The 132,395-nt window shown below is 48.7% G+C and overlaps 2 protein-coding genes across 4 annotated transcripts; one reads left to right on the top strand and one right to left on the bottom strand.

The window, feature by feature from the left end:
- Positions 1–31,898: 31,898 nt before the first annotated feature.
- IGFBP2 (insulin like growth factor binding protein 2) lies at positions 31,899–96,956 on the top strand. 3 transcript variants are annotated; one of them, XM_048309857.1, is made up of 4 exons: positions 31,899–32,313; positions 91,497–91,720; positions 93,125–93,265; positions 95,032–96,956. In XM_048309857.1, exons 1-4 carry the CDS (start codon positions 31,914–31,916, stop codon positions 95,197–95,199), a joined length of 933 nt encoding a protein of 310 aa, XP_048165814.1. In that variant the 5' UTR covers positions 31,899–31,913; the 3' UTR covers positions 95,200–96,956. The 3 variants fall into 3 exon arrangements, with proteins under 3 accessions (XP_048165814.1, XP_048165816.1, XP_048165815.1); XM_048309859.1 differs by lacking the exon at positions 31,899–32,313 and adding an exon at positions 32,506–32,557; XM_048309858.1 differs by lacking the exon at positions 31,899–32,313 and adding an exon at positions 45,671–45,710.
- Positions 96,957–103,386: 6,430 nt separating this feature from the next.
- IGFBP5 (insulin like growth factor binding protein 5) lies at positions 103,387–123,176 on the bottom strand. Its single transcript, XM_048310084.1, has 4 exons — positions 121,858–123,176; positions 104,336–104,562; positions 104,052–104,171; positions 103,387–103,665 (listed from the first exon to the last, which is right to left on the bottom strand). The coding sequence occupies exons 1-4, from the start codon at positions 122,186–122,188 to the stop codon at positions 103,534–103,536; spliced, it is 810 nt and encodes a 269-aa protein (XP_048166041.1). The 5' UTR covers positions 122,189–123,176; the 3' UTR covers positions 103,387–103,533.
- Between the last annotated feature and the right edge of the window lie 9,219 nt (positions 123,177–132,395).

Below are 132,395 nucleotides of genomic sequence, written 5' to 3'. Positions count from 1 at the left end.
AGGATAATGAGAAATAAAATCAAATGTTAATTCCAGTCACCCTTCCCTTCTTCCCAGGCTCAACTTTACTGATGATTTTCTCTCCCTCCCCAGCAGCTGCACAGGGGGATGAGGAATGGGGGCTGAGTCCATCACATGCTGACTCTGCTGCTCCATCTTCCTTGGGGAGGGCTCCTCTCACTTCCTCTGCTCCAGCATGGGTCCCCCATGGCATCACAAGTCCTGCCAGCAAACCTCTTCCAGCATGGGCTCCTCTCCACAGGGCAGAGGTCCTGCCAGGGGCCTGCTCCACTGTAGGCTTCCTACAGTGTCACAGCCTCCTTTGGACATAGCCCTGCTTCAGCATGGAGTCCTCCACGGGCTGCTGGACTGGAATGGCAGGTTTATTTTAGAACTGTTTGGTTGCTGTGGAATGAAGGTATGTAGCTGTTTTGGTTAGGCATAGAAATAACAACGTAAAAGTATAAGAATACTTAATACATATATAAGAAAAGAATGAGAAAAAGGCATAGAAAAAAGGGGGAAAAGACAGGAAAAAAGGAAAAATACCACTACTCAATGGATCCAGTGATAAGACTTGGTTGTGGGTGATTTCAATGTCCTTTGGTCCAGGTGATGGTCACAGTCTTGATCTGTGGGAGGTGGGGGAGCCCCTGAAACACCAAGTTCAGTGGGTTAATACCATTAGGTGTGGTGGGAATGCCCACGTACCTCCCCTGAAGGGAGTGGGGTTTCCACTGTGTGATGCAAGACTGTGGTTCATGCACTGTCCAGGCCCAGAAATGGGTCTGGGGGTGCTTGGGGGCTCTTTTATGGCTTATGACCTAAGACAGCTGCCTCATGTTAGCGTAGGTGAGCAAGGGATGAATGCTGTCAGGCCTACATGTGCATGTGAATGTCCCAATACCTTCCAGGGGAAAGGGGAAATGGAGGAGGCATTTCACATCTCAGCCAGTTGTGTAAGGGAGGACACTGGCATGGTAAGAAGCATTATCCCACCTTGCAGGATCTGCTTCTTATTGGCCTTCTCCCTCATCTGGCTCAAGAACAGTTTATTGCTTAACAAAAGTTGGTTTGAAGTCATGCACCTCACGAGCTGCTTTTGAAAAGGCCGATTGAGTCATTAACCCTTAAAATTTCAGTCTCAAAGGCAGACGCCTGGAGCATCTCCTGTTTCTGCTGCACTGACCTGGGTACCTGCAGACCTGTTCCTCTCACATACTCATTCCCCTCTCTGGCTGCAGTTGCTGTTGCGTGGGCTTTTTTGTCCTTAAATCTGTTAGCCCAGACACTCTATGGTCATTGCCAATGGGCTCATCCATGGCGAGTGGTGGGTCCGTGCTGCAGTGGGCTGGCACTGGCTTGGGCTGGTGCTGGCTCTGTCAAACACAGGGGAAACTCGTGGCAGCTTCTCAGAGAGGCTGCCCCTCTAGCGCCCCACTACCAAAACCTTGCCATGCAGACCCAGTGCACTGTTCTGTATTTATAGGTGTTACTATAGAGACACTAGCAGTGCTATCCAGTAGTTTTGAGTGGCTCTTGTTACTGGCGAAGCCATTAAAAACACTTCCCAGTTAATTGCACACTTTGTTTGCTGAGGTGAATCTGAGGAAAGCTTAAATAACTTGAAGACGCTTGGCTCATATTGGTATGTCCTTCTCATCTGTGCCTTGAGGAATAACGTAGAGCTGCATGAGTGGAGGAATGGGCAGATATAAGGGGGGGGGAAGAGAGAACGCATTAAACATCTCTGTGCCTCTTCCCATTTCCTCAAGGGACTGGGGCATGTGCTGCAAGATGGAGAGAAAAAGAGCATGTGGACTGGCTTGGTGGAGGCTGGAATGGTAAAAGCAGCTCGTGCTCTGCTGCTGGCTGGTGTTGCTAATTCTTCAGCACCACCCACAGATAATCGTGTATACAGCCTGTGGCATGTTCTGTTGTCCGCAGACTCGGGGTTAGTCCACCTGAACGCTTTGCTCCCTGTGGCTCACTCCCTCTTGGTCTGGTAGCAGGCTGTCCTGTCTGTGTCTTCGAGTTGCCTAATCCATACTGAGTTGCAACAATAAATTTTCGTGTTGTGCCAATCCTTGGGACATTCTGTCTTGGAGAAAAAGCTGCTGTTTGAGTTTTTTTTCCTCCAGATAATCCATTTAGACTGTCAAGATACTGAAACATTATTTTATGGTCTGACTCATGAATTTCAGTTTGGTTTTGTCTGGGGTTTTTTTTGGTGACTGCATCTCCCATCTCTAACAATACAGGTCAGCAAACACAAGTCTTGTGAATAACTTTGGTTATTACCACAATTTGTAAACAAATTTTCCTGCCGGAGGAAAAATAGTAAGGAAGTAGCAGAGGGGTTTCTTGTTCTTGCTCCAAATTAAGCTTTACATGGATTTGGGTAATGATAAGCCACAGCAATAATAATTCATTAATGAGCCTGACATCTTCAAAAGATTAATTCAAAGCTGGACCTAAGTAGGAACTTCTTCCCAAGCTGCAAAAAGTCTGTGGCTCACAAGTTTGACTGGAGTGACGCTGAACTTGTTTTCCAAACTTCTTTTTTCCTTTTAATTCAGTGCTTCAAGCTTCCCTTAATAAAATCGACTCAGGTATCTGGTGTCATTCATACCAACCTGCATATCCTCATATCCCTACTGGCTTGGTGATGTAATTACTTCCCTGGGAAGCCAGTGCCCAACCACTCTGTGGGTGAAGAACCTTTGCCTAATATCCAGCTTAAACGTCCCCTGACACAACTTCATTACGTTCCTTTGGGTCATGTTACTGGTCACCAGAGAGATCAGCCCCTGCCTCTCTGCTTCCTCTCATGAGGACAGTGTGGTTCTGCATATTGCTTTTTATTCTTGATGCAGTGTGCTTGGGTCACATTTCCATGTGCTGAGATAGGACTCTGCACACCTCTGTGCTTGCTTTATTGAGTCAGAGGTTGTAATTAAGTACAGGATTCTGATAAAGCCTTCTCAACTGCTCTAAGTAGCCATTCATTAACAGGTGCAGAGGATACGTTTTGCTGCGTTGATATCCCAGGATGGTTGCACAGGCATGTTATCTGAGGTGACTTCTATGCCTACTGAGGAGGTTATTAATTACCCTTTGGATTTATATTTGCAGAGGGTGCAAACTGGGCAGGGTAGAAACACAAAGAGAAGATAAGGATGTGAGACGATCTTTTCCACCTGGATTGTGCGGTCCTACCTGCATCCCTGTGAGATTGGGCTGTGCCCGCAGATCCCCATGGCTTCTTGTGCCGCGGTACCCTGGCGTGCTCCTCGGCAGAGGGGTTTGTGTTGGTGAATCTTCGAGGCTGCCAGTTCCGCCCGTTTCCCCGAAGTGAGGGCGGGGAGGAGGACGGATGCGCTGGCAATGCTGCGGGCGGCCAGCGGGTGCCACTGCCGCTCTGCTGCGCGGCGCGGCTGCTGCATCCTCCCGGCTCCCCTCCCAGCCGGCAGCGGCTCTGCGCACCTGGGCGCCTGATACAGCTGCTCAGCTCAGCGCTTCGTGCTGCCCCCCTAAAACAGGCCGTGGCAGTCATTTGAGATTGAAGCAAGAGTCTGTGACAAAAGACACCAGGAGGTTAAAACGAATGGGGAGGTTGGACATGAGGATTTTGTAGTCATTTGTCACCTCTAGCAAAGCTGAATTTGTGTCAGTGCTCAGTGCAACTGCCATGTACACCCTTAGGAGAAATTTGTATTGACAACTATGTGATTCGGCCAGGTGATCTTCCAAATTTGTTGTTTCCTCTAGGAATCTGGGGTGAAAACAGGAATTCTAAACAAGTTTGCTTACTGCTTTCAGTATATTTGCTGTTAAGCCCTAGTCATGAAATTTGATAGAGTTGTCTTAGATGCTGTAGAAGCAGAGAGCTGATGTCCTGGAGGGTGTGAGCTTATGGCAATGTCTGACTCACCTGGATTACTACAGCTCTGGGAATTGGAGAAGGGTTTGATGGAAACAAAGACTTTAAATCTGACTGAATGTTCTGTAGATATGGCTGAGCAGGTTGGTTGACCTTGGTTGCTTTTGAAGAGCAGGTGAGAAGTGATGCCTTGAGAGGCCTCCTAGAAACAGAGACTAGACAGGAGTAAAGGATTAAAAGAGGTATTTATTTGAAAGGCCCCCAAAGGTACACCCTGGGGACTCCGAAGCCAACTCTCAAAAATGGACCCCAAGATGGACCCCAGGTCATGAGTTCTTCACTCTTTTATAGGTTTGGTTCATTAGCATAGCAGGGTTAATTCTCCAATTAAAGCTTCAGTTTTCCCCACAGCTTACCCCCTAGCAGCTCTTTGGTTCATACTTTTTGGCCTAGGACAGTCTTGGTGTCCTTGGAAAGCAGGCCTGGAGAGGCTTTGTTATGTCTACCTAGCATGAGAGAGCAGAAATTACCAGGCTACAAGAAACTTCAGAGTCACACACTGAGCAGTACAGGATTTGAAAAATATAAAAGTTAAAACCTAAGGCATCAGAAGGGTACCTCTTTCTCAGAGCACTCTGTCAGTCCCGTGGGATTTTTCTTTCAGGATCAAGGATATAACCTAAGGGGATGGTAGCTGTAATCAGGGTGGCATTTCAGGTACCCAAAGGTGTTTCGGGAGCCCAAAGGAACACGGAAATAAACTGAACAAGTTCAGGGCAGCTTTCATCATTTTGATTTCTGTTAGGCATTTCGTTTCCAAAACAAAATAATTGCTTTGGCTTTACCCCATTTGTGCTTCCTGCCCCCTCTTGGTCACCGACAGCCTGTCTGGTCTGTAGGGGATCATGATGCCCTTGGGGGCACCACTGGTGTTATGCCACATATTAAAAGATTGTGGGGATTTAGGGCCTACAGGAATGAGAAACCTCAGACACAGACATTCGTTTCCCCTTCTGCATGTCCTGACCTAAAGGTGGTGTGAACTCACCCTGTGTGCAGGTGCTCCCCTTTGGCTTGGTGTCTGAGGGACTTGCCTGTAACACAGCCCAGCAGTTATAAGCAATGGGCACCACGTTTTAAGGAGCATATTCCGGTGTGATTTCTAACTTTCATAGCCATCAAATATTTCGCCCTTGCTGTATGGTCAGCTGCTTTCCTCCTTGAGCACAACCAAGGGCTGCTCATGGCCTTCCTGAGCTCCTTCATGCCTCCTCCTCCATGCTGTATCGCAAGGAAATTTCAATGGCACTTCAGAAACAAGAGTGACTGATGCAGGTGAGTCACCTTCCTGGTGCAGACTAATGCTGTCTTGGGGCTGTATTCTAGGTCTCTCCCTAAAAAAGAAGGAGATTTAGTGATGAAGTTTATTGCTGGCTTTGCATGCAGCTCAGAACACTGGACAACAAGAGAAGCAACCAGATTTGGGGAATGATGTGAATATCACTTTAACAGGCTGCAAGTCAATCTGATTTTATGTATTATCCTAGCTTCCACCTGCTGCTCATCCCACCTGGATTTTCAGCAGCTCCACTTGGAGAAAAATTGCATCACAGAGCTGGCCCAGCTCCTGTGGATGAAGCGGGCCGGTAACATCTCCGTGCTACCCAGCTATGCAGCGGGGCTCACAGCTTTCCTTGGAGAAATGGTTCCCTGAAGGATGCTACAAAATTACTTGCAATGGCATGAGATTGTGTATTTCCAACCGCTTGAGGTGCCTGCTTGAAACTGGCCCCAGTGCTCTGGAAGTGGGCAGTTGCCATCGGTAACACATCCTTCCTCTGAGTATTTGATCTTAGCGGATGTCTTTTGAGGCATGGAGTGTGGCAGAGTTGTGGATATGCCTCAGGTGCCCTTATTAGATGCCTGGATGCATTTTGAAAATGGCTGCTTAGAAAATGTCTAATTGCTATTCCACATATTCAAAAAGGGTTTTTTTTTCTCTTGTCAAGGCTTTGGCATGCCTTGGATTGCTAAATATACTTTCCTCTTGCAAATTCTTGGCAGGAATTTGTGTAAGGAATCATGCCAAGCAGTCTCTTCAAATGTTAACAAGCTCATCGGTGTGGCTTTCCCAGTGCAGGGTTTGTGCTCTTTTTTTTCCACCTTCCTTCCCAAAAAATCCCAACCCTTCTTTTTGTACACTGTTGCTCTAAGCATATGAACTATGGCAGCTCTGCAAGAAAGGATTTTTCTAACCAGAGCCAAAAATAAGTTCTTGTTTCATGTTCAACAGTTTAGTGTCACAGCCCTGCTCAACCTCCCGGGTCTCCTGTTGACTAGGAAGTGTGGATTTTGGGGTGCTTGTGGAAAACCTAATCCATTTCCTCTCCTCCTTTGCCATTCTTGCATTTTCCTCTGTTCTTAGCAAGCTAGACTGTGTCCTTGCATGGCAATTGTAGATTTGATGTCTTTCTTCCAGTAGCCTATTAGCAAATGAATGAGGCTGTCATGCTCCCCTTTTGTTTCCTCCCCAGTGCTTATTCGGGTGCAGAAGCAGCCCTGGAGGTGGTGCCTGCAGCCGGGCAGGGCCCTTTAGATTAGAGCTTCAGGCTGGGCTGCTTCTCTCCCTCTGCTCCAGGCAAAGAGCAGCGCTGCTCTGGCATCTGGAACTTACAAAGCAAAGAAAGCAGCCAGCGCAGCACCCCTGAAAACCTCAATGTCTCCCAAAAGGAAACCTTATCCTAGGACCTTGGCATTCATCAATATGTCAGGTTACACACCTCCCTTGAGCTTCACTGGAGACAATCTTGCATAAGCATTTGGAGAGCTTTGCCTCTGACTTGCTCTCCCGGCCTTCAGTCATCTGATGGACACACCTTGGGAGCAAGCCTTTGTGTTCAGGTTGGGGTGCTGGATTCCCCTCCCTGTGCTCAGTCCTACCTCCTCTTCATGGAAAGAGCTCAGTGTGAGATGCAGGGAAGGTGCTGCAGGGGAATTGAGTTGGGGGGCCGGAGAGCCTGAGTGCATCACACTGCAGCCTGGAACGAGCAGTGGGTGTTTTTGAAGGGACCTCTGCTCACACCGAGGAATATTTATTTATAACTCATGAGTTTGGCTTCAGGAATTTGCTCTGTGACCCTTCTCCATTTCTTTGATTAAACCTCCTATTGTAAGGGGAGCGTTTTATTTTGCAGTCCTTCCCCACCGTGAGACAAATGTCCTGCAAGTCACAGCTTTGCTTTCCCGTTCAGGCAATTCTGGAACAGCTTCAGCTCTCTGAAAGTGTGGAGAGAGAATGTGATTCCTCCAAGTAAATATACCTGATGCTAAGTGATAGACCAAGAGGGCACTTGCCTTTTTCACTGAATAGACTTCTTCCAAGTTGCCACCTACCACTGGGTCTCACCTTTGAAGGAAAAAGTTTTGATGCAAAACAGGATTGTCTCTAATATCCCAGCTGTGAGGCCAAGTTGATTGCTTGAAGATAGGATCTTGGACTCTATCAGTCATGTCTGTTTCCATTCAAGCGGTTGCATTTGAAACTGTTGTTACTGTGATGGATTAGATTTGAGATTAAAAGGCAAATCTGTAAAGAGAAAATTTTAAAAAATCCTTAAATGAAAATTAGACCCAAGTCATGCAAGGAAAGAAGAGGAACAAATAAATAATCTAGGCATTAAACAAATAACTTTTAACCTTAGTCAGCTGAAGATGTATTTTTCTTTTAGCATGAGGAATATGAAACAAAGAAATGCAAGTTCCTGTAGCAAGCAAGAGGTGCTTGTTCCAAAGTAAGTCCACCTCTGACAGAAATGCTGTGTACGCTGTGGTGCTCCTTGGAGACCTCAGGTGAAGACTATGCTGGTACCTGTCAGAAAAAAAGAACAACACAGTTCATGGAAAAGATAGAAGATGATAAACAATCAGACAGATATGGAAGATTCACAGCCCTAAAAACAGGCTTGTGATCTGAGCCCATCAGCAGCCCAGCCATTGCTTTGGTTTGGACTATTATTACTGCACCAGTGCTTAGCAGCTGAAGACAGTGATGGTTTTTACAATATATACCTTAATCACTGATAAATCATTTCACATTGCTCACTTGGAGAATCTGAGGCATTAGAAATAGTGGTAGAGCTGCTGGTTATGTTACTTTTTTGCTCTAAAAGGGTAGAGAGTGATTGTACATGGTAAACAGGCTACTTCATTTGGTCAGTGTGCTGTCCTGGCCTTTCCCACTACTTCCCTTCTTTCCTTGGTGTGTTCTCACCCTGTGTGGACCCTCCTCGATGTTGTGAGGCCCTTGAGGCATGGAATATCTTCTTGTTTTGCCCACTGGGGCGAGCTGAGCACAGAGGATCCTGCACGCTCCCTGTTACCTCTGTTGTTCATCTGGACCATGGAGATCACCCAAGCCTTTGAGAATACATTTTAGGAGCATTCCCTGCCATCAGAGCAGGAAGATGGTACCTTTGTCAAAGGGAAAACTTGCCATCACTTGCAGAAAAAGGGGTTGCATAGAAATGAGGCAGACTCTGACTTGTGGTTTTGCTCTAAATCAGCTGCATTTTTAACATTCAGAAGCCAACAAAGATGAAAGACTCCTGGTCAACCTCTCTACTCCCTTGGGGAAAAAAGTAAAAAGACTTGATAAATATTTTGCATTAATAAATTCCATTTGTCTTATAAAATGAAGTTTGCCAGCTACCAAAGCAGAAAAAATATTTTACATAACTCTGAGTGCGACATCTAAAAGGTTGCTATGAGCCTGGTTTGAACAACTCTTTCCACAACCCAGAATGTGAAGGAATGCTAAGCTTCACCCAAGCTAGGGCCAAGCTTGCTGCGTGTGTCTGTGTGGAGGTCCAACCCTGGCTGGCTGCCAGGTGCCCACCAAAGCTGCTCAACTTTAATTGGGGAAATTAGTTTAATTTATTCCCAATCAAATCAATGTGGGGTAATGAGAAAATGAAAACCAAACTCTTAAAACACCTTCCTCCCACCCTCACTTCTTTCCCAGGCACAGCTTCACTCCTGATTTTCTCTCCATCCTCCATGGCCTCAGGGGCACAGCTGCCTCACCATGGCCTTCCCCATGGGCTGCAGGGGAATCTCAGCTCCAGCACCTGGAGCACCTCCTGCCCCTCCTTCTGCACGGAGCTGGGTGTCTGTTCCTCTCACATGTTCTCATTCCACTCTGGCAGCAATTGCTGTGGTGCAATAACTTCTTTTCCTTCTTAAATCCATTATCCCAGAGGCGCTGCCAGTGTCATTGATGGGCTCAGCCTTGGCTAGGGGGTGGTTCCATCTCAGAGCTGGCTGACATTGGCTCTGTTGGACACAGGGGAAGCTTCTGGCAGCTTCTCACAGAAGCCACCTCTGTAGCTCCCCTGCTATCAAAACCTTGGCATGCAAGCCCAGTACAGTCCATGTACTTTTCTGCCAGATGGTTGGATTTATTTCAGGCTGGCTGCCTTCTGGTGAGTGGGGTCCACCAGGTAAGAGGTAAGCCATGGAAAAAGAGATAAAGGTGTGTACTTGTCCCAAAAGCTGTTTGTGAACCCAAAACAATGTCCCTCGCTGTGCTGTGGGAACGTTGCTATAAAAGGCAGGGAAAGCACAGCTGCCTACTATTATTGTTTTGTTATTAGTTTTTAAGTGTGATGTTGATTACTCAGTGGAGCAGATTCCCCAGGGATGTTTCTTGGTCTGGGCTACCAAGTTTCTGATTCTCAGGGCAGGAATTGGGCACTGGCTGTTCCTGCTGATCCTGACAGGGTCTGTGTGATGGTTTGCATCACCCTGCTGTGGTTTTGTGTCAGGCTGTGGGGTGTCAGACATCAGCCACAGCATCTCGGGGAGCTGCAGGAGGCTTTGCTTGTCTTTTTCAAGCCTGCACCCTCGGTCTTGGTTAGCACTTCCTGGCATACACAAATATAAATTGTTATGAGTGGTTGAAGGAGACACCCAAAGCCTGAGACAAGCAGGGTGCAGCTGAGGTCTGCCTTCAAGTAACAGTCTCAAGACCACTTCAGGTTTGGCACTCAGAGCATTCCAAGCCAAGGATGCTTTTTTGGCTTTGTAGGATGCACACCATTGCAGCTGACCAACCTCCCTCCACCCCTCCCATCAGTCTTCTCCTCAGTATCAGCTTGGCTTGCAGGAGCTGAGGTTGTTTCTCTACTCAGTTTCAGTCCATCTCCTGGTCACCTCTGCCTAGCTCCTCGAAGATTAACTGGCTGCAGCTTTTTGTATGTTTACACTTCCTCTTGAGCCACCCTTTGCCTTGGGCCGTCTGCCACTAGATGAACTTTTGGAAGGAGGGAGTGACCAAAGGCTCACAAGTCTCTGTCAGTGTCAAGGCCAGGAAATGCTGTGAGTTAAAGCACAAAGAAAATGAGGGATGCAGCAGCTCTGGGGGCACAAGAATTGTCTGGAGCTTGGCTCCTACAAACATTGAAGCCCCCCAGCCTCGCTGCCTGAGATGTGCATGCCAGGAAGATATGCCATAGTGAGCCACATGGGAAGTGACCATTCCCTCTTGGGAAGGTGTTTGAAACAGTTGACTAAGGATTTATCCTGATTTGGGGTGAAAATTTATTTGCGAATCCCCAACAATGTCTCTTGTGGAGCTGTGGGAATATTGCTATAAAAGTCACGAAAGGCCCAGCTGTCTACGATTATTGTTTTGTTGTTAATTTTTAACAATAAGGGCAATTACTCTCTGGAACAGATCCCCCCTGGGATGTTTGTTGGTCTCGACTATTTAAACTATGAGGGCCTGTGAACAGAGACGTGTCTAGGGCAAAGTGTATGTACAGCACCGAAAACCTCAGTGCCTTCAGTCACAGCTTGTGCAAACCTACTCTCAGTTGTGTTGCAGCAGTTCAGGAGGGCACATGTGGCCAGACACGCTGTCTCAGCAGAGGGGTGTCTGCTCCTTCTGGGGTGGCAGTAAGTCTTAAGAAAATTTAGAGACCTGAGTAGCCCTGAGCACCTGAAGTCTTTCCCAGTTTTATCAGATTGATATTTCACAGCAGAATGGCCTGTTCAGGCTATATATAGCCAGCCCCTAGCTGAGAACAATTAGTATTTGTTTTAACAGCAACTGAGGCTCTTCGGAAAGAGTTTCAACAGCTAAAGGATCAGTTCTTGGTCACTAAGGGCGGGGTGTTGTTTTGGTTTTCTCCTCCCCCTTTCCCCCTCAGTAGACTGTGCAAGTGCCTTCTCTTTTAGGAATCAGTTTTGGAACAAATGGAGACTCGCCACTAAATTATATCTCTGGGCAGAAAAGCAATGCCAAGCCAGTCAGTTGATTTTGTAATGTAGGACAGAGCCCCCCTTGCCCTGCGTGCAGTCATGCACAGACTCCTTGGCAGCTAATTAATAATTTGCAGTTAAGTGGCGGCTGCTCCCTTGCATCATTTCAACGCGGTTGCCAAGTGGAAAATTGAAAAGCAAGAGAGAGCCAGAGAGAGGACAACAACAACAACAACAACAACAAAGGTTTACAGTTCTAGGAAATTTCACTATGTGAGGTCAAAATTCCTTGTGTGTTCAGGGGCTGGGCTGTTGGCTGGCAGGCACCTCTAGTTAACATGGCAAGGCCATTTCTTTTCAAAGTCCTGTTGTCCTTAAGCACCTCCTGTTTGAGAGGAATTTCTTGGTCCTAAAATGCATGAGTTTGGGGAGGGGGAGTGTGGAGCCGGGGACACAGGACTAGGGCAGGCTGAAGAGAAGCTGAGTGAGGGTTTTCCTCATGGTCTGGAAGGTAACAAGTGCTCTGAGGAATGGGAACAGGCTCCAGGACAGGACTGGGAAGAGGATGGGGGTGATGCCACAAAGGAATTTGCAGAGCAGAGGATACCCAAGAGTATTACAGCCAAGGAAAACCTGGTCCTAGTTTTTCTAGTTTTTCCATCCTGAGGAACACATCTTTCCAGGAGTCTCTCCTCCCAGAGTGCTGGTCAGCTGTTGGACTGTGTTTGCCCTGTTCATAACACAAAAGGGCTTTCCTCTGTGTGGAGGGTTTTTTAGCACAGTCCAGTTAGATAACAGTAACAGTATTTTCTTGTGAGTCAGGTTTTCCACTCTTTTACGCTGTTAGCCCTGGGGAAGAGCTGGGGCATGAAATGTTGGCACAGCAAGAAGTGCAACAGCTGAACTGAGCACTTGGAGTTTTCATACATCTTCATGCTTGGGGTTGTCAGAGATGTGAGAAGAAGGGAGCTGAGGGAAGGCTGGTGTTGAGAGCATCTGATGAGCTGTTTCTGCTTTGCCAGCCTTTCTTCTGTTTTCTCCTCTCCATGGAGGAAGCTGTGGAGGCATCTGACTCTTCCCATCTACAGTCACGGTAGTCTTCATTAGGTTGGCAGCTCCAGGATCTGTGTGGCTGGAGACTGGTAAATATCTGGGGGAAGCAGTCATAAAAGATCATCAGTCTCAACAACATGACCTATGGGGAAGGGCTAAAGGATCTGAAGAAGGAAAGCCTTTTTGAAAACATTTGTTTTCAAATACACAAAATATTTTGCTGTAAGGTGAAATGGCCTCATCAGTTCTCTGTATTCATTGCAGACCTGACAAGAAGTGATGATTGAAACTTCAGCAGGGGGTTAAGCTTTGGTTGGACATCTTCTAGCCAAGTAGATCTGACTGGCCTTACTTTGAATAAGGGTTGAAGCAGAGACTTCCAGAGGTCCTTTCCAGCAATAAAATTCTAAAATTCTGTGATAGGAACAACTTCCCTGCAATAAGGATGGCCACACAGTGATGAAGTGAGGTGATAGTAATGTCACATCTGGAAGTTCCAAGCTGGAGATTAGGCAGACATTTGTCAGAAGTGGCTTGGGGAGAGCTGTCAGTGTTTGGAGGCAGGAAAGCAGAATGTCCTCCTGATGTCTCTTCTGTCTTTGACTTTCAAAACCATCAGGTCTTAACTCTCAAGAACTGGCATCTGAGGGCATCAGGCTGTGCATCCTCCACTTCTGCTTGGAGGATACTGAGGCTTACAGATACCCAGCATGAGACAACATGGGACAATCTGGGAGGCCAACTGGTTCCATTAAGAAAACTGTTGTTGTTCCATGTTCACCCTCTTGATTTGGAGGTTTTCTGGAGAGGGAAGGAACCAATGGTGTGCATGACTCATGGCCATTTTCTAAGAAGCCCAGTAATGCTGGGTTGAATCACCAAGCAAACACAGGCAGAGCTGCAAATGCCCAGAAGTCCTGGCCTCCTGCTGCTGCTCACATTTCATGATTTCATTACTAAATCTAAACCTGGGACTCACAGTCCTTTCCAGGGAGGTGTGTTTAACAGCACGCACGTATCGTCAGCCACATCTCTTCCTCTTTGCCCTGAGCCTTTGTACACAAAGCAGTGATGGGGGGCTTGTAGCTTCTTGCAGTTTCTTGCTTCTGTGGGATTCCTGTGGGCTGAGCACGACTGAATGGCTGTGGTCCTGTGGATGAGAAATGCCTCACACCCTGCTGGCATCGAGAAAGGATTACTGTTCCCCTGCTTAATGCGTTTGTTTAATGCCCATTCCATGAGGCTGTTTCTCAGGCTGTTTTCCTTGCAGGATATGTCTCTGTGTGTGCAATTAGCTAAGAGACATTAGCTTAATGACTTGTGCGTGTCTGAGTTAGGCCTGGCCCAGTCTCGGATGGCTGTCTTTCTCCTGTCTGGAGACTTAATTCTCTGCAGCACAAACTGCTCTGTCATGCTCATCCCAGGGTTTGGATGCAGACAGTGTCTCTTGCTGGTCCCCAGCCAAAGGAACCCTGCTATCACACATAATTACCTCCTTGACTCATCGTGACTTTTATTGCCCCCACCTCCCCTTTTTTGTTTTGTTTTATAAGTTTGATTTGTTCTTTCGAAGCTATTGTTTCCATCCCTGTATTCCCAGTGGCTCCAGAGGACTGCAGTGTATTCATGCAGGAATTACTAGGGCGGGCTCTGTGGTCTGTTTTGTGTAAGAGTTCAGACTGAGTGATTGTTCTGGTCTCTTCTGGCCGGTTTCTGAGCTTATGGGTTAGGCAGAGGGAGAGTAATATCTGGACAGCAAGCTGCATTGTTCAGGAGCCTGGTGCTGAATCAGAGTCCCTCAACAAAATGTAGATGGTAATCTCTTTTTAATGGACTGATTTTCTTAGTCATCTCAAGTGGTCCACAGCAGTTAGCTGAGCAGTGGCTCAGGTAAGATGAAGGGGACACTGGTCATCCAGTCTTCTGAACAGTTCCAGAGCTAGAAGTTTTCAGGACCGCAGGAGTAGATCTCATAAGGAATCTCTCCTCCCCCTCCATCTTTTGTCCTCAGTCATCTTCTTTCCCATATACTTCAGTCCCAGCTTCGAAACTCAGCCCAACAAATGTGTCTGCAGAGGGAACTGGTAAAAGACAGGTTCCTCTTTCTCTGTTCCTGGCAGGACTGAAAATTCTGCTGGCTTAGCTGGATGGCTTCTCCTCTAGGCAAAAATGGATTAAGTTTCCAGAGCCACCACTGTGAAACTGTTTGCAGTGACTGGACCTGCACAACAACATTGATGGGAAGAAAGGCAAGAAGACAGGGGTATCTTGTGGGCTTGCTGATAGGTAAACACATGGTCAGATAGGTTTTCTTGAACCAGACATTGTCTGCCTAATGCTACCTCTGGTCTTTCCTTAAAAGTAAGGGCAGGAGGAGTGCTGTATGTTTTGGATAGCAGTAAGTCAGTTTATCTGCACCTCTGGCCTTGTGAGAGGTTTCATTGGGTCTCCAGGCGCCTCTATATCCTTTCCAGTTCCTCCCTCCTTGTGCTACTACCCATAGGCAAGGTCCTTGAAGTCATCACCTGCAGCTCACACTCAGGAGAGACCTGTATTTGCTCCCTTGGTGGAAGATGAGGAAAAAAGGAGTGCTTGGGTGGACCATGTTGGAAGACTTCCTTCAAGGATTTCTCTTTGGGTAGGATGTGTGTGCCATGGAGGCAGCTGTTTTGGAGTAGGTGGTTTGAGATACTGTCTGGAGCAACAGGAAAGTAAGTGACAAGTTCATATCTTTCATTGCTTTTCCTCACCAATTTGCACTTCTATAGCAGATTTGGCAAGGCATCAGCTTCAGACTTGGCACCGGGAGGAACAATCTGAATTAATTTACCTTATCTCTGCTTTAAAAACTCCAAGATCGATCAGTTTATTGTCATCCTGGAAAGGACTGTGACATTTCTCTTATTGCTGAATACATTGTTCATGCTAAAAAGTGTCACTCATGTTGGTTTTTGACGTAGATGGATATAATCTACATCAAATCAAATACATTTCTTTCATTGATATAATTAACGAGCAGAAGGCATGGGGCAATTGTTAAATTGTTGAATACTGCAAATTAAGGCCTTCAAGAACAACAACAAATCCATGCCTATAATGGAAAGAGCAAAGACATGTCAATCTTGTTTAGTTACCTGGTTATAGGATTCAAGATCCTTTACTGACAGTTTCAGAAAGAGTGTCACAGGGTGAAAATACCAGATCCAGTAGCTCCTATTGCACCAAACCCATATGAACTCTCTCATCAGACATGCTTCTTATTTTCTTACATAAATTGTTTTTCTGTTATGAAAACCAGTCCTTTTTGTGAAACCAAGCATTTCAACAGGGTACAATCTCTCTCTGAGGACTTTTCCCCTATATTTTTCATGGGAAACTGACCAAATAACCCAATTTGAGGTTATTTTCTTTTAAATCAAATTTATGGGCCTATGCTGCAAACCTTCTAGGTTTTATTTCTTCATCTTAAACCTGAGAAATGTGTTAAAAAGAGGTCAAGGATAATGACCAGCAGCAAAAAGCAACATTTTAACAACCTTTCTTCCTGACCAGCTTGGCTAATTGTTCATTAAAATACCCTTAAAAACCTTGAAGAGGAACAAAACCTCCATGCATCATCTCCATCTGTCCTGGGAGACAGGCAGGGAAACCATCAGGAGCTCATGGAGCAAGGACTGTACTGGACAGGGAGCAGGTTCTTGGCTGCTCTGTGCATCTTCCTCCCACAGAAGACATTGAAGGTCATTGTGATGTCCACCCCTCAAGGCTTAGTTTTCATTAAGTGCATGGGTTTGGGTTTGCTGTCTCTGGGTCTACATGCAGGCTCTTCCTGACCCCTGGAGCAAGATATTTCTGCAAAGAAAAATCCAGAAAAATACTGTGAAAAGGACTGTCCCGTTTTACGCCTTGAAGACAAAGCTCCATTGGGACCTATGGCCTTCTTTAAATAGAGTTGTGTCAAAAGATGAGTCCGTCCCTTCATTTACCAAACAAAACAGCCTGATCTCCCTGTCATTCATTCACATCTTGCACTAAAGCTCTACAAGTGTTGGATGTGGCTGGCTGAGCCAGCATTCTGCCTGGCCTCACTGCTGCCACGATGTTTTGGGGTTATCCCCAAAGAAGTGAGAACATTGCATGCAGATGGATGCACTCATGCACAGGTGATTTCCACTCCTGCAAACACCACAGGCCGAGGCCCCTGCTTCCACCAGAATTCCTCCACTGGGCTCAGAGGGATGGAAAGGGTAAAAGGGGTGCCTAGGCTGCAGCAAGCCAGGCATGGAGGCCAGCTGTCCCATGCACAAGTCTCTAGGGCCTTAACCTCCAGACCACAGTGCTCAGCTTCTTCTGAAAAAGGACAAGGCTGTACAGCAGAACTGTGGAACTGGAAGGCTTGCGGGCTGAAATGAGTCCAAAAGACATATTAACAGGCATGAGAGGCCTGTGATGAAATAGCTAAGGTATTAATGCAGCCAAAGGCTGGTAATGAATACGAGAAATGCCCACATTTACCCAAGAGGTCCCAAAGGTTTTTTGTCCAGAACATTGTGATCCTTAGAGAAATCTCTTAAGAAAGTTAAACCACAGGGTTAGGGCTCCAGGACAAAATCTGGGCTAGTGTGGTCTCTCAGTTGTTCTGACCTCTTGTCTGATGAGACCCTATTTGCAGTTTTGGGCTTTTTAGAGCATGGATATTATCCTCTGGGACTTGTCATCCAGAGCCCTGTCAGGTGAGGGTGCCCTCCTGCCCCTATGGGTGGTGTGAGCCTCTCACTGTGCCCTGTGGCTGAGCTGCAGATGGCAAGGCTTAGTTCGCATATTTTCAGATGGGATTCTGTCCCCTGGTGACAGGGGAAATCTTGAATGCTCAGGTACTGCCCCATGATATACAAAATGATCTTCTGCTGCTTAGCTCTCTCTCCATCTCTCAGCTGCTGAAGAAAACCTCTGAGGTGCAGAGCACAGGTCAGTGCAGGCTGAACTGCCATCATCACAATCTGACCTTCACTTCTCCTTGTTGCCTTGGCCCATTCCTTCTTTAATGCATGGAGAGCCTGGAAATGGTCTCTTAGTGCCGAGCAGAGCTGGGTTGCAAGGAGAAGATGGGACCTGGAGGCTGATGAAAGCAGAGATTTGGATGGCTGAGCATCTCTGAATATAGTGCAAACACCACAGAAATGAGGAAACAAAAGCAGGTTTGATGGATCTTCCTCTAAAGTCAATTCCAAAGCAGTGCCCATCTGACCTGATTTTTGGAGAGGCTGAACCCGCTTTTTAGGACTCACGCACTGCAGTCAAGCACCTTTTTGACCCTTCCGAAGGAGACAGTCTCACCACTGGTGTGGGCAGCCCCTGACCATCCCAAAGGCTGTACCCACACTGCTCACCCCATGTCTCTGTGTCCATTAGTCTCCCCATCCTTCTGAATTTTTCTTCTTTTGTATGTATGGTTTCCCATTCAGAGTGCCCCAGGGAGGAAGGGCTGCTGAGTGGAGGCCTTGCTGTATGGTCCTGGCATGTCCCTTGGCATAAAAACACCACCTATGCTGTAATTATTCTGTGCACCTGATGTGAGAGTCTGTACAGCCATTCTTTGCTTTGACCATTAACAAGGCCTGACTTTAGTCCAAAACAAGCTTCCTTGAAACAAAATAGTCATTTTCCAGTCTTCCTGTAGAAGCCAAAAGTATTTTAAGTTGGACTGGATTGGCCTAAACACAGGGTGGGGAGGGAGTTTGTAGGTTTAGTACATTTTAACAATGAAGAGAAGAATGTGAAAGGAAGGATTAAACATGGTGTCTTATGTGTATTTACTGAGTCAATTTATAAGGTGCCTTTTGCAAAATATCTTGAGCACTGCATGGAAAACCACAATGCAAAGTATTTGAAAAATCTGAACACGAAGCCAGTGCGTCCCAGCATCCAGCCAGGAAACAGAGGAGAAGCTGGCACTGGGAATAGTTTTCTAATCACCAGGCCCCAGCAAGAGGAGATCTGTGTCTGCAGAACAAGGTGAGCCGTCACAGGAAGGATCTGTTCCCTGTGCTCCAGCCAGCCCCAGGTGGGTCTCTGTGGGCAGCCTGGAGGACAAGCGGCTCAGCCCATCAGATCTCCTCCAAACAGAGTCCTGGGCTGACAGACCTCACTGCAGATAGGGTGACCCTGGCTGAACTGGGAGGCCTGAAGGTGGCCCACTGCAAGCCCAACTGGTGAACACACAGACCCCAGGAGCAGGGCTGCCTGAATGGGAGCACTTTGGGGAATGCAACCACTGCTCCATCTGTACTGCACAATCCTAAGGACTGCTGCCCCTGGATTGTTTTCAGGGAGAGGCCAATTAGAAGCCCATTTCACCTGGCCAAGGAAGAGCACAGATGTTTGTGGCACTGTTTCTGTTATGGGATTTCCTTGCTTGGAACTGAAGCATGAGTGTTTGGCATGCTTCTGTGCTGATGGCTTTTTCCTGTGAGATGGCCAGAGCTGCCCCTCCAGCTGTGGGGCTCTGCCAAACCCTGCAGAGGGGCTGCCAAGTGTTCCCCAAAACCTTTGTGAAGTCCATGGGACACCTATGTGGTGAGGAACACTATGAAGAATGCACTTAACAAGAGTGCTTTGAAGTCATGGGTACTGAAAAAATATTCTGTGGAGGATTTAACTGAATTAAAGAACAGGTGAAGACCTCAAGGCAAAATTGCCTCACCTCTATTATACAACTTCTTCAATCATTTTAAGAGTGGCAAGGAACTGAAAATGGGTAGAGTAGAAAAATGACCATGCTGATTGCTTTGAGCTGTTCAGGATGCATTTTTAGCACCTGTAGCACAGTTAATTTCCTTATACAATATTTTTCCTGAACATAATTTGCTATAATAATAATGAAGGAATACAAACCCCATACCGTCGGACAGAGATTAATCTGCAGTACACAAGGACATTTCTTCAGGGGAGGAAGCATACCTACAAGAGGAGGTTTCATTGCAGGAAATACTGCTCACCAAATTGCTGACTTTAGCATAATTGAAGAGAAAACTTTGTTTTGCAGGCCTAACCTGTGCAGTTTCTGCTGTGGCTGAGTCTGGGAGAGATGAGTGACATCAACAAACACTGTGAGTGGCATGGCCTTCATCACTTCCTTCCCTACAGTCAACCACCTGCCTCTTCCAGTGAGAAGAGTGAAATACTTAAAAATCCCCAAAACAAGAAAACCCACTCATAAAACTTCATCTGTTGGCAGTGAGGCCCAAGACAGGACTTCAGTCAGGTTTTAGTTCTTGCCTTTGTCATCTGACTGAAGGTCAATCCACAAAGTAGCCCTTTGGTTGGCTGGGACATTTACTGCATATATTAAGGCTTTGGGCAATCTCTGTTGGGAAGGGGGTTTTGGACAGGTGTCCCTTGAGAGTAGTCCAGGGTCTTTCAGTTATGAACTTGTCCACCTGTCTGTCCCAGTCTTAGAAGAGAGGCGAGAACAAGAACTGTGAAGACCACGCTTTCCATTTAGATCCTGAATGAGAAGCATGAACTGATGCACCTGCATCTTGGTGTGAGAAGGGCAGCATCACCTGGCTTTCTGCCACATGGTTTTCAGGTATTATCTGGACATTGCCCTTACCTGGAGGACTTTACCAGCTAGGAGCAGAACTGATTTACAGCCTGACACTTTTCAGAAATAAAAGTGTGCCTGAAGCAGAGAGGTGCTTCTATGGACAATGTTAGAATAGGGGCTGATACTTGGAAGTACAGAAAAGCATTGCTGGAGGAGCTGGTTTGCATGCAGGAAGATTTGACCTTGAACCTGCAGTTCAGGCCAACATCCTCTACCCCCTAGGCTTGAAAAATCTCCCTCCCCCTTGCTTTAAAAACACATTTGTTATGTCTAATATTTCTGGCCAGAGCACTAGTACAGACTTGTACCCACAGAGCTGTGCGGGTTGGGGGTGGGCGGTGATGTGACATGTGAGTGACTTTAGCTAAGCTTGCTGGAGTCCCCAGTGCAGTTACACCAGCACAACTGTTCTCCTCTGGGGACAGCTTACTGTCATTCCAGGGGATGGTGGCTTTGTTGTCCCAGTGTGAAGTACAGCCCTGAGAGTCTTCCTGGGCTCACACTCTGCTGTGGCAGCCACAAGCTCGCTGTGACATCCATGCTGCCAGTTCCAGAGTGGGTTTGAAAGCAGATACCCAAAGCTCTGACCTGCTCATGTTCAGGGGACCTGCCAAAGGGCTCTAGGTGTCTTGGAGCAGTGTCTCTGATAACCCAGAGCATGTGAGCTTGGATCTTGGCTGCCAGGCTCCAGGCCTTGTGTGGGACATGTGTGGGTGTGTGAGTAATGTGGCTAGCAGAAGAGTCCCATTCCGGGGACAAGCTCAGGTAGAAGTGTCATGTCCCCTGTGATCCCATGAGTTAGGCATAGAACAGGGCAGGGACTGAAGCAGTGACGGAACAGGTTTGTCTGCTCCAGGCATGGAGCTGCAGCCAGACTGCCTGGTCCCCAGCCAGAGCACCGCAGCACCCAGGCCCAGCTCCAGAGTGGTTCTCCTTGGGATCACACACACAGCTTCCTCCACCCCAGCTGCTGGGCAGTGTGGAGGCCACTGCCATGCTGCCAGGTGCCTGGGTGAGTCACGGAGCACAACCCCCCCGCCCCCCAGTCAGTCTAGACACAGGGAAGTCCAGCTGCCTGCAAACACCCCATCCCATCAGCTTCCCAGCCAAGCAGTGCTCTCCTGGCTGGCTTGGGTAATTTGGACAGACTCCAGTGGAGGATTTGGCAGGCTGATCTCTCACAGTTCTTCCCAGTTCAGACCAATGTGGTGAACTGGTTTACCAAACACTTCACACTGTTCACTGTGCTTTTGCCCTTCTTTGAGTAATGACTGTGTTTATTGGCAAAATGTCAACATGCATGAAGTGACACCCCTTGTCTTCATGTGAGAGGCTACTGTCATGCTGGAGTGGAAGCATCTACTTGCTTTTGGGGGAGAAAAGTAGGTATAGAGGGCAACGTGGTGATTTTACAAGCAGCAGTTTTGAGTGGAGGAAGCCACATGGTTGAGTCCTGTTTCTGCCACACCAGAGTGGGTTTTCCAGTGATTCCCAGCAGTGGGGGATCTTCCTGTCATAAGAAAGACTCTACCTGCCTGGGAGGATGCAGGCAATATCTCAGTGGCGTGTGGGTCATGCTGAGCTTGCTACCAAACCTCTCCAGGTGCTTATCACTGCCGTTGATTTTTTTTGGATGTAAATAGTTTGTGTAGAGAGGCTGACATTTTCCCACAGACCATGACTTAAACCTCGTGGGAGCTCATGTGCAGGCTGCTGGTGGTGTGGGTATACAGGAATCCTGGCTGGCTTCCATGCAGCTACCTGCCCTGACCTGTCCCGTGATATTAAGAGATCCAAAAAGCTATTTCCAAGGAGATCTTTTGTGTTTATGCTCTGCTGGGTCAGGCTGGCCCACAAAAGACATTGGGCTGGGGTTGTTTCTATATTGGCTCAGTGGCTGGAGGAGTTTGAAAGCTCGACATCTTTTTATAATACCAGCTGTGCCCTCATCTCCTCTCCATGGGGTGGGGTAGCCCTGCTTGGACAGGAGGATGGCAATATCCTCCTGGCAACCTCTTCTAGGCACAGGCACATTAATGCAACACTAGAAAGCAGTGGTAATGTCTTTCAGGGAGACAAATGCACAAACCTTGAGAACATGAGCTAGAAAAACCTTGTTTCATTGAAACACTGGGCAATTCAAAGGAACAAGTGGCAAGAGTTATGTCCTTCTGTGATGTTTCCTTTTTTTTGTTGTTTTTTTGGTTTTTTTAACTTGCCCTCCATCACTTTCTGTATCCATTGCAGTTTCTAGCTCTGTGTTCAGCTTTTCCCTGCCCGCTCCCCTTGCATTCCCAGTGCCTGCAGCCTGCAGAAACACAGTACTGGACTGTAAAGAGCTGACTCTACCCAGGAGCTCCTGGCATCCGGCAGAGGGCAAGCGAGCTAAGACAGCGATCCTGTCCCTGCAATCCCCCCTGCAGTGCTCACTGCTCCGGAAAGATCTTTTGGGATTGTTCTGGGCTCTCAGCAGACAAGATCACATTATCTAACCCCCTTTTTCCCCTCTTCACCTGCCTGCATCATTCCATTTCTCCTGGCCAGTATCACCACATTTTATTTTTTTTCTATATTGGTGTCCTGACTGGTATTGGCACGATCTTCTATTCAAAACTTATAGCTATTTTTCAGTCTGACTAGATACAGGAAGTATTTTTTGTATGTTTTTTGTTTCCTGTGTTTATTTCCTGCAGTTTCGGAAGACATCTTCCTCTTTTTTGGGTCCGTTTTGGATCACAGGCCCTGGGGTCTTGAAAGCTGATTCCCTGGAGAAGCTGCTGTTTCCCCAGCCTGCTAAAAGCAAGGAGCAGTTCTGTCCAATGTGTGCACAAACATTACTCAAGTGGTTCCTGCCGCTCCTTTACAGCTATAGTACATCCATCCACACTCCCGTTGTTACCTGCTACTGCTCCAGCTGGCAGCTTCACAGTCCCATGTGCTGCAGGACAGAATCTTTCTAATCAAGTCCCCTCCTTTCTGGGAATGTGCACTGTTCACCCGTACACCTGGATGAGGATAAGATTTAAGATTTAATCAGCAAATTAAAACATAACCAAAGCAAATTTGAAGAGAAGCAGATATTCCTGTCCTTTATTTTGGGATGCTCTTTGTTCTCAGCACAAGTTAGTGTGTGTGCATCATCAAAGGGAATTAAAATGTGGTTCAACTCTCAAAAAACACTGCGGGAAACCAGCACCAGTTGCTGTGCATTTGCTTCCTGTAAAAGGTCAGCACTGGGCTGTACTGGCTGGGAGAGTTAAAAATGCTGAAGGAAATCATATACTCATTTCCCTTTGAATGTTTGTAGTGCACAGGCTCCTGGTTCTCTTAGGTTCTTCTGGAAAATCCTAGTAATGAAGGTAAGAGGCTTTACTCCAGCTCACAGCTGTTCTGGTAGGTAAGAGTGAGTAACTGGTTTATTGCCTAAGACAAGGGTGTGTTTGCTCCTGACTGCTCCCCGTTCCCCCCGCAGCCACACCAGCAGTGCCCACTGGGACAGAGTGACAGGAGGGAGAGCTGGATGCTGTAGAAGGATGGGTCCAGCACGGATCCTGAAAATGGATCAGGTTCTGGTTGGGTGGATAGCCCAAAAGCCAGGGTATTGCATAGGGTTTGGGGGGAGGTAGATTTGGACCCTCCATTTCAGAGCTTGTGGGGGAGGGAGGAGAACCTGTTCTTGCAGAAGGATCATTAGAAAACAGCTCTCCCTTGTGGGGTGGGTTTCATTTGGAATCTGTGAGAGACAATAAACAGGATGTCCCACAATGACATTTTTATAGAGCTGCTTTGCAGAGTGGGGCTGTGCCTAAAATCCAAATTTAGTTTATTTGAGTGGGAGCATCCTCAGCTTTAATGTCTGCTTGCTTTCAAAGCAACATGATAGAGCTTGGCTCATGCAGCTCTGATGTCCGGGCAAACCCGTGATCTGGATCCTTCCTGCTATCTCCCTAAAAGCCCCCTGCCCTTCCATTGAGCTACACTGGTGCTCATGCTTTGAGATTTTAGCTGTAATGATTTTGTGAAGGGTTAATTATCAAGCTGTGCTCTGCAGCAGAGATGACTTCATTTTAAGGTTTAAGCATCTTTGTACATCAGGCCAGTAAAATATTCTTGGAAATAGACACAGAGCTATAAACCTAAAATCATGCTCTACTGCTGAGTGAGATACAAGAATCTTTAATAAAAGGTCTGGTTAATTACTAGCATGTGATGGCAAGTGATGAAGAGAGGCTGTGGGCTGTGTTTGTTCAACCTGGAGAAGAGAGAGCAAGAGCCAATTGCTGTATTTGACTCTCCAAAGGGAGGGTTCAGAGAGGATGGAACAGGTCTCTTCTCAGAGAGGCACCACAAACGGACAAGAAACAACAGGGGCAAGCTGCCATGAGGGAAGATCTGTCTCAATAAAAAGAAAATAATTTCACAGGGAGAGTGGTTTAGCCCAGAGTGGCTGTGGATCTCCACCCCTGGAAATACTCAAAACTGGATCAGAACAGACCCTGAGCAACATTTTCCAGCTCCAAAGGGGGAACTCTGTAGGTCTCTAGCTGAACCCTCTGCTTTGCACAGCATCTGTTTGCTTTAGGTGGGAGACTCCAGGAGGTATTGGTTTGTGGGGTTACCAGGGGACCTTTTCTTGGGGTGGAAGGAATATACAGCCTTGGGCAGTGGTGGCCCAACCTTCTTACTTTTAGTCATGCCTTTTCTTTGGCAAAGTGTCCATATCAGCAAGGAAGTGAAGAGTTTGTTAGTCCAGCTCCTCTGTCACAGGGAGGGTCCAGAGAAGCAAGCCAGAAACCAGCAGTGATGCTTGGAGAGTTTGTTGCAGAAGGGGTCTTGCTTGTGAGCTGCATGTCAGTGCTTGTGTTCACCGGCTGGTACATAGAAACATACTGAAGAAATGGAAAGACTCACTGCTGTAGGAGTGTCTTAGGCTGCCTGGCTGTCTCAGCAGGGCTGCACCAGTGCAGGAGGGCTCATTGTGCTACCTTGGGGTGACATCATCCAGATCATCCCCTCCCACGCCTGTCTTGACAGGTAGTGTGCTATAAAGCATATGACTAAATTCTGTGAGTTGAGGCCCTGTGCTTTTCTGCTGGCCCCTGGGTTTAGAACTGCTATCGGCTGAGCGGCCGCGATGCTCATCAGGGATGTTCCTCTGAACCCGAGAGCAGGAAAGGACACTTTTATACAGGACTGGTTCCTCAGTCTTTCTCCTGTGCTGTTGCTGAAGAGGGCAAGGGGTTCTCTCTGGAGGCAGAAGGGCAGAGCTGGTGTTGCCCCAAGGTACTCTACAAGTGGTCTCTGCCTTTGCTACTGAGCAGGGTCAGAGGTGGGATAGAACTTATCTGGGGCCTGGGGAGCTGTAGGATGAGGACCTGTTTCTGCAAGATGCTCTGTCCCCTCAGCTCTTGGCTCCATCTTCCTCTGCCTCGGCCACATATCCAGAATTGCGTGCTCCCTAGTCCTGGAGTAGCTCCTGTTTTTCAACAGCCAGGAGACTGTGAGTGCTGGGGTTTCCTTTGTGCTGGACATAAATGTCAGCGTACCTTCAAACGCTTCTCTTGCCCTATGAGAGCTCTGTGCTCCGAGTCAAGATCTGAATGGCCTGTCTTGCCCCAGCCAAAACACGACTGTTCCCTGTGTTTCTTCCAGTACTTGTTTTATTTGTCCCATGAGACGAATAAAGTTACTTCCCCGAGGAGGCTTTGACATAGGCAGCTAGAGACCAGCAGCTGGAGTTCTTTCTTAATACACAGTCACACTACACTTTCCTTTCCTTCATCCTGTTCCATCCAAGCACTTTCTGTGGACTCGTGTAAGCAATCCCTGCTCTCCCTGGGGCTGAAGCCCCTTTCCACTCCATTCCCGCATGCAATGTTGTTACTCAAAGCAGATCCCAGCATGGTGCCTGGAAAAGAGCTGTTTTCTCTCCTGAGTAGGTTCTCCAAAGCTGTTATTACTTTTCCAACAGCAAATACAACGCAAGTGGAAATGTTGGCTGATGCTGCTAACAAAATTCTTAAGCATCTATGTGTGCTTTGAAATGCTTTCATCCCGCTGCCCTGTTCAAGGGGTACCAGGCACCAAGGGAAGCCTGTCAATGTAAATGTCAAAAGGATCTTTGGGTTCTCATATCTGTCAGGGGGATCCTGTCCATTTGTGATTCCAGAGGCTGGGAGGCTGTCTCAGCCCTCTCCATGATGCTGGACCCTTTAGCATTTGGACTCACTGAAACAAAGGGATTTTTAATCTAACTTTTATCTTGAGATCTAAATCCCCATGGAAACCAAGGGTCATATTGGAAGACGTGGTAGGTGTACGGACTGTGGTGGCTCTTACGCCCAGGCACATGAGTTTTCGGGAACATTCCTACTACTGAAGGGAAGTCGTGGTTGAGTGGTCTGGAAAGGGAAGGTCTCTGAGACCAAAAGAACAGGTCCTCAGGTAAGAAGCAAGGGCTGTTAGTCACCGAATATGAACAGTACTAGTCCCCATTCCCTCTAAGTTACAGCTGGGATTTTGTGATGTCTGTAAAGCCACTGGGAATTTAGTGTCTTTGCAAACAAGTCTGCTGATGTCCTGAGAACTGCCACTGGGAAACTGTAATAAAGAACCTGTGGACAGTACCAGGTCCTTTAGCCACCCAAGGCCCACTTCAAACAGAGATTTGTTTTAAGTAGGAATATCTCTGCAAAGATGCACTGCTACCTTTGCTCTTCCTTCCCCTCCCTCAACTACATCTCCTTGCCAGGTCCTCTTCCAAGAGCAATTAGCCCTGGTACCTGCAGAAATCAAGGACAGTCTCCACATAAATCCTCTCTGCTTTCGTTTTATCATCCCTATAAGCCAAGTCACTGTGCCTGATCTGCCTAGGTCAATACTGAACCTTTTTTCCTTACCTCCTCCTGGTCAGCTTCTGGGTTTCAAACTGTTTTGTACATCTGAGACTAATGAAGGCATCTTTGAGGGAGGTGTAGGATTGAGTGAGGAGTGACTATTGGGGTGACCAGATGCACAAGCCTCTGCTATGTAGGCAAATGCAGACCAGACAAACTTGTGACACCCTGTCTCCCTCCCATGCATCCCTGCTGGAGAGCAGTGGTGCCTGGGAGAAGGGTAAGTGTGGACCACCTGGCCCCTTAGCATGAGAATCGCCATTGCTTTATGCCTTCCAGCTAATGGGTGGTTTTAGCTCTTCTAATCTCTAATCAGTGCTGGAGAAACCTAAACAAACTAGCCTGGCCCATTCCAAAGCATTCATAATTACTGGATCAGGCTCAAAGATAATGCATTTAGGGCTGCTCTAAAAACATTTCAGATAGGGTGAATGTAAATAAAGTGGCCTATAATTGACCCTTCTGCTGACATCTGAACTCTGGCTGCACTGATGCACCTGGGCAAAACAATATGAGGATGAAGAGGGGTGCCTGGGGCATCAGGCAGGTCCAGACCTACCTCTGAGCATGACCTGTGGAGCAGGAGAGATAAGAGTGTGGATCAGAGCTGCAGGAGCCTGTGGGGTACCTGAGCCCCTTGCATGTGAGCCAACCAGGCTCCAGAGAACAAGTGCTGATGGAAGTGTCAAACATGCTGATGAGTTTTGGGGGAGTGGAAGCACAAGAGGCTGATGTGCAACCACAGATGTAACTCTGGCAGTGCAGGTGAGATATGCAGTGAACATCTGGGTACCTAACCCTGACGAGGAGGAAGACGTGATGCTGGGAACTCATTTCTGGGCCATTCGTTTATTTCCTTGAAAGCCTGCTGTTTAGTGTGATTGCCTTAGGGAGCAGCTGTGCGCAGGATGGAACAAGTGGGTCTTGCCAGTGCCTCCCTCCTCCCTGCAGGGCTCTGCTCAGCTCCCTCCCACCACCCCAATTCAATGAGCAAAGCTACTGAACTGATGTTGCTGAAGGGAGGTAAAGTTTCATGCACCAGGGCAGCATGGGGCTGGAGCATTGGGACCTACAGTCCTGGGGAGTGTGTAGGGAGGGGCAGAGAGCCAATACCCTGGCATCCAACAGCCTGGATTTTAAGGCTTAATGTTCCTTTTGAGGGGGAGTAAGGGTCCCCCCTGCAGAGGCAGAGGACAGGGCACAGGTCCTTCTGCCCCTGCTACCAACTCATCCTGGCCTTGTTCATGTTCCCCTGGCACCCCCTGGGAAGGGATGGGGATGAGGGAGGGAAGACCCCCTGTCATCCCACTCTGATGTGCTTCACTGTGAGCCAGAGGCAATTCCCATCTCCCAGTACCTTTTACTCATGGCTGAACTTTGCTGAATCTCCAGGGAGAAAGCAGAATGCTGGTGACCAAATACAGCAATCCCAACCTTCCTCTTCACAGCCTCCCTTTCATCATCACCTGCCCCTCACCATGCCAGCTCTGGGACTCGGGAGACTTTCTCCAGCACTCACCACAAAGCACTTTGTGGCAGTCTATTAAAAAGCAGGACTTCAAAAATAATAACACTGTTTTAATCTTCTTGTCTTTTTTTTTTCTTTCTTCTCCCTCTCCCCTGCCCCCATTACCCATGAAGAAAAAATGAGGGAAAGTAAAAGGCAGAAGGGCACTTTGTTTTCTCCCCCCACACATTTGGAGTTGTAAAATACTTCTTAATCATTGGAACCAAGAGGATCTCCGTGCTGGGCCTCCACTTTTTGTTTGTGAGTTTATTTTTCCTAATTCATCCTTGACAAAGGACAGAGCCATAAAAGAATCAACCAGCACGTCTGTGGGAAAAAACTGCCCTGAAAAGGGTCGGAGGAAAACTGTAGCATTTCCAAACAATTCCAAGGGCTAAAGCCTGTGTGAGATGCAGCTTCAGCTATAACTTGCCTTTCTAGGAACAAGCCTACATCTGTTTGGCAATGCCATATTTTGTAGGGTAAAATAAACCCTTGAGAACAAACAGGCCAGCTTATCCAGACGGGTAAATGCCTGGGAACAGAGCTCACTTGTTAATCCTAAAACTGTCAGCAAAGACCCACTGGAGAAATTATAGCTGGCCACGGGCACTCAAGCTGTTTCCCTCTGCCTCCCCACCTCCCCCCATCCCCACAACAGCTGTAAAATCTTCTTTATTGTTCTGCTGGAGTTGGAGAGCGGCGCAGAGAGGTCTCCCAGCCCAGGGCTGCAGCAGCAGGGGCAGGGGGAACATCTGATCCATTGTATCTGCACCGGTGTTATTGCTTCAGTGGCAGACAAAGAAAACGACGGCAATAAAAGAAGGAGAACAGCCCGAGCATCTACTAAAGAGGCATATGAACAGCAAATCCTGGCTCGTTCCCACATCTGAGCTGCGTAAGGTTTCTTTCCCTACAGGATCATTATGTTTAATGTCCTCCTGCAATTCAGGCAGCTGAGCCAGCGGAGCCCCTTCCCTCCCCCTCCTCTCTACCTTCCCTTCTCTCATCAGATTTCGAGCCCTCCCTGTGGAAAAATGATTTGTGCACAAGCAGCCTACACAACGGCGCTTAGAAGGAATTTGCCCCTGCCAGGAGTTATTAATGGCACCCCAGTAAATGCCCCCAGCAAAACGGGCCGCTGCAAGCATCAAGTGCGTGTTGAAAAATCGGGTTTAAATCGTCCCTTGGGGAATGACCTATTGGCCACCTAAAAAACGCAGGATTGGTTTGCTGTATAATTAAGTTCAGGCCATCTCTTGTGCTTACACATGCAGAAACCCAGATGTCAGCTTGGTGCGAGTCAAAGTTCTGGGCTCTTTTAAAGCACCAGAAGGCAGACCGTGAGGGCATAACATTTGCCACTGGAAGAAAACCTACTCTGAATACTTGGAATATTTAACTGACTGCAACAGATAATTAGCCAAACCCTCTTATGCCTCCAAATATAGATTCATTAGTCATATGAAAATATCTCATTGGAACCAAATGTGAGTCATTAGTGAAGTCAACAGCAGATCATAAAAAAGGTACCGAGAGCCTCCTTCCCGCTATCCCTGAGAAGTTGTAAGTGTGCAGTGAAAATAATTTGCTCCATTTTCTATTGAACATCTGCTGGGAAATCTGTTTAAAAGGGAGGCTTTTGAAGGGCTGCTGGTATGCAGGGTTGTGCATCCCATTTTCCCACTTCAAGATTTGTGGGAGTAACAATTGCAAATTCTGTGCTAGGCTTTTTTAATGTTTTAGGGGTTTTTTTGTCTTCTTGAAGAGACTTTCTCAAGTCACCCAGGCTAAAATTTGGGTTCTGTAATATAAAAAGAGATTTTGTAACATGAAGTAGAATAAAAATCTCTCCGTTATTTGCTTGTAATTTCAGGGGAAGATGTTTGTTGGCTTGGATTTTCAGCGTCCCTTACACTCAGAGCAAAGAGTGCTGCTGCCACAGGGACCCCAAAACCAAGTGGATACTTTCCAAAGTGAAATGGGAGGGGTTAAAATCAGTGTCCAGCTTAAAGAAGGTGCAAACAAGCAATGGTGTGTTTTAAAAATCAAAGCAAATGGATAGCTGCTCTATGGCAAGGTATCTGCAGCATGATGGGCAGACAGAGAAAGGGACCATGCCTGATTAAACTGTTGTAAAACCTGAGTTATTGTTTGGGAAGACCCAGGGACTGGGATGGGACTGCATACTCCGTCCCAGGAGGTATCGCAGATTTCACAGAGCATGCAGAACGCTGCAGTCCATCAACCAACCCTGCAGTCATCAATCACACAAACACACACGTTGTTGTGTAACTCCAGAGCCGGGAGTAATCCTGTGCCAAAAGTTGTGTTGCGCGAGTCGTCAACAGCAGCATTTTGCATTTTTCTTAATTTGAAAAAAAAACCAAAACCAGAACAATAAAAAATTACACCAGCAAATTTTAAATGCTTCAGAGCTGACATTTTTCTCGTGGCTGAGGCAACTCAGGCTGCCTCAGTGCCTGACTTTAACCATACACCCCACAAAGATATTAAGTGAGTTTTCCAGCTTCATTAGCTCAGTTGCATTCCCTTTGTTTTGTTGTTATTATTTTTTTTTTATGGAAAAAAAAGTCACCTCTATGTAATACCCTTTGTACTTAAAATCTTCTGTGGAGTCTGTGACAGTCGGGCAGCAGGAAAAGGAGTGTGATAGGGTTTGAAATGGGCATTTCACACCAAAACTCCCAATCTCAGAGCCCTCCGTCTCTGTGCCTCTGGTTGTACCCCACTTTTCATCACCCTTGTGAGGCAGTGCCACAAGGGAGGTGCCGAGTCATCTGCAGACGGCTTTGATCAGGGAGTAAAATGCCCTGTGGGCAGCCAGGCTGGAGACATGGGACATCCCTATGGGTATGGAGCCTTGGGTCTCCAAGAGGTCTCACCCAACCGCAGGGTCCTGTTCCCATGGAGGCAGGGTGGCTCCCAGGCCCAACACTTGGTGAGCAACTGGGTGTTGAGACTGCTCCTGAGTCCAGGTTTTGGCCCCCATCCCCATGGTGGCACCTGGACTGAAATGCGGCTGCTCGTGCCAGGCCTGGCACTTTTGGGGCAGTGGGGTGAGAGTGGGCCCTTGCTTATGCCCTCAGCTCCCCTGGTTTCTGGGGCAATCACCCAGTTATCCCTCTCCCAGCACTGGAAGTTGCTGTCAGGCACGACCCCAGCCCCCTGGTGGAGTGGGATCTCCATCCCTCCCTGTTCTAGGTGTCTCTGTGCGGCGGATCTTGATTCCCTCCGTGTCTGGCCCCGCCATATTCAGCGGGGCAGACTCCATGCCCGGAGGGAGACCTTGTCTCCCACTGCAGTAGGCCCTCACCCCGTGATGGTCACACTCCCCATTTCCTCTTTGGGTCATCCCCAATCTCGTGTGCGGCTGTCCCCAGCCCACTCCGCGTCTGATCCCCGCTCCTCACCGGGAGGGACAGCCCCGACCCCCGCAGGGGAACGGGGGCGGGAGCGGGGGCGGCTCTAGGACCCAGCGGCGGCGCGGCGCGCCCGGCCCCGCTCAGCTCCGCTCAGCCCGACTCCGAGCCGAGCCGAGCCGACCTGTGCCGTGCTGTGCCTCGCCGTGCCGTGCCGTGCCGTGCCACGCCTCCCGGTTCCGCTCCTCTCCGCCCCGCGCCGCCCCGCCGGGGGGCCGAGCGGCGCGTCCACCTGCCGGCCCCGCCGCCCGTCAGTCCCGCCATGGCGCTCGGCGGGGTCGGGCGCGGCGCGGCGCGGGCCGCTTGGCCGCGGCTGCTGGTGGCGGCGGCGGCGGCGGCGCTTGCGCTGGCGGGGCCGGCGCTGCCCGAGGTGCTGTTCCGCTGCCCGCCCTGCACGGCGGAACGCCTGGCCGCCTGCCCCCCGGCCGCCCGCCCGCCCTGCCCCGAGCTGGTGCGGGAGCCGGGCTGCGGCTGCTGCCCGGTGTGCGCCCGCCTGGAGGCCGAGGCGTGCGGTGTCTACACGCCGCGCTGCGCCGCCGGCTTGCGCTGCTACCCCGACCCCGGCGCCGAGCTGCCCCTGCAAGCCCTGGTGCAGGGACAGGGCACCTGCGCCCGCCGCCGCGACACGGCCGAGTACGGCGCCAGCGCCGAGCGCCCCGCAGGTGAGCAGCGCCCGGCCCCGGCCTCCGCGGGTCCGGCACGGCGCGCCCAGAGCCGCGTACCGGGGACGGGGCACCGAGCGTCCTGCGCGGCGCGCCAGGGACCGGGCACTGCGCGCCGGGGACCTGGGACTCGGGACCGCCCTCCGGGCTTCGGGCACTGGGGATAGTGCATCGTGCATCGCTCACCACGTACCGGGCACTGGGGACAGTGCGTCGTGCCCCGCACACCGGCCACTGGGGACAGGTGGGCGCTGGGCACCGTGCGCTCGGGAACGTGTGTGCCGGGCAGCGCCGCGGTGCCGGAACGTCCAGGGGACAAAGGAATCCTTAAGGGTGACCTCAAGGGGGTCCTCTCGGGGCAGAGGGACTCCGCGGGAGGGCAGACAAGGGGAATCCGTGCGGGAGAGGAGCGAGAGTAAATCCACGGAAGCACAAAGAGGGAAGGAATGAGAGGGGCGCTGGAGGGGGGACAAAGCATGAGCGGATCCCTGAGGTGGGCAAAATGGGGTTTTGGGGGTGCAGTTACTTCGGGGGTTAGAGAGGTTTTCTTGGCATGGGACAGGAACCCCAGCGGTGGAATGTAACGAGGTGTGTGTATGTGGGGGGGAATGCAGGGACTGCTCCAGGGGGAAAGCTGGAGGTTGGGGTCTTTTAGGGAAAAAAAGCCCCACCATGGGAACACATAAGGATGAACTTTGGGGAGATGCAGCTGAGGGGCGGGGAGGGTCCTTTGGGGAGCAGAGAGAAGTGAACGTTCAGATTTGTGTTTGGTGGAGGAGTAAAACCACCCTGAAGGGTGATGGATACCCCAAAGATCTGGGGAGAGGTGGTGTGGGAGGACTTTGTGCTGCCTGGTGGGATGGGAAGGGGGAGGCTGAGGGACTGCCGGGGCCCTGCTGTGTGAGGAACCTGTTCCCAATGGCCACCCTTCCAGCAGAGCCCACCTTGGAGATGAGGTGACCTCTGCCAGCTCCCGTGGGGGGTCCTGACCCCCTCAGGCCCCCCTGCTCCGGGCACTGGGTGCAGGGACAAGAGGAGCGTCTCCCGGGGGCACAGCCCCGGGGACAGGGACGTTAACAGGCTCCTGACCTGTTGCTGTGATTGCCGTGGGAGGGAGCGCTCTTGGGGTTGCCGATGCAGCCGTGCTGGGTTTTATTAATGCCTCCTCTCCCCTGCGATCAACTGCCAGCTCTTTCCTTTTCCGTGGGATGTTGGGAATTGACAAATCAGCTCTGGAAACAGAAACCAACACTTTCTCCTTTGTAATCATCCCCCCTTGACTTCTGCTGCCTTGCTGGTTATGCTCCCCTGGCTATGACTGGGGCTTTGACCTTGTTTGCATAACTAGTTCAGCAGCACGACTTTGAATTCCCTCCCTTCCCTCTTGAGGCTTTGTTTAAAAGCGCTCTGAACCGGGCTATACCTCTTGGCTTCCCTCTCTGTGAGGATGGGAATGCAGCCAGGTACCTGTGCACGCTGCTCCGGGTACCTGTGCACGCTGCTCTGCTCGAGGAGGAGAGATGGAGAGAGAGGAGTAAAGAAAAAGCAGCAGCACGGAGAACTTTGCACGTTTCAAGCTGCTGCTTCGCACAGCCAGGCTGTGACTGCTGTTGTCCCCACTCCTGTCCCCTCTCCTGTCCCTGCACCTTTGTCCAGCTGTGAAGGGTGAGAGTGGAGAGCCAGGACTTTGGAGAACATGTTGATGCGAAATCTTCCTTGACTACAGAACATGAGTGTCAAGGGAATTAATTTTAAGACTCTCCAGAAGAAGCCAAGGGCATTTAGATTTAAGGAATTTGGAGCTGACTTCCAGGCTTATGATTTTACAAAAAGCTGGGGTGGGTGGAGGGTGTTGCAGTGATGGGCTGAGAGGTGATTTTCTGAGTTAGTTCTTTTTTTTCTTTTATGCACTTTAATTCAGAATTACGTTAACTTCACTCAGTATTTTGCTTGATTTTATTATCTTTATTCCTTTATAATGGATGTGATTTATTTGATTGTATCTCTGTGTGTAATACACACAGACATAAATAGCGTAGTTTAAGAACCCTATAATGTATGTGGTGCTCTGTAATATCCATAGGGGGTGAATAATAAAAATACTGGCACATCCTTAACCAGTGTGATGTGAAACATGCAGCTGGAATATTCACAGTTGAGCATGTCTTGGCAGAGGAGCTTGGACATTCAGAAAAGGGTTTGCGCTCTTCAGATTACAAAACTTTTAACAGGTTGTTGTAGCCATTAGGAAAAAAATCCCAACCAAACAAAAACAACCAAACCCACAACAAAAACAAAACCTGAATCTGCCAGCTTCACTTGATACTCTTCAGACTCTCATCTTTGATCCCATCTGCACTGTGCTTGCTAAACATAGATGAGGGAGCTGAGTTTGCTTTTCGTTTTAAGCAGTGACAGAGAAAAGCACTCTGGCACCCAAAAGAGCAGGGACTGGAATTTGCTTTCAAATGCTGATGTTAAGCCAGTTTCAAGAGTGCCCCAAGAGCAAGTATTTGCCTGCAAAAAGCAGGTGTTGAGGGTTTTTTGGTGTGGTTGGTTTTGTGGTGCTTTTTTTTCTTTTAAAATGTGCTTAAAGGTATTTATCCTTTTCCCCCTTTCCAGCTTGAAAAGGCTCCTTTGGCTGATTCAGGACTGGAATGCGGAGCTCGTGCTATTCCTAAATTAAGAGGTTGGCAAGTTTTTTTGTCCCTGATGAGAGGCAGAAGGATTGCCCAAATGAAACAAGGAATAAAACTCTGCAAATTCTCCTGCTATGGCTCCAGCATTGTTTAGTCTTCCACTAAGGTCTGTAAAGCCAATCCTGAAATGGTTGTAGGCGGAAAGTAACATAAACCACCATGTAGCTAAGAATCAGGGGATGTTGCTCATTGCACAAGAGGCTTTGGGTATTTTGGAGATGTTGGGAATGTTGGAACAAAATAACAGCAGTCTGTGGAAATCAGTCTGAGAACTTCTGCCCTCCCTGGGGAGGCGAGTGCATCAACTCCCACCAGTGGTGGGAGTGAGGTGGAGACTCAGCATCTCCAGGGATCAGGGCCTTTTAGGTAGTTTTGCTGCCTTTGGACCACATTCCTTTGCAGTTTGTTTCAGGTCATGGTGTAACAAATGTCTGTACCTCTGACTGGAACCGCCTGACCTGGGGGCAGAGTTGTTACTGTGTGCGCAGTGCTCCCAGAGCTCATGCTGGTCTTGAGTGTATTTATTCTCTCAGCACCTCAGCAAGACTATCATGCTGTTTTGCAGATGGGGTAGATGATGTGCTCAAGGTCCTCCAGGACACAGAGAGCAGAATGAGGACTGTCTTTTCATTGTGTTAGTCTGTGTCCTGGCAGAAAATGTCCCAGTCCCTACAGCCACCTTCTAGTGAAACAGGTCTAAGGTGGCCACATGGGTCTTGTAGACACAGTGTGATTTGAGAGGCATTTTAGGTACCACTGGGGTCTTTCAGCCCCTCCAGTCTCAGCCAGAGGGTGGGGGATCCTGCCTTCTGTTTTAGCCATGATGAACTGGAATCAGGAGCTTGTGTGGTGTTGTCCAGCTCTCAGTTCCCATGTCCTTTCCCCTTCCTTCTGCTGGGTTCAGCTCTCACCTTATGTCAGAGTAGGCTGGTTCAGGAGATAGTCCTGCAGCAAGCCAGCCCCAGAAAACAACTGTCAGATCAATGACCTGAACTGGCTCACGGTGCAGCAGGGTGCCCAGCAGGATGCCAAGTGCTGCTGCCAGGTGGGAACTTAAGCTAAGAGGTGGAGCAGGGCAGATCTCAATGAAGTCAGCAAATGCCCTAGATTGTTTTGCCCAAGCTATGAGAATAGCTGAAGAACATATTTTCCCCTAATGGAGACAAGATCCTAGGAATAAAGTTTGTTCCACTGTGAAAAAAATGGTTCTTGAGCCACTGTTCAAAGCTGATCAGTTAAGAGAGTTTTTTTTCCCTTTACCAGTGCAGTTCAATTGTGCTTGTGGTATAATTTTGTTGTTGGGATACTTGTACGAATTTAGTGGAATATGTCTCAGAACCCACTGCTAGCTAATGAGTCCTGCTTTGGATCTCATTTATTAAAACAAATGTGGGTTTTTTTAGTCCATGCCAGTGCAAAGTAACCTTTCCAAAGGGAGAGAGAGCTGTGCAAAGAATGTGGCTCCAAGCAAACTCGAACTTGAAGGGATGGGGTGGCCTTATTCACCTGACCAGGGTCTCCACTTTGAACTTCCATGATACAAAAACAGCGTCAAAATAGTTAACTGTTAAAAACACAGCTTGTTTTAGCATCCAGCTAAAATCCTTATTTGGGTAGCTCCAAATGCCACACATCCTTCCTTACAGGTCAGATGTCAAAACCTTCATTTCCCCGTGGCAGGCAGCTGCTAAAAGAGAGTTTAATGTATTACTCCAGAACACAGAAGATTCTGAAGTTGGAGGTAGCATAATGTAACTGGAATTTTAACAGCAACTTGAAAACCATGCCAGTAATGCTATGAATGCATTTTTCATGTCTACGGAATTGCCAGGAAGACTTCTGCTTTCTCCTGCTTTCTCCTGCTTTTATAAGGAAATGAAGCATCCGTCATGATCTGCATGTGCAACTGTGTATCTGTCCTTCTGCCCCCACAACTTCTGACCCTGTCAGTCAAGCTGGTGGGTCCAATGCAGCCATGGATGTCCTGAAAGTACTGTGTTGCTAAAGCGTGGGTGAGGAGTAGAGGAGAGCCAGGCTGTGAGTGTCCCCCTCTTTCTGTGCTGGAAGCACATGAGCAAGAGGGAGGTTAGTTAGGAGTGCAGCAACCAGGCATTCAGCCTGGCTTATGCAAGCTTGGGCATTGCTACACGCCAGGGAAGCCAGCTATGAGAACCAAATCCACAGGAGTGTGTTCATATGTCCATAGCCACTACAGCAGCTCTGCCCAGGATAAGCCAAACGTCTACACCACTCCTTGCCTTGGAAGAAATTATTAGAAGTGAAATGCAATTAGTAACAACTGTAGGAATGATAGGTGAATGGGAAAACCACACAGCTCATCTGTCCTCATTGCCTATGAGGCTTTGCCAGGTGGTGGACCAGGTTTTCCCGCTCCTCTGCAACAGCTGTGTCTGGTCAAGAGCTAACCTGGTCATCTTTTAAGTATTAAGACAATAAATAACACCTTTGTGAAGCAGTTTCTTGAAAATAATGCTATCCCCTGCCACAGTCCCACTGGAGTTTGCCATGGTGGGAGTGATGTGGTGTGAAAATGGTGGTTTGGAGGGAGAGGGAAGCCTGGGAAGATTTCAAGGCTCTGACCCAAAGCAGAAATGTGTTTTCATGCTGTCCCTTGGCAAATGATCTGTTTCCTTCTTGCCCTTTGCAGTTGTTTCCTTTCCTCTGGATTTCAGGCTTATACTCACTGAGTATGGTATTTGTCAAGGGAACAGCAAGAAGCTCCATCTGTGAGAAAGTCCATGTCGTTTGTTTTATCCACATCCAGGAATTGAGCTGAGATAAACAATTCAGGAGGCAAAACAGTGAAAACTGGAATGTGAGAGGTGTCTTTGTGTATGGCTCTGTACTAGACCTGGCTGCAGTATCATCTGGGTCTAATATATATGCCCGATGGGCAACTGTTGCTGTTGTCCACAAACACAGCTAGATTTTTGAAGGCAGAGTTTCATCCCAGCAGCCAGCAGAATTCCTGTACCTGCTTTTCCTGGTCATGTGTTCTGAGCTAAGGACCTAGGAGAAACAGTAGTTTGCCTGGTGGATTATTTGCATTTCTGTTTGGATTGGACAATTCTAGCTTCCTGAGCATGGTAACATCTGCCTTTCCTGCTGGGATTCTTTCAGGGAGGATCTTTTGCTCTAAGCAGACAGAGTAAGAGGAAGGCCAAGGTAGAATGTAAAGATGCTTTGTAAAGCATTTCTGTTACAGAAGGAAGGCTAAGCTTGGTGGTGTACTGAGTTTTCAGGCATAAGAATTCCTGTTTTCTTCTTTCTTCCCTTGAGTTGGGGTGAGATATGTAACTGTGATAACTGTCTGCTTAGCAGACCCTTTCTGTATTGGAGAGGTGCAAATCCATTGCTGTTTCTTACACTTCCACTATCGCTTCCACCCATCTTCACCCCAGCTCTCCCTTGGGAAGGTGCTGCTGGAATCAGTGCCCCTGTGATGGTGTCCTTTAGCAGCATGTCCTGAACACATTGTGCTTGGCTTTCCAACTTGTGCTCTCTGACTGTTTGCATCTGCCAAAAGGGGCAGGTTTGTCCTGAGGCCTGCATTAGTGAGTGCCCTGTGCCTTGCTGGGGGAGGGAGCTGTAGTACGTGTGTGCACCAATGCAACAACGTGGTGCCTCATGGGTGCTGAGTGTGCTGTGGGATTGGGAGGCTGAGCATGGTGCGTGGTCCTCCTGTGGACTTGAGAGAGAAAGAAAAATCCTTGCTGGTGGTCCTAACATATTGTGCAGATTATTCTGCTGAGCTGATGTCGTGGCGGCCGTGTGCCACTTTTTTCCCGGAGCACATTCTCGTGCTCTGTCATACACATCTTGGTCTTTGTCTGGACCCCCAGAACCACGACAAGGAGTTTACCCAACCAAATCTTCACTTTTCTGGAAGGATGAGTTTTCCGCCAATTTATCAAATTTCAAATCTAGTCTTATTATTTCCAAAAAGACAAACTACCTTCAGCAGACCAAGTCTGACTGAAACATCTCTGCCTACTTTCAGCAGTCACTGCCAGCAAGCTGGAAGGTGTTTTTCATTCACAAACTGGCCAAGTGTGATCTCATTAAACGTTGAGTTGACAACTAATTACAAGAACATGTGATATGATGGCTATCCTAGGCAAAGGCTGAGGAGAAAGGGGTTAGTGCTCAGCTGTTGGAGCTTTGCTGCAGCCCAGCATTTGACAGCTCTTTGTAATTGCATTATTGATTGATTTCTGCTCAGTGTTTTGCCAGACGTATCATTTCGTGAGATACCAGTGGGAAGATGAAGTCTCTTGCTGCATCAGCTTAGGGTGGAAATAAATTGTTTAAGAAAGGAAAGGATCAGTAATCACATGCCTTTCTTGTGGACTGAAATACTGGGAGATATCAGGTCACTTTTATAAGCCTTGAACTATCCTCTGACATTACAGCTTTTATTCTGAAGAAAGCTGCACTGTGCCTCTTGGCTGGTAAGGGAACAAGTTCACTGCCTGGTGCTCTCTGTAGTCAAAGATCCCATTAATTCTGCCGGCTGCAAGGAACGATTTCTTGGTATTTCATTCTGGACTGTAATTGAGAGTGACACAAAGCACTGGTGGGAATTGGACTGTGTTGAAATCCCTGATTTTTCTTACAGTTTTCTGCAGATAAACCAGCTCAGGTGGGATGAGGGTATTTCTAATGCACTGCCCTTGAAATTAATAATATTTTCAACACCTTACTGGCTGGAGGCAATTTTAGAGAGGTGTTTTTGTGCATCCTTGCAGCTTGTTCTTGTAGCCAGGTGATGCAGGATGTCTACAAGATTGACACACAGTGCACTGCCCTCACCTGCATGACAATGTGTGTGGGAGAGTCCTGTAGTCCTGTAGTCCTGTAATATCATGAAAATTCATAAAGCTTTGCCCAGTATTTTTGCTCCAGCCTACAGCAAGATTTCCTGGTACGATGTTGTTGATCAGACTTCAGCCAGAAGTCTGTTCTCAGCTCTCCTTGCTAGTTGTAGAAGACTTAGTCTAAGCTGATGAATTTCTCTTGGCTTGGTGAGGAGATTGAAGTCTTCCCTTGTTTTCTCCTTGCTGTTTTCTAACTAGAAAAGGGTGAGCATCTGACGTCCATGTCTTCAAGAATACTTGCTGCTCAGTCAGAGGTGACTGGTGAGTTGCTGAAAGTGTTTTTGTGGTTTAGGGTGTCCTTTAAGATCTTTTTGGTACCTCCAAAGATTAGGTATGTGTCCTTAGTGTGACCAGGCTCTTGTAGTGTAGGGAGTACCCTGTATTTAAGAATTCCTGCATTTTGCTCCAGTGAAGCTGGACAGAATCTGACATTTTTTTGTATGTGGAAAGTTGCACGGGGTCATTTTCTGTTTGAGCCCAGGAGGTTTTGTCTGCAGTGCTCAGCGTGCCATTTGACTGCGGGCTGAGCTGGGTGGAACGCTCCTCTCCGTTTGCATCCAGAGAGTCACCTCCCTATGGCTCTTCAAAAACAAGCAGAAATGGGGAGGAAAACTCAGGTTTAGTGAAGAGGAGTGGCATGAAGAGGAGAAGCAGGATGGGTGGCTGGCATGAGGCTCCATCCTCCCACTGTTGGAGCCCGGAGCTGGTGCTGTGGCTCTTCCTCGTAGCCCTGACTGTGACTGTAGCTACCAAGGCTGTGGATAATCCAGGACGGCTGGCTCAGAGACTCCCCAGGGTGCCTGGTTTGTGTCCTCTGGGACCTGGCTGCTGGGAGGGTTTGGTGTGAAGGTTGGAGCCACCATGGTGTTTCTGTTCATGGTGGAGCTGACCCAACAGCCCTGGGACTTTCCGTGGCTGTTTTTAGTTCCTCCTCATCGTCCTTGCTCACTCTGCAGTGCCTGTGCTAAAGACAAATTCCAGTTGTATTGGTGAATTGTATCTTGCTACTTGGGGACACCTCTCAGGAGTGCTGCAATCCACCCTTCCCTCAGTAGCTGCTTTGCTCTTCTAGCTTTGCAGCTGAACCAGCGTGAGGAAAATGCTGAGTGATGACACTGTAACAAGTCTTAACACTGCTTTCTGAAGGTGGAAGAACTGTTCCAGGCTCCATCCCAGGCTTTGAAAAGGCACCTCTTAGTCCAGCTGATCAAGGACAATGTTCCTTTTCTGGAACCTTCTTTCTCTGCACTACTGGGCTCCAACAGCCATTCTTCTAGCACAGTACTCACTACTAACTAAGGGCCATGAATTTGAAATGGTCTGTTATGTGTAGAGGGCCCTTTCTTTTTGTCTGAACATCATCCAAACTTCATAAATAGAATGGCAGGGAAACCACTGCTGCACCATCTTGATCTGACTGTGGTGTGAATGAACAAGTAAATAATCTGCCAAGATGGAAACTGGGAAGAGTAGACCTAGAGCAAAGGCTGGCCATGGTAGGGTGCCTCTTCCTTTGGCTATGGTGAACAGGACTGCTTCCACAGCTTGTGCAGGGGTGGTTTGGGCAGGGTTTTGTTTAGGCAGAAATCCATGTTGTGACAGACAGTCCACTACAGAGATCACTTGGAGCAGAAGATCTGGATTTCTAGTGGTGTTTAGGGAATATTGCCATTCCTGGGACAGGATGCTGGGTCAGCAGTACAGGTGGTATTTAGAGGCTGACCCACCAATCCATCACCGAATTTAAAGAGCACTCTGGAACTGGGAGAGAAAAGTGAGACTATGGTAAAATGTTGCCTTCTTACATGTCAGCTCCCTGTGGGAATACTGAGTCATTTTGTTGTTGTTGATTTTAGTAACTAAAATCAGTGTATTCTCTCCTTTTTTTCCTTGCCAGACCCACAGACCCTGTCACCCTGAGCTTTCAGATTCCATTAATTCTTGTGCATTATTGAGGGATTTTGGTTGATTAGATTCTTGCCTGGAATTTCTCTGTGGAGGGGCCTGGTTTCCCACTCCCTGCAGATGGGACCTGTAAAGCTCAACTTCCTCACACACCCAGCTGGGTGGTGGGAATACCACTTCTGATGTCTTTAGGAGAAACTTGGTACCCTGTTCCTTTCAGGGCACCTGTTGCTGAGAGCATGGCCAGGACTGGGCAGGTGGAAAGCAGTTGGTCTACAGAGCTTTGAATAAAGCCAAAATGCCTGTTTTGGGCTGACTTTGGAGGTCTAAGAAGGTCTAGACCTCTCTGCACATAACTGAGGCATGGTTGGTCTGTGGGTACTGGGAGGAATTTGGCATGGAGCCCTCTGAAGGAACTATCTAGTCTAGTAAAACTTGGGCTGTGAGAGTCAGTGTGAGGAAATAACAACATCCACTTTGGTTTCTGCAGGCTCTGTCCCAGGGGCCAGTTGGGTGTTGCAGGAGGCCACAGGAATCCTGCTTGTGACCATAGCCAGATTAATGGCCACTTGGGCAGCTTTCCAGAAGTGAGGAATTTGTCCACTTTCACAATAATAGCTAGAAATTCCACATGAATTAATTAGTTTTATTACAGGACTTGTCCTTCCTGCTCCTCCAGGGCTGCCTGAAACGCTGAACTCATTACATGAAGAAATGGAAATAGTACTAAAAATAAGAACTGGTATTCCAAGCCTTTGTGAGGAAACGGACAGAGTACACTGACATCCTCCACCAGACGTGCTTCCCAAGCTGTGACTTTTGGCCAGATGACATCTAAACCCGAGTTTTAGATCAATTGCAGCCACTTAAACACCCCAGCCTGCTCCACAAGGCAGTCTTCTCTCAGCCTCTTATTCCCTGCTCAGCTTAGGTTGTTCATCTAGGCTCTGTAATTACTCCCACCATTTCAGTTTGATGTACTGTTCAGATCTGACCCTTGGATGTTGTACAGTGAAGGCTGCACACCTTCAGCCTCCTCTCCCCATTAGAATGGGCTTCCCACCTTGCAAGGACACTGTTTGCTTTTATGGCAGTGAAGTGCTTGGAAATACCCCTGGGAAAGGGTGCTCTGCACTTGAGTTATGGTAGCATGGGACTTTGGAAATGTTTGATTGAGTGTAGAGTAATGTTAGACTGAGTAAATATTTTGGGAGCCCAGAGCTGGTAACTTTCCCTTGCTTACGTTTGTGGGGCGTCAGCCTGCAGAAACTTACCACCTCTCACATGGCTTTTAAACAAATGTTGTCTGTGGACTCAGTGTGTTTTTATTTTAATCCCTTTTTAGAAGTGCTGATGTTGTCTTGAGATTTGGCCTTCTGGTAAGGGCACGTGTACTGCTTGCTGGTCATTCCAGTGTTTGCTTTATGAACATTGCTTCAGATACTTGTGGTTGGACAGGGGTTCTCATTTGAGTCTGACCCCGCCTTTCTGCTCAGCCCCATCTTTGTGACCCAGGCTTGACATCTTTCTTTGGATGAACTGAGTTCAACATGAGAAATCTGACCAGTGAGGTGGTAAAGTTCCTGCAAGTCCCACAGCACAGAGTGCTGCTCAGCTTCTGTGAGAATTGTGACCCTCATCCTGGATGATGGCCAAATGAGCTAACAAGGACTGAAATGCAGAATTTCCAGCATTAACGAAATGTGCCCTGTACAAAGAGTAAAAAATGCAAATGCAGATATAGATTCTTTAATCTCAGATGGTTGGAGAGCTTCTGTTATTCTAATAATTTTTGTTGTGGATTTCAGTCACTGCTTTCCTCCATTTTTCTCTTTATTCTTTTTATCAGGCTGGTTTCACAGATACGTTACCTTACTCCTGGCCATTAGGCTGGTCCTGCACGTGCTGAAACTGACATTTGCAAATTCAGACCACACTGAAAGTGCTTGGGCAGTGCAGATCTGATAGGGCAGTAGGTGAACCTGGCCAAATGTCTGTCACATTCATAATCCTGCCTTAGGTGATAGCTAGTGGCACACAAATTGGGAACTTTTGAGTATAGAGTGACCCTTGTGAGGTGGGAACAGTGCTATGGAAACCCGTCATGCTGCTGATACTGCTCAGCCCACGATTTCAGGTACCCAGAGGTACCTTCTTTATTAGGTCAGCTGCCCTCCTGACTTCCAGCAGTGGGGCTTCAAGTTCTGCGAGAGGCAAAGAAACCCACAGTGATGTCTGTGTACATCAGTGCTGTGTCTTGAGGCTTCAGCTGTGGTGAGAAGGGAGGTTCCATCACTTGGGCTGTGCCCAGTGGAAGCACAGCCGTGCCCAGATCTGTTTTTATCCTTAGTTACAGGGTGTGCTAGGAGGGTTGAGCCTCCGGCTTGTCGTTGTCAGCAGTATCCTGTCCCCTGGAGCTGATCTGCCCTAGCAGAACTAAAACGTCTCAGCTGACCTAAAAAACTGCTTGTAATTGAAATGCAGTGGCCCCCATAAATATTTAACTGAGTCTGTGTTTTGCTGTGCATTTTTTTCCAGTTCTTCTCTTTTGCTTTTCCCTGCCTCTGTGTGGATAGTCAACTGAATGCACATCCCCTCCATGACATCCTGTGATGAAATGGCATTTTTGGCAGTTAAGTTATGCATCTTGCTTGTCTTCTATGATCATCATGTTTCAGACTGACATCAAGCTCAGTTGAGTATGTGTGCATGCTCCTGCGGGAATGTTTACACCCCACTGTGGGCTGCCCACTGCCATACAAACCACATCCTGACAACCTTTGCACAGTCTGCATTAAGATTTTGCAGCTCTGCTGCTGAATTGATGGACTCCTATCAGACGAGGGAAGTTACCAAAATTTTGCCCAAGAAATAGCTGTGGATGGATGGGACTTCAGGTTGTGTGGCAGAAGGAGCCTGCAATGCAAGACTGCAGTTAGCGCAGTCAGACAGCGACAAAGGTATCTGTGTGAGCAGCCAGCACACTGGGCTGAGCTTTGGAAGTCCCTGAAATTGCAGGCTGAGCGGTGTCAGCGGCGTGACCTGAGCTGGGCTGACTGCCTGACACCAGTACCTGGGGCTTCTGCAGGGTGTGCAGCCTGCCCTGTACTGGAGTAACCCCGGCTGGGCTGCTCTCCTTGCTCCAGCTGTGGAAGCATGCACGGTGCCTGGAGGACAAGTAGCCACAGCCTGGCAGGGACTAGGACAGCGCAGATCAGACACTGCTCCCGTGGTGGAGTTAGGCTGGAGATGCTTGAAAGCTGTCGGGTAGGGTCACCCATCACTGCAGCTCAACCTGAAGCAAATGTGATTTCCCCACAGTGACAGTGATCAGCGACTGCATTTCAGAGCTGGAGAGGTGGTGTTGGTTCTCCTCTGCTCTGAACCCAGCACAGGGGCCGGTGCAGGGCAGTGCTGCCATCCTGTCCTGGCTGACATGTCCTGGAGAGAGTGGGGCCCTGCTGTTCTCAGCTGGGTCAGACCCTGAGTGGCCTTGGGCCAGGGTTGCAGGTTTGCCCTCTTCCCAGACAGACACGTGCATCTGTTTAAGGCAGCCCAGGCACAGAGCGAGCGAGACTGAATCTCCCCCAAACCGCCCGTTTCCCAAGGACCTGAAGCGGGGACCGCAGGAGTGGGATTAAACACCAGAGTTAGAGCACACATATGTTGCAATGCTGCCTGGAGGGTGCTTCTGTCCAGGGGCTTTCCTGTGGAGAGACATAGCCGGGAAGCAGAAATAGCAAGTGACTAAATGTCACGGTTACATTCCTGCCATCTGAAAAGAACTCCCTATTTTCTTTTGGCTGCGAAAATTAACTTCCCTTTTCTCCTGCCCGAGCAGGCGAGCTGGCTCCCGGTGGCCGTGCCCTCATGGCGGATGCACAGGACGGTCCAGGTCAGACTGAAAGGAAAACTCTCCTACTGGGGGCTTTTCACTGTTGTGCTCCTTTCTAAAGAAAATGTGCACGGCTTTTCTTGGCCCTTGTGAAGGCCAAGATGCAGGTCTGTAGCTGGAATAGAATAAGACTGGCCTCATTTGCGAGCTCTTCTGGGTTTTGAGCTGCTTGCTTCCCTTCTGCATCCCGCTGAGCTGTGTGGGGTGGGGGCTGGTGGCTGGCATCCGGCTTTTTGTTATTCATGTAATTAATCTCATTCCTCCCTGACTGTGGCTCCGCAGCCCCCAGGCACAGACTGGCTGTTTGGCCTCTGCTGCACAGTAAAAGCTCCACCTGGAAGTCAAGGAAACTGAGGCAGGTACAGCTGAGTGTGTTGTTCTTGGGCGTGCTTATCCTTGGGTCCTGGAAGACTCAGTAACGGGACTGTACCTTAGGAGAGTAAGTTTCTTAGACTGAACAGCTTGCTAGTTGCTCCAGAGAGGAGTACTACAGAAAAAATGACGCTGCCACATGTTGCCTAGTTTGAAGATGGCAGGGTGAGGAAAACACTGAAAAGGCTCCAATGCAAAATTCCCTGGAATTTTTAAAAATTTCTTTTAATACTCTTTGCAATAGCAGAAATCTGGATTTTTGTGGGATGAGAGTGTGATGGGTAAGGAATGACTCAGCAGCTGCTCCACCTGGGAAAAGTCAAGAGCTTGGTCCTTTGATTTGCAAGAGGCTTTTGTGGGCCCTCTGGGATCTCCTTAGTGCCAAGAAGAAAATATGCATCATTATACCCATGCTGACCATGTGCATTCACGACAGCCTTCTTCCTTGCTGCTTTTTTTTTTTCTCTAGAGCCCTGGACTTTTTTCCCATTGCATTTTTTTTTTCTTGTCAACAAGTTTATTATTTTCCTGCTATAAGGTGCTGTGCTTTCTTTCTTCCTTTTGTGTTCTTACTGCATTTAGCCTCATCTTCTCTTCCCATGCTTGGTCTCAACATTTGCTTTGCATATTTTCAGCAGGGTGCTAGCAGGATTATTGTGACCTGTCTGGCTCATTGAAGACCTGCTGAAACCTGCCATTCATTGATCCAGTGAGAGGAGCCGTCAGGAGCCCTCCTGCCAGGGTGGGAGGGTCAGGGCAGAGCTCTGCGCAAGCATGTCTGGGAGCTGTGGAGGTGACACACTCTGGGTTTGGAGTATGATGGAATCCACATGTTGGTTCCTGCTTGGGACTGATTCTTTTGGTTTGTCTGCCAAACCATTTGACCAAAAAAAAAAGAAAAAAAGTAAAATCTAAGGGGTTTTTTTCTGGCAACTTTGAAATATTGGCATTTCACTTGGGAGAACAAAGGAACCTCAAAATAAGTTTGCAAAGATATTTAAGGAGACCAGCAGCTAAAGAAGTTCACCACTTGAGCATCCTTAAAGGAAGAAAACTGAATGCATGTCCACACTCTCAAAAGCAATGCCAAAGAACATGACACCAGTGACCCATGATGTGTGAAAAGTCACCCCAAACTCTTCCTTTGCCTGAGAGATGAAGCCGGGCAGTCTGGGCTCCCACACTGTAACACATGGGTTTTGCAAAATGCTGACATTTCAGTTGGCATAAGCAGCTGGTGGTGTTTGGGAGAGAGCCTGGAGGAGCACAGTGATCCCTCTGGGCTCGATGAACCTCCTGAGTAGCAACTGTGGGAGCCAGCGGAATCTCAGGTTCAGTGGGTGTGGAAGACTTTAGTCCAAATGGCCAGGCTCTTGGTGGCTTGTGTTGTCATTGCCCTTGCAGTTCTTGCTGAAACTGGGCCATAAACATACCTCCCTGGTGGAGCTGCTGGCACACAGGCTCCCTCCACCCAACTGGCCCCAGAACTCACCGCAATCTTCTATTTCTTTTCCTTCTAAAAGGACCAAAAAGAAGCCTTGGGTTTGACCATAAGCCAGCCTTTTTGAGTTGATTGCTGTTACTGCTGCGATTAAACCCAAACAAAACCAAAACCTGGAATGTTTTCTATATGTCCAGTTTTAGTTCCTTTTTTTCCTGGTCATCAGCCAAACCAAACAGCCCCAAACAGCCCCAGGTGTTTGCACTGTCCTGCTTTTCATGAAAACGCACAGTTGCTTTATAAAAATGCGTTCAAGAACTTGGGCTTTTCCTACTTGCTCTCTTTCTCTAGGGCATTCAGAGAGAGATCCTCTTCTCTGTTACAGCTGTACTGAGATGTTTTTATCCTGGCACTCTCTTTCCAAGGCGGGGCAAGGAGAAGCCATCAAGAAGCTGTGGAAAGAGCAGTGTGACCGAGAACCAAAGTGGACTTGGGAGCAAAGCTCTCCAATGAAGTTTTCTTGGGGGTGATGTTGACGCCCTGGATGGGTTAGATGTCTGCATCTATAGCCACCCCTTTTCTCCCCTCCTGCAGACTGAGCAGGGCCTTCCTGGAAGCCCATTCCAGACCTGGAGCTGGTGGCTTGTAAAGTGGTGCAAATCCAGTACCTGGACTGCACTTGGATCAGTGCCCATCCACTTTCCAGGGGGGGGGGGGGCAAGTCCACAGGGAAGGTTTTCCCAGGTTTCAGTGAGTCGAGTGACCATTAAGGCACGTGGGTTGAGACATATGTGGACCTTCATGTCTTGGCTCTCTTTCTCCAGTTACCTGAGGTGCTTGTCTGTCATCTCAGCATGCAAATTCCTCTCTGCTTTGCATCATAATTCCAGCCGGTGCAAATCGCTCTCCTCCTCCGCTGATATCCGTTCTCTGACTTAGCATTTCTGCTGCTGCTGAGTTCTAGCCTTCCCCCTTTGGGGGCTGGCACCCACCAAACCCAGCTGAGAATGTAGCCCTTTGTGCCGGAGCTGCTTGCAGGAGCTGAGGAGCTCTGCCTTCCCTGCTGCGAGCCTTTTTGGCTGGAGAACGCGTGCCCTTTCCTGGTGGGGAGGGATTTAGGGGTGAGGGGGAGGTGAGAGCACTCCTTGTGCTGGAAGAAAAATGATGAATGACTCTCTTGTGCTTCTGAACAAAACCAGGAAATGGGGGGGGGGGGTGGGGGGGTGAGCAAAAAAAAGAGGAAATGAGAAACAGTAAAGAGGCCTCCCCCGCCTTCATATAAGCAATCACTCCACAGCATCTGGAGCCCAGTAAAAGGGCTGTTCCCAGGAGACCTCACACTTGCCAGCTACACAGATCTCCTTTATTGCAGACTCCTGGGGATTGCACCCCCACCCACCTCCCCTGTGCCGGCCCTGCACCCCAAACCAGCCTAACAAGAGCAAACCGAAGCTACGTTTCCATGGCCATGAGCAGCAGAGATGCTCATGTGTGGCTCGGCTGGCAGGCCATGGCCTGGATCCGTCCCAAGGATGTGGTTGCGATGCTGTCAAAGCAGCTGGAGCACCTGCACGCTGTTTGTGTTGGCATGCTGCCTGGCAGCACCAGGGCACAGATAATGTGATACTCTTATCTGGTGTGAGATCTGCTGGAGTGGAGTCACCTCTCCTGCCCTCTCCCCCAAAATTGTTTTGGATGCATGAGATGCAGAAGGGATGAGCACAGAGTGGGTCACTGGCCATTGTGGTTTGTGTCTGATTTTAAGCACCCTCCTTTGTTATTTGTTAAAAAACTTACCTGGTAGGAACCTCAGTAGGTTAAGCTCTTTTCTTGCTGTAACCTTGCTGGCATTACTGGTTTAGCCATTGTGGAAGGGGCTTGTTGGCAGTAGGAAAGCTGTTCCTGAGTGCAGCTTTAAAATCATAATAAGGTTTCAGAAACGGAGATCCTGAGAGGGGAGTGGTTCCCAGCCATTTCCAGATGGAGGTGATCACAATTGATCACTGAGCATCTTTATCATACCAGCCAAAACACTGGGTTCTTACTCCTCTGTTGTTTTCATCAAGTCACAATTGAATTTATTTAGGTGGGAGGGGGTTTGGTTGTTTGTTTCTCCCTCCTGAGCTGAAAGGAGCTCTTCTTCTCCTGGATGTAAGTCAGTTAGCTGTTGTCCTCCATTCTGGAGATGGGGAGTGTTTCTGATGTGGCATTTGGGTCTTTCCTGGGAATTTTGGTGTTCAGGGCTCTGTAGGAGAATTGTTTGTCACATAGGTAATGCAGAGACTGGGGAACCTCTATGCTGATGGATGTTTTTGTTTCTTATATCTAGAGATTATACTTTCATCCAGGCTTTAATTCAGTGCTTGTTCACCTGCTTGTGTGACGCCATTTTCATTCATGCAAATCTGGAGGATTGAGTGCATTATCTGAAAAATACATTCTCTCTGGGAAGAGAAAGTTTTCTCTTGTGAAAAGGTAAATCACCACTTTGGATATTTTCAGCTGTTCTTGAAATCCCCTCTTATGCCCTTGTCAGCAGAAGGGAATCCTTATCCTGTTTCACAAATGCAGTGTCCTCGACACGTATCTCTGCTTGGCATGCTCCCAAAGGAGCATCTTCTTGAGGGGCTGAGGAGAGGGATGGCTGGGCTCACACAAGTGCTCACATGGAGGAAAGGCAGAAATTCCAGAGGAGTAACAGACACCCCGCTGTTTTGTGGAGAGACAGGAAATAAAATCAGGTTGCATCCTTGCGAAGTGTTTTCAGGTTTTTCCCAGCTAGTTAATGGTGAGGTTGGGGGTGATGCTATGGATATGGGCTGTTCCCCTGTGGCAGCCTCCATGTAAATTGGCTGGACTCACTCAAGAGGAAAAGCAGTATTACTCTTGAGTTTAAAGCAGGTCCTGGGATTGCTCAGCATCTAGAGGAGTTTGCTGAGAAGGACAGTATTGTAAAAATTGTCAGCTCTTCTGCCTAAAATCCATAGGGCAGTACCTTCCTGAACTTGCTCTACCTTCCCCCTTGTGTCTTGGGTTTTGGGTGCTTGAGGAGGCATGTGAGAATCCAGGCAGGCCTCCACTCTTTGCTCTGCCTGAATCTTGGGGTTAGCTTTGGAGTGACCTCTGAATTGCACAATTTGGAGGCAATGGTCAGAAGAGGCACTGTAAGCCCTGTCTGCAAGGTCTGAGCTGTGCTGCTGTGGGCTTAGCTGGAGAGCAGTGGTGTGTGTGGCAGGTAGCAAGGATAGATTTCATGTTTGTGGCACAGAGTGGTCAGGGATTGGGCTGGGAGCTGGTTATTTTTTATTCAGCAGTTATGTGACCAGTCCTTAAAGGAGGGCAGCTTACGATTCACCCCATCCCTCCTTTTGCCTTTACATCAGCAGTGCTTTTAAAGCAAGGTTCTTGATGGCTAGGGAGGGAGTGTGCTGAGTCAGCAGCTGTTGCTGCTGCTGGATCAGACCCTGGTCAGGGGTGTGAAGTTTTGGGGATGCCTCAGGCCATTGCAGCCTTCTCTGCTGGCTCCCCCTATGTGAGTGGGACCTTGTGCTCTCACTAGTGCAAACCGGCAGCATTTGAGCCTGGTAAATTTACTTTCTCTGGAAGTCACTCAATTGGAAACCCTGGGTCAGTTGACTGGGTGACTGCTGCCTTTTGGTCCTGAGCCCTTCAAAGTTCGATGGACCCACTCAAAGGGAGAGAAATCTTTGGAATTGTCTTCCTTGGGAGAAGCTCCTGAGGGAAGTCTGACTCCTCTGTGGTTTCCATAACACCATGCTGAGGTGTCTGCATGTCCTGATGTCTTACTAATTTGCCAGTGATGATTTTTTTGGAGTTATTTTTAACAGGCGCATTGTGCAACTAATGGGCTTTTTATTGGTGGTAAACAAGCCGAGCTAGACAGGAATGCCGCCGAGGCTGGACTGGCAGGCTTGCCTCTCAGTGCTGTAGAAATAACTTGTTTGGTGTTTTTTCCTTAAAGAGGGAGAGAGAACCTGTGGCTCTCCTGCAGCCTGATGCTCCTACCAGACTCCTCCGTGGAAGCTGTGGCAGAGCAGCTGAGGTGCATGCTCTGCACCTCATGGCCTGATTTTTGGGTCTAAAACTGCTTTCTGCACTGGTTTAAGGGACTGTAACCTTTGGTGGGAAGGCAGTGGCTTTGCCCACACACCGTAGCTGGGTGGTGCAGGGCCCAGTCCTCTCCTGGCCCAGAAAGCTGCTTCCTGCCAGGCAGTGGCTGGGATGCTCAGGACTGAATGCACGGAGCTGGTCCGTAGGGTCTGTGGAAAACCCCCTGTCTCTTACCACACTTCTTGCTTGGTGAGGTCAAAACTCTGGACACGGAGCATTTCAAAACCCTCCTGGAGGGGAGTGAGGTCAGGCTGGAAACAACTACAGTCAGGGGATTGCAGGTACTGCCACAAAGCGTGTGGACACTGGTGATGCCTGGCAGTGCTCACTGCGGGGCTGTGCTGGGGCACTGCGACTCCCACTGAGCTCGGAGCTGTGCCTGGCGTCAGCCTCTGTCCCTGCAGTGTGTGTGCCATCACCGTCCAGGATAACCTCAAGTGAAAAGTATCAGACTTCAGTGGCCAAGAAAAGAGTGCTGACCTATTTTGGACACTTATTTATATTCAGGTTGCTTCTCTCTGTCTCTGTGAAAAAGCTGTTGTGACTCCAATACTTTCTAAAAGTTTTTCCCCTCCCATAGCTTTTGTTTGTAACAGGATATGATCTAGGACTAACATCTGTATTTTCCAGTAGCCAGAATAAATGTGTTATTATCTCTTCTTTTACTTTTCTTGCTGAAACAACACTTTTGTGGACCAAAGCCAGTTTTGTAATACAGCTAAGCATTTAGTTGCATTGTGTCTCAATTTCTACAGGTTCTCCTTTTATTAAAAGTCTTTACTACAATTCACAATATTCAGACCAAAATGGAAAAAAGTTGGAAGCATGTCACTGCTTTTTCTGGTTGTGAGCAACAAAAAGTCATCTAATGTAAGGTCACAAAAATTATGGAAAACTTTGGGTCTTTTTTTTTAAGTACAGTTTCCTTCTGTCACTGGCTGTGTCACTTTGCTGAAATCTTGATCTTTAGAAAGATCTTACTGGTGAAAATGTTTTGGATGTGGTGTGTTTTTTTAAATTTATTTTTCTTGTTTTGACAGCTATTCTTTAGCTTTGTATGCTGCAGTTCACAGTTAATTTCTTATGTTTTTTTAAGTTGTTTCTCTGAAAAAATTCTACCATTGGAGTAATCATAAAGTCTGAGCAGCTTGGTCAGGGCAGCTGTGTGCACTAACCCTAGGTGGATACTTGTCAGATACTTGCAATTCTGTCAACAGTAGGAATCTAAGTTAGATACTTAATCAACAAGCTAAACAAAGGCAAATACTATGAATATTCATTATTCATCCATATATATGATGGTTGTATTAGTCCATTATATTCCATATTTTTTCCTGCTTTAATGTAGGAGTATTTTTTGTGGATTTTTTTTTCTTTGTTAGTGTTGTGGTTGGATTTTTGTTTGGGTTTTTTTTTCTTTCTGTGTGTGTCTTTAAGACCTGAAAAAGCAAGGGTGAAAAAACTTGCTTTATGGAAATTGCAAACCCTTTGGCTTCACTAGCTGAGCTTGCAAATGCACTGAACAGCACCAACCTTGCACTGAACTAGCTGTGCCCTGTGCAAGTGCATCGACATGAAGATGATATGCAGCTTCCAGAAGGCCAGTGGGAGCTTTTCCACTATCCTTGCCTGCAGCTGGATTTGACCCAAAGTATATCTGAGAAAGATTAGGGCAGTTGCTTTTTTGAATAGAGTTTTGGTGACTTTTGTGCTGTCACATCTGTGTTCTGTCTTCAGTGGCTGACATGAAATTACCAGTTTGCATGCCCAGACAGACACACAGCCACTTGTAGCCCTTGTGTGCACTGAAATGCCTCTGTGCATTGATGGGGCAGGATCTGGGATGATCCCATTGCACCACGGCAGAAAGGCTGTGCTGGCCCCCTGGGTTCCCAAGGCTGATGGTTCTGTGGCATCAAGTAAAGCTGCTCCTCCAGTGTGGTCAGGCTGCGACTGTTGCTGCTTGTGAGGTTGGTCCTGTGCAGGGTTTTGGAGAGAAGGACTGCAGTCTTACTTTGTCCTACACGCTGTTGTAAGAGGTTTTTCTCCTATGTGCCTCCCTGCGCAGCCAGATGCTGTGATGCACTTTGTGGGTGCTGAGTCTGGGGATGGTCTTCATCCAAAGTCACCAGGGAGTGGAGAACTGGAGTCAGAGCACCAAAGAAGAGTGTTTCAGCTTCTGTCAGCGAGAAACATCAGTTGAGGTCTGAGGCTTCTGGTCAGACCTGAGAAGCTCAGCATTGCCCTTAACAGGAGTGGAGTATGGCATGGTCAAGTGAGTGCCCCCATGCTGCATGCTGGGGTTTGAAGTGTCAAATTCTCTTCAACTTTCAGTGGTTCACATGTGTTCAAAGTTGCTTCTGATCCTTGTTTGTTAAAAACATTTGTAAAGCTCATCTAAAAGGAAGTAGGTTCTGTAGCGGGTTTAATTCGGAAACGGGGCAGAAACACTAATTAAGTGTAGTGGTTTGGTTCAAAATATCTATTACTTACTTATTTTCCTTCTGTGAGAAGATAAGAATTAGGAGAAAGCAAAGCAGGCACAAAACTTAAACAGTTGCAGTACAAAGAAAGAGTTTTATTACTAACAGAATTAAAAGTAAAGAGAAATAACAAGAAATTAAAGCAAACCCCCTCCCCTCCCTTCCAGCACTTTCCTCCTTTTACCCAACTCACACAAAGGGTAACAGAACATGGGATTTTAGTCAGTGTTGCAATTCTTGATAAGTCTCTTTCATATGCTTAAGGGAAAAAAGGGTTTTCTTCAGCTGCACATGGTTCCCAAACTGCCACAACAGCAGACCCACCTGGAAAGAAACAATCTGCTGTGGTGTAAAACATCTCTTCCATGAAAAATCTCACAGTTCCTTCACACTGCAAAACATGAGCCATCACATGGGGTTATTAATCTTTTTAAGGATGAGTTATTTTGGCCTGAACACAAAGGCTTTCTTTGCCATAAGTCTCTAAAAAGCCTTTCAATGCTTCTATATAGCCTGGCATAGGCACTCTTCACAATCTTCATGGGCCACACATGAATTCTCCATCCCCCCATGTACTTCAAATGGATTAAAGAGATAAACCATTTGTGATATTACAGTTTCTTACCACGGCATGCAAGAAGTTTTTTAAGCTATGCGCGAGAATCGCGGCACCGCCCTTTTCTCTCCCATCGCCATTTTCAGTTTTGTCTCACGTGACTCACTTTCTCTTTCTCTCTGGCTCTGAAGCTGCCATGTTGAAGAATGTTCTTGTTCAGGCTTTACGGTGGAGAAAGCCTCGCTCCCTTTGTGCTGCTGGCTGCATGGGGTCTTCTTCAGTTCAGCACGAAGTGTGCTGGCTGCAGACAGGAGGCTACGCCAGCTCCAGCTGGCTGCGCCGGCTCTGTGTGTGGAGAGGAGAGGGACCCGTCAGTCCCAGGAAGCTGCGCCGGATGGGTTGAGCTGTGTGGCAGTCCATGGCTGGTTTGAGCTGTGTGGCAGTCCATGGCTGGTTTGAGCTGTGTGGCAGTCCATGGCTGGTTTGAGCTGTGTGGCAGTCCATGGCTGGTTTAGCTGTGTGGCAGTCCATGGCTGGTTTGAGCTGTGTGGCAGTCCATGGCTGGTTTGAGCTGTGTGGCAGTCCATGGCTGGTTTAGCTGTGTGGCGGTCCATGGCTGGGTTTAGCTGTGCGGCAGTCCATGGCTGGTTTGAGCCGTGTGGCAGTCCATGGCTGGGTTTCGCTGTGTGGCAGTCCATGGCTGGTTTGAGCTGTGTGGCAGTCCATGGCAGGTTTTAGCTGTGTGGCAGTCCATGGCTGGTTTTAGCTGTGTGGCAGTCCATGGCTGGTTTTAGCTGTGTGGCAGTCCATGGCTGGTTTGAGCTGTGTGGCAGTCCTTGGCTGGCTTTAGCTGTGTGGCAGTCCATGGCTGGCTTTAGCTGTGTGGCAGTCCATGGCTGGTTTTAGCTGTGTGGCAGTCCATGGCTGGTTTGAGCTGTGTGGCAGTCCTTGGCTGGCTTTAGCTGTGTGGCAGTCCATGGCTGGCTTTAGCTGTGTGGCAGTCCATGGCTGGTTTTAGCTGTGTGGCAGTCCATGGCTGGGTTTCGCTGTGTGGCAGTCCATGGCTGGGTTTCGCTGTGTGGCAGTCCATGGCTGGTTTAGCTCTGTGGCAGTCCATGGCTGGGTTGAGCTGTGTGGCAGTCCATGGCTGGGTTGAGCTGTGTGACAGTCCATGGCTGGGTTGAGCCGTGTGGCAGTCCATGGCTGGGTTTCGCTGTGTGGCAGTCCATGGCTGGGTTTCGCTGTGTGGCAGTCCATGGATGGCTTTAGCTGTGTGGCAGTCCATGGCTGGGTTTAGCTCTGTGGCAGTCCATGGCTGGGTTTAGCTGTGTGGCAGTCCATGGCTGGGTTTCGCTGTGTGGCAGTCCATGGCTGGGTTTAGCTGTGTGGCAGTCCATGGCTGGTTTAGCTCTGTGGCAGTCCATGGCTGGGTTGAGCTGTGTGACAGTCCATGGCTGGGTTGAGCCGTGTGGCAGTCCATGGCTGGGTTTCGCTGTGTGGCAGTCCATGGCTGGGTTTCGCTGTGTGGCAGTCCATGGCTGGGTTTAGCTGTGTGACAGTCCATGGCTGGGTTTAGCTGTGTGGCAGTCCATGGCTGGTTTGAGCTGTGTGGCAGTCCATGGCTGGTTTTAGCTGTGTGGCAGTCCATGGCTGGGTTTCGCTGTGTGGCAGTCCATGGCTGGGTTTAGCTGTGTGGCAGTCCATGGCTGGGTTTCGCTGTGTGGCAGTCCATGGCTGGGTTGAGCCGTGTGGCAGTCCATGGCTGGGTTGAGCCGTGTGGCAGTCCATGGCTGGTTTTAGCTGTGTGGCAGTCCATGGCTGGGTTTCGCTGTGTGGCAGTCCATGGCTGGGTTGAGCTGTGTGGCAGTCCATGGCTGGGTTGAGCTGTGTGGCAGTCCATGGCTGGTTTAGCTGTGTGGCAGTCCATGGCTGGGTTTCGCTGTGTGGCAGTCCATGGCTGGGTTTAGCTGTGTGACAGTCCATGGCTGGTTTTAGCTGTGTGGCAGTCCATGGCTGGGTTGAGCTGTGTGGCAGTCCATGGCTGGGTTGAGCTGTGTGGCAGTCCATGGCTGGTTTGAGCTGTGTGGCAGTCCACGGCTGGTTTGAGCCGTGTGGCAGTCCATGGCTGGGTTTCGCTGTGTGGCAGTCCATGGCTGGGTTGAGCCGTGTGGCAGTCCATGGCTGGTTTGAGCCGTGTGGCAGTCCATGGCTGGGTTGAGCCGTGTGGCAGTCCATGGCTGGGTTTCGCTGTGTGGCAGTCCATGGCTGGTTTGAGCCGTGTGGCAGTCCACGGCTGGGTTGAGCCGTGTGGCAGTCCATGGCTGGTTTGAGCCGTGTGGCAGTCCACGGCTGGGTTGAGCTGTGTGGCAGTCCACGGCTGGGTTTAGCTGTGTGGCAGTCCATGGCTGGTTTGAGCCGTGTGGCAGTCCATGGCTGGGTTGAGCCGTGTGGCAGTCCACGGCTGGGTTTAGCTGTGTGGCAGTCCATGGCTGGGTTGAGCCGTGTGGCAGTCCATGGCTGGTTTGAGCCGTGTGGCAGTCCACGGCTGGGTTGAGCCGTGTGGCAGTCCACGGCTGGGTTTAGCTGTGTGGCAGTCCATGGCTGGGTTTCGCTGTGTGGCAGTCCATGGCTGGGTTTCGCTGTGTGGCAGTCCATGGCTGGGTTGAGCCGTGTGGCAGTCCATGGCTGGGTTTAGCTGTGTGGCAGTCCATGGCTGGGTTTAGCTGTGTGGCAGTCCATGGCTGGTTTGAGCCGTGTGGCAGTCCATGGCTGGGTTGAGCCGTGTGGCAGTCCATGGCTGGGTTTCGCTGTGTGGCAGTCCATGGCTGGTTTGAGCCGTGTGGCAGTCCACGGCTGGGTTGAGCCGTGTGGCAGTCCATGGCTGGTTTGAGCCGTGTGGCAGTCCACGGCTGGGTTGAGCCGTGTGGCAGTCCACGGCTGGGTTTAGCTGTGTGGCAGTCCATGGCTGGGTTGAGCCGTGTGGCAGTCCATGGCTGGGTTGAGCCGTGTGGCAGTCCACGGCTGGTTTGAGCCGTGTGGCAGTCCACGGCTGGGTTTAGCTGTGTGGCAGTCCATGGCTGGGTTTCGCTGTGTGGCAGTCCATGGCTGGGTTGAGCTGTGTGGCAGTCCATGGCTGGGTTGAGCCGTGTGGCAGTCCATGGCTGGGTTTAGCTGTGTGGCAGTCCATGGCTGGGTTTAGCTGTGTGGCAGTCCATGGCTGGGTTGAGCCGTGTGGCAGTCCACGGCTGGGTTTAGCTGTGTGGCAGTCCATGGCTGGGTTTCGCTGTGTGGCAGTCCATGGCTGGGTTTAGCTGTGTGGCAGTCCATGGCTGGGTTGAGCTGTGTGGCAGTCCATGGCTGGGTTTAGCTGTGTGGCAGTCCATGGCTGGGTTGAGCCGTGTGGCAGTCCATGGCTGGGTTGAGCCGTGTGGCAGTCCATGGCTGGTTTGAGCCGTGTGGCAGTCCATGGCTGGGTTTCGCTGTGTGGCAGTCCATGGCTGGGTTGAGCCGTGTGGCAGTCCATGGCTGGTTTGAGCCGTGTGGCAGTCCATGGCTGGGTTTCGCTGTGTGGCAGTCCATGGCTGGGTTTCGCTGTGTGGCAGTCCATGGCTGGGTTTCGCTGTGTGGCAGTCCATGGCTGGTTTGAGCCGTGTGGCAGTCCACGGCTGGGTTGAGCCGTGTGGCAGTCCACGGCTGGGTTGAGCCGTGTGGCAGTCCATGGCTGGGTTTAGCTGTGTGGCAGTCCATGGCTGGTTTGAGCTGTGTGGCAGTCCATGGCTGGCTTTAGCTGTGTGGCAGTCCATGGCTGGGTTGAGCTGTGTGGCAGTCCATGGCTGGGTTTAGCTGTGTGGCAGTCCATGGCTGGGTTGAGCCGTGTGGCAGTCCATGGCTGGGTTGAGCAGTGTGGCAGTCCATGGCTGGGTTGAGCCGTGTGGCAGTCCACGGCTGGGTTTAGCTGTGTGGCAGTCCATGGCTGGGTTGAGCCGTGTGGCAGTCCATGGCTGGGTTTAGCTGTGTGGCAGTCCATGGCTGGGTTTCGCTGTGTGGCAGTCCATGGCTGGGTTGAGCCGTGTGGCAGTCCATGGCTGGGTTTCGCTGTGTGGCAGTCCATGGCTGGGTTTCGCTGTGTGGCAGTCCATGGCTGGGTTGAGCTGTGTGGCAGTCCATGGCTGGGTTGAGCTGTGTGGCAGTCCATGGCTGGGTTTAGCTGTGTGACAGTCCATGGCTGGTTTGAGCTGTGTGGCAGTCCATGGCTGGGTTTAGCTGTGTGGCAGTCCATGGCTGGGTTTAGCTGTGTGGCAGTCCATGGATGGTTCCAGCCGTGTGGCAGTCCATGGATGGTTTTAGCTGCTGGTGGCTCTGAGATAGTTCCCCCCCAGCAGCCCAGGGTCTGTGCCATGGCGTTGGGAAAACGGGAGGGGGGTAGGGGCCTGGCCTGGCCCAGCGGAGCCTGGAGGCTCCGAAGCCCCCTCCACCTTCTAGCAGGCGAGCTGGGACAAAAAGCAATTCCCACCTTTCCGTGTGGTTTAAATATGTAAGTTGTGAGAAGAGTCATTAGTCTAAAAGACTGTCCATCAACTCAGATTCAACCCACTACAGGTTCTGAAGGTGAAACTACTTCCTGCTGCTGCTAGGATCAAAGGAATGTAGCAGCAGTGTCCTGAGTGGTATGTGGGTTGGGTTTGGTTGTTCAGACCTGGCCATGAGAGACCAGACCAGACCATGACCCCTTCAGTGCAAAAGATGTATTTTTTAATATTTTTTGTGTTTAAATGGACAGCATTTCTTTGCTTTCAGAAGAGCTATTCTAGGTGCCCAATTACCCTAACAATAAACATGACAGTGAAATGGTGGGTTCCAGATTAGATGCTTATTTTGTGTCCTGAGTAGCCTCCACAGGCTGCTGCAGTGGAGCAATGCTGTTGGCATTTCCTGGTGAAATCTGCTGGGGTGCTTTCACACCATTAAGATAACGAGGAGTTTACTGAACTCATCTGGGATTTGCTGGATTAGGCATTATGAGAGGCTGCTGAGTCTGGAAGCCCAGGGACTCTCAGGAATTAATGATGCATATATAGTCTAGATTAGTTTTATCTACAGAATTTCAGTGCAAGACATTTACTGGAAGTTGAAGTACTCCTTTTAAAATAAGCAGAATTCTCCCTGCAGATGAGAAGGCAAACTTAAAGGAGAGATGCTCTGTATCGAGTTGGCATGTTTAGTATGCTTTAGCTACTCTGCTGTGAAAGTGAATTCAGATTAAGCTTCCCCCGTGTAAACAAGCCAGGTGAGGAATTTTGTTGTGTGATGAATTGATGCAGTAAAGCAGAAGCTGTACAGGAATCTGCTGTGAGCAGAGGGAATGTCCCTGGAGCTGGCAGCACTGGATTATTCCCCGTCTGGGGATGGGGAATAATTTGGGGAATGCATGAGACTCTCCACTTCAGTGCTTAGCCCTCTTATATCCTATACATGATATATCAGGTATGAAATTACAATTTTCCTATTCTGGATACACATGAAGATGATGGTTCCATTTTCCTTGAGTCCATCAAAGATCAGTCCCATGTACTTTGGCTTAGTTGTCTTCATGCCTGCTGGTGGTCTTGTGCACATGTGGCTTCACACCTTACACACCAGAATGTGAGCAGGACAAATTTTTTATAAAGTTACTGGGGAAAACTTATGGTATTCCCTATTGTCAGTTTTTTGGAGACATTTGGGTCCAAAGCTGAGGCTTGAGTGTTCTTTCCCTGTATTGCTGCCACCATATTTGTTTCTAAGCAGGAACACTGATTAAATTGCAGTGCACCTCTGATAATGTGCACATATCGCAACTCTCCAAAGTTTCATATTAATTTTTATTTTTCATGTGGTGAATAATCATGCTCGCATATCCAGAGAGTTGAAGAAAGAACAGTACACAGTAATTGTTGGATATACATTTCAAAATTCCCTGTGGAAGACTGTCTAATTAGATGTAATGAGCTGGCTGGTGAGCATGCGTGTGCATGTGTGCTTTCACCACCTCTCTTGAGCCAACTGGATCAGAAGTGCTTATGTTTGTCCGAGGTGAACTGGAGGAGTGTGTGGAAAGAGATATTTTTGCACTTGGAGAGTGCAGGTTTGAAGCAGACTTCTACCTGCTTTTCTCATGTCAGTGCTTGTGAGAAAGGACCTCTCACAATTTAAATTTTGAACAATTTATTAAATTGTTAACACAACGATCAGAGGCTTAGATTGGCTGTCTGCCTTTACACAAAGCGAAACGCAATGCTGAGTGTGGCTTCAGATAACATGTAGCCAGACAGCTTCAAGGGCTTTGACACCACATTTTATAGCCCAAAGACCCCACCCATCACCTCCCCTATACCCTCCCCTTAGGATCAAGATGATTGGCTGGTGTTTGAGTCAGTTCATTCGATCGGCTGGTGGCTTGCTTTCTATTGTCTAGGGTCTTGTCATAGGTGCAATCTCCGCCCAATGAACCTCTTGTCTGTGCCTCTTTATACAAAAGTCTCCTCTACATGCCTCCTTCAATTACATCACTAATATTCTGGAACATTCCCGGCTCCTCCATTATTAAAATCTGTTATTTACATGAACTGTAACTACTGTTAACCTCAATTATAAGGAAGACAAGAATATTAACTTGACATAACATTTACTGTTCAGAACATCCAAGTACTTTATCCCATAACAATTAAACAGCGACTATTAGTGTTACATAGTAACCTCAACTCATTTCATTAACTAATTACCCTGTGTGAAAGCCAATTCCATCAACCTGTTTTTAGCAGTGCTGTAATGAGGGACTTCCACCATGGAGGTGAAGCATTTGATAATGCAGGTGATAAACTGGAAGTGACTTCACTGTGGTTTCAGCTGCTTAGGTGAGGAGGGATGGAGCAGAGTATCTGTCTCTGTATCTGTGGAGTTGGTATCCCTTCCTCTGTAATGTACTCCTCAGAGCTGCTGGTGCAGGGGGTAGCAGAAGTACAGCAGGTCACAGCATGTGTGCCACCGAGCTGCCAGGGGAATGTTTTGATTTAGTTGGAGGCAAATGCTCAGTGGGGCTGGGATTTCTGTCAGTGAGGTAGATTACAGCCATCAGGTTCAAACATAGCTGTATCTCTGATCTACTCTGTTGGCTGGTTTCCCACCCCTCCATCACTGGAGACAGCCCTGAGTTGGTTGTGTGCAGTTTGGCTTTTTTGCAGGGGTCATTGCCGTGGGTCAGTGCTCTGTTTCCAAGAAGGACCAGTGTGAGTAGAGAGCTGTGCTGAGAGGGTGGCCATTTTAATGAGGGGTTTCTGTGTGGTTTTTTGTTTCTTTCTTTTTTTTTTTAGTATTAATTAACCTTTGTTTTCTGTCAAGAAAGTTGTCCTGAAGCATGACTTAGCAAGGCAAACATGCCTGGACAAAGGGAGCATTAAGCCAGCACAGAGGGAGGGGAGAGGGTTACACCTCTAATTACTTTGTGTGCATGTAATTTTTTTTCCCCCTCTGGTGACTGATGGGTCTTGAAAGGACTTGCTGGGGTTGGTGTGTGATTCACCAGGGCAGAGCGTGTTCTGGGCTGAGGCTGCCGGCTGTCTGGCCCTGGATGCCAAGGGCAGGCGATGTCCTTGTGCTGGTGTTGCTCATGCCTGAGTCAGCACTTGTGCAGCACAGCTGCTCCCCAGCTGAGGGTCAGGCGTGGGATTCACTGCTCACGCCCCAGCCCAGCTGGTTGGGAGGATGCAGACAGAGGCTTGGTTCTGCCACGTGAGCACTGTCTGGAGTGGGCTGATGTGGGAGCATGTGTAGCAACATCTCCTGGTAGCAGTGTGGGTGCTCAGAGCCATCCTCAGTGGGTGTGAAGCACCGAGCTGCTGAAGTGCTTTTGCCAACCAAGGGGCTGGAGAAGGAGGCAATCTTGAACCCCCTTCACACATCCCTATCCCCAAACAGGGAAAAAGGGATCAGTGCTTTCCCACCCTCCCAGTGAGCAGCAGCCTACAAACTACCCAACCTGCCACCCTGTCCTTTTCTCTGGTCTTTGTGCCTGGTCCTGGAGCCCATGGTAGATACCCAGGCTCTCCTGGAAAAAATGTGACCGGGGATTGGCTAGGTGGGGAGTTATAGCTCATGATGTTCATGTGGGAAGCAAGAAGAGGGAAGAGGGGAACTGAGGTGAAGGAGAAAAATGGGTAATGAGCAGTTGTGGGAGTGGTGTTCAAGGAAGAGGAGGAGAAGCTGGGGCTGCCCAGAAGAAAGGAGGAACTTGTGGAGTGGGCTGCAGTCCTGGCCTCAAAGCTGATGGATTAGGAGGGCTTGGCAGAGAGTTGGGGATCTGGTTTTAGGCAAATAAAATATGTGGAATTCAAGGAGGAAGCTCCAAAGCCAGTGGGCTTGGCTCCTAAAGATCCCACAGGACAGAATGAATTTTAATCTGCTTTCTATAAAGGTTTTCTCTTTCCCACTAGTTTTTAGATCCATTTACCAACTCCCCCTGGTGGGGTGGTGCAGAGGTCTGACCAATGATTTTCTTCTTCAAAGTTTGGTGAAAATCACTGGCCAGATACAGGAGGAAAGTCCCTGTTAGCGTCTACTTGGGGAGGAAGGCTGCAGCATGGGTTCAATTTGAATATTAGACATTGGGGCATCTGTGTGGGTGCTTAAGGGCCAAGATGCACTCTTTGGCAATACTGCTCCCAAGATGCCTGGCTCTCTTTGGGAAATGGTGTTCTTTCTGCACCAAAATAATGGAATCATTTAGGTTGGAAAAGACCCTTGAGATCATTGAGTTCAACTCTTAACCCAGCACTGCCAAGTTCACCACGAAACCATGTCCCTAAGTGCCGTATCTATGTGTCTTTTAAATACTTTCAGTGGCGACGCCCCCACTTCCCTGGGCAGTCCATTTCAATATTTGGTAACTCTTTCCATGAAGAAGTTTTTCCTGATATGCAATCTAAACTTCCCCTGCTACAACTTTAAGGGCATTTCCTCTTGTCCTGTTGCTTGTTACAAGAAGGGCCAGAAGAGATTATTGCAGAATGAGGTTTGGCATATGGAAAAAGGCTAACCCTGCCATGGCAGCTGGGAGATGCAGGGGATGGGACCCTTCCTGAGCTGGGTGGTTCCAGATTTGAATCCTATAATTTTAAATATGGGGTTTCCCTGCTTCTGAGCATGGCACTCAGTAACTTAAGTATATCTTAGTGCTGGGACTTTTCTCCAGTCCCTTTCTTCATTTCACCAATTCCTCTTTCCTGATGCTTTCATAAGTCTCAGTGGCTTAGAGGAAATATTTTTCGTATCTTCCTTCCTCCCCAATGAACATCTATTATTTCCATGAACAAAAAATTGTCTCTAGCCAAAGGGAATGAGAATCTTTGCCATTTTGAGCAAAGTCTTATCCTGCTTAGGGTGGGGAAATCTACCTCCAGTGTCACCTGTTCGGTTGGTTCCACCAGCTCTTCTCTGCTGATGGACGATCAGTTGCATCTTGCAATTGAGTTTGGGTTTGGGTGTGTTGGTTTGGGTTTTTTTTTTGTTTGTTTTGTTTTGTTAAAACAAACCAAAAAACCCCACCAAAAAACCAAACACCCCAACCACCCAGCTGTCTGGGAGTTCTTTCATTAAATGGAGCTGAGGGACTGCAGCAAGCTACCTCTTTTGCGGGAATCTCTTTTGGCTTGAAAGGAATTATTCATGCAGTTATGCAATCCACGCTGAATTTTCAATTTGTCACAGTTTTCCCCTGCCTCCTCCCTTTTGTCCACCAGCCCAGCTAGGCTCCTGCTGAGTCTCTTCATTCACTGACATGCTTTAGCAAGAGTTCTGATGTGTAGGTGCAGTCCTGATCCAGCAGCACTCCATGCTCTGAGACCTCTGCTTGGAGTGAGGGGCTGCACTGCACAAATGAGGTTCTAGATTCTCTCCCAGTTTAAGGTCACACCTTCTGAGAGGAAAAGCCATAATTTTTCATCATGAATTCTTTTCTGAGAGCCTGCGGTTGCCTGGTGTCTTGGCTTTCCTCCATTCATCCATGTGAGAAAGCCAAGTGGTTCACATTCCTTGCAGGAAGAAATCTTGGAAGCAGAGGACTGCGTGATCCTCTGCAGTCACAACCTGAAGTATGACTGAAGTGCACAGGTATTGGGGAAAATCTCAGGAGCCTTCACTTCATGAGGATCTGCTCAGATGGGTGGTAGCTGAGCTAATGTTTTATTTTTCTCAAACAATTTCAGTTGTGGGATGGCGGTGTTCACTGCTCATCCTGACGTAGGGAGCTCTGCCACCTGCAATAGGAACCTGATCTGTGGCTGGCACCTGTTAAATGTTAAATAGGAGCCTATGTGTGCTGCACATCTGTGGTGGGTTGGTCCTGGCTGGATGCCAGGTGCCCACTAAAGCTGCTCTATGGCTCCTCTCCTCAGCTGGACAGGGGGGAGAAAATATAAATAAAGGCTCATGGTTCGAGATTAGGTAGCAATCTTGCACCACTGCTGCTCTCAGGTCAGAGATTTCATGCACATGCACCCAGGTGGGATGGCAGGGAAGGCTGCTCCTGCCCACTCACTCTCCCTGCAGAGCCTGGTGTTTGCAGAGGATCTGTAACCAGGAGTATGGGGATGGGGTTGTCCTGCGGAAATGGTGAGTGTGGTCCTTAGGTCTCACCCTCACTCTCACGTGTTGTCCCCTCCCCTCTCCCTAGGAAAGAATGGGTCAGTGGGGTGGTCTTGTGCTGAAGGAGCCGTGCAGTGGGTGATGCCTGGGCAGCACCAGCACATGTAGTGATGCAAATATTCGTGGGATGTGGATTTTCATTTTACTCCTCCCATTCAATACTCTGTTTGGATCAGTGGAAGGAATTACGAGCTGATAAGCTAGCTGTTGCTGTTAACAAAAGCATTTTCTTTAAACTCCCTAAGAGCTCCAGCAGAGAAAATAATAAAAATTCGCTTGCTGTTCATGTTTCCAGGGTGTTCATGCCTTGGAGATGCACCAAGATGATGGAATAAGAAGATCTAAGGGAGGGTATACACTCCTGGGGCTGTGATCAGGAGTATGAAGAACTATTCACAAAAATATAAAACAAAATAGAACAAAGCCAACCAACACTTCCCTAAAGACCACTTTTGTGCTCTCCCTTGGTGCAGCACTGCCTTGAACCTGACACCTCCATCCTTCCCTGTGCTGATTTCTGTTACTAATTTCTCTTGCTGCAACAAGTGTTAAATCCCAGCTGCTAAGCAGCAGGTCTGGGCTGTTACCCCCCTCTTTCCCAGGAGCTGTTGACGTGCCTGTGCTTGCACCCTTTGTGCTGTGTCCTCCATCCTGACACAGCTTTTTCCTTTCCTCTCCTTCCCTCACTTTTGAAGGGTTCAGGCTGGAGATGTGATGTGTGTGATGGGGTTTTGTTAGGGATATATCTGCCTTGACAACGTTCCTTGAAAGCTGTCCCAACCTGAACAGAGCAGAAAACTTGGGGAATATTTGAATTGCTGACTAGTTCAATGGTCTCCTGGATAATGGGGCACAGAGGCAAATGTTGCTACTGGCAGACACTGGAGTTGGAAGGTCTCTCTGCTGCAGAAGGTACCCCTGAATTCCTCAGTTGTGGTGAGGCCAGCCCAGCCAGCCAGAAGGGTCCCCTGCACCCGCTGTGTTTTGTTTGCGTCCTAAAACTGCTTTAAGTGAATTCAAACTTCATTTCTCCTGCTTGATCCAGCCCTCTCCCTGGGTTTCCTCCATGTGTGATGTGCTGGAGTCATGGAGACGTGGGAACACCTCCAGGCCTGGATGGTGTCTGGAGTAGAACATCCCATTTCTGTGTGTGTGGCTGCTGTGGGGTGCTGCGCTGAGTGCACAGGGGCCACGTCCCCTGGCTCCCCTTCTGCAGCAGCTGTAGGCAGGCGGTGAGCAAGCCTTGCCTGCAGGCTTTGCAAGGTGAGCAACTGGCTTTGTGCTTCCCTGCAGGCTGCTCCGTAACGTGTCTGTCCCTGCTTGTTTGTGCCACCGCCTGGGCCCCGGGGATGGGGAGGGCAAGATCCCCTGTGCTGCTCCAGGACCTGGCGCCGGAGCTCTCCACATCCCCACTTGGTGCAGGCAAGAGCATGTATGTGTTTTATGAGGCCAAGTTCACTGTGCCTGTTCTGTGTCACCTAAAATTTCCAAATCTTACTTTTCTTAAAAATCCTCATCATATGAATGCACACTTCATGTGTCCAGAGCATCTGATTGCAGTCGAAGTGCAGATCTTTCCCCTTTACAGGGGACATGTCACCTCTGCAGTGTGCCATGCCATATTAACTCTGTTGGGAGGGCATCTGGCCAATAACGTGCAAACATGGTCCGTGTTTGGCTCTTGCACTCAGTAAAGACTTCTCTTTCTTGTTTTAAAGCAATGCGCTGGCTGTCCCATTTTGAGCCTGGCGTTCTTCCAAACGAGCCTGTGTGTGGGCACGTGTGGATTATCTTTGTCTCTATGGCTACCCTGAAAAGTTTTGAACTGGAAAATTCAGTGGAGGGATTGAGCTCTAAGATACTGGTTTCCTATGGCTTTTATGGAAATAGTTTCTGGGTGGTAGGACTGTACCTTGTTCGTGTTTCCTGAGGGGTTGTAGCAGAAACTCAGCCAGTATTAGACATCAGAGAGCCAACAATGTACTCACAACCACACTCTCAGGAAAGAGACATAAAACTCCTTAAAAATCAAGCTTTGTTAGTTCTATCACTCAAGTGTATTAATATTAATTAGGTCATTTTACTAATTACCTTTTTATCTGTATGTAAGGGGCAATTGATAGCTTGCTGATGGGTCCCAGCTGGAAACTGTACAGCATGAGAAACAGACCTTGAGAGTCACATGTGGGCAAGAGGGGGTTGATTATCACTTCCAAGAGCTCTTGTTTGCTAGGGCTTTAAATCATATTGTCAATTCCTGAGGTTTCATATGGGATGGAGAAGTGCTGTCTCTGATGAGGGTTAAACGTGTGTTTTAAGAGAGAATTAGTGCATGTAAGCTATTCACTGGTGCATGCTTGCTAAGAGTTGCTGTCAACATTTTGAGATGATAACAAGTAACTGCACTTACAAATATCATCATCATCCTTATGTTTTGTCTCTTTTCAGGCACCTCCCCAGCTGGGGATTTAAAGAAGTTTCTAATTAGTCACTGTTTCAGGTTCTGGGAGATGAGAGTTGCTGAGCTCCATTGCAGAGATGTCTGTATTCTATCCCCCCCTGGATCTTATTCTGGGATGAGCATTGTCTCGGCTCCCCTCATGAAGGTCACACACTCTACGGTGAGGGTGAGGAGATAAAGCAGGGGATTGGAAGGGGAACCTTGTGTGTGATGTTTCCCATGGGCTTTAGGTCTCTTAGAAGGGAGATGATCACTGAGGACTTACTGGCTTGTCTTGCACCATCAGTTGGATGTGCCAAGTGCTTTTTCTTCTCTTTCCTTGTCCAGCTGGAGTGGCACATAGATACTGTCTGGCACGAGTAGGTTTTCCAGCCCAGCTGGGACTCTGGGTATTTCCATGCTAGGCTGGACAAGATTTGGTGGTAAGAAAATGTGTAGTCACTTGTCAGTCTCTCTAGACTGTGGGAGTCAGGTCCTATGGGTGATTTTTCCAGTGTGTTTTTTTAAACATGAGTGGTGACATTTCCCACATTTCAGTCATTTCATGTCTGGTATAATGATCTTTGGAGCCATTTAAACTATTTGTTACTCATTAAATGAAAATTTGCAGAGGTGTTTTTAATTTCTGTACTTAAAATACTACAAATTTGGTGTTGGAAAACCGAATGGAAAGAATTAATTCATGCCAGTCCTCTGAACAGACAACCTCCTTGGTTCTGCTCCCTGGAGAACCTTCCAGTCCATTGTTATGTTGGGCAGAAGAGATGTTAAATCTGGCCTCATCCTCCCCAATTCAAGAGTATTTTGGTTGAAATCTTGCTGTTTTAAGGCAATTGTTCCTTTCTGGCTTGTCAAACCTTTTCTTTCCTATTCTTTGCAACCTCCTGAAAGCTACTGCTCACACCCCTGCTGATGGCAGGTTGATGTCTGTCAGACTTTCTTGATTCCTTCCTCAGCTCCCTGAGCCCAGTTCCCTTTCTCCAAGAGTTTCTTGATAATACAACACAACACAACCCTCAAGTTCAGACAAAGCTGCCACAGAAAATGCTGTAGTCCCCAGAGGTTCCAGGTGGAAATCCTGATGGTGGAATGGATTTGAACTACTGCTTTTTTTCTGTCAGAGCGTAAAGAAGGACAGGGTCACAAGTTAATGTTGCTCTCAGAAGAGACAATGAAGGCTTGGTCTGAGACAGGGAAACAAAGAGGGGGAAGTGTGTCCTTCCCTGAAACAAGAGCTGCTGTTGCTCAAAGCAAAGAGTGAAATAACATGAAATATAATTGATGATGTAGCATAAGTGGTGGAGACAAGGCAAAGAGGTAGCTGCCTCTGGGCATCTGCACATGAACAAACAGCTGTCTTGGGAAGAAATTAATTTGCCCTGGGAAGAAACTACTCTGGATGGAAACTGGTTAGGGCAGGTTTACTTCAGCACAAGGTTGCATCATGTAGCCTTTTTTCCCTCCCCTTAGGCCATCTGGGGATTTCCTGGCTGATCCTGTTCATGCTGCTTACTCTGGGTGCTTGAGAGATCTCTAATAGGTGCTTGTGAACAGCTGTGGGGGATGAGCATCGGGCTGGCCTAGCTTATTAAAGGAAAATGGGTTCAGAGCAACTAAGGTGATCTGGGGGCGTTAATTGGTGGAAGAGGACGACAGGATTTTTCCTTTTCATCGAAACAGCCTTCTGAAGGCATGTTGGAATCTGGGGAGATAGGTAAATGGAAGCTGTATTCATGGAAGCACTGAAATAAGATTCTTGCTGCTCTTGGCCAGGATCCTTTGCCCTGCTGTGTTGCCTCAGCAAGGCACACTCATCTTCCAGTCATTAGTCATTTGCTTGTTATTTCATTTTGTGGAGATTACAACCAGCTGAGGCGATAGGGCAACATGAGAGACCAGGCTGCTGTCTTAAACCGCTGTATGGCCCCTTTGTCTTTGCTTTGTCCTCCTTCCAAAACCCATGGCCATCCAGACCATACAATGGAGAGCAGGCAAGAGCATTCCTTAGGGTGGGAGGAGCAGACAGTTTGGATTTTTCAAGTCAAGTTGCCCAACACTGGAGTTACGTTATTCAGTGTGGAAAAAAAAAAACAAGGGCTAAGCATTGTTATGGTGCAGTGTTGATTTCAGAGAACTTTTAAACTGTGATGAATTTATGGAGAGCAAAGGCTCAGGGCTGGAGGACTTCATCATGTGGCTGGTTGTTTCAGGCCTTAGGAGGTTCAGCAGGAGCAGGTGGATTTGAGGGAGCTCAGCTTCAGGACCTGAACCTGAAGACCTCTATTACCTACCCAGTCATGAAGCAGTTAGGTTAGGGCCTTAGAGCCTGACTGTTATTCTTTGATGAAAAAGTCTTTAGGATACAAGATTATCTCTAAATTAGTCTGTTGAGCAAATTGTATACTGGGACTCTGTTGTCCTGGAGCAACCTCAGGTCAACACATTGATTTTAAGTGATAACAATAGCATTTGATCAAGTGGCTCAGGTGAAGAATTAGATTTATTACTTCTAGGAGTCTCAGCTTTGCTCCCAGGGTCTTACAGTTCTTTCAGGACGTAATCTTGGTCCTTCTGAAGCTGTTCACTGACTGGAAGAAGTATTCTCCCTATGAATAAATAGCTTATTACTGCCTGACGTTTCTCAAGGGCAAGTTGGAGACTACTGCTGTCTCTTACGTGCCTAGGCTCACGTGTGTTTTGGCACGTACACCTCTTTGATATGAAAAATGACTGGGTTGAAAAAATGCAAATCACTTCTGCAAAATTGCTGATTCGTGTTGTATGAGGGAGGAAGGAAAAAAAAAAATATGCACCCAAATCTTTTCTGAAATTTCCAAGTTAGAGGAGTGTCCAACCTCTGCCAGGCTTGGTAATCACAGTGCCTGGTGCCAAGCAAGAATAGGAATTTTTCAGCAGGTAAGAAGGTAACAGTGAGGTGAATTGTATTTGGTGCTGTGGGGGAACATCTGTGTTCCCTTGCTGTGTGGTTCAGAGTGGGGGCCATGTCAGGGTAAGCATTCAGATGCAGTTGTCTGTATCTCCTGGGTTTCTGCATGGGGTCAGTTTTGCTCAATCTGCGTAGCCTAAGGAAAAAAATCAAGTCAAACACACAGCTCAGGATTGTTGTCTTAGTTTGGGCAGCTGCAGTGCATGAGTTTTTTTGTGAAGAGGCAATTTTTGGAGCAAGGCAGGTGAGGTAATTACCACAATCCTTTTTTTGGATTTTGCTAAACGTCTCCAGCCTTTGCAGGGCTGAAGAGAAAAAGAAATTGGGATTTTCCCCCAATCTCCTGGCCCTTTTTACTTTAAACATGTATGTTCAGTGATAATAGCATGACAAAATAAAGGGGAATGTGGCACTAAAAGTACAGTCAGTGTCAGAGGAAGGGACTTGAACCTAAATATCTATTTTAGCTATATGGCCGTCCTTGCCATAGTTACCATGATTTTTTTCTGTCTGCTGGCTTGATGATAACAGACATTCTGTCAAGGATGGGATTTTTATGGTCCCTTTTTTAGAGATGTGTACTGCTGGACAGAGTGATAAAATTACTTCCTCAAGGTCTCTTAAGGATTGAGAAGCAGGGTAGGAGGGCTCAAATCCAATTCTCTTGAATCCTAGTTCACGACCTTGGCTCTGAGACTGTTAATGGGACCTTCCTGGTGTCAGGATTGACTTCCCTGAAGTCAGCTGTATTGTACCGCCATAAATTACCTTAAGCAGATTATGGCCAGGGCCACATTAGTTGCTTTCAAGGACTTTACTATGAAACAGAGCACACAAAAATTGGAGTGGGATCAGGAACAAAGAAAGTACTGAAAACAGAACTCTTTGGTCCCACAGTCAGTAACAGAATGGGTACTGAGACTTTCTTAGTCTACCAGAATCCATTTTTGTCTTAGTCTAATTCATCCTCTTTCATTTGCATTTCCCCTTTTTTTGGCTAACATTGGTTTTGATGAAGAAATGTGCCAGAGCCTGTGACATCCATGACAAGTCCATTCACAGTCCCTCATGTTGAGCCAACACTACTGACTCCATCTCAAACAGACCAAAGATGAGGCCACAATTAGCAGAGACTTAAATGTTCTGCAGTGACAGGTTTTTGTGGTGGTGTTTCTCTGTGATGGTGTGTTTTATTTGATAGTATCCTTAGGAAGGAGGAAGGTCTGGGTGGCTGTGATCAGAAGTCAAGGACCCAGAATTGGTGATACCAGAAGCACTGGCATGTAGTCTGTATGGACTGGTAGTGGTGCTGTCCTAGGTATAGTAGAGTAAAGAAGAGAAAGGCGACCTTTGTGGGGGAGGTGAAGTTTAAAATAAAAATTAGAGAAATTAAGAAAATGAAGGAAATTCTATGGGGTGGCAGGGGTTGTGTGGATAAATGTCTCTGTAATGTTATTGGAAGGATAAAAGTTTCCAAAATAATACTGCAGTGGGAACTTAGGAATGTATCTTAATATCTAGGAATACACATTGGCAAACACATTTTATTAATAAGGTAAAACGTAGATATGCCTGGATGTGATAGCCCAGACTTTTTCATTAAATAGAGCACCAGCAAGTGGAGGTGCTATTTTAGGTTTTGTTTTGGTAACTAGTGTTGATGTTAAGAGGACCTGATTTTACAGAGGAATCTTGGACCTAGCGCTCATAAAATGGATTCCTTTTAAATTAAATGGAAGCCTAAACAAAAGTAAATCTGGAACTAGGATACTTGTCTTTGAAAGGGCAAACTTTGAAAAATGAAAAAACCTGGTGAGTGAAGTCATCTGGGCAGAGAATCGTGAATGCAGAATGCAGAGGATACAGAGCCTCTAATTCAGAGGTGCAGAAACCATCTGGAGCAGGGGTCCTTAAGCAGAGGAGGAAAACAGGGCAGGAAAGAGCTCCTTGCTGAAGCTGGTGAATAGCCACCTTAGAAAGGATAATTTGGATTAAACAGAGAGTCTGTAAGGAATGGAAAAAAAGACTAATTGGCAAAAAAGCAATGTCTTAGAGGTCAGGAAGGGTAGGGATAAAATGAGAATTGCCAAAAGTCATGCTGCATTAGGCCTGGCAAAAGAAATTAAAACAAATAGCAACAGGTTTCTCAGCTACATAAATAAAATTAGACTTGAAGCCGCTGTGCAGCAAGGACCAACTGGAAGATCAAAGATGATGTAGGTACGGATCCAGTATTAACCAAATTTTGCTTCAGTGGTCAGTACAGTTGGAGGGGATGAGGACATGGAAATGTTGGAAACTGAGGGGAAGAACTAAAGGAATCAAAGAATCAAATTGATTGAAATCAGTCAGAGGGGTAGGAGCACCAGCCCTGGTAGAAACTGTAGGTGTGTGAAGATGTTGAATACTTGTGATTGCACTGTTGGGCTCATTGCTACGAAGAGGGGAAAGCCCAGAAAAACTCTTAGGGTAAATGGTGTGGATGGTTGAGAGGGTCAGGAGTGGGATAAAACTGAATAGCGCAGAGTGCTGGGATGGGCAGTGAAAGACCAGGCTGGAGACTTCGATGAATGGGACTTTTGCTAGTGAAAGCTGCCAGTGGACAGCTAAGACCTATGTGTGTTAATTGATCCCAGGGTGAGGGGATCCTGCTTTGCAAAAACACCCAGGCTCACCCTGTATCCAGAGAGGTGTCCCACGGGGAGGGAAGTGTTAACCCCTCGGAAAGCAGCTGGCAAGCCCTCAGCAGCAGTCACAAACCTGAAAAAATGGATGTAGGCGCAGGCACAGGTGCAGGGAAGAGCTCCAGGGGAGTGGAAGCTTGTGCCACAGGGAGGGCTTGGCAGGGGAGGGCTTGGCTGCTCTGACGAGTTACAGGAGGAAAACAAAGACAGGGAGGGGAAAGAGCACTGTGAGCAAGAAAAGAGTGTTGGCATGAGGACATCATACCATAACTAGCCCTAATAATATCCTGTCTAGAAAATATGGCATCTTCTGCTGTCTGGGGCACTGTCCTTCTAGGATGACAATCTCCAGGTGATACCTCAAGGGCAGGGCAGATACTTTTCTGCTCCCAAGGAGGCTGCTGTGATGTGGCTGATGGAAAGTCTCATGTCCAGTGGCTCAGCAGGCCCTTGCACGAATCCCAGGGAGGATTTAATTTTTTCTTTAAAAGAAGAATTTTCTAAAATGTTTTAGTTCTCCTCATGAGCCCAGGTTTTGTCAAGACATAGGGAAACATAGTGCTAACTCTGCCATGCTAATGCTCCTTCAGCGTGGCAGAAGGCAGGTCATGGGGGAGTGATTGTTAAAGATCAGTGTGACCAAATGATGATCAAGACCAAATTCAAACTAAAATTGTGCTCTCAAGAGTTTGGGGTTTCATTCACAGTATTCCTGTTTCACAATAAGTTTTACTGTACTGAATTTTGAAAGGGAATGGAGAGATGCTTTTGCTGTTGTTGTTAATACTGGTTTTTAGGTGCGGGTCTCTAGTCTGCCTGTTTTTTAAATTGATTTTATTTTTAATTGTAGCAAACCAAGTGTCAGGACATTCTCTGACCTAAAGAGAGTTTCCATCTATTTATTTATTCACTGAGATTTTATTGCTCAGCATTTCAGAGTAGCAAAAGTATCTTATGTGTTTGTTTTCTTTAGGCTCTAGAGTTTACTCTGCAGCCAAGCCAAATTACTCCAGCTTTGGAGAGAGCTGAAATGAGGAAATCTGTACTTTGTGACCTTAAACTTTAAATGAAACGGGATTTAGCAAATGGAGCCAGTGATCGACAGTGAATATTTGCAACGGGTAAATGGGGGAAGGCTTTAAAACAAAGCCTTTATACAATGCCAATGACTAGATAATGTGGTAAAGTTGGGAACAGAGATAGAGAATTGTTTGCTCAAGAGGAGGTGTCAGGTATGTTGTCTGAGGCCAACAGCCCTGACAGAAACAGGGAAAAGGATAGCTGGCATTTCTGATACTTTAATTGCAAATGAAACAAAAGCTGGTAGGGGAGAAACTGAGAAGTGTCACGTGCCTTTAAGGCCTCCAGTCTTCCCCAGCTTACAGTGGGCCTTTCTAGACTGATTTATTCCTGTGACTCAGTGAGGGCTGGATTTTAAGCATTTGCTTCTCTCCACCTCCAAGCTCCCCCAGCATGGCCGTGCTGCCTTTGGGGCAAAGGAGCAAGATGCACTTCAGACTATTTATGGCTCATTCTACAGTTTCATTCTGGGAACATGGCGGGGAGGCTGATGGCTGTTTTGATGCCAAATATTCATCACCCTTCTTCCATTTTCCAAGTTAATTTGTCTGGATGGCTTCTCCGATGACTTCTCACATTTTCCACCACCTGATGCTCTATTAAGAGTTTGCTCCTTTGTCCATCTCTGGGGCTGTTTTGTTGTATGGATGCTGCTCCGTTTTCTGTCCAGTTTAAGGATTTATGCTGACCTTGTCAATTGTGGCAACTAATTGAGGCCACTTCTGTAAGGAATCAACATCTGGAGACCTCCATCCCAGCTCCACTGCAGTAGGTGTGATCTGAGCACTGCCCTTTTCTTTGGTGGAGGTTCTTGGTTAAGGGATCATTCCACATGGTGTCAGGTCACCTCTTAGGACATCCATCTCTGATGCTCCCAGGTTAATTTTTCCCAGCTTTACAGCCAGAAGGACAACGTCCTTTTCTCAAGCCTGCTTCTTTGTCCAGTTCAGACCACAGATTTTTGCTGTGTAAATGGCTGTTTTGACTAGAACACTACAAAAAACATTTGGACTTGCCTTTAAAATCACTCATAGCATGATACACTATCACAACCCTTTTGTAAACTATACCAGTGGCTAATTATTTGGATTGTCCATGTTTGTGTAATCCAGTAGTTTTCATCTAAGTAAAAGTTGAATATTTATAAGAGTTGTTAATTCCTTTTGGTCTTCTAGACTTAACTGTAGGTGTAGTCAAATTTTCCCTGGTTGTTCTTTTTCCTTTCTAGTATCTTACCTGACCTATCTGTCCTACTTTCTTCTGTGGTGCTCCATTATATATTTTAGGAACAAGAGAGACACGTGTGTGGAATTATCCCCACAGGTTTTATTCACTTTCGCTTTTCATTATTGATAAGCAGTTTCCATTCTCCTCTTCTCTTACACCTCCTTAATAATAAATATTTATGTTGCCCCATAAATTTACATAGTATTCTATAGACCTCAAAAGTGGCAAAGTCTTGTCCCACCAATTTCTGGTCTTTTCATGCATCTGCCATGCTGCTGTGGGGGCACTGGGAGCAGAGATGATACAGCTTTGCAGGGAAGGACCCACATACTGCAGAGGCTGGGTGTATTTTGCTCCTTCGGAGCTCACTGGGAATGGAAGACCTTCCTAATTCCCTTTCAAAGAGAGGGGGACATAGCAGCTGGTGATATTGCACATGGAGAGAGAGTGGAAGTGCCCTGAAACTGGACATGCCCATTCTACCTTTTCTGGTCCTGTAACAAATCCTTTCTTTGAATGCAAAATTTGCATTACCCCTCCTGTGACGTGTTAAATGCCACCAGTAACTCTTCCCTGCTGACTATAAACCCTTCCCTCCAGCATTACCTGTTTGCTCCGGGCACTCTTCCTAAGTGAGGTAGGAGGGAGTAGTAGTGAAATGAGTTGTTAACTCAGCTCTTGCTGCGTTAGGGATGTCTCTGGTCTGGAGGAACTTGATGATGAAGAGATCTGTGGCTGTGTAGGAATCAGCCAAATAAAGCTGGTAGAAATGAGATCAGCCCAAGGATTTTCTTACCCTTGTGTTCAGTAGGAAGACTCAAATGTAAATATGATGATTGCAAGCACATGTGGCTGTGGCTGTCCATCTTGAGACCTGTTCAGTGAAAACTGGATTTATCTGTTTGCCAAGAGCAACATGCTTTTCCCTTTAACCCTCAGGAAGCCTTTCAGCTTTAGTCTGGCTGACAACATCATGGTTTATTTAGCAAGGCAGAGCATGGTGAGGCCGAGGGAGTGGTGTGAGAGGCCACAGCTGGACTTTGTGAGAGACAGGGATGGGGCAAGGGAGAAAACGATTAGGAAAAGGCAAGTGTTCTGGTGCAGAGTTTTAGAGTGGGACTTATAATGTTCAGTGGTAAATAGCTGGTTAATCAATGCCAGATTGTCTCTTGGAAGTCCTCTTAATTACTTCAGCCTGTGCCAGACACTGATATCCTTGAAACCTGAAAAATCCCATTAGAAGGTGCTTTCATTGGTCCTCGGCCAACATCTTTTGCTGGGTGACAAGAGCGAGTACTGACGGGCTGGGGCCATCGGGGCAGCACTGGGGCTGGCACTGCAGGGGTCTCTGTGTCTGGGTACCCTGTGCAGCTCCTCAGGAGCTTCCAACGAGTTCCTTGCACTAGGGTGGTGTCCCAGCTCTCCAGTTAGACAGGCAGCAGTAAGAACTGCTGCTGCTGTTTTCCATGTGCTTTGGCTTTGTTCCTGTGCCCTCAGCTCATGCCAAGACCTTCTGTAGTTGTGAAAAGGCCGGGCATTTTTCTTTCTCTTTAAAGAAGAGGTGTCCTGGCTCCCAGCCCCTCACCAGGGCTGTGGTTGATTTTGGAGGCATGTGTGGCACACAGCAGGTGCACTTAGCATTCTGAAGGTCACCCCTTGGCTAAGGGGTCTTCAAAACCTGTCTCAATGGGGTATAAAGGCCGGCACTGTGGTGTCTTTCTGCTGACTTGTTCCTGTGGGCTGAGGGAAAGCTATGAAACAGGAACAAGACGATCACTATTTTTCAGTTTCATTTGGCATTCCATGAAAAGATCAAGCAGAGCACAGAACTAAACTATGAAGGTCACTGCTGTAAGAAGTTGGAAATGGCCTTTATATAAGTGGTATCTAAAAGGAAGTATAGAAATTCACAGAAATACGGCTAGCTAAGAAATGTGATGATCCGTGTGCAGCCTCTGGCTTGGAAAGTCCCTGTGTCATTGGTTTCCAGAAGCAGAGGAGATGATCAGTCATTACAGTCCTCCTGACATCAGCTGCTGGTCACAGAGGAGAAGCTCATTCCCTGACTGCTCCCTGTTTCCCTGGGAAGCAGTGCTGCAGAAGCCATCTGCTGTCCCCTCTCGCTGTCTTGGTCGAAGGGGGGTCAGTGTGGGTTGTACAGCAGTACCTAAATTCTCTGCCTTCCCTGACTTTGGAAGATGGGGTGTCCTTTTGAGGATAACTTGGTGTTCCCACAGGTAGCGTCCAGCTGGGTTCAACTGTAAAGCCTAAAGAGGGATTTTTTCGTAGGAAAGATGTCTTTGCTTTGTGCATACGAGCTGTGCTGGGGGAAGAGAGGAGGGCAGGGAGAGGTTTAGAGACTGTAATTTGCTCACTGCCCTCCTGCCAAGGAATCCAGAAGAGTTTGTCTTGTTAAAGACGGGTCTGTTTTCCTCTCTAGTGAAACAAGAGTGCCTGAACATCCATTACCAGTTTGGGATAGGAAGTGCAGAGTTTAATTACATTTTGACTCTCTTTCATTTCACTATTCAGATATTTCTTTTCCTGGGCTTGACGTCTTGTTGGACTGGGACAGGAAGGACCAGGGGAGCTCATTCGGCTGCTGCTAGTATGCCTTGCTTTTTGCTCGCTTTGAGGGTGGCTTTTGTGTTTAGACATCTGAGAAAAGATACCAGGCAGCAGGGATAAAGGATGGTTGGACTCAGCCCTGCAGCGTGAAATCAAACTGGAACACAGCATTGGGAGAGCTGACAGTGCTTCAAATATCTTATTCATGTAGGAGGGGGACAGGCAGGACATTGATGCCTCTTCCATTGGAAGAATTGGAAGCCAGAGTTCACAAGATGTGACAGTGGCTGAACAGGATTCTCTTGTGCGTGAGGGGCAGGAGAGCAAGGAGCTGATGGTCAGGGCAGGACACTTGAGGAGATGGCTGGTGGGGGTGGGGAGTGTACCTGATGGGCATGAAAAGCAAGTGGTGGTGTAACTGAGGAGCTTCCTCCTGGGTGCCTGGAACAGATTGTGGGGATTGCTGCGTCACGGCCATGACATGTGGTGGTGTGATCATTTCATCCAGCCACTTACCCTGAAGCTACAATAGTCCTGATTTCAGCAGGTCATCCTGTTAGCAGGTATAGAGCTCCTGGGCTGCTTGTGTGGGTTTCATTCTGTGTTAGTATTAAGCATAATGTATTTGTGTGCATTTGGTGCTCCATGACAGTCAGGCGGCCTGCTGAGCTGTCTCAGCCTCAGTCTGCAGTGAGACACATACTCTCTGGGATAGTGGCCATCCCATATCATGGCCTGAAAGCTGTGGAAGGATGATGGGCATGAGCATGTGAGGATGCCACAGGCCAGCAAAGGTGCCCTAACTCCTTGCCACAGGAGGCACCAGTCCTGTTCTCCCAGTGGCTGCGAAGTACTTGGGGTGGCTTAGTGGGAAAACAGCCAGCTTTACAGCCAGCGCTCTTCTATGTTCCCAGCTACTGTGTGCCTGGCTTCTGGTTTCACAGGGAAACAGGCATGTTCCAGCATAGGAGCTGGCAAAGGGCATTTCAGGTAACCTCTTCTCAGTCCGGGGGCATGAAGGACCCTTGTACTTTCTGGAAGGGATTCAAGCACTGCATGCATCGAATACAGGCTTCCTGAGCTGGGCTTTTCTGTTGTTCAGGCCACCTGGAAGGATGTGCCGGAGGAGTCTCGCAGCATGATTGTTTGTGAGCAGTAGCTGGCACTAGCACAGCCTGCACTGGGTGGATGGAGAGGGACATGGAGGCTGTGTTTTGATTCTGCTTTTCCTGTTTGTTGTAACTTGGCAGAGGCAAAGTTTCAGAGACTGCAAGGGCAGCACGATCCTTTTTCTTTTCTTTCTTCCTGACTTGTACTACACCACCTTCTGCCACTAACTCTGATTTTTTGCTGGGGAAAGAATGGGAAGGGAGGATTGGCGGGGTCGAGGTCTGCAGCTTTGAAGCACACAAACCAGAATATTTAGGATGAGGTTTATTGTCTAGAGAGGAGACTTTCATAAAAGCAGCCCCAGAGATCGTGAGCAGCTGTCACAGCGGCTTTTGTTCCTGCTTCAGGTGGGATTTCAGTGGAAAAAAAAATTAAAAAGGAAGAATGAAAAAAGAAGCAAACTTCAAGCACACAAAACCCTCTCTGCAAGGTCTGTTTAGAAAATGGAGATAAAGCAACAATAAAATCAAATGCTTAATTAAGCCAGATGTATGTGCTTTAAAGTACTAACAGATGTGGCAACAGTGGCTCTAATGAAGTGGAGCTTTACAGACCAAGTGTGGTGGAGGTGGGTGTGGGTGTCCATTGCTTCCCGATGGGGAATAGTGCAGCAGTGCTTTTGTTCTGGGGACTGATGAAAGGGGGTATGTAGCTGCTGGGGGCTGTTGTTCCCCACCATCTCGTTGGCTCCTGCCCCCTTGCCTCTGGAATGGCTGTGGTTACATTGCTTTCCAGTTGTGGTGGTCTGTATGAGAGCAGTGCGAGTTACAGCGCTCCAGGGCAATTCACCTACTGACAGCCTCCCACCTTAGGGCTCCTGGGAGGGTTTAGTGCCCCCCTTGGTGAGCTCCTTCCCCAGACCCTATGCTTGGGGACTTACATGCCCTTAAATGACTGCTGCATTTTGCTTTGAAAATTTAGGGGTTCCAAAATATGATAGATGAAGGCCAAGTAAAACCTGTTGCGTGCTGTGCAACACCAGCAGAGTACAGTGAGAGCCGTACTTGCTGCAGAGCAGCTGGGTGGCCTGTGGCTGGGGAGGCTTACCCACACCAGGCTTACACCATGGTTGGGATTGGTTTGGAGAAGGACATAAGCACCCATATGCCACAAGCCAACTTATGGTGTTTGGCATTTTGGGCTGAACTCTCTGAGAATGCCAGTCCTTCTTGAAGCCAGAGGGTTCCCTGCATTTCCTTGCAGAAGCTCAGTGTTTCACTCTTTGGGTTGTTTACAAAGGCAGGGGTGGTTTTCTCTAACTTGGGGACCATCCTGAGGTATCAGCAGATCCCACTTTTCAAGGGCTCTTTGCCACATGCCTGGATCTCTTCCAAGGCTTTAAGTAGTATCCAGATTGTCCCACCAAGAAGGGGGTGCTGTATAGATCAGGTGTAAAGCAAGCACACCAGGGCGCTTGGTGGTGAGCGTGCTGACTGGCTGTACACAAAATGCTTTCTGGAGCTCTTTGAGTGGAAAGCTGACTGATGTGCATCCCAGCTTCCTTTCCAGTGGTTAAGCTGGCTTATCACATTTGTCTCCATCACTCTGTTTTGTGGTGGTCTGTTTCTTAAGTTTTGCAATGCCTTCATCCTCCTTGGGAATGCAGCTACTGATGTTCCCCTGTCTTTTCTTCCTTCCTCTACCACAGTTTTATGGCTTTCTCTTCCTGCCTTTTGCTCAGCAGGAGTCTGCAAACTCCTGAGGTTTGAATCTGGGCAACTTCATGGGTGGCCCAAAATAGAGAGTAATTTTCAAACAAAATGAGATCCAGCCCTTTTTTCTATAAAGGCAAGAGACCAAAGCAACGACATCAGCGTGAAGCAGCAGGCTGCCTGGCACTGCTTCCCTCCCACCTGTGGGGAGGAAACTTCCCCTTCTGAAGGCCAAGTGGCATGGATGTGGCCATGCTGTAGGCTCTGGAGGTTGGAAGTCACTGAGGGACCGTAAATGTAACTTGCATTACTTGCATGTGCATGGCCCTTGTATGCCACAAACTGTTACTACAGATCAAATTGCTGCCTTCTGGTAGAGTGTCCATGAGTTTGAACCTTTCATTGTGTTCTTGCACGCGTGCATGTGCCAGTCAGCAGTGGGATGAATCTGCAAAGTCTTGGTTTTGTCAAAGCTCCTGGTTATTTCAGTAGCAGTGTTGTATCAGTGAAGACTTTATGCTTAGAGAGTGGAAGTTGCCTTGTTTCAGTAAATGCACATACTAAGATAAATAGTAAATGTGCATAACAAATACACATGCAAGACCTGGTTCCGTCCCCCCTCATGGAGTACTTGAACACAAGGGTTCAAATTTAGCTCTGCCTCTAGCTGGGAGAAGGGTAAAACAAGTGTTAAAGAAATTGAGCAAAGTGACTGCAAAACTAAGTGAAATATTGCCCCAAGAACAGATGAACAAAGGGTTTTGACATAACCTGAAACAACTGCAATGTTGCTTAGCTTGGATGTCAAATGAGAAAAAAACACTATCTGGGAATAGCTCAACTTGTGGTTTAAATGTGGGATGTAGCAACTAAGTAATAGCCCTCATGAGGAGGGCAGGATAATGACTGTGAGTGCTGGAGGCAGCTGGGAGATGCTGGTGGGCAAAAAAGACTCAACTAAATTGCAGCAGATACTCCCTCTTTCTACTTATGGCTCAGTGCTCTGGTTTTATTTGGAGGCACCTGTGCTTTGTCCCTGGGGAATGCAGGTTTCTGGGGGAAAAGCAAACAGGGTTGGCTTTGAGGGCTGGTGCGTGGCTCAGGGGCTGCATGAGGACAGTGGGTCCAGCAGACCTTAAGGTGACACCGGTGGTAGTGGCTGTTGGGCTCTGGCAGAGTTTCTGAGAAGGTAGGAAGGAATTACTGTAATAATAGTGTGTTTTGAAAAAGGCAGACTTTGAGGAAATGTGCAATGAGATTTGGGTGGGTGGTGAGGGGAGCCCTGGCCTGAGCTGCCGTCTGGAAAAATTGACTTTGGAAAAGTGAGATGTTATTTAAAAACTAGTAATACAAATGACTGAAGTTCATTCCATTTGTATACATAACTGGAGAAGCCAATGTGGCTGAGAAGGGAGCAGAGCAATACCAGAGATAGGTGAGAGATGGCTCTCAGAGGCAGGGTGAAGGACCTTTCTGGGTTTTAAGTGTTTTTTGCTTTGTGAGTTGTTTTTTGTTTGGTTGGGGTTTTTTTATTCCTGGTTTTGAGGCTTTTCCACTTTTCTTGAGGGTGGAAGGTCAGACTTCTGGCTGTGCTGCACACAGCCTTCCCAGATGGTGCAGTACTCTGCCGCAGGCTCCTTTGGCCATGCTGTGTCCAGAGCCACTTCCCCACCAGCCATTGATCCTGGGGGTTGTGAACAGGCACCAAATGGTTACTCACAAATCAGTGAATTGCAGTTGGGCTTCCAGAGCCAGAGGACATCTTTTTGGTGAGCCTTTGTCCCTCCTTGAGGAGCCAGAACAGGCAGAGGGCATTGTCAGAGACTATCTCCCTTAGCTTCTTATATGATAGAACCCACAAAATTTCCCTCAACCACCTCTCCTTGAAGCAAGATGTCTTGTATTTGGCTAAAGCACCCCATCCAAGAGACATGGACGGATGTGAGCACTTCCTCTAGTAGTCCATCTTTCATTTGTGCAGGTTCAAACTGATGTTTGGCAGTCTATCTCCAGCTAATGTGGTGTTTGCTTGTTGCTAATAATTTAAAAGTTATTAGATAAAAAAGGTAACAATTTAAAAATAGGAGAATAGTCTGAAAAGATCCTGTATACTGTAATTTTCCCCAAAATTAGTGAAGGAGGCAGAAATGTTTAGTGTGATGATGAAGAGTTTCTTGTTTGTGATTGTGTGTCCATTAGATCATAAGTCCTTCATCAGCCCTTCCTGGCAGGCTGCAGAGTGTCATACCTGGGAATCAGCCTTGTCGAGAATCACAGCTCCTGTAATTCTGGCAGCCTCTGGCTCTCCTGCAGGAAAGAGAGGTGCAGCAGCCCAATGCCAAACAGAGATCATCTAGATAGTAATGAACATGCAGGCACCCTCCTGGAGGCTGTGGTAAGGAAACTCTTCTGTGCTTGCATTCTCTGGACTGTGGGATGCAAAAGCCCCAACAGATTTGGACTCTGGGTTAGAGATGAGCCCATGTTTGCATTGGGGAAATACAGGTAATTCAAATGTGGCAGGTAAACCTATAGGAAATGAAGAAGGTGGTTTTGTGGTTTGATTTTATTCTGGAAATTGATAGGAACCAAGGATTTAGGTCCTGATCTTATACTAGAAGTTGTTTCAGGCTTTTTGGGGTGCCTGAAGACCACACGGATACATGTGAGTGACTGGGGAAGGAGAGCAGAGACTTGGCCTGATAAGATTAATGGCTTGTTTCATTCAGGCAGAAGCCCCTAATGACTCAGTAGTAGCTACTCTGGGGATTTTCCAGACAGGGTCAATGTCAAATCGGGAAGCTGTAGTGCAATTAATTTAAGCTTGGAAGTGTTTTCAAGTTAATTCATTTGGTTCTGCTGGGAAGGTTGGAGCTTTGCAGAGGGCTAATTGTAGAACTGTGTTGAAAAGGCTGAGATACGGTTCACTAACAAGGGGAAATGCTTTTATGGTGGCAGGGAGCTCAGCGAGCCTCATTCTGCAAAACCTTCCAAACGCATTAAGGTCTTTCCCCGGAGCATGCTGCCTTCACACGTGTTGAGGGCATGCACACATGCACAAAAACACTGTCATCAGCCATGAGATGAGACCCTGTGGCTCCTCAGCCTCGGCTTTTAGGTAAGTCCAGAGTGTCTCTGCTGTAGGTACGCACTGGGGATGCACAGCAGCTCCATGCTTGGAAGGAGTGGTGAGAGAAAAGCAGGATTGTAAGTGGAAGCTTGGTAAATGAAGGGACTTGAAGCAATCCCCTGAATTTTTGAGGGTCCTGAACAGCATCCTCACTTACCACTGTTGGCACAAAGTGAACAGCTGTGCAGGAGGGAGCAGGATGTTGCAAACAATACGTGCAGGCTCACTGCTGGCAGGAGGAGGGCTGGAGCAGACCTTCCCCTGCGGTGGTTTGTGCTCTGCTGGGTCTGCACAGAGTCAACTGGTAATGTGCTACATGGCCCTTCAGTCAAATCATTTGGAAAGAAAGCTAACAAAACAAACCCTGCTGTTTTGTCTCTCTTCAGCCTGGTTGCACATATTCATGAAATGGTGGAAACTTACTATTTTTGCGAATTGTGTTCCTGTTTGAGATGCAGTTGGCATTTGCTGACGTGTTTGTAGATATATTGGGAGGTGGAGGGGGAGGAGAACTAATAGGGAGACAGGCAGTCATACAAACATACGCACATGCAGAAACACATAGAGGCAGGCTGTGTAATTGCACAAGTCCTGTATCCTTGGGAAACCAGTCTACAAATGTGGTTAAAAAAAAAAAGAAAATAAGACCAAAGTAAAACCCGGGGGAATGGACATCTCGGTCCCTCTCCTTTCTTCATTTGACATCAGCTCCATGTCAGTATTGCTTCTCCCTCGGTGCTAGATGGCTTTGCATGCAGCGGTACACAGGTGAGCTACAGGGCCCTGTGCAGTGGTAAGAGGTTTTCCTCTGGCTCTGGACCTAGGTGGATGGAGGAGGGAAAGTTGAGCTCTCCAGCCACCAGGAAGAGGCAGGAAAAAGAGAGCAAAGCAGGCTGCTGGAAGCTGTGCTGCCCCGAGTCAGCATCCCTGGCACTTTGGAGGAGCATAAAGCATTTCCTGTAGGATGCCTGAGTCAAAGAAAAGCACTGGGTGCCCCTTGGATCACCCCTCAGTGCCAGCTGCTCAGGGCAGGGAGAGGAGCTTGCTAAGCAACCCCTGGCCAGAACATGCTGTTCCCTCCCCAGTCCTGCCTTCCCTGCTGGTAGAGATGGGCTGAAAAGATCTCATGGCATAAAAAAAAAAGGGTGTTTGCAGAGTCCTAGGGCTTTTGGCCCCAGGGGATCTCAGAGTGCTTTGTGGATAGCTTATCACAGAGGTAAAACAAGCTCTTGGAGACCAGTGCAGGAGTTTCCTGGCTGTGGTGTGCAATTCCTCACTGATACTGAGCAAGTTGGTGTGATGAAATAACCCTGGGAGTGCAGGCAGGCAGAGGGGGTCCCAGGGAGCTCTTCTGCAGATGGAGAGATCCTCTGAAGTGATTGGTGTCTCACGGTGGCCTGTGTTTCCAGGAGATTGGGATGACTGGTCTTCAGGCCAGTCCTCCCAAAAGCTGGGTGGCACAGACATCTCTGGGCTTGTAAGGCCTTTGCAATCAAATTGACAGCTTAAACATGACATGTTCCCTGTGCAGGACTGGATAAGGCTAAGCAGAACAGGCTGCTGGCTAAGGAGAGGGGACAGGAAGCAGTATGGGGGTGTCCCTGTACTTGAATCCAGAAGGGGTCATGCACAGCTTTTTCCCCTCTTTAGGTCTGTCATTGGCTGTTAAACCCAGTCTAGATGAAATACATTTGGTTTCTGAACTGCTGATGGCCAGGAGGAGAGCTGGGAAGGAATTGCTCTGTAATTGTCTTTTCTTCTGCCCCTCCCCTGAGCATCCATGGTTGCCCTCTGTGAGAGATGTTCCAGGGCAGGTGATGCTCCTTCTCTGATGTGTGCCCTTCTCCCATTGCCCCCTCTCCTACACAGCCCATTGCTCATACTCTCTCTGTGGCATTTCCAGATGCACTTTTGTGCAAAGTGAAGAGTGAAACTTGTGTGCGTGCTTTGGTTTCATCTGCCTCTGGACAGCTGCATCCAGACTGGCTTGATGATGTTTGGGGCCACATCACGTACCAGTGCTCCCACATTTTCCCTCTGCTGCCAGCTGAGTGTGGATGGATGCTGTGCCATGGCTCTGTGCTTTACAGGTTGGCACAGCTAATCAGCGAACCCTGGATCCTTTTTGGGGTAAGGTATGGGCCAGAGGTCCTGGGTGGAGGGGGGTGGGTTTTGTTCTTGGCAGCTCCTGCTGTGAGGAAATTGCAATGCCAGTATAATCCTTGTTGGCAAAGTTTCTGAGGTTTCTGAGCTCCAGGTCATAACACACACCCTAGAGCTGTTGCACCTTTGCCCAGGGCTCTTCTAAAAGTACTTTGCAGACTGATGAGGCAGAGGTCACCGGTGCTGGGGTTGGGGTTTGTCTGCTCCTTCCCTACATTCCTACGAGTAATTCTTCCACTGGGGCTGTTGTGCATATGAAAGGTTAGGCTTAAAGGCTCTGTCTGCTCTCAGGCTGCACAGGACAAGCACTGGCTTCCTGGCAGCCTGGGACAGGCATCTCTGCTCTTTAAAATAAAAAGTGGCAAGCAATAAGTAATTTAAATTATCCTGAAATGGTAATACTTGAAGACACAAAAAACTAAAAGAGTTGGAGGTACCCCCCCCCCCCCCCCCCTCCCCCCCAAACCTAGATAAGACGGATGACACTGCTTAGGGTGAAAAATCTCTCCATGGATGCTGCATTCCTGCAACCCCAAGTGTGCTCACTCCTGTGCATGGTACAGTGCCAGGCCAGGACTTGGGCTTCTAGATTTGTCCATATATTCCTTGCATGGCTTTGGGCAGCACTCTCAAATATTTCTGGGCTCTTTTTTTTTTTTTTTTTCTTTAACCATGTGCAATTCAGGATGAACACCTTTCTGTCTTCAGGGTAATTAATGAACTGCAAAGCCCTTAGATGTCTTCAGAAGGGAAGTGCTGGCCAAAGGAGGCTGTGATTGCTGTGGGAGGGAGATGTCAGCCCCATCCAGCCCAGGACACAGCCGGGACCCCCAGTTAGTGGGGTTTCAGGCAGGGTGTTGAAGGCCACTTGGGTGAAACTTTCTGTGGGTCTGGGGCCTTAATCAGCATTTAAACACTGTACAAACACCCTGGGCAGATAAGCAAATGCACGTGAAACCCTCTGGGCAAGCTGTTGATGAAGGAAAGCAAGTGCAGAGAGAGCAGGAGCAGCACTGGGGAGGGCGGCTGCAGTCCTTGGCATGGTGTGTGCTCCCGTGATACAGCCTGGCCCTCCTGTGCTAAGTGAGTGCTACTGGCTCCATCCCGTCCTGCAGCCCAGATACGCTTCAGGGCTCTTCAAAGGGATAAAAATATATTTTTAACCTGAGGCAGCCGCCTTTTTTTGTGTGGTACATTTTTTCTCATAGCTCTGGAAGTGACAGGTTGTTTTTCAGCCCCTCTGTTTCTCAGCTGTCTTGGCAGAGGTGCCTAGAGGTCTCAAACCAGATTCCCGAAAATTTTAGTACTGGAAATTGGTAGTCGCTTTTGAAAATGTTGGCGAGACGGTGCAGCTCCCTACAGATGTTAACTGATGGCCATTGGAACAGGCTTTTTCCTCAGCCAAGTCCTCACCCCATTGAAGCCAATGGGAATTTTCCTTAAAAAAGGCCATAAAGAAATTGTTTTCTTGGCAAGGAGAGAGGTGTTTCATGGACTCTACATCAGTGTTCAGGAGAACTTCAGCTACCTGCTTAGATTCCTGCCACATTTGTCCCACCCTGTGCAAAGCTCTCTACCTTTTGATCCAGAACAACACAGGAGATGTTTTCCACATGCCATATGAGAGAACTATAAAACAATTGTTTTGGAGTTTGGCACCACTCCCTTACAGATACATTTAGTGTGAATTGAAATTGGTCAGCTAAAAGGTGTTGGCCAGGATGACAGACAGATTAGGGCTGTGTATCTTGAGGCTATTGCATACCTGCCCATCCCATGCTGGTAGGGGTGGTAGGTGGCTTCATTAGTTCATGGATAGTCATAAACAAGCATGACTTGCAGCTTTTGGGCAGCATTAAAAAGCATTATCTGGCTGTAAGAGGGGTTGTTTGGCTTGTGGCATGCTCTGTGCTCTCCTTACCTTGAGTCTTTATCTCTCCACTCTTCTTGTTGCTCCCTGGCCCTTTTGCTCTTTCAAATGTGGTCCATCACACCTGGTGCTCAGCCTCCTCCTGTGCATGCAGCTTGTCCTGAAAGAAACACTGGTGCTTTGCACATAGGGCCAACCTCTTCTGTCTCATCTCCCTTCCCCTGTGATGAATCCATCCCTGGAAGCTCCAAGTCAGGATAGCTTCTCCTAAGAGCAGCACCAGATTTGGGAGAGGGAAAAGTTGTGATGGGGCTCTGGCATCAGCCCCAGGTGAACCAGTCCAGCTTGGCAGCAGGGTCAAAGGCATGGCTCACCATGGCCGACTTGGCCTTGGAGAGGAGTGCTTACAGTCAATAGCAGCTAGACCTTCCTGGCCTCTGATCCAGTCTTGCTCCTGTGATGGTGCCTGGGGAGCCAAGACCAATCTCTCCTGTTCTTGGGTGTGTTCATGCACATTGGCTTGCACACTCCACTCCCATCGGTGGTTTTCTTTGGGCTGATATTTGTTAGCATTGGAAAGTGAGAAAAATGAACAAAAATATTATCAGAAGCAGGTTTTGTGAATGAATCAGCCGACAAGAGGCTTACCAGCTTGCCTGCATTTACTAGCACAGTGCTTATTTGGGCAGATGTCTATATATTTTAGTTGGAGGCAGGAAGGAGTGAGAATGGATGGGGGAAGACATCACTTCCAGTTTGCTGCTTTTCTGTCAGTTTGTACCATCTTTTTCTGAATGAAGCAGAGGACTGCAGTGTGTCTGAGAAGCTGCCCTGCTGCTGCCCTTGTTCTGCTGTTGTTGACAACTTGGGGGACACCAAGGAGAGGAGCACAAAAGAGGTCAGAAGGCTAAAACTCTCCTAAGCAGTTTGTTGAGGATCAGGACCTGGCCAGCCTTGCCCATCTCTTCATGGTGCTTTTTTATTTGATCCCCTCTAAAGACAGCCTCATGACCTTCTCTCTTCTCTCTATGTGTTTCTAATTAACGGGGAGACTGGCGTATAAACAGAATATTCCTGGTCAAAATATTGCTTGCCTGACTCCTAGGATTATGGCCAGATGGCAATCACCAGATAGCAGCCTAGACTTTGAGCTCTCCCATCTGGCTATCAAACCTGGTCTCAGTTCTCATCTGGAACCAGACTTGAGGAAAGTAATGGACTTTGCCAGATTGGTTTTGCCCCATGTTTGCTGTTCAGTTGCTACCTAAGCAGCTAAAAACCTGCAGACCAAATGCATTTAGTATTTCTGGAAATTGTGAAGAAGTTCAAAAAGATACTGGACAAATCCACTGAGGGATGGGTCTTTTGGTAGCTTTTAAATCCTGTGGGTCAGATGCAGTCTTCAGCCATGAAAGTGCTTTTACTGCTGGTCTGCAGCACAGACTGGGAATGGTCCTTCTGCTTCCAAGTAGCTGCTGGTAGTCTCTCATGAATGGCAGGCTGGGCTGGATGGCTCTTTCATCCAGCCCACCTGGGCCATCTTGGCATCAGGCAGGTCAGCTGCATGTTTGCTGAGTAAGTTCAGACAAAACTCTTCTCGCAGTTTCTCCTTTGTGAGTTTGGGGTTGTAGTACCTGAAAAGAGCTTAGAAAGCTGTGGCAGAAATAAAACACTTTCTATTATGATTTTTCACTCTGTCATGACAGTAGGGCTAACAAAATGTTGTGATGCAGATTCTGAAAAAAGGAACTGTTAACATCTGTAAATGCTCTGTATGCTTGGTCCTCTGAGAAGCAGGAGAGATCCATAAATTAACTACTGTTACATGAGCTAAAGCACTGCTTGCACTGCATCATACACAGTTTGATATGATTTCTTTACCTCTAGATAAAGTGCCCGAGTTCCATAATGCTGGGAAGCTGAAATTGGAGATGCCCTGGAGAATTCTGATGCTGGGAGGTTGGGTGCTACAGTTCTACTTTGGCAATACTGAAAGACACTTCCTGTTTGTCACCACAACCAGAACAGCCTGGTCCTGTCTCCTGGTGTGGTACCTATGGAACTGCTGAAGTGGTCTTATATGGAGAGATACATACAGAGACGTACAAAACCTGGCCTGGGTTATTGCACTGAGAGGTGATGTGCATATGTGGGTTCAATCCTAATTTGGGCTGGAAGGGACCTCTGGAGGTCTTGCTTCAAGTCCCAGCTTAATGCAGGGTCAGCTTCAATATTATATTCAGCTATAGTATTAGATGTGCTTGCTCAGCCAGATCAGAGGGATCAGCTGTCACCTTCTGGGCATTTGGAGCAAACAGGATGAATTGAAATCTGTCCTCATTGCCACTGCAAAGTTCAAAGAGACCTGTGTCTGCAGCATTGTGACCATTGTGTCCTGCTGTGGGAAGGTTTGCTCTCACAAATTCCTGGTGAATTGGGAAAATGCATAAAGCACAGAGCAGAGGAGATGGAACAAGTCCAGAAATCCCCAGATTTCTGCTAACTGATTTTTGAAATGGCTGAACTAGCTGAGATCTCGTGGCTTTCAGCAGTGGCAGAGTTGTGACTGTTCCACTGTCAGCAGAAGTGGCCAAATGCAGAAGTAGGTAGAAGCTAAATGAATAACACAGTGTATGACAAACAATGGGAAAGATGGTATGGCAAGGATGATGATCACTGAAATGGCAGGATCTTCAAATGATGTTAGGGAGGCTTTTGAAAGCAGGCCTGAGAATTTGTTTTAGCACATGAATATTGAGTGAGTATTCCTGGAGATACTCTGGGGGATGATAGATGGACTCAAGGTATTGTTGCTAATCACTGTGGTCTTAAGTGTTGGAGCTGAAGTACACTTGGCATCTGTAACCCAACTGGACTTCTGATGGGAAAATTGCATTCTTGGGAAGTAATTTAGAAGGTCACAGAAAAGCCAGAAAGAACTTCTCCAGCAGCAATTGCTCTTTAAACCGTCTTTTAGAGTGGCAGTAACTCCAGAATGAAAGGATCTGTTCTCACCTTCCAGATGAAAGGGCTAATGCAATTTAAAATTTTTGCATGCAAAGATTTTATGGCTTGGTAACCAGCCACATCTGAAAATGATCCAGGGCAGGATGAACACGTGAGGCAGCGCCTGACTGAGCTGGACGCTTTCCTTGTCTGCCCTGTCTACTGCAGATAATGGTGATGACCAGTCCGAGAGCATTCTTGCTGAGAACCACGTGGATGGCACTGTGGGGATCTTGAGTGGAGCTGGAGGGAGGAAGCCCATGAAGACAGGCATGAAGGAGCTGGCGGTGATGAGGGAGAAGGTGAACGAGCAGCAGCGGCAGATGGGCAAAGTCAGCAAGGCCCATCACAACCACGAGGACTCCAAAAAGTCACGGCTGTCGACGGGCAGGGTGAGAGGGCAGAGCTGTGGGGAGCTTAGGGGGGCAGCTGTGAGCTCACTGGGAAATGCTGAATACAAAGCCTTAATGGCATCTGCAATAAACTGTCTTAAAAACAGAAAAAATAAATTGAAAGAAAAAAGTGGGGAGAGCAAAAGAGGAAAAGAAAACATTTTTGGCCTGATGCTGGGGCCAAACATCTGATGAACTTTGATGTGCTGGTCAGGAGGCATTATTTTCAATGCAGCTTCACCTCTGGAAGGGGGGCTTCTGCTGGCTCAACACCGACCTCTGCAGGGGTGCAGGCATGCCCTTTGCCCATGGACTGGCTTTCTCACACCCTTTGTCCCTAAGCAGGCATGGCCCAAGGGGATTTGAGGGAGCAGAAGCGGGGCTGTCTTCCTGCTGCAGGGCAGCCCCAGTCCACTGAAGGGAGGCCACAAGCCCCGAGGATGAGCTGTGTGACTGTCCTGTAGCAGGGAGAGTGCTCTAAGTCCTCCCTGTCTCCTTCTTGCCTGTCCCTATCGCTGTTATCCAGTTCTTGGCCGTGGTTTCCCTCTAGTGGGAAGCTTGATCAAGGCAACTAGATGGAATGGGAATGGGGATGGAGATGGAAACCCACTCCAAAGGGTCCACAATATACATCCCTGTAAACATACAGAGTAATAATATCTGGGGAGCACAGAGACAGAAAGGAGCTTTAGAAGAGTCCTCATGCCTTCCAAGGACTAGGCAAAACAGAGGTTCAAAATAAAATGCAGGCAACCGTCAACTTTGAGAGCTCACACGCTGCTGCTGCTCCTTTGCAAAAAAAACCCATCACCCGCTGCAAAAGCAGAGAGGTGTGGACTCAGTTTGGCTCATATCAGGCATATTTCAACCACACTGCCTTGGCTGGAAGCCCTGTCCCAGAGCTGCTGTGGAGCAAGAAGGATGCCTCCAGAGGCTGGCTTTGGGTACTCTCATTCCCAGGTCTTCCCCTCTACTCCCATGGAGTCTCACATGCTTTTGAGTTGCAATTCTGGGCCAAAACTGCATCACAGGTGTGCACTCTGGGCTATGCTTATGGAAACCCTCCTGGTCTCTCTGGACTAGCCCTGCTTCATGTCACTTGACACCACCAGTGGGAGCCATGGTAGCCTCTCTGAGGTTTCTCCTCCTCTCTGTATCTAGGAGTTGGGACCTGGTATTATGTTGGCTCCTGGCCATGTCAGGTACATGGGAGAGATGTGCATGTCTATGCATGACTTTGATTTTGGGTGCCTGGAGGTGAAGTCTGCAGCAGGACCCAGTGGCAAACCTGTGTCTTTAGGGATGCACACATCCCTACTGATGTTCCCATTGTCCGCATTGTTGAGGCTGAATGATACCATTATCCTGATATATTTTTTTTTCTGCTTTCTGGGCTGTTTTCAGACCCCTTGTCAGCAGGAGCTGGATCAGGTCCTAGAACGCATATCCACCATGCGACTGCCAGATGAGCGAGGGCCCCTGGAGCACCTCTACTCCCTTCACATCCCCAACTGTGACAAGCATGGCTTGTACAATCTCAAACAGGTAAGTGGGGGGAGTGGGAGCTCTGGGGCTGACTATGCTTCCAGCAGCAGCCCTTGGCTCACTGTCTGTCCCCACCATGTGCAGACACAGAACATGCACAGTTCAGGGCTGGGCTGATACCCTGCACATGATGTGAGGTGTGGGGTAAACAGCTGATGCTGCATGTGGCATGGACAGGTTTAGTTAAACCCATCTGCAAGTTTGCAAGTGGAGATGAAATCCACATCTACGTATGGCTGTGGGCAGTCCAGAGATGGAGAATCAGTGTAGTTCTTCTTTCCCACAAGAGCTGCTTATCTATTTTCATGAACTTTGAGCCAGGTCTTGTCCAATCTGGGCCCTGCTGCAGGAAAAAAGCAGAGAAGGACTGAATGATGGCCAGTCTTGCAGAGAAAGCAAAAAGCACTTCTGGGAGTCACGAAGGTTTCTACTGCACTTTACTGGTTTTCCTCCACAAGTCAAGGCTGGTCCCACAGCTCCAGGAGGGATTCCTTTCAGGCAAGGTGGGGGTCGGGGTGCAGCATGCTTCTGAAGGTATTTATGGGACCCAGAAAGACCCAGACAACTCATGTGTCTGAATTCTGACTTCTTGGCTTCATCTGTGCAAAACCACCAGGTATCAGTGGCTGAGGAATGGGGAAAAAACTGCCAGGAAAAACCAAACAGCAAAAACCACCAGCTGGTGCAGGGTTGACTGGAGTCACCTGTGAATAGTATCTGGATATGAGGATCCCTTATAGATGAGCCTTTGGAGGGGACTCCTGCTGTTTTCATGGCTAGGCCTTTTACTCAGGGCTACTTCTACCCCTTGATCAGAAACATTAAATAACAAAAATGGGATGCTCTGAGATAATCTCCCTCTGTCCCTTCTCCTGTCTCTGTCCCACTTGGACCCTCACCCTCTGTCTCCCCGTGAAAAGCCCCATGGCTGGCTGGATCCCGCAGCATGAGCACACTTGGAAGGGCTGGATGGAGCAGAGCTGGCAAATTGCCTGTAAGATGAGCTGTGTCTGGGGAATGAGCCTGGACACTGCAGTGATGCTTTGTGTGCTGCTCCTTGTGTCTGGGGAACAGGTCAGCCTGCACTGGCCTGCCTGGAATAACCTCTGCATCTACTACACCCTGTTCAGAAATGTATCTGCTGGGGATAGAGGGATGAACATCAGGTTCAAAGTGCCTGCAGCACTGCAGGGCAGGAGGAGGACAATAACCATTAGGCCAAGGAACTTCTCTCTAACAAGACTGGGAGGACAAAAGTCCAGGTCCAGATGCACCATGGTCCCTACCTCTGTTCTGAGATTAGTGAATCTCTGTTTGGTCTGTCTGTGGGGGCCTTGATCAGATGTTTGTTTAGCCTAATCTGCAGGTGATAAGAATCTCATACAGCTCCTCTGTCAGGGTGTCTCATCCCTCTTTCCTGAGGGATCTTTGTCTCTTTGGATACTGTCATCCACAGCTGGCAAAGGGTGATGCATTTCAGGGACAGTTGTCCTTCTAGTTCATTAAAATTGGCTTCTTGGTCCCTGGCACAACCCCTGGGGAAAGAGGTTCAGCCTTCATGCTGGACTGCTGCAGTAACAGTGCTGGTGCGGCATAGGCCCTGCGGGGGTTTGAGTATGGCGTCCCATGGATCTTGCCTAAATCCAAACTAGTGCCAGAGAAACCCCAGCTCTGTCAGTGTTGTGGCTTTGGGCTGGTTGACCTGGGAAGTGGTTTGTTTTGTCCCTCTTTTCACTCTGACACCTGTCCTGTTCCTCTCCACACAGTGCAAGATGTCGGTGAACGGGCAGCGTGGTGAGTGCTGGTGCGTGGACCCCATCCATGGGAAGGTGATCCAGGGTGCACCCACCATCCGCGGGGACCCCGAGTGCCACCTCTTCTACACAGCCCATGAGCAGGAGGACCGGGGAGCACACGCCCTGCGGAGCCAGTAGACAGATGTGATCCTGCTGGCTGGAGGTGGCTCACTGTGGCCCCAGTGCTGGATTTTACATGGGTTTCAGCGTGTCTCTTTAGGCTCTAGAAGAGACTGGGGTTGGGTCCTGTGTGCTGCCCTCCTTCCTCAGCTGCCTGGTTCCTGGGGAGGGGAGGGATAATGGGAGGGGAAAGGTGGTGGGGGGTTTGCAAGGAGAAGGGACTGCTTTCTTAGTCTTTCACCCAACGTAAACCAGAGAACTGGTCTTTTTTGCTCCTCGCCCTGCAGCCCTGCCCTCCCTGCTGTTCTGCGGCATCTTTCTGCACCCTCCAGCACAGAGTGCCGTGTGCTCCCTGGCCCCTCCCAGGGGACAAAGCCCCTTGCTATGGGTGGGAGAGGATAAAAAAACTGAAAGAGCCCAGCCTTTTCCCTTCTTTTTCTCTCTTCCCCAAGACCAAAGACTGTAAATACTGTCACCTGCTTCTTGTGTCCTGCGAGTCAGTCCCCTGCGCCCCAGCCCAGCCGTCAGTCCTGGCATGGGATGGAGGGAAGGAAGAAAGACCCTGGATTCCCAGCTGGAACATACCACCGCTGCTGGGATGTGTTCCCCAAGGAGGCAGCAGTGATATGCTGAGGGAAAGGGCTAAAGATGAGACAGCTGCCACCCTGCCCCCTAACAACACTCCTAGGTGCTTCCTTTCCTCATGCTGGGGCACAGCCAACTCCACAGGGACCCAGCTTCAGCCTCTGGTCCAGGAGCATGGGGCCTTTGGGTGACAGCAAAGCTAAATGCTTGCTTTTCCAGGGGATTTGAAGGGCTTTTGCACAGTATTTCTTAGGATCAACTTATTCCGAGGGAGCTAAAATGAACTTGTTGAGGCTGGGTGGAAGGATGCCTGTGTAGATTTAGGGTAACAAGCCAGGGAATGTCTCTCTTTCTCTCATTCATTTTTTCTTTATTTCTAGATAGGAAAAAAAACCCATCTAAAACCTGCGTTCCCAAGCAGTTGCCCTTGTCCCTTCATTTTTGCTTGGGACTGAAGTGAGCATCTGTTACTCAGCACCTAACTTTTTCTTTTTGTAAGTAAATTACAGTATATATCTTGCTTTGTAAAGGCCCTTTACACGGACACGCACACACACACACAGACACACAGACACACACACTCCTCTGCCCACATACACATTTGTATAGATGAAATCCAAATGATTCCAGGTGCTCTGAGCAGTTTTGTGCTGGACATGCTGACAAGAGATGTGTCTCTGCTGTTAATTCACCTGTTGATTTCTTTCTGTACAGAAAACAATGATGCTGAGAATAAATAACTTCCCCATTGCCTAAGCAAGGAGGTTTTATTATTTTCTTCCTTATTTTTTTTTTAAATAAGGAAGATGTCCTTTTTGGAGCAATTGCAAAAGCTTTCTCCTTAGAGTAAAAGTCTTGGGCTTTCCTTAAATGGTTTGTTGTTTCTTGTCCCCCTTCTTGGACCCACATTTCAGATCCCAAGTGTGAAGGGCACAGGTGGGCTCTGTAAATTAAGGCCCTCATGACTTTGCAGGGGTTTGGACATGACAGTGGAGGAGACAGGGGAAGGATCCCCTTTGGAAAGTTGGGGATGGGCATATGTGGATGTGTATGAATGGGAGCACATGAAAGAAGAAGAAAACACGCCTCCATGCAAAACCAAGTAACTGTAAAAATGATGCTACCTGTTTTCTGTTAACATCTGAGGGTGTTCTGCTTTTTCATATAAAACTTGCACATGCTGGCTCTCATTTGGTTTGTAATTTGTTTCGTTTAGGAATAGGGAAGTTTTCTTATGCGTTTGCCATTTTTTCTTTTGGAAAAGCTGAGCTACATAAAGTTGGAATAAATTAAATAGGATGCCAGAAAACTGTTGTCTTTCCCCTCCACAGTGCTCACAGGATATGTTTCTTTGCCTGATGCATCGCACGCAGATTTGTCCCTGTTCATCCTTTGTCCATGGCCGAGAGGCAGTAATGAGAGTTATCTTTTCATTGTTACTGGCCCCGGTTGTGTGAGCAGGGAGGAACTGGTGTCACTCATCCTTTGCCTGGCTATATTCCTGCTATACACATGGGTCCTTGTGAATGTGTTGGGAAGGTGCAGGGAGGTACAGGCTTGTGCACGGCCAGAGTTTGGCTGAGCTGCTCCACTTACGGGCCTGTGGAGAGAGGTCCTGCACCTTTTCCCAGGGTGTGAAGTGCTGCCAAAGGGAGCATGACAGCAGAGCTTGGTATTTGGACATCATAGGAGGGCAAATAATAATAAAAAATTAAACCCACATTCCATTCAATTAAAATTGCAGCATTGAAGGAGAGGCCCTGTATTGGCCCCAACATCCAGCATCCAGGTAGCTGTCGTTTCCTTTGGACTCCCCAAAGGGAGGCAAAACCACTGGGCTTCTTCCCCTTCTACTTTCTTGTACCCCCTGCCAGGAGTTTGGGACTGACATATGTTGAGGGGCTGGCCGGTGGTGAGGAGCACCAGGAAACTGTATGGGGACAGGGGCCAGTGAGCGCATGGGGCTGCAGGGGAGGGGAAAGAGGACAGACACGATGGGGGGTGTGATATAAGCTGAAGAACATGGGAAAAGGAGCAAAATTAATACCCTGTTTTGTGCCTCTGGGGGGAGCTGAAGGTGGCTCGGGGGAGGCCAAGTAGCAGGGTGGGGCACAAGGATGCTCCAAGCCAGGTGCTGCCCAGAGAGGACTGGAGGTGACAGAGATGCCCAAGCCCAGAGCCCAGCAGTGCCTGGGGCCACCCTCCCGTTCAAGGGCTGGAGGGGAACAAACAGAAGCTGTGACACCTTCCACTAGACCAGGCTGCTCCAAGCCCCATCCAACCTGGCCTTGAACACTCCCACGTTAGGGGTTATCTACAACTTCTCTGGGCAACCTGTTCCAATGCCTCATCATCCTCACAGTGAAGAATTTCTTCCGTAGTATTTTAGTATAAAAATCTATGCAACAGTATAATATAAACAATGATATTGAATATAAAGCACATCATTAGTGTAAGAATGCATGACTGTATCTGTGTGCACCTGTAGCTATTTACACACGTGTATACAGCTCCAGCTGTCCTTAGGGATGTGATTAATTAGGCCGTAGCTGATTAATTAGCCCGTAGCTGAAGGCGGGGGGCACAGCACTAACTTTTTGGATGGAAAGCCCAATTTCAGGGCCTCTGGAAGCGGCAGCGCCGCCGGGCCGGGCCCTGAGGGTAACGCGGGAGGGGCGTGGCGCCGCCTAGTGGCGGCTGGGCGCCGCGCGGCTCCTGCCGCCTGTGCTGTCCGAGGGGTCGGGCTCAGCCGTGCGGGGTGTCCGTGAGGGGACACGGTGGCTGTGCCAGCCCCATGTGCTGCAGGATGGGTGCGGGGTGCGTGTTAGCACAGCCCTGGCAACCCACGGTCCTCAGTGCAGGGGCAAAGGGGATGATTTCGCCTCCTGCCCTGCTCAGGGTGCACGGGGTGATGCTGGCAGGTGAATGGAGGAGAAGAGGGGCACAGGAGGACGGAGATCAAGGGATGAGTGGGAGAATGAAGGGTGATGGTGCCTGGGCGGTGGGACAGGGTCAGATCCAGCACCGGGGAGGGCAGGGGGTGAGCCACCACAGAGTGTTTTGAGGACCACGGCCTGGCTGGGCTGAGCAGCTCCAGCGATGTTCCTGCATACTGGGACAGCGGGGCAAATCTTCCAGCGGCCCCAAGAGGTTTAGGCTCAAATAGCACGTCTGATCCCAAACTGTGGAGCTCAGTCTGCGATAGCATTTAGGGGCTTAACATCACTGGTTGCCAGGTACTTTACCCTGGTAAGCCAGTTCAACGTGTGTGCTGTGCCCCACGGCCACATCCATGCAAAGAAAATTCTAAGAAAAAAAAAAAAAATTGTAGCTCTGCTTTCAAGAAGCTGTAAAGTTAAACTTGCAACTTTTACCACTAGCCTAGCAGATGGCTCTAGTATCAAAAGCTTCCCTAAAGCATTGCCACCATTTTGCTCCATGCCCTGTACCTCCCTGAGCACCCATGTGGAGCTGGCTGAGCCCCCCAAGGGACCCAACACAGGTGGTCGTGGGATGCTTGGGGCTGGAGCAGCTCACTGGCAGGCCCCAGCACACAGATGCTCCACGAGGGTCAGGCACAAACTAACTGAATGCATAACTTTATTAAATAAATGCTTTGTCATGAGAAAAGACAAAGATCAAAGAGTAACATAAATTATAAGTTGAATAAATAGTATACAGCAATCTTCACTTTTTAATAAAATGTGAGATTTTTTTTTAAGTACAAAATGCTAAACAGAGCATTAAGCTCTTCTTCCATTGTCAGTTTTTCACAAACTGCTTTTTTTTTTCCCACCAGTAAGATTATGAGTATTTCTTGTTTACTGGAAAAAAAAAAAAAACAAAACAACAAAACCAAAACGAAACAACAGAGCTACCGTATGTATGTAAAGCTATAAAAAGCTACCGTAAAATGTGTAGTGAGTATTGCTTAAAGATAAAAACCAGGCAGGAAACTCGGAATCTGGTGTGTTTTAACAACTGTGTTAGAACGGTGGGTAACGTGCGCGGTGACGTCTGTCCCGGTGGCAGTGGCGGGGGCTGGTGGGGCTGGGGAGGGGGCCACAGCAGGCAGGGCTCCTAGCCAGGGCCAGGACAGCAGTCTGGAAGCGAGGTGAACTGACAGTTCTTTAAATATACAATGCTCCATTTGGGGGAAAAAAAATCATCATCAACAACAACAAAACAAAAAAAAAAAAAGGAAACTAAACCAACAGCAAAGAAGAATTTTCACGGAGAAGGTGGAGAAAAGGGGAAGAGGGGAGAGAGCGGAGAAATAGTGCAAAATGCTCCTTGTACTAGTGGTTTTCGAAGCCCACTGCAGTACAGACAAGGGGTAGCCCAGCCACTGAGCACAGCTCCCGGGGCAGATGTGGTGGAAGGGCTGTCCTGAGCCATCCTTGTCCTCTCCTTCCCAGCTCACATCCTAGATACTGACATGGGCTCGGCGCAAATACCGTAGCCAGAGACCCCTGAGGCTCATGACCCCCGGATGCACAAATTACCAGCACCTTCTGGTGAACCCTCCCCAGCTTCCAAATCTGCCCCTTTTGGTTCTCTCACCCTAAATGCAAAGGGGTGCTGCTGGGTGCTGAGAATGGGAGCACCTCATCACTACCACCCCAGAGGGTGACCAACCCCTCCTGAAGTCGCTCTCATTCCCAGCCTGACCCAGGCTCCAACCCCAGTCCTAAATATTAGTGCAGCCTGTAAACAGCCTCGTCCTGCTGGGGATCCTTAAGGGAGTAGGCAGCTGGGGGAGGTCACCTGGTGCCCCATCCTGAGCGCCGAGGTGATCTGGGGAGGTGAGGGTGGCGCAACCCAAATGCCCATCATCTTCCCCCCAGGTTCGTGGGGACAGAACAGGCAATGCCATCCCAGCATGGGATGTGCAGGGTGAGGGAGGCTGTGTGGGATGAATTTTGGTACTCTGGGCTCCCAGGGCCATGGAGACTTGCTTTTTAGGGAGAGGACAGAGAGTCACCCTGTGTCCCCTTACCAGTGTCCATGGTGGCCTCATTGTGACACCACCATGGGGCCCTGTGAGCTAACCCAGACCCTGCAAAAGCATCCTCCCCAAAAGGCAAGGTCCATGGGGATCTGCTGCCCTCTGCCTGCTCCCATCCCACCCCGGGGGCACGTCTTCTTTCTCTGCAGCCAAAGGCTTTCAAGTTTTGGGAAATTAAACAACAAAACAAACAAACAAACAAAAAAAAAGCAAGAAAGAGGAAGAGAGAAGGAAGGAAGGGTCCTGGGAAAGGTGGTACTGGCCTAAAACAGTCAGGTGGTTTTGCACAGGGATCAGCAAGCGGACAGTGTCAACAATGGTGACCAGTGGCCCTTGGGGTTAACACAAGCTCCTCCTCCTCCTCCTGCCATCTTCACCCCATTCTGCACCCCACTTGCACCCCAGCATTAACCCACCACTCTCGTTAAACCAACCCTGCTCCATCAGCCCTGCAGAGCCTGGAGGGGTCCCTCTCTCAGCCCCCACCGTGCTCCCCTCCAGCAACATGGGGGTTACCCCACTCCAACAGGCTTGTTGGGGGCAGATCTACATTTGGTGGCATGCTTCCTTCTTTTCAGCACAGGAAGGTGCTTCGTCCCCAGGCTGAAAGGCGTTCTGCTGGGTCTCCGTCGAAATCCATCAGCAAAACTCGCCCCCACTGTCACTTGGCAGGTGGCCAGTCCTGCCCTCCATCAGGGTAACGTCCTTGTGGGGGGCCCCCACGGGGTGCTTAGGGGACTGATGTCATCTCATGGGAGGCTATGAAGGCTCCCAACATGTGATGGCAAGAAATCTTCACCAGAACCCCTTAGTGCTGAATCCCTCTTGTCCTATCCCCACTCGTGGGGTCCCAATGGTGCTGTGGACCTCCATTTTTCTCTGCCCAGGTCCAGGAAGCTCAAGGGGATTTGAGGGTGCAGGAACTTTCCCCCTGAGATCAGCTGTGTCCTTTGGCCAGTGCTGGCTGCCAGCTCCAGCCGTGGCAGTAGGATGTGGTTCCCAGTGGGTGTGTTTCCCCACAGCAGCACCCAGACTCCACAGCTCCCTTTCCTTTCTTTCCTTCCCTTTGCTGCAGGATCTCCTCCCAGCACCAACATCGTGGAGACCCTTGTCATGGATAAGCAAGAGGCAAGAGTCCCAAAATCAAATGCAAACATTAAAAACAACAAATGAGTCAGGAAGTCAGCCCAGGGCTGTCCCAGCATGCCCAAGGCAGTGGGTCTCCATGGTGCGGTGGCTGCTGTCACTCAGCAAGGAGCCGGGTCCCAGGTTAAAGGCAAGGGCCCATCACAGGATCTTCCTGCAGGGTGGGAATCAGCCGTGGCAACATAAGCAGTATCCTCAATGCAAAAGGATGGAGACTGGCATTTTCCTACCCACGGGGAAAGCTATAAACCAGCCTTAACAAAAAACCACGATGAAACAAAGTGGAGGTTTGGGTTTTTTTTTTTCCCCTGGAGCAAACCACATTTTTGGCTGTGAAAAAAAAAAAAAATCTCCATAGTTGGTCGTCTTTGTGGTAGCAAAGGGTGGTGAAGAGTTTTGGCCCTGATTCCCCTGCCCCATGTAGGGATACTTCAGTCTGAACAGTGATGCACCCCCTCAGTGTTGATGAGGCCCTGATTCCACAGGCACCGATGCTCCTCCATAACTCTGCTTCTGTGCTTAACCCAGCAGGTTATTATTTGTTTTTGGGAGGGGCAGCATATCCCCCAATTGCATATTACATTGAAACCTCCGGATTTCAAGGTGAAGTGTTGCAAGGAGGGAAAGCCACATCAATGCACACACATATGCATACACTTTCACACCTGGATGGACAAAGGTCAGAGTCCTGCTTGTCCACGAAGATTTCTGACCTTCCATTCAAGATGAACTGGACAGGGAGGACTGTATTTCCTTTTGGGATGATTTTTTTTGGAAGTCCACAGATATTTTCTGGGGGTTTTTGTGCCATTGCAGGATCTGTGTTTCCCTCCTCAGCTCATCTCCAGACACAAAGCCAACAGTGTCATGCCTCCTCCCTTGCTGAAATCTGCCTGGAATAGGGGCAGTCATTTGAGATGGAAATCCAATCAACTCAAGTGAGTCCCAGCAATATGGGGAGGACACTGGAGGACTGCAAGGGGAACGCTGGTGGCCACAAGATTTTCTCTCAAGACCCTTCAGAAATCAACTAGCTAACACCAAAAAAAAAAAAAAAAAAAAAGAACCTGCCCAAAACCCATACTTGGAAAATCACCAACTTGGAGAGCTTCCTACATCAGGGTGACCTCTGCTTGTGGCAGAGGGGTGCAGGCAGCGTTGGGGAGAGGTGCAGGTTGGCAGAGTGGCCATGGCTGGTTTGTCTCTGGCTCTATCCTTTCCTTGCTGAGTCCTTGTTGTCAAAAGGCTGTTGTAGATTCCGAGTCCTCAGTTTCTTCAGAGTTTATTTTTCTCTCTTCTCTTTTTTTCCTTTTCTCTTCTCTTTTTCCTTTTCTCTTCTTTTCTCTTTTCTTCTCTTTTTTAATTTTCTTTTTTCTTTTCTCTTTTTTCTTTCTTTCTCTCTTTTTACTTTTCCTTTCCTTACTTACCTTCTTTCTTTCTTTCCCTTTCTGGTTTTTTTTCATTTTCCTTCCTTTCTCTTTTTTCTTTTCCTTTCTTTTTTCGTCTTACATGAGATGAAAGGAATTGGAGTCCCGGGGCGCAGGGAGGTGCAGAGGGGAGGGTGGAAGGGAGTCTGGGTAGATAGTGATGGGGCGGAGGGAGGGGATGCGGCTTCACTCCACATTGCTGCTGTCGAATGCGTGGCACTGCAGGTCTCCGCTCAGGAAGTCAGTCCCCGGCAGCTTCATGCCGTACTTGTCCACACACCAACACAACCCACGCTTCCGACCTCGGGAGGGCTTGCACTGGGGAGACACCCAAGGGCAGAGATTAGGAGTTGGCCCCCAAACACTGTGGCTTCCTCCCTTGGGATCAGGCCTCGCCTCTTTCACACCAGTGATGCAATCCCCTGGGTAGGATCTGGCTCCTGCTGTCTGCTTTTAGCACATCCCCATCCCTGCTGCTACCCCAGCCCAGGGTTCTCTGAATTTTCTCCCTCCCTCACCAGCTCCTTCAGGATGCTTGCTTCAGGCCAGATGGCACTTGGAGCCATCAGCAAGGCCACCCACCACCAAATGTGTCTGGAGATGCTTTCAGCAACATCCCAACCAACCCAGCAGAGGAAAAACCTCCATCCTTCCCACGGAGGGCAGCAGCAGAGAAAAGCCTTCCTGGATGGGGAACATCTTACCTGCTTCCTCTTGTAGAAGCCCTTGCGGTCGCAGTTGGGGAGGTGGACAGCGCGGGGCACCATACGCTGGCTACCCTTCAGCTCCTGCAGGGACGCCTCCATATGCCTGCGGCACGGGCCCTGCACACAGGGAGATCAAATGTGAGAAGGAAAGCACCTCACAGAACCTCCCAGCTGCAAAAGCCCCCAGGTCCCCCCCACTAGTACCCATTTCCCTGGGGTAAATGCCCTCCCACAGTCACCTTCCCATGGGAGTCCCATGGAGGGAAGGTGAAGGCACCCACCAGCTCAAACTCCTGCCGGAGCTCGGGGATGACGACACGAGGGTGAGCTGTGTTCTCGGCCATGCCCACGAACTTGGCCAGGGTCAGCTTCTTCCGGCGGTCCTTCTTCAGGGCTTCAGCCTTGAGCTCAGAGAGGCGCCCATGCTTGGGCCGGTAGGCCTTGGGCGAGTAGGTCTCCTCCGTCATCTCCGACGTAGTCGGCTCCTCATGCTCCCGGGACTCCCGTTCTGCAAGGGAAGGGGTACCAAACTGTCAGGTCTCCATGACATGAGTAGGGCTTGCTTTTGCACAGAGAGCCTCTTGCCCAACCCCCGAGGAGACCTTTGCACCAGGCAGGATGAAAACAAATAACCAAAGAAATCCCCTTCCCAGCTGCTGCCTACAGCCCTGGCTTTATCCCACTGTGTGGGACTTCACAAGGTTTTTGTGTGACTTCTGAGCTCGGGACAGGAAGGCGTCTAGAGTGCATGGAGGAGTTGGAGGTCTAGGATGCATTTCTACATACAAGGGCCATCATTGTTTTTGTGGAAAAAGACCAGTGTGAGGGTGGTCCTACCTCCAGGAAGGGTCAGATGACGCATAAATGAGGCAGAGAAGCCCCTGTTTATCCATGCTGAGAGGATTAAGTAATGAATTCGTACTTCACCCTGCCTTGAGAAGGCAACAGCAAAAGCCAGGAATTCTTGAAGATGAGACAACTCCAAAGCCAAGGTCAATCACTCAGCACAGCCAGCATGTGGCTGGGCAGGCACTTCAGCAGTGATACCAAAGATGCAGCTGACAAGCGCTGGGACCTCCAGGGTCCTCAGCTTGCAGCCCCACTCATGGGACCAAACCAGCTCCCATCTGCTGGCACACACCAAGCAGCCAGCAAAGCTAAGGGTAACACTGCCAAGCAATGCTGCCTGACTGCCACTGATGGTACTGACAGCAAAGGGGGACCATGTTTAGGCTCTGTCCGTGGCACTCATCTTCCTGTAGACCCCCCAGCATAACCTCTGCTGGCAGGATGCAGTCAGGAGCTCTGTGCAGTTATATATAGGAGCAAGCTGGTGACAGTCTAAACTTAGATGACTTGTGACATTTAGTACAACCACCAGAGTGAAAAAGGGTTATTTCTTGATTAAATTTGCATACAGTTTAAAGTTCCCGGTCTCCTGACCCCTGGATCCCCAGAAGTCCAGTGCTGATGACAAGTCTGTGCTGAGACCAGCAAGTGACCATGAGGAAACTCACTGCAGCAGAAGGAAAAGCATCATAGTAGCTGGAATCTGTTGCTGAATTTCTTGCAGTTTCTATGCCAGTGAAACCCAGCTCATCCCCTCCTACAGGAGGGAAAAAGACTCAGGATTAAAATAAAAGCAGAGATATGCCCCCAACAAGGCAAACAGGATTCTTCCTGCAGACTAACTGCTTCCTGGAACCCAGATGCAGCACCAGAGGGAGAAAGGTGACAAGGATGCTACTGCTGCACAGGGATGTCTGAGGATGCCCAGCGGGGGGGACAGACGAGACGCTCAGTGGCAGATGGCAGTGCCAGACTGTCACACACACCTCATCTGCAGGGTTTGGAGGTGACCAAGCAGACAGGCTGGTCACTGGGTGACCAGGCCAGTCACAGGTCCCAGTCTCCTACTCCTCCTTGCCAAGGTGACCTTGCACTGTCCCAGCAAAAAATGGAAAGTTTCTGCTGGCCACTTATTTATTACAGTGGCCCTTTGTTTTTTCTGTTTCCACAAGAGCAGCATTGGATCTGCATCCCCAACTCGACACCCTAACAACTGCTCAGAGCAACAAAAACAATTCCCTGCACCATCTGCAGGACTCACGTGGCTCCCCAGGATGGGATCATTTTGCCATTTTACCTCATGATGCTCATATGCTTGGGGTTTTATTCCTTGCTGCAGGACTCAACTGCCTGCACAGATCAGGGCTCCTCTACTCTAAGAGCATGACAGACAGGGGATAGAGAAGAGATTGAGTAAACTGGGAATTACTCCCCAGAGAATGAAACAATACAAGGTGCAGCCAAAGCACATCCTTTACCTCAAAAGATATTGTGGCAACTCAAGGTCCAAAAGAAGAACAGAGGCATCTGCAGTGACTAAGCCCTACTTATGGCAATGAAACACGCTGTGTTCTGTCCCAGGAATTCCCTCTGGCACCCACATCCAGGGCTGGAGAAAGCACTGCCAAAGTATCTCCCTGGGCTGCCCTACAGTAATAAGGGGAGGGAGGTTTCACATTGGTTCTGGCAACCCCCCAGCAGCACAAGAGGAGCATAGCTCATTACCTCTGCAATAACAAATAAGTGAGGCACAGCTTCTTAGGGCAATCCTAACAAATAAAAACAAATAACAAATAAAGGGTACAAGGCAGTGAGGATTCAGTCAGAAAAACAGTACAGGGTGTCCAGTCCCCAGGACTCGCCATGCAATGGGTGTTTGCAGCAGCTCAGACTGCTCACAAGGTCAGCAGCTTTACCCTCTTGCAAGCACCTTATCCCTCCTCTCCTTAAAGCTGCCAGCAAGCCAGAGTGAGCTGAGGACTAATGTGGGGCCCTTTCAGCAAGGAGAGATGGAAGCCACAGGATCCCTGTGCTCTTGCAACTGATGTGCACTAAAAGCTGCTGAGATCCCAGCCCGAGTCCAGTGCTTTCTGCAGGGCTGAAAAACCACCTGGAACTGACCCCTTCACTGTCCCTGGCATGTATGTGCTCCCCCTCAAGTGGGAACATTCACTTGGGAAGTCATACAACAAGAGATGGAAGTGATGGGACTCCTTCATCTGTGACTCAGCAGTGGTGTCTAGTTTGGGTCTTTATATCCCAGTGACAACTCCATGGATGCCTTGAAGGGATCCCTTTCCTCCACCCTCTAATATTTTTTATAGCCTAATTTCCTCCAACAACAAAGCTGACACAACCCCTTCTTCTAACAAGCCAATTTTGACAAACTGAAGGGCAGAGGTCCCTGACAGAAACTCCTGACAAGCTCTGGGCAGCTGGTAAGGGACCTTCCCAGTGCCAAGAGGAGAGGAAAAGGCAGAGCTGGGGCATGCAGCACCCATGCAGCCCCTCCCTTCTCTTCCTGGCTGGCCCACCCACATCAACCTGCAGCTGCCCACTGCCACCAGGACCAGACACACATGCCAGCATCTCTAGAGCTCCTGCACGCACATGCCCATCCTCACCCACCAGCTCATTCATTAACCTTTGTCTGCCCCCAGGCTGGCTCATGGCAGGCAGCATTGGCATCGCTATGCCTCCATGCCTGAGGACATGCTGGCAGAAGCAACGTCCTCAAATGAGTCCTACTTGTGTTTAAGACTCAGCAAGGAGGCTGGCATTCCTCCTCCTTCACTGTCAGGTTCTGGCCTGCCGCACAGCCCCTTCCTGCCTACTCCCATCCGCCTGCCAGCCTGGTGACCCTCTGCAGAGGCAGAGCTGCCTCTCTGGGGGCACAAGGCACAGACAAAGCACGCTGCATCCCTGTGGGCATAGGGCAGGAAGTCCCTACTCATGGTGTCCCCAGATGAGGGACAGTGGGAAACAGGAGGTGGGTGGCTTGCACAGCTCCAGTCCTTCTCCCCACAACTCAGGAGGAGATCACCTCTCAGTAGAGGCCCCAAGCTTACTGGCACAGAAAAATGACACAAAAGAATTACACTGCTGGCCAAGCCGAGGATGCCCGGCTAGCTTGGAGGTGGCACGTGGGCTGCAGCAACCTCAAAGGGATGTTGACCCTACAGCCAAGGCAGGAGACTGGATTCAACTCAGAGCCACCCCATGGCTTCACGTCTGGTGTGATCCACTGTTGCCCAGGGAAAGAGGGGCAAGCATCTGGAAAGGCTCTTGACCCAGGCCAGGCCAAAAGGACTGTGCTGTTGATGTCTTAATCCATGAGCCCTGGGAGGCAGAAAATACCCACAGCAGAGTGTGAGCTGTCCTCTGCCCTGGGCTGAGGGCATAGTGTCTTCTCCCCACTCCAGGCTAGCCAGAGGAAGCTCCCTAACAGGAACCATTTCCAACCATTCCCTGCAGAAGGGAAGGGGAGTAGCAAAATGCCAGGCACTGTTTCTGGGAAGCCACAAATTGCTCCTGTCTGGCTGCCTGCTGTCCTCAACAAATACCACTCAGAGCAGACTACACATCATCCTGCTCCGCATCAAAACCCAGCCTGGTGCTCCTGGGCTTCAGACGCTTTGGACCCATGTGAACTCCCAGTAAGGTAATGGGTGCATCCACACTGGAGAGTGGAGTGTGTGGGAACACTGCATCCCTGCCTGCTGACATTACAGAGTGGAGCACGAAGCTTCTTCCAAATGGCTGGGAGGCTTGAGTTTTTGTAACACATTTTCATTGGTTTCTGGCAGAAAGGATCTATTGACTGCTGCTCCTAATGATCCGTGCTCGTTACAGCCACAGCCCGCTGCTAGAGGACTTGCTGTCCTGTTCAACACCACCCCCAAAAGCCACATGCACCTAAAAAGTACATACACAACCACAGCACAACCCTGCTAAACAGCCCTCTTGATTATTATCATGATCATTATTATTTACAGCATAGGCACTAACATAATACACCACTTAAGCAGGAAGGTGTTGGAGAAAGACTTAATGGGGATCTCAACTAAAACTCTAGCACAGGAACAACACAAATGTCACTGGTGGAGACCTTGAGAATTTACCCAGTCCGTCCTCTGTCCCCAGACTCAGCCATCTCTGTGCAGAGGTGCTCATTGCATATGCGGTTTATACAGGAATTATTTTCTTAGGTACCTGGCTGGTAAAAACCCTGGGTATTTTCCCCAGCTGCCCTTCCCATTTGTTGCCACTCCAGAGGAGGGGACATGCTTGACCTACACCGGAATGGGCAGGCAAATTCCTCCCTGACCTGGACTTGCACCTGTGGCCATGATGTGACAATAAAAATTCCTCCTTCCTGGTCAGCACACAGAGACAGCCACTGTGTTTGCATTCTCAAGATGCAGGCAGGGAAGGGATAATGCAGGCAGGGAAGGGATGCAAAGCTAGGAGTGTCATCTCATCTTGCACCCTTTGGCAGCTGGAGAGTACAACTGAGCAAAAGCATTCCTGAGCTCCCGAGAGGCCACCAGACTCAGCCCAGGCAAAAGCCCAGGAGCTTTCACCCGCCTAACGAAGAACAGCTCGTTTACATTCCTGTCGCAGGCACAGCCCCTGGCCCGGTGGTGACCGGCCCCCAGCCCTGCTGGGGTGGTCAGTGGAGGAGCCTAGGCGCTGTGCCTGGGCTGGGGTCACTGCTGAGGCCACCGCCCTGGTGAGGTCAGGCAGTGAGCTCAGGCAGCCGCCCAGCCCGAGGCCATCTGGCACCAACTGGAGGTGGAGCAGCCAGGGCTGAGGATGGAGGCTCCAGCCAGTCCTTCCACTAGCCCAGGGTGTTGTCTGCTGGAGAGCCAGCTGCAATATGCCTTGGACTTTGAACGAACTTTTGTGCTTTGGTGGGGTCTCGGCATCAGGCCGGTGCAGTCTGTCTGGTAAGGACTGGCAAGGGAGCAAGCTGGTAATACTTGCAGGTGATGAGACGCTCAGAGGAGACACCACACACCAAGAACACAAAAACAGCAGCCCTGCTGGGACTGCCACCCCACCTCCCACAAGTCTCAGAAACGTGCAACAGACACTTAAAACAAATCTATGTCACATAACACCTGAATGCTAACACTGAGGTGCTCTGCATGGTCAAACTCCATGTGTAAGTCATTGCAGAGATGCTGCACCCTCCAAAATGTGACCAGCCCCATCATTTGGCTTGGGTGTTGATTTTAGGGTGGAACGACATATCTCTGGAAACTCCAGTCTCTTCTCCTGTGACTCCAATGATCACACTTAGGCCTCCAAACATCTGAAGTTAAGAAAAGGTAACTCCCACCACCTCTTCAGTCTTGGTCCCCTTGCAGCCTGTGATGTAGTTCCCATGGGCCAAGCTGTTTTGCAGACACAGGAGCAGTAGTAAGAAAACACACACCATATTTCCTTCCCTGGGAATTAGGAACTTCAACAGCTGCCAAAGGCAACAAAACACTTTTGTGATTTGCAGAGTGTGGAAGAAAGTCTTCAGCAGTCAAAGCACTGTGAAGTGCTCTCAGAAACACCCACTCTGCCCCACCACACCCAGTCACCTACCAAAGACAGATGATCAGAATCCAATCACTCCACCGCTCAAAAGCCACACAAACTTTTGGAAGAGGGGCTCCAGGGTATTCCAGTATCTTATATCCCTGTGACAACATGGTGGAAGTTGATGAGACTTGTTCACTCCCTTGTTCCACTGAGACACCTTTTAAGGGAAGGATATGGATCAGCAAGACCAAGCTCAGAGAAGAGATGGAAAAGCATCCAGAGAGCTGGCTTGGAAGGCTAGGACTTATCTCCATTTTATTAAGCCAAGATCCAGGAGGATCCCTGAAGAGCCTCAGAGAGCAAGCACTGATGGCTGTGGCCTTTTTTTTTTTAAGTTATTGTATGGGCTTTGCTGAACTAGCCTGGAAGACCAGCTCTTTCTCAGGTGAGTAATGTCTCCTCAGCAGAAACCTGTGGATGCAGATTCTGCTGTATCAGCCAGGGCTCACCTGCAGAGCGTGAATATCAGGTGCTTGGGCTGCCCCCAGGTTCACACAGGATTCATGGGAAAGGGAGATCATCATCCTGATGACCTCGGAGTCCTCATACAGAGCTGGATGGGGGAGAAATGCAGCTCGGCATGTGGGAAAGGAGCTCTCAAGAGAACCAGCTCATGTTTTGGGCTGCTCTGGAAGTGCAGGACCTATCTGTAGGAGCGGATCTCTGGATCAGCATGACTTCTCCGCAGTGCCAGCAAATGCCATGGAGGTGGGAAAGGTACAGCTATGGGAACTGGAAGCTTAAGGAAGGATCTGTGTTGCTAGGTGCCAAATGGTGCTTTCCTTAGCTGCCCTTCCTTGCTGCAGCCACAAAATAAAACTCTCTGAGAGCAACTCTGTAGAGCAAGGAGAAAAGCAGGTTTGGATATGGGGAGCTTCATGATGGAAGCTCCTTCCCTACACATTGCTAGTTGTTAGTTCAGCAGTCTCCAAGCACCCATGTTGTGCTGGAAGAGCTAAGCTTGGGCACCAGCTGATGGGCTAGACTGCTGCTGCCTTGAGATGTAAAAGCAAAGACTGGGGCTGAACAGGAGGTGTTGTCTTTGTCTCTTTCCAAGGAGTTCCCAAATCTGTTTACAATCAGTTCTCCATGCAGGTGTGGGAGTTTGCAATGCACATACAAGACACACCAAGACCAGGTGAGGGTCTGAGTCAACAGGCAGCACACAGCCAGAGACTCTAGGTTCTCATGACAATGATTTCTGTCCAAGAGACAACCCAAAATATCTAACCAATAAAAGAATTGGGAAACTTTCCAGAGTTTTGCCCTCCAGTAAGATGATGAACAAACCTCCATCCGTTTCAATTAAATGATGCTGATGTGCACCATCTTGCAAAATTGCAGGCACTCTGTTGCTAGATAACTTTGTTCAGGAAATGTCAGGCTGATACAAGCAGCTATCTTCCAGAGAACTGAACTGGCAAGTGGAGGGGAAGGAAGTTTTTCAGGACTAGATTTATATCAAGAAGCTCCTGTTGCTGATGCACTGATGATAGGAAGATAAAACATATTTCCTTCACATCATCTGGAGACTGCAGATGTTCCCCATTCCATATGCCGAAACTGCAGAAGAAGCTGAGAGCTGAATTATGACCCACAGAAATTTAAATAAATCATCATTCAATATTAGAGTGACCAAGATATATTTTTCCTTCCTGGAAAGCATGAAATAATTCAGCCTTTCTTAGTCTTGCGTCTTTTCCAATAAATCCACCCTAGTGGCAGATTTCCTTGGTTGCAATAAAGGAGGCAAAACCCATACCAAACTGCCAAGAAACTAAGAGCAGAAAAGAGCAAAGAAGGAAAACTCAGAGAAGACTGCATGACAGTCTCTGCCTAACTAACAATAAAGGTGAGGAAAATCTGGATTAGTTCCTAAAAGGCATCATTGAATTGTTTACCAGCAGTTTCTCCACAGGGCTTATTTGTGGCAAAAAGATGAGAACACACATGCTTTAACATTTTCTGAATGAAAACAAAAGGTTGTTTGTTTTGATCATCTGGCCACCAGAGATGACTTGGAAAAAATCTTACTGTGCCTGTAGAAATGAAGGAGGTGTGATGGGTTGGAAGAGAACCCTAACAGTGTCCATCAACTATCATTATTGTATGAAAAAAAAGCAGGAAGAGGGACTTTTTTGGATGCAGGTAGCTCAGTGACAGCAATGGAGGAAGTGTAACTAGGGAGAAGGAGTAGGTAATTTGCCCTCTTGGACTATGTGGGGCTTGCCTTTAAAACTCATGTGAAGACTGGTATCAATATACATGAGACATCAAGAAACCTGGAATTAAAAGCAGGTGCTGCCAAGATGCCAATGCAATTTTGGTTTCTGAACCCAAGTATTACTAATCATAGTAGAGTCAGGCCTTAGAAGCTGACCCATAACCAAAAGAGTGCTGCTGGTGACTATCAAGAGCTGGGAAGTCAGTGTGGATATTGTAGGTCCTTACCTTAGGAACAGTACAAAATTAAGAGGAAAATCCTGTATTAAAGGAGAGGATCCTGAGAAAAGGATGTCCTACCAAAAATGCGGTCACTACAGGTTATGCTAAGCTCTCTGGCCTGCTTACAGATGAAGGCAACTTTTGCCTTTTGGACAGGGTTTTGAATCTGATTTTTTTCATGTTGAGCAGAAGTTTTAACAAATGTCCTACTGGAACTGACTCCGGGAAACACTACTCCCACCAGAAGCTGGTGGCCTCCGTGCCCAGATCTTTCTCCACAGTTGGTTATTGAGGGTCTCTGTTGGCCTCAACAGCAGTCAGGAACTGGAAGAGCCAAGAAAGTCAAACCCCTTGCCCACCACAAAGAGAGAGGAAAAGGCACATTAAGGTGGAGTGTGGAGATGCACCTGTGTCAGGTGTTGCACAAGAACTGCTACAATGCCAAAAGTATTTCAGGTGTGCAGCTGTGATTAATCCAGCCTAGCCTGGATTAACTTCTAGGCCTTCCGCCTCACTTTCACAGTTTTGCCTTAAACCAGATAGAAAAGCTGTGTGAGATCATCCATTGCTCATGTCTGTGTCAGCACCAGATGACACATCACCACATGTACCGTCCATCCCGACTATTACCACCTCTGAGGGATGACATTTCCAGCCTCTGCCCTCAGGACTCCCTTCTGCCTTAGCTCCTTCTCTCAGAAAGCCTTTGCCTGCAGTAGGCCTGGCTGTTATTTAATCTCTCAGTCCACCTAAATCAGACCACAAAAAAGTACCAGAAGCTTGACATTCACATTCTGACAATATTGATAAGGAGAAATTTGCTCAAGTTTGATCCTAATGGATGAGTCTTGCCTCTCTTAGCCATTTTCCACCCTGTACCACTGCATACATTAGCAATTTCTCTTGGTCCAACACGATGCAAAGATGCTTTTGAATGTTAAAAAACCCCAATGGGTCTCTTGATGTAGAAAAGGGTACAGACCTCCATTCTGGGGTCTGAAGCTCCATGAAAGACAACTAATCACCCCTTGCCACAGATCTGGAGCCTTTCTGGAATGATAAAATCATTGTTGCACTTCGTTGCTTCTCCTGCAACCTCAGGCCACCGCTGCTTTTACAAAACCAAATAACTGGATGCTGAAATGGCTATGAAATGATACAGAAAATTTCACCCACATCTACTATTTCATCAGGAAAGAAAGATGCACAAGTGAAAGCAATGACTGTATATCACTTTGTATTTAGATATAATTAAAGTATCTTAAGACATATATGCAGCTGTGGCAGCAGAATAATTGACTGCTGGACAGGTGTAAGGCATGCAATTCTTCCACAGTAAAACTTTTCTTCTTTTCCACCACCTCCTTTAAATTAGGAAGTGAAAGCCAGGTTCCATAGTTTTCACTGGCTTATTTAATTACAGATTTTCATCATTAGTCTAACACATAACATCTGATTTCTTAAGCATGAATAATAAATGGCTCTGTTGATTTAATCATCTTCTGATGAATCCCATCTGTATTTGGAAAAATAAAATATTTCTACTGTTTTTCTACAAAAAAGAATAATGAATATTAGCCAACTTTGCCCCCCAAAGTTACCTTTCAGAAACATTCCTTCTTCTGTTTAGCTAGGCAATCATTTCCTTAAGTATCTGTCAGGATTACCTTCCTGCCCTTAAATAGCAACCAGACAAGTCATCTCCATCAACATAACAATTATCTCCATCATCGAGCCAGCTGTGTCCATCCAACAAGCAAACAAACCAAACTGCAACAACAGCCCTCGAGGCCTGAAGCTGCAAAGAGCTCTCCAACTCTGCCAGAGCCAACAGCCTTTGCTTTGGCCCCACAGTCCTTCGAGGACTGAGGCAGCTGGTTCCCACTGAGGAGAGAGGTGCCCTAAAGCCTTTGATTCTCTGGCCCTCAAGGAAAAGTGCTCAGCATCTTGCAGGATCAAGCCCTGACAGGGCATGGTGTGCCCATTTAGAGTGGGAGATACTGACCCCACATTCCCCCATTCTGCATGGAAGAGACAGCAACACTGGGGTGGACTTACAGTGAAAAATGATGGAATATCAGAGGGGTCTGGAGATAAGGGCAATAGTGAGAAAAAGTACTTGTGCATGTGCACACAAGAAATGCCCACTGACCTCACAAGCATAAGTTTAACATGCCTCCTCAAAATTTAACCTGTTGACCAGAGTCTCTCTCACACTTGTCCTGGAAACATCAGAAACAGACAGAAGACTTACCAAAACATGCTGACAAATGAGCAAATTTGCCCATGTCAAATCACCAAGAGTCCCAAATTTCTGCAAACACATTGTGCTGGCCCCTGCTGGGATTAACTTCAAGCAGTGGATTGACATGAACACTAAGGGGTCCCCTCATATCACTTGCATCAAAGAGCCACCTCAAAAACAACATCTTGCTGGGACTTGCCTTGGCTACACAGCCAAAGGAACACAGTGTCTTGTGGGGGTTGAGTGGCGAGAGGATGGGGGATGTCACCAGATGTGACGGGACCCTTCCAGGTTGACCCAAGGCATGAATCATGAACCGTGCCCAGTGATCTTAAATGGGCAGCCCCATGACCCAGGAGTGCAGGCACAACTGCTGCCCCACTCCACGTCCCACAGGCAGCCCTATGTATCGCCCTGGGGAGACCCAGTGTGGAGGCTCATGCTCGCTGGACCCAGCGGGCCAGGTCTTAGGGGATTCCAGCATGGGGGGTCAGGCATCCCTCTCCTTCTCACCAGCAGAGCCTCCTCATACTTTTGGCTATTCCTGTCCTGACGACAAACAAATAATATCTACTTTTTCCCTGTAAAAACCCTCCTTATAAATGACTAGGTGGTTATCAGGCTGGCTGCCAGTGAGTTCACACGGCCAAAGATGATCTTTGGATCATCTCTGACCTCTGTGTGCATCGTGTCTTTGGGTCCTATAGCTTCCTCTGGTCAGTGCTGGAGGCTGTTTCTCCTATCCTCAGCTGCTACATTTCAGCAAATGTGCTGTCTTTTCCCAATTCAGTTCTTCTTTCACACCTTCCTGAAGGCCAGTGGTTGCTGCCTGGGCATAGAGAAGTTTGCAGGATCCCAGAGACCTCAGGGCCCCTGGCACCATCTCCTCCACCTATAACACCAGGCACCACTGCCCTGGCAGGTGGACTGGCTGTCCTTTGCAAGTCACAACTTCACACCTTCGCTGTGGAGAATTTGCTTGTTTGATATGGGAGAATTTGCCCTTATGAAATCTCTTAGTGTATTATCCTAGTCTAGCCAGAAAACACAACCCACCTCCAAGCACGGGGTGAGTTTGGATCCACACAGCTGGCTGAGAGGAGGACAGATCTTGCATCTATCTCCTTCCTCACCTCCCATTGTTTGATATGCTCACCTGGTGCATCTCATTTCTGAGCCCTCAGTGGGAGGATAGGGTAGGCTGATCTGTATGCCAGTATCTGATCTTGATGGCAAAATACTGATGTGCCAGTCATAACCAGAACCTGCGCATCTAAGAGAGGTTTGTGTGTGCTGCCTAGAAACCATTCTGCCTCCAGAGACAAGACTGCTCCGTGTGTGTGCTTGCACACATTAAATGTTTATGCAGGCATGTGTGGGCGTGTGAACACGGGTACGTGTGCATATGCTCACACAGATATCTTTCCTGTGCACATCAATCCTGCTGCTCTGCAGCACACATTGAGGGACAGGTGTGTTCCAGCCAAATTCTCCACTTACGTCTGGCCTTGAATTTGTGCCACTAAGTGCTTGGGGGGAAAAAAAGCAGCCAGGATTTGGTGTGCCATGGGCACTTTTATCTGCTGTACAACTGTTCTTAGCTCACCCCGCCGAGCAGAGGACGGCAAGCCCCGGAGGGGCTGAGGTTCCCGCCACCCTTCCCAGGCTGCTCCCAGGCCTTTCAGTTTGCATGAAGAGTTTTGGGAAACGCTGCTGCAGCAGCTCCCGCAGCTGCTCCTGCATCTGCGGCTCTTTCGGCCCGGGGCGAGCAGAGCTTCCAGCGGTCGTTAGGAGGAAGCAGAGCACCGCGCTCCGCCTGCGGCAGCGCCGGCCGCCGCCTCTCCTCCTCTTCCTCCCCCCTCCGCCCTGACACGTGTGACAAACTAAGCGACAAAAGACACCGGGGGATGTCTTGAAGCTGGCACAGAAGGTACCAAATCTTTCCTACCCCCTTCTGTCAAGCCTGAGGGGACACCCCGCAGTCAGGCAAACGCTTCCAGTCGCACATGACTGTGCTCATGTTACTGACGTGCCAAAGCCGCAACGATCATCTGGGCACAGGATGCTGCTGCTGCTGCTGCTGCTGCCTATGTGTCGACACAAGGAGATACAATGGCCTCCTCCAGCATTCCTCAAGTTTGCAGAGGCTCCCGTTTGAGACCAGCTCCTGCTCTCCGCTGTGGTGGTGCAGGCTCTGGAGGGGCTCCCTCCACTGACCTGGAGTGGGTCCAGGGCTGCGTGGAAGCTCGGGGCCAGCTCTATCACTCATGCACGCACGCACAGAGCCACGTCTTTTCTCCAGTGAACTCTGCTGGCACTCGGCAGGAATTTCATTTGGATCAACTACTTAATATTCTCCCTCCTTCCTTAGAAACCAGGCTGCTGAAAAATCCTTCCAGCCAAGGCCCCTCCTTTCCTGTTTGAACCACCCTATCCCTTCCTCCCCCGTACACACACACACCACAGAAACCCAGCTCTCTTGCTGGCACCTGATGGATTTCACTTTTTTTTTTTTTTTTTTTTTGATATATTGTTATTGTTGAAACTCCAGATCAAAAGAAAAATGAAGATTCTCCTGTTTAGTATCTGAGGTTTTGCAGGCCTGTTGATACTAGCTTTCACCTTGACGGCTCGGAGCTGCTTCGCAATGGACCTGCCGCTCGCACAAACCAGGTCCCTCCCAGAGTGACACATGTGCACAAGATAGTGCATCCCAAGCGCCCTGCTTCCATGACCCCTGCCCTAACCCTCACCCTTCATCCCGGATCTCGACATGGAGCTGTCCACCTGCCTCGTCACATCCCCTTTGCTCACCCCTGAAGCTCCACATCCCCAAATGTAGAGCAGGCGAATAAGGGAAGGGGGAATGGGGTGGGGGAAAATATGTTGGGGAGCAATAAAGGATAGCACCAAACACAAGCTGCAGGAAATTTGGGCTCGACAGCAGTCCTCCTCCTCCTCCTGTCAGCTGACGCAGCAAAGATGATTTTCTTAGGGCTAATTCTGCAAACCCCCCCCCTTCCCCTCCTGGTTATCGTTGGCTCACGGTTTCATGAGGAAACTTGCCAAGTCTTGCTCGCTTTCTAGAAAGAGAGCAGGAACGAGAGAGAAGGAAATATTTGACAACCTTTGTTTTTCCATGAGCCTTTTTAGGGCAGCAGGCTCCAATCTGTGCCCTCCACTCCCCGGTGCTCAGCCTGACCTTGCTGTCTCAGCAGGAGGAAGTCTGGCAGGAGCACAGGGGAGAAAAATGGAAAGAGGTGGTATATTTCAAAGGAAACCTAAACAAAACAGAGAAAACCCAGAATCCTGCAGCCTGTGCCATAAATGAAGCTCATTCATATTTTTTTACCAGGAACAGTCAATTGCAGACGTGATGTTTGGCTTTCAGTGAAGGACAGTGTCTGTTGTGGCAGGAAGGACTGCAGGGACCATCCTGTCAGTACCTACATATCCATCTACTTAAAACAAGCCCTACTAAGTCTCTTTAATCCCACACTTGCTTTCATTTCAGACCTCTCAACAAACCAGGAGGACATTCTGCTCATTACCTCTAGCATTCCTCAGTACCACTGTTCCCAGCATACATATGAGGAAACTGCACAAGCATCTCGTCCCCGGGCAAGACATCTGCTCTACAGGAGACCAAAGCCTGGTCTCCCAGGCTCTGGCTCTTGCAGTGCTGCTCGATGCATTTCCACCTTGTCCATAAGGAGGAAAGCATCTGCAATTTTAAACTTGGCCAGCACAAGAGCAGAAATAGATAGAAATGCAGTTTGATCTAGTCCTCACCACTGTAACATAGTTTATTTTGCAGAGTGCTGATTTTTTCTCAGCGGTTCGCAGCTCAGGGCCAATTTTGGTCATTGATAGATGGGAGGGCCAGGCCAGCTTCCCCAGCACACGGTCCCTGTGCTGCTGGCCAAACTGGCATAGGCCAGAAAGTTCAAGTCAAACTTCATTTCTTTTCTTGCCCTGTTGCTTAGAAACATGCCTATGAAAATATACTTTGTTCTCACACACTACCAATTGAATGCCAAGTGACTTTTTTCCTCTCTCCCATCCTCAGGAATTCCTGATTTATTTTTTATTTCTTTTTTGCAATTGCATAAATCTCAAGAGGAGCCTGCTGGTCTCCTGTGGCTTCTTGCAGCAGCCTTTCCAATCCAGGCTCATCTGCTGTCTGCGAACAAAACGTGTCAAAAAGAAGCCCCTGCGGCATTCAGGGAGTCCCAACTGGAAGTGCAGGTGGTGCCAGGGGGTTGGTTTGCATGACAAACCTGCCGCTGCTTTACTGTCCCTCTCCTTGTTCATTCAACGGGTGTTCCCCATCCCAAGAAAATCAAAAGCAGTGGAATTACAAGGGACCTGGCTAAAATTTTCACACAAAGCACCTGCTAAAGGACCAGTTTCTTAGGGAAGTGCAAGGCAGGTGAAACAGAAGGAGATTCATGCTGGGAGCCAAGCGCCAAAGCTTTTTCAGGTGTTTGTACGGGGCACCTTCGGCACAGGTGCAAGGATGGGCCCTGCTCTCCTGCTGGGTTTCAGCTGCATGGCTTTGCCTTCCCGACCACACCACCTGCCCCTGCCACGAACACACACGTGCAGAGTAAATAAACACCAGGATGACGCGCTCCGGGATACTTCGCCTATCTCCGCCGTCAGCGGAGACTGCCCAGCTTCCTGGGCTCCATGGCAGGAACGTGGCTCCTGGCCTCACCCTCTGCTCCCTGTGCAGGTCGGCTCCCAACCCTCATCCCTTCCAGCCACCCTTCAAAAAACCAAGCTCAGCTTTGCTGTTTCTGGCTGATTAAAGAGAGTTTGGACATCTGATGTCATTTGAGGGAGGGGGGAAGTTACTACACACAGAATTTGGTTTTGCTCTGAAGGATGGAGCATAGCAACACAACCACTGCCTGCAAGCAGCAAAGGGGAAAAATAATAAAAGCATCAAGATTTATTAGGTGCTAGAAAGGAGAAAAGGATTCTTGTTGCAGACGCTTGCTAACAAGTAGAAATTACTTTTTCATGGACCAAAAAAAGTGAGGGTTTCTGTTTCGTTTTTTTTTTTGCCAAGTGGTCCCCCAGACATACGGACACCCTCCCCTACCTCCCCTTCACACCGTGGCAGAAATACAGATGTATTCGGAAGAATATAAGGAATCTGTCCTCACATGAGCTACAGGATCCAGAAATGGGAGTGAAATGAGTGCCAAAATGAAGGAGCGCTTTCTTTCATGCTTTTGTCACGTGCAAGGTGCAAACATTTCAGAAACTTGGCATTGCACTGGTGCTGCTGTGCTTGCCTTCATGCTTGCTTTTAACCTATTCTTTCCCGTTATTAGCCACACCACCATTATTTTTTGCAAATGCATATCCTGTCCCTAATGCACCTGCTCTCTTCACCTCCCTGAGCTAAAACCCATCGCCCAACAAAGAGGTCCAGCAGCTGGCAGACAGAAAGTGCAGGCTGTAGTGATTCCAAGGAGGAAGTGTGAGGCAGAGCAACAAACCTGGGGGTGGCTGAGGACTTTGGGAATGGGGCTGTTGGTTGTAAGGAGATGCCCTGCTCTCCTCTGTACTTCAATCTGCAGAGATCAGTTCAGGCCCCAGAGCAAGGTGGAGGATATGGTGATAGACAGGTGTCAGGGAGAGGGTTGAAGGCAGGGATGCAGGAAAGATGTAAAGGATGCAACTGGGGAAGGACTGGGATGCAGCTGTGACTAAGAAGGTGCATCTGGGAAGCGGGGAAAGAAAACCTTTCCACTGGAGATGGGGCAAACAAGAGGCAATGATGGAAGGCAGGGTGGGGGAGGCTGTGAGATGATGCAACAGGAGGTTTGACCGGAGCACAGATGGAAAGGATGGGAAAAGTGGCAGGGGGCATGGAAGAACAGTTAGGGGGATGGAAGAGTACCCACAAAAATGGAAAAGCAGCGGGTGTGGGTGGAAGAACAGCTAGAAAGATGTGAAAGTAGCTGGAAAGGTGGAAAAGCAATAGAGGGGTGAAAGAGCAGCCAGGGGAAGTGGTAGTGGAGCAGACAGGAAAGATGGAAAAGCAACTGGGAGCTTGGAAAAGTTGCTCGTGGAGGGGGTGGGGAGAAGAAAGAATGGGGAAATAGCTACAAAGATGGAACAGCAGTCAGAGTGTGTAACTGTGTGAGAGAAAGAGAAAAGTCAGGCAGAAAGACAGAAAAGTAGCCAAAAAGATGGAAAAGCAGCTGGTGGTAGTGCAGGGGAATGGAGGAGCCGGGAAGGCGAAAAAGCACACGGCGGGGGAGGGGGCTGGAAGCGCAGGAGGGGGGAGGGTGGGGATGGAAAAGCGGGTGGAAAGATGGAAAAGTAGCCGGGAAGGCGGAAAAGCAAGCGGGGGCATGGAACAGCACCTGGGAAGATGGAAAGGCAGCCGGCGGGATGGGAAAGCAGAGGCGGGGGCAGGGAAGAGCAGTCAGTGGGAGGGAGCAGAAAAGCAAGCGGAAAGATGGAAAGGGAGCCGGAAAGACGGAAAAGCAAGCGGAGGGTCATGGAAGAGCACCCGGAACGAGAGAAAGGAAAACGCAGCCGGGAGCTGGCGGTGGGGTGGAAAAAGCAGGCGGCAAGATGGAAAAGGAACCGGCAAGGCGGATAAGCATCCGGGAGACCTGCGGCTGGAGGATCGGGGTCACTCACCGGCCTTGGCTTGCTCGCGGTAGCTCTTCTCGCTGAGGCAGACGGCGGTGCCGTGCAGCAGGGCGTGCAGCGGCTTCTCCTCGCCCTGGCGCGGCAGGCAGCGCAGCCCGCGGGCGCAGCGCTCGGTGTAGACGCCGCAGGGCTGCCCGGCGGGCAGGGCGCAGGTGAGGCAGCAGCCGCAGCCCGGCTCCTTCACCAGCTCGCAGCCCAGCGGCGGCGGCGGGCAGAGCGACAGCGCCTTGGCATCGCAGGGCTCGCACTGCACGAAGGAGCCCAGGCACCGCGACAGCCCCGGGCAGGCGCCCAACAGCACCAGGAGCCGCAGAAGCATCGCGGCGGGGATGCTGCGGGACGGGGCGCGGGGGGCTGCCGGGAGCGGGCGGCGCTGGCTTTCCGCTTGCCCCTTCGGGGGCCAAAAAAAAAAAAGAAAAAAAAAAGAAAAAAATTACAAGAAAAAATTAAAGAATTTTAAAAAATTAAATTCAGAAAAGGAAGTGCAGCCCCTGCTTGCATGCGCCCCACTCTGGGGTTTATTCTCGGGGTGCGAGACCCTCCTGCTTTTCTTTTGGGGTTGGGAGGGGGGGGACGTCGAGATTTCCTTTTTTTTTGTCTTTCCCCCCCCCCCCCCCGTTTCTCCTTTCAGCTTTTTCTCGCCTCGAAAGGGGGAATTCGCACCGCGATCCACGGGAGCGCAAAGAAGAGGGAGGGAAGGAGGGGGGAAAGGGAGCGAAGCCTGCAGGGGTTGCACAGCCTACAGGTTGCAGGGGGAGGCGTGGGGGAGCAGGGGGGTTTGGGGAGGTGGGACGGCGATTTCACACACTCACTCACTCACTCACGCACACACACTTCCCAAAGGGCTGGGAGGAGGCAGGTTGGGAAGGGAGCAAAGTTCCTTGAAAACCAGTGTCCTGCTAATAATGCATCAAAGCAGTCAGGAGGAGAAAAAAAAAAAAAAAGAAAACGCAGGAGAAGGAAGAGGGGATGCAAAGCTCCCCTCCCCTCCCTCTTCTTCTGAAGGAGAAAAAGTCTCTCCCGACGCAGCGAGCGTCTGGGAAGCTTGGTATGAAGCAAAGTTGTGTTTTGATCGGCTCTGTTCAACTCTCCCGCTTTCCTCTTCCAAGATTTGCAAAGAAAAAAAAAGACCAAAAGAATAATAAAAAAAAAAGTTTTCTGCAAAGTTGGAGTGTTTTGTTGCAAAGTCGGCAGAGGAGCGGTAAAAAATCAGGGGGAAGGAGAAAAAAAAAAGAGGAAAAAAAAATCCACTTTGTAGATCTCCCAACACTTTTCCCCTGGAGAAGTTTCTAAAGAGACTGAATACTGCAGAACAGGCTGTCTTTTAAATAGACTGCCTCTGGCTGCCTGCCAGCCCCTCGCTGCAATTTGAGATCCCAATGACACCTCAGCTTGACTAGGTGCCAGCAGCGAGGGCCCTATCAGTGCGCGCTCGGGCCGTGGGGGTGGGGTACACAGCTCCTGACTTCTGGGCTTCAAACCCCGGGCAGTGATCAAGGATAATATTATGAGGAGAGACAAGGGGAGGAGGAGGGGGAAAGGGAGGCCGAGGATCGGGGAGGGGGGGGGGGGGTGGGGGTAAAGTTCAGATCTTCACGGTTTAAGGGGGAAAAAAAAAAAAAAAAGCGGTTGCCATTGGGTTGCAGGGCAGCCTGGGCTGCAGGGAGGCTGGGTGGGAGAGGTCAGGGCTCTGAGTTTGGGGAGGAAGTGCGAGATTGAGCTAGCAGGGCCTGATCCTACGTGCTGGTGAGGCGTGGACCCCCATCTGGTGCCTGGGTAGCGGGCGGGCTGGGGACTCTCGCAGCACCCATGCGCTCCAAAGGTGAGCGCAGGAGGAGATGGCTGGGTGCCTGCCAGGGAGCTACTGTCGCCCGCCCGGGCCCAGGAAGCAACCTTTGTGTGTGCATGGGAGGCTTGGGCACGGCTGCATTGCCCTCCTCTCCTGTTCCTCTGCCCCTGGGCTAGGTTTAAAACCGCAGTGAGGCTTTGCCCTGTGCCGGGGTGAGCCCCTGACACCCCTAAACTGCAAGGGTTAACACGGCCGGACAATGAGTAGAGGGAGGGCTGGGCTGCTTGTAAGGACTGTGTTAGATTCCTCTTTGGAAAAGTTCGCTGTTGCTTAGGGCATGCCAGAAAAGAAGGGGAATTTTGCCATGTGAAGTCCAATTTGCACGTTTTAGCTCATTCTTGTGCCTCTTGCCCCGCACAAAATGGGGAGAGAGAAAAGAGGAATTAAAAAAAAAAAAAAAAAAGCGCTTTGCAGGGCTCATCCCCTGTCCTGGGCAGCTTGGGGTTTGTTGTCTTTTGTTCCGCCGTTGCATTCCTCGGGGTTACAGTTCTCCCGGCCCTGGTCCTTCTCACTTGCCTCCCTTGGTTCTCATTCATAGCTAGGAGCGGGGAAGCTGGAAGCGCAGGGAAGGGAATCTCCAAAACTGGGGTGTGCAGCCCCCGCAGCTGTGCTCAGGGGTTACACCTGGAGCAGGGGGGTGAGCTGAAGCAAGAGTGGGAGTCTGCTCAGAAACTCAAGCACGGGGGCATCTACCAGGGCAGTGGAAAATTCAAAGGGATCAGCTAATTCTGAGTGAGGTTTATGTGCGATTCAGGTCAACCCCCCTTCCACACAGGCACACACTCCTCCAAAGCTTCATATTCTCCAGGTTTCTTTTTAGATCAGTCATCTGTGCAGCTGCATTGCATGGATTTTGCCACTAGAATGCACCCTTATCTATGGTAAGAGGACGGATGGTTGCTTAAAAGCATTAACTCTTTCTTCTCCAAAATTTCCAGCTTAAGGCTTTCTTTGCACCTCTCCGGTGTTCCTTGTTTTACTTCCTTTCTACCCCATGTGGACTCAGGAGAAAAGATCAAATTCCTCCTGTTCTTACCCCTTGCCCTTCAAAAAAGAAGGCTGCATTTCTAAGCTTGGTTGGGTGTTTCCTTGCTTTTCTTTCTACCAAGAGTTTTTCCAGAGATTTTATTTATTACTACCTGAATCTCTGCTTAGATCACAGTTAACTGCAAAAAAATAGGCACCTTTAAGGTAAGAAAAGCACTCCCCAGGGGTTTTATCTAGAAGTGCTTTAAAACGGTTTCTCCAGTTGACACTTAGGACTTTTACAGCATATTAATTGCATCCTGCCGCTGTTTTTTATGAGAATCTGCCACTGGTCTGAACTAGTGCTTTGCAGAAAATAGCACCAGGCAGAGAGTGAGCACTGTTCACCTGGAGATCTGGAAGCACTTTGTGAGAGGGCTTAGGGCAGGAGAAAAATGACTTTCCTCATTCTCTCATCCACCCTGTAAGAAACAGAGTGCCCCGTATTAGTACCTGGTAGAGAGACAGTGAGAGTATCTGGAGGGGTGGAGGAGAGGTTTCACTCCCACTCCTACCTGCGAGACACAAAATGGTGAGGCATGTAGAGAACTGCCTCCATCAAGCCCAGCTGCAAGCCCTGGCATGGGAGGCTTGGGCACGGGTGGATTGCCACGGGGCAGAGATCCTGCGAGGGATCCCAGGGGAAGCTGCTCTAACTTAGGGCTGTCCGGGAAATTTCTCTTGGGCCAAAACCCAGGTCATGTGAAGTTGTCTTGCAGCCACCCTCATTTCACTCCTGTGCTGTGCTGCGAGGACGCTCATCCACAAAAGCTTGCCTGGAAACTGAGTTGTATCCTCAGCCAGAAGATGACAATATTTTAGCGATGAGAGGTGCCTTCTTGGCAGGTTTCCCCCCATTTTATGAAAGCAGTCTCAGCCATGGGGATCTTAGAGCTACCACCTGTACTGAACCACTGAGCCCAGCAGCTGGGATGGAGTTGCAGATGACCCCCTGGTCTGTGCTCTTAACAAGGTCTGTCTTTATGGCATCTTCTGCTGACACCGAAAAACCCCCACTACCCTGGGAACATAAGACAGCCACAGGACAGTGTGCAGCGTATGGCTGGCCGTGAGCTGTAGGAGAGCCTGCAGCTAACAAAGATCACATTTCTCCTGGCTTGTGCTCTTCCAAGGGAGATCACAATCATGTTTTATGTTTATAAGACATGCTCTCTTATTTCGGGGGAGTGAACAGAGAGTATTCAGAGGAAACCAACGTTTCTATTAGTGTCTTCTACTGTATTTCTTTGCTATAGGCTCTATGTGTTACATACAGCTCTGCTGCAAAAGGAGAAATAATTATTTGGAAAGCAGTTACTGTTCTTAAAGTATCAGATATGTTACACTTCATTATGATAGTCTCAGTAATATGCAAAAGCACTGACTTTCCTGGGTATGATAAAGCGTATGGGACACATACTTTAATCAGTTTGGGCTAATCTGTGTGTTTTGGAAGCACTTAGAACATAAAAAATGTTCAAGCAATCTAGGAAGATTAAGAGCTGAATGACAGATACAAAAGTAAGATACTTTTTTTCTTCTCCCTCCAAAACCACTGTCCAGTTTTTGTAGATCTGAAAGTCTTTAGCAAAATAATGCTTATACAGGAGAATGTATAATTTTTTTTCATGAGCAAGCTTTAAAAAACACTGAATAGTTGTGAAATCAGGTGCTTGAAGCATCATTCTGAAAAATATAAAAAGCCAATACTTCTACAATTCTTGGAGGGAAAAATGACAAGCAACAAAAGTGGAACTGATGGGACAAGTCTGAGACAGAGGTGTAGAAAGGAGAGATGAGCACCAGCAGGAGGTGCAGATATCGACATAGTATTTCACTTTGCGTGGAGACTGCGTTGAGTGTCAAAAGTAAAATGTGATTTCTTCCCAAGATACTTGTTCTCCCTTGGACTGTACGTTCTTGCTTGTGATGATAACCCCAACAAGTGTTCTCAGCTTCATGCTGGGAGCCCCTTTCCAGCAGGATCCAGCAGCCCATCCCACAGCAGTGGATGTAGTAGAGCTAGCGAGGGCTAGGTGGCATACTGGATACGTTGGAGAGTCACCTCCAAGGACTTCCTTCCCCATCCAGCAAGGGTTAGGCTGAATGAAATTATCTCTTTGCAAGCAGCTTTCTGTGTCATTAAAAAAACAAAGCAACCGATGCTTCCAGTGAAGACAGCATCAGTGTTTTGCTTTCTAACATGCCTCATGGGGGTATCAATTTTAAACCGCATGTAGAAATGGAGTCTCCCCCACCAGATCAGCGCCTGGGTGTTCTGCGGGGCTGTGTTGGCTCTGTTTCACATTATCAGGGCTCAGCTGCCAAGATTTGCAGTGGTGACGGGTGACTGGGGTGCCTCCACCTCCCAGTGGCCCACACGGGTCAGCTTGGGGTGCAAAGTGGGGGGATTCAGTAAGCGAGGGACATCAGATCCTGGGCATCAGGAGGTCCTTCCTCAGACACTTTCACAAGGACTGAAGCATAGAGCCTATACTGGATGTTTAAATGATAGAGGCAGAAATACCTCAGGGGACAAATTCCTCTTGCCTGAGCACAGACGAAATTAATTTCTTCTGCTAATGGGGAAAAGACAGAGGTTTCATCATGAGCAGACAACAGGGGTTCCCCTTTGCACCTTCCTGGCCAGAGCGGAGGGCAGAGGTCGTTGTGTTGCTGGTGGCTCTCAAGGAGCCGAGTGTGGGGTGAGTGGTTCAGTGCCCCTCCCAGCACGGGCATGGCCCAGCAACAAGTAGGGCTGTGAGTCTTCTGCCCCACTGGCCATGCAATGGCCATGGGGCCCTGGATGTTCCTCATTCCTTGGGGCATTGGGAAAGTGCAGTCTGGCTCTGGGGAGAGATGCTCGATGACTGGGGATGAGTTGCAAAAGGAGCTTCAGTTTCCCTTATCTGTGCAACAGGGCTGCTGAGGTTCCCATGTCTCAGAGGGGACAGGGTGGACTTAAAGGGCTGTCTTTGTAAGTGGCTGGAGACCTTGTCGAGGTGCTCTGCAAGCTGGAAATATCCATGTGATTCACTCACTTTCCACCTCCACCTTCCCCCGCTTCATGCTGCCCACGTTGTTTTTTTGTTATTAATTGTTTTAGATTCAGACAATGCCTCTCCTTTGGCCTCAGGCAGACACACTGGCTGAATCACTAAACACTTTAACACACATCTGCTGAGGCAGCAAAACTCAGTATCTCCTTTTCTCTTTTTCTGTCTCTCCAGTATCACAGTCAAAAGGTGACTGAGACACAAAGTAGATCTGAAATTGGCTGAAAAGGGAAAGTGCTCCCAGCTGAAGTGCAGAAAACACCTGCATCTAATAAAAACAAATGAGAAACATCATCAATAACCAGGAGAAAAAGTAGTGTAAATAAAGAAAGAGTATAAATTCAGATGGTCTCTGGGAAACTTGAACAGATGCCCTAGCCTGCTGTCTTCTGGGGGTATTGTCTAATTATTTACCTTGTAGTGCAATAAAATACAGGGGGTTGCCGTGTCTCTCTAGCACAGACTAAGGTGCTCTAGAAACCTTGCTGTGCATGTGGGTGCCATGGTGATGGGTGACACAGAGATACGATAGATTGTTGCTGTGGCAGGAGAGGGCCATCTCCTAGAAGGAGGAGTTGTCCTATAAAGGATACTCCTTTCTGCCCTTGTAAGGTTTTACATATTCTAAGTATTTGGATAATGATTCAAGGTAGAAAATATGCTTGGAGTTGACTGAGAATCTTCAAGTCCCTTGCAGGCTGTGTTGGGTGGAGGTGGGATGTCCTTTGCCTCTGTGGTCATGTACCTGCTGCTGGCCCCATGAAAAACAGTGAGGAGTACTTTACCTTGAGGAAATGACTCCTGACTGTGACCTCCCTCCAAGCCTGCTCTGTGCACGTTCATTCCTGAACCTTTGCATAGCGCCTGAGGAGCTGGCATGAAAATAACCTCTTGAAGCCCTGCTGATTTTATTTTTTCTTTTTTCATCTTTCAACCACTCTGCTTCTGCTCTGTGCATGAGCCAAGATGGATATAGGCTTTTCATCTCTTTTTGTGATGCCATGTGCCTGAAAATGTTCTTGTCTGAATGAATGTTACCACCAGGAACACACCAAAACCCCTGTCCGAAGGGCAGGGAGGCGTAATTTTCATGGAGAGTCTCATGGGTGGGTGTCTGGCTGCACCATGACGGGAGTGGGTATGGATGGTTTGGAGGTGTTCTAGGGGTGAGGAAACATGATCCCTATAACCTGATTCTGAAGAGCTCTCAAAAACCAGCCTGTCTCTTCTGCTGAGGTGCTGCAGAAGTTTTCAGGGACATCCAAACTACTCGGGGATCTGTGGATAGCAAGTGCTGGCTGTTACCATTTATAGTCCTTTTAAATAGGGAGAACTCTCCTACCTGTGACTGTCACACCTTGATTTTTTGCAGAGCTTTCTGCTGGTGGGATGCCTGTGCACAGCTGTCTTCATTAAATACCCACAGCCAGCAGTTATATTTTTCAAAGGACAATTAAGGTCCTCACCAAATTAATGCAGGCTGCAGCTTAGAGCCTCAGCTTCCCTGATGTGAAAGGGAAATATCCTGTCTCCACCCCACCCCAGACACATGCATGGAGCCTCATCCCTGAAGGTCTGCAGAGTGCTGTAAGGTCAGAAATGCGTGTAGCATTTCGGGGTCCTCCTGAGACACTGGGGACAGCAGGTTCTGTGATGGTGGTACTGGCTCATGCAAGACTGGATGGAGATGGACCCAAACCAGAGGGGCCCTCAAACCCTGCTTGGATACATCCTCTTCTCAGCTACCAGTAACTGGCCTGGATGTGGGCTCATGATTATATCCCTGAAGTAATTCCCTGGACTTCTCCTTACCCCCACTCTATAATTATTCATAGTTATTTTCTAATGGCTGTCCTACCACTTGTTTTCTTTCTGGCTTGCTTTTTCTTCTGAGTAATGAAAACACATCAGTGGCTTTTCTCCAAGAACAGTTATTAAAGCCATCACCCCTGCCTGTCCCCCCTCCCCTCGTTTAAAGCCTATCAAGCTCCACTGGATTTGTGGCCAGAGTTTGCATCAAATTACTATTTTAGGGCTGCCAAAATAAGCACAACCAGAAAGTTGGAAGGGCGGGGGGAAGGGGAAAGAAGAATAGGGAGAGAAAGTTATAATCTTCCCAGATCACTATTAATTACATTTATAATAATTATACTTTTCCAGACGGTTACACTGCTGACAAGCAGGAGGATCAGCTCTTGCAGGGCAACCTGTGTGTGTATTTTGGCCTTTGCTTTTCCTCTGCAACAAGTCCTTTGTGACTTGCAGCTGCTGCTGGGACACCTCTGTCCCCAGTGGGATGGAGAGGACAATGTGCATGTGCAGGGAGCACGGATGGCTTCACTCCCTCGATGACAGAGCTTGCTCCCACAAACACGTCCCAGCTTGACCTGCCAATTTGTCACCTCCTCTGAGGCTGAATTTCAGTGCCTTGTTTTGTTAACCCAGTCCCCAGCACAGCAGAGGTGGGGTGCAGGATGCAGGTCTGGGGGTGGTTGTCTAAAGCTGCTGCTCAAGGCAAAGAAGTATTAAGGGGTGCTCTCTCATGGCTCTGGACTGAGCTGTGCCTCCTTCCGGTCTGGGAGCATGCTCTTGCACGGGTGGATCTAGTGGATGAACACAGCAGTTCAGAGTAGCTCCCACAAGTCAGACTGTTCCTCATGTGTCACAGGATATTTATTTATTTAAAGGGGTGTAGCAATTAGAGAAGAGAACAGAGATGTCAAAAGGCATTTTGCTTTTCTCCAACCAGCTCCTTCTTCTGGTGCCTCTCTCTGAGGCCACTGTCCTCCCCAGTCTCCCGCAGTGCTGAAATCCATGACAGGGGTCTCCCTTGCACTGCAGCCAAAGTTATTCTCTCCTCTCATTGCCTTTGCTTGACATTTCCTGCTTAACACCCCCTCTCCTATCCAAAGTCAGAGGTGTGAGGACCCAAATACTCATCAGAAGCAAAACCTTAAAGGCATTAAAATAACACATTTTGTCATTGACCCAGTTATCTCCATTTTCAGAGCTCTCTTACTTCAGACACATCAAAACTTTGGATCTCACATATTCTCACCTGTAATGTGATACATTTTATGTCTTCTACCAAATGCCCTCCCTAAAACTGCATATTACACAAGCCCCTCAGTGAAGAACAGAAACACCCTCTTACTAGTGGGGAAACATTTTTATACAAAATCCACTTTGTCTCCAGCCTGTGAATCCTGATCCTCTAGGGTAAACTAAAATAATACCGACTCTTGAACTAAAATTCATAACTCTCCTGCCTGTGACAAATCACAGCCTCAACTAGAGATATTAATTTTATGGCATATTACAGCTTCCTCTGCAATTTACCTGTCCCCTAGGATTCTAAAGGCAATAATTATCTCTCCGTTTGTCCACCCAGGACCAACAGCTTCTTTACCTCCCCTTTTCCATCTTCCTCCTCTGCTTTCCAGTTGCTGGCTCCCTTAAGATAGACAGGCATAGCCATCACAGCGGAGAGACACAGGTGGTGTTCGTGAGCCAGGGACAGATCTCCCTGGCACTCCTGACAGATGGCTTGCAGCGGTGGTCCCCTTGCTCTCTCACTTGTGCAGTAATTGCAACAGAGCAAGAGCTGAACGGCCTCACTGCCAGTCTGCCACCCTAACTCCCTTACCTCCTTGGTGATGGGAGGCATTTTCACCCTTTGAACAACACATCCTTTCCCCTTGTTTTCCCTAGGAAGCATCCTGCCTCCCTTTTCTGCCCTGCTTTCTGCCTGGAAGAGCAGAGCATTGCTCATGGATGCCCCAGCAAGAGTCCTTGCCACCATCTGATGAACAGCCCTGGGACACACTGGTCCGTATGTTGAGACTGGCCCTAAGGATTGTTTCACTCAGTGTTAAAGGAAATAATGAGTGCTATTAAACTAGATGCATAAAAGGCAGTATTAAAGCATACGTCTGAAAAAAGTAGTTGAAATAAGAGCAGATGCAATAATCCAGGGAGGAGGTGAGGGAAAACAGAGTCTGTGCCCAGTACAGAAATAGTGAGGCCTTCAACGTACAAGTGTCTCTTGGGCTCCCAGACTCAGAGCACACATCAAAGACCTGAACTTGGTCCAAACCATCATTTCAATTCTTTTCCCCCTGCCCCCCTCCCTTTTTCTTTTTTTTGAAGAGGGAATCTCCACAGCCTCTTGTGAACCAAGTTTCACAACCTGGGGCATGTGGCTTTCTCTGCAGTCTTCCTATTTTCCTTTCACAGCCATACTGTGGTAGGCTAAGAGGGAGGGAGAGGGAAAGTCAGAGCCACTTATGCCTTGCATTGGTCCTAACTCCTCAGAAAAGTCACTGGGAGGTTGAGTGAAGCACGTGGGTCTCACAGCGGGAGCCAGCACCCTCATGGATCTTTGCTGGGAAGGGCATATGAGTCTTGTGCTTTTGCAGCCTGGGGAAATGTAGTGACTCAACACACTTGTGCCAGTGGGTGACATAGTTGTGTTGGGATGCATGTGTCGGCATCAGGAATTCATTCAGTATTCCCCCTGCATGTCAGGCTGACAGGAACTCGCTCAGATTGAAGGCACGCTCCGGCACACGTGACGTCGCGTCTTTGAGGGCACT

The sequence above is a fragment of the Corvus hawaiiensis genome, chromosome 7 (genome assembly GCF_020740725.1).
Source record: "Corvus hawaiiensis isolate bCorHaw1 chromosome 7, bCorHaw1.pri.cur, whole genome shotgun sequence".
NCBI lineage: Eukaryota > Metazoa > Chordata > Aves > Passeriformes > Corvidae > Corvus > Corvus hawaiiensis.
This window is presented reverse-complemented; position numbering and strand designations above follow the sequence as displayed.

What these genes read in the sequence shown, in the direction of transcription:
- IGFBP2 (XM_048309857.1), top strand. Translation starts at nt 31,914, where the DNA reads ATGGCGCTCGGCGGGGTCGGGCGCGGCGCGGCGCGGGCCGCTTGGCCG. An exon ending in CAGCGCCGAGCGCCCCGCAG is followed by an intron (nt 32,314 to 91,496) that starts GTGAGCAGCGCC and finishes TGTCTACTGCAG; the next exon opens with ATAATGGTGATGACCAGTCC. An exon ending in GCTTGTACAATCTCAAACAG is followed by an intron (nt 93,266 to 95,031) that starts GTAAGTGGGGGG and finishes CTCTCCACACAG; the next exon opens with TGCAAGATGTCGGTGAACGG.
- IGFBP5 (XM_048310084.1), bottom strand. Translation starts at nt 122,188, where the DNA reads ATGCTTCTGCGGCTCCTGGTGCTGTTGGGCGCCTGCCCGGGGCTGTCG. An exon ending in CCGCGAGCAAGCCAAGGCCG is followed by an intron (nt 104,563 to 121,857) that starts GTGAGTGACCCC and finishes CTTCCCTTGCAG; the next exon opens with AACGGGAGTCCCGGGAGCAT. An exon ending in TCCGGCAGGAGTTTGAGCTG is followed by an intron (nt 104,172 to 104,335) that starts GTGGGTGCCTTC and finishes CCCTGTGTGCAG; the next exon opens with GGCCCGTGCCGCAGGCATAT.